The following is a 142,312-nucleotide window of genomic DNA, read 5'->3' on the forward strand; positions in this document are numbered from 1 at the left end:
ATTCAATGCCATCGTCATTCACTCACACACGTTTGTACGCACGTACGTACACTCACACACACACACACACATGCACACACTCTTCGATTACAGATCAATAATCCTGATCAATCATTGAAATTGCCATGGCAATCACCTGAGGGCACATCCTGATGCACGGCGCAAACGTACACAGCAGCGCACATCCAGAAACACATGAGCCCGTGACACCGAGCCGCCCGCTGCTTGACTTGACCCGGTTAGAGAAGAAGCATATGAAGAGGTGAACAGATCACATGCACGCGCACACACACACACGCACTGCACGGTCAGCGGTATCGGTGTCACCCTCGTACAGTTTCGGTTTTCAGAGCAGTGGGACAAAGGAATCATCTGGAATTATGTGTCTCTGTCTGCTGCCTCTGAGACGTTAACCTCAATGTGGAAACAAAAACGTGGCAGTGAAAGTATAAAAGGTGTAAAATGCTAATTCATATTTATAACCCCACGTGGACACAGACGCAAACAATTCCAAAATCAAACATGAAACAAACGCAGTGAAACAAACCCGTGAATTATCAGGATGACACAGGATAAAAACTAGTGAGACTAAAGTAGAAAGCACACAAAAAAAAATAATAATAATGTGAGACATTTGCACTTAAAAGGAACAGGGAAATAAACAATTCAGCACAACACAGACATTATAATGTATGAATTTAATGAAAACCTAAATATTTCAAGAGAAACTGTGTGACAACGCTGACATTTGAATAATGTTTATAGAGCATTTCCAGCTTAATTACGAGAAAATGTGATCATAAATAATATTGTGAGACATTTTTAGACATAAGACATAAGCTCAAGTAAATAGTTAACTCACCTGTTCACTCACACACACAAATATCTTGTTTAAAAAGGATAAATAACTTGATTGCACACATTCACTATCCGGCACATTCATGTAGCTGCTTCTAACCAGTTCCTTGTTTTTTGAACTCCGGATAATTTGAATACTGTGAGAACAAAACCTAATAACCTGTGTTCCAGTGGCAAACAGGTCAGTGCTGACTCAAGATAATTATCAGGTGCATGCCAGAAAAAAAAACAACAACACTTTTTTATATGAGTAAATAATTCAGTGAAATGTGTATTCCAGGAAATATTATTTTAGGTTAATTTTTTCGTTGCTGAGCATGTTTTTGACCTGGAGGTTTTGAAGTTCAGCGCACTACGGCGCTCCAGATAGACGGGTATGATGTCCAATGAAACTCCACGTTATTCTAAACTTGCGTTACCTGCTGCAGAGCTGGCATGATGGCTTTGCTCGGCTGAGTTGTAAGTTAAATTCAGTTCTGTTCCCATTTTTTGCTCTGCACCAGTCACGTTTTTTTTTCATTTCTTTGTGCGTTTTGTCTGATAACGGTGATTCGAGTTGTTATTTCTCAACACATGAAGACAAGTGAGGGTGCACCCAAGCTGCCATCTTAAGTTTTCTCTGCTTCACGTTTTGTCCCTGGACCCTCGTGGCCTTGTCAGGGCTGCGTGTGGCCCTCAGGCGGCTCCACGTCTGCTCTATAGCAGCAAATCAACACGCAGCGGCTCAGGCTCACAGATGTTATGTTATCATGTCAACTCTGTCTTTTAGCAGCAACACTGACTCATCTTTTCTTTTATCAGTAGGCAAGAAATCTATTACACGGAGCGCTTGGCCTCTCTCTCTCTCGCTCTCCCCCCATCTGTGAGCGTAAACGCAAACTGGTCTATTCAGATGCATGAGCGCTCGTGCGCGCACGGGCAGCATCTTCCGTGAGACTTTACATCTACGGCAGAAGATGAGACAGTTAAGGTTGTGAGCCAGTCAGCAGGGAGGCATCTTTTTTCTGACAGGAGGCAGGAGTGAAGTTGCTTAGCAACCTTTGGCCTTGATGGCAGGATGTGTCGTCACGCCTGTAAGACAAAACACAGACAGACACACGAGCGGAGCGCACAGACGGAAAGCAGGTGCGCGCACGCACGGCGAGCCGAGGCTGGATGACGGAAATAATAGGCTGTGATGATAATCTGAGCACGGGGTTAAAAACTATACGATAATCTGCTCTAATGGTCCCACTGATCTCTGAATCCATTAGAGATGGCCTTCTATACACACACACACACACACACACACACACACACACACACACACACACACACACACACACACACACACACACACACACACACACACACGCTCCCCTGTTAGAATGTTTCTTCAACCCGTTTATGAAACCTTCTCCAGTATCCAGCAGTCACGCCATCCCTCCTCCAAGTACGCACACACACACACACACACGAGGCTTATTGCTGTGAGAGAAAGAGGGAGTGTGTGAGGGGTAGTGACATGTGCAGTTGTGTTTTGGAGCTGAAGCATATGAGAGAAGATCTTTATTGGTAATCTGGTTCCCCTCCCAGGTCTGAAGTTGCAGGACTTAGAGCGCCACACAGTGTCGAGTGCGCCTCACTGCACGAGTCCTTCTGGGACACGACGCTTCAATAATTCATGTTTGGGCCGCCACAGACCGGGGAAGTCACTGCTGTGTCTGAGGTCAGTGCTTTAGCATTTCATGATCCACTCTCTGTGAATCCCAGCTGCTTCCAGATGTTTCTGAAACGCCACGTTCCACTTGATCACTGATCTTCGACCAAACACAGTGAATGTACATCAATTTAAACTCCACTGTCACAAAGTAATAATTAATAGAATGCTTAAATGTGACTGCAGGTACTGTGTATTTATAGTAAAAACAACATTTATAGGAAAACTTGCTCATGTACGTTGCTCATTTAAGGCTTTAAACTGCAGCATGGCGAGCGCTCTCTCTCCTGCTCATGTGGAGTTTGCATGTTCCCCCCGCCCTTGTTCAGGGTGCAGGCGGCCATCGGCCAGTCGGCTGGGGAGGACTCGAGCACCAAGTTGAATTAGGCAGGAACAAAAGATGAATGGACCCAATAATGCAGCTCAAATCTGTTCCGACTTTAATAAATCCCCAAAGAGCAGTGTGCAGCCACCGTGCAGGGAGCCACAGCCATTACTCTCCGTCACATTACATTTGAATATGAACAGAAAAACTACTAACTGGCCTCATACGACATTTTCTTCTTCACTGGTGATTTAAGTTCTTTTATGACTAAAAATGCTGAATTGTGAATATAACCTTCAGTAAAGAATGAAAATACCAAGAGGAGACTGAATTTTTCTTGTCAGGTCAAAACATTTATTAAAAAACAAAAACAAAAAAAAAATTAACAGGTAGAGAATTTTAAACATCTGTCCTCTGAATTCACCAAGTCACATTTCACTTTCGCACCTGGAAACACATTCACTCACTCACTGACCGCTACGGCACGTCTGAACAAAAACATGCAGACCGACTCATCTTTAAGCAACAAACATCCTAGATGTGTGAGATCCAGTGTAGCATCGAGTGATTCCGTAAGTTTTAGCCTGTTAGTCCACAAACGCTTTGCTTTTAAAGATATTAACAATTATCCTGTTAGCTGCTGGATTGGAGGAAGAAAGAAATCGACTAAGTAAAACTTAACATTTAGATACGCTGTCTTTCCAATGACATTTGACGACTTTAGGACTGAACCAAAAGCTGTAGAGGCATGAACTAAATCCACAGAAATTTACAATGAAAGGAGGATATGAATGAGTGAAACTGTATTTTGCAGTAAATGCGCTAAAACGTGCAAAAGTGCTTGCAGAGTCCTTCAGAGAGAGATCACAGCAATGAAGGCTACTCCAGATTAAAGCCTCGAACGGCAAACAGGGATGTGAACAAAAAGAAAGAAGAGATTATTTCATGAACCAAAATTTCTATTTACAAATGAATCACACGCAGAGGAAAAGCAATTCCTCCTCCACAAAGAAGCAATCACATCCCTGAGTACAGTGTTATTTCTGTCATTACGGCCCGCCGCTGTGTGATCGCTTATTACCATCAAGTGATTACTGGTCAGGTTCGGTTTGATCACAGCGGCGCCGCTCGGCCTCATCACTTCCTGACCTGAAGTGAGCGAAGAGGCCGGCATTAAATATGAAGAGCGGTGAGTACTGTTTGGGGGCGGGTGGATTAGTGGGGGGCTGCAGCGGGCGGCTCTGAGACCCGGTCTGTCCTCTTGAGTGCTGCACGAAGCAGGACGCCAGCGCGAGTCACTCAGACATCCTCGTCCTCTTCTTCCTGACAGTTCGCGCACGGCGTCTGCTAGCACGGCGCCTGCTAGCACGGCGCCTCCTCGGCTTTCTCCACCTTCTCCTCCTCCTCCCCGCCCTCGGCGTCTTTGTCCTTGCTCTTTTTGTGTTTCTTCTTCTTGTGTTTGTGCTTGTGCTCCTTGTGTTGGCCCTCCTTCTCCTGGCCGTCGTGCTTCTTGTGCTTCTTGTGTTTTTTGTGTTTCTTGTGTTTCTTCTTCTTCTTCTTGTCGGCGGTGGTGTTGGCCGAGCCGCTGCGGTTGCTCGGGGTGGGGCTGTTGGAGGGCTGGCTGAGCGACGGGCTGTTGCTGTCGCTCCGCCCCTTCTCCGGCTCGGAGCCCTCGCCCTCGCTGTAGTCGGGCACGAAGGCCGCCTCGTCCGTCTCGCGGGCCAGGTCCGAGCAGAGGCGCTGTCTCCGGGGCTCCGGGCCTCGGCTCTCCTCTCGTCCTCCTCCGCTCCGGCCGTCGCCGGACCTCTCCTCCTTGGCCGTGGCTCCTCGGCCCTCGTCTCTCCCCGCCCCCCTCTTCTCCTCCTCCCTGGCGGCTCTGCCGTCGTCCCGCGGCCCCCTGCTCTCCTCTTTCGCCGGTTTTGTTTTGGTGGATTTGTCCGGGTTGCTGTGTGCCGTCCTGCTGCTCTTCCCCTCCTCCCGCGGCGCTCTACCTTTCTTCTCCTCCCTCGCCGCCCCTCTCCTCTCCTCCCTGCCTTCGCTCCTAATTAGTTTCGGAGCTTCGTGCGGCGCCTCTCTGCCTCGGGGCTTGAGCGGCACGGGAGACGGCTCTTTGGGCGCGCTCAGTCCGTTCTCCTGGCCCTCCTCGTCGTCCTCTCTCTCCCACTTGGAGCGAGGGGGGGCCTGAATGAGCGGCTCCTCTCGGAGGGGGCTGACGGTGGGGCTGACCGACGGGCTGCGGACGCGGCTGCTGACGGGGCTGGACGGGGCCGGCTCTGCGGGCTTGGAGGACACACTCTTCTGGTCTTTCTCAGAGTCTTGTTTGGTCTCTTGAGACGACCTGCTGGAGACACATTTTTACCATCAGATACTTTTCACATTTCACAGAGAACGATTGCTGAAACTCTTTTGGCTTGTTCTGAATAACTGAAACAGAACATTATAATAATAAAACCTTGAAAGGAGATCGGATTTCAAAGGTAAAGCAGGCTCACCTCGAGGAGCTGGCGGAGTGGCTTGTCAGAACCTTCCGACTGATCCTGGGTTTACGTTTCACAGAAGCTTCCTGACCGTCTTTGGCGCCTGTTGGAAGAAGAGAATCAAGTTTAATCAACGCTAAATTACATGACACAAGACAAAATCAAAGCCATCTCGCTCGGCGTCTGAAATTACCGTCTCTGTGAGAGGAAGCTGGTTTCTCTCCCGAGGGCAAGCTCCTCTCCGCTCTGTCCTTGGACACACTCCTGGGAAGTGAGAGAGCATAATTACAGCTATTAACATCTGTGTTTACAGACAGAACCGCGTCGTGTCGCCTTCGCTCGTATGGATGGTGGTTAAACTGAAGGTAACCTGTCAGATTTGCCGGCTCTCTCCGAGCCCTCCCCTCTCTCCTTCCAGGACGTGCTGGGTTTGTCTTGATGGTCTGCCAGTTTCCTTGTGATGGCCGATTTCTCTCCGATGGTCATTTTATCCAGACTGACCGACCTCGCTCCTCCACTTCCGCCACTGGAGGTCTTTCGCTCAGTCCTAGATAACCGCTCACTGTCGGTCTCCCTCTCCAATCGATCCACCACCTTCTGTGAGCTGGACCCCGAGCTCCTGTCCCTGTCCCGGTCTCTGTCTCTGTCCCTGTCCCTGTCCGACCCCAGACCCCTGTCTCTGTCTCTTTCTCGCTCCCTCTCTCTATCTCGGTCTCTGTCAGAACCAGAGGGTCTGTCTCGATCTCTGTCTGTCCCCGAGCTTCTGTCCTGGTCTCTGTCCGAGCCGTGCTGTCTTTCTCCAGCACTGCTCGGTCTCTCTCTGGAAACGGTCCGTTCTTCCGATGCCGATCTCTCCTTTCGCCCAGCTCCTTCAGCTGTGCTGCCGAGCCGGTCTCCGTCGCCGACGCTGGGGGCTGATCGATCTAAGCTGGAAGACGTCCTCTCAGGACCAGGCAGATGTCTGTCTGATGCCATGGACTCAGTGCTGCCCCTTCCCCCCAGGTCTCTGTTCAGCTTGATCCTCCTCACCGGCTTGAACTGCACAGAAATAAAAGAACATTGTGAGAAGCAAGCACACAAAAACGTCAACTGATTCAAATATCTATACGACTAACGAGACGTACCTCAATGTCCATCAGAGGTTTGATAGCTCCTCGGTCTGTGTCTCCCCGGCTGAGGTCACGGCTCCCCGGAAGTGGGACGAAGCTCGGCCGGTCGCAGGAGGGGGGGAGTCTGTGCAGAGGCGGCTGGTGAGGCAGATGAGGGAGGGGCAGGACATCGACTCCGGCCCCCAGGCCGTCTATCCTCCTCAGCTTCCCAGGAGGAGGTCCAAGTAGAGAGCGGCCCTCGTCCATCCTCCTCCGGCCGTCTACCGGGGACGGGGGACGATGGAGGTGCAACGGTCCATGGGGATGTGCGTGGGGGTGTACTACGTGTGGATGAGGAAGAGGAAGCGGAAGAGGGAGTGGGAGGAGGCCGCCGCCTGGTGGGAGGTCTCTCCTTCCCCGCATGTCGTGTCCGGGTCGGGGCAGATCGTGAAGAGAGGGGTGAGGTAGCGGCAGGTTCTGGGAGGACAGAGGAGGGGTCTTTATCAACGGAGGCCTCCCGGCAGAGCTTTTCATCTTGTCCTTTCTGGGCATATTCAAAGTAGAGGTATCTTCTGGTTTGGGCTTGATGGTCTTTGACGGTTTAGTGGCGGATGATGACGATGAAGAGGACTCTTTCTTCTTGCTCACCACCGTTTCCACAGTCTTCTTCTTCACTTTATCACTCTTCGCTTTCACGCTTTCCGTCTTGACTTTAGCTTTTACCTTTGGAGTTTTCTCTTTCTTTGTTTTGTCAGCCTGAGTCTTGGTTGTGGACTTGGTGGAAGGTTTGGGGACACTAGAGCTTTTGGAGGCCGGAGCTTTAGAGACTGCAGCACCAACTGGGGGCCTGGAGGAAATGGGAGGCGTCTTGCTTTGTGACGGTATTTCATCCATCGGTTCGTCTCTGACGGGAGTAGCGTCGCCTCTGTCCATCGACTGCTGAGACGTCTCAGCGTCGTCCGTCTTCTTCTTTTTGACCTTTTTGGATTTCAGGACTTTACTGCTGGATTTTGCCCCTGATGAGGAAGAGGACGGGGGATGGTGAGGAAGACTCCCCCTGTCTTCTCTCCCTCTTCTTCCCCTCCCGTGTGGTGAGTAATCTCGAGACGCCGGCGACAGTCGGTCTCTATCTCTGTCCCTGCTGCCGTGGCCTCTGTGGTGCAGTGGAGGATGCTGGTTATCGTAGTCCTTGTAGTACTTGTTGTACCAGTCTGCGTACTCCTTCTCCCACTGGCGATACCGTTCCCTCTCCCAGCGGTCATGGCTTCCCGGGCTTGAACCCTTCAGCTCATAAGGCACCAGATCCCGAGGCGGCGGCTTCCGGCTGCCGGGGCTGCGGCTGCGGAAGCCACCGGGCGACCGAGACCGTGATCTTGACCTGTAGGTCCCGGCTCCTTCTGCGCCTTCCCAGCCCGCTCCGCGGTATGACGGAGGGGACCGCGGTGAGCCGGAGCGCCGGTAACCGTAGGATCTCGAACGAGAGCGAGACCTTGACCTCGAGCGCCCGTAACTGCGACCGTTGCGACGGGAGAAAGGAGAGCGGGGGTAAGACCTGCCGTGGGAGCGAGAGCGGGACCGGGACCGACTTGGGGAATAAGAGTATGATCTGGATCTTGATCGAGACCTCGATCTCGATCTGGAACGGGAGTAAGGAGAGCGGCTGAATGGAGAGCGACTGTATGATCGGGACCTGGAAAATCAAATGAGGGAGAACAGAAAAAAAAGAGGAAAATAATTAAGACGATAAAAATGCAATCAAGGACATGAGAGGCGTCATTCATCCATAATTACTTGAACTAATAGGATGAATCTGATGTGACAGCTTGATATAGTTACCTGGAATAAGACGGTCTTCGTCGCTTTGGCGCATTCCTGTACTTCATGAGCTCCTTATGGAAGTCCTTTGTGAATTCATCCAGTTTGGACGTGACTCTGTGAACACAAGGGCAAGTTTACTTCAAGAGAGAAACTAGATCCCAAAGAAATGAATCCCGTTGTGGTCCAAATGAAACTGATGCCTCAAAACAGAAAAAGGAAAACTCACTTGTCTTGTCGGTGATGTCTCTGCCTGTAGAAATCTTCTTTTGAGAGGGGGGGTTGCTGGAGAGAAGGCGGAAGGGGAACAAGTGGGGGCTGAGCACCTGGGGGCATCCAGGGGGGGTTAAGACCCGGCGGTCCAGGGGCATAAACTGGCTGGGGCTGGTAACTGAGGGCAGGGGGAGGGATGAGACCGGGGCCGGAGGTGTACGGTGGTAGGTAGGGCTGCGGAGGGGGTACGTAAAGGGCTGGGGAGGGGTACACAGGAGGAGCAGGTGCAGGAGGCGGCGCCGTGTGGAGGCGGGTCGACGGGTGCTCTCCTCTATTCCTATACCTGATTGAAAAGAGACGGCAAAAACATATATATTACACACTAATATCTCAAGATGAATTTAAAACGAATTAGTTACGTTGGCAGTTCTTACCAATGCCTGCCTCCTCCTCTGTGCGAGTGGCTGGGTCGTGACTGGTGGCCTAATGGAGCAATGAGACCATCTGTTAGCAGCTCAATGTCAGTCAAGGTCAGGAAAATCTCCATGAATCAATAGCACTGAGCGTCTTACCTGATGAATGAGGTGGCCTGACAGCAGGGGGATGGAAATTCACAGGCAAATTGTAGCTACTCTGCTGGGAAAAAAATAAAGACAAATTTTTACCTTCAGGGGACGCTGCAGACTACTTCAAGGGATCCATAAATATCCGCTAGAAATGTTAATTAACTTCACAGTAGTGATGATTATTAATTTGTTTAGATGCTGCTTAAATGCATCGGTCCTCAGTGGTCGACCTTATAAATCTCAACTTTGCCCTTCAGTTGAATTTACTTTGCATAAAGTGAATGAATTATGTAATCGGTATACAAGTCAGGTTCAATTTCTGCTTTCAAAGGTCAGTGAGCCCGAATAATACAACCGACGTGGAGATGAACCCACCTGCGAGCCACTTTCTGAGGCTCCCGACGATTCGGGCGTCACTGTAGGTTCAGGATCCGTCTCGCTGAAACACAAAGAGACATTATGACTGGTAAATGTGGCTTTCCCTTCATGATATAGCCGGTCTGCAACTGAACCTACCCTGGTGGGGGTGGTTCACCCTGGTTGCCAGAGTGTGCGGGGGAGTGGCGGTCCACAGCCGGAGCAGGTGCTGGCGATCCATCCTGTCCCTCAGTAGAGGCGGCGTGAGGAGGCGTGGGAGCAGAAGCAGGAGGCGGAGCCGTGCTAGCAGCTGCAGCAGTGGATGCAGGTGCAGGGGGCGGGGCTTGCGCTTGAGGGGTAGGGGCGGGTGCGCTTGTGGAGGGAGGTGGGGTGACGTTGGCCATCAGCGGGTCCTGCTGCCTGGAGAGCAGGGGCCTGACCAGCTGGGGGCGCGGTGGAGGCGGCGCCGCATGCTGCAGCTGCTTGCGCACGTGTTTGGTGTATCCAGTCTCATTCTTGAAGTTGTTGACAGCCTGCAGTAGGATGAAAATACATTTGATTACACAAACAGTTCAGATGAGAATATAACCAATTCACAACATCAAAGAGAACGCGTGTGAAAGAGCTACCTGACGAAGAAACTTGTTGGCGATGAGGTTGTCGGGAGAGACGTCGGACTGTTTGCATGTGAAGCAGATGTGCTCCTCCGAGTCCAACAAGGCCGTCCTGATACCTGATAAAAATAAAATAAAAAAAAATCAGTGAAGCAACAGCTCAAATCCAGATGTTCACCCAACTAATGGTGATGTCTGATGGTGGCCGAGTGAGAACTCACAATCGTCACAGTAGCTGTTTCCACAGCAGGGAATCACCACAGCGTCCGTCATCAGGTCGTTACAGATCGGACACAGGAGCTCGTCTGGTATCGGGTCTGTGTCGTCCTCAGAGGAAGACTGTTCATGTGGGACAAAGGGAGGCCGCTCCTTCTTTCCTTGGGCATATGCCTCCCTGTGGACAGAAATTTGGTTAATTCTAACAAATAAGCTAAAAGCAAGGACGCTGCTGATAGAAAATGAGCTACTTTTCATTGTGCCGAATCAAAAGTTTCTGCAGGTTATGGGATGAAACTTACGCGTCTATAGCAGGTATTGCATATTCTCCAGTGTTGGTTAACATGGCTCCTTTGGTGCCTGGCTCTGCTTTCACCATGAAGCTCTGGGGGATGCCCTTACTGGTCCTGACTGGCTTAGTCCCCTCCACACTCTTATCCTGCACCTAAGAAGGAAAAAAAAATAAACATTGTTAAAAGTAAACAGGAATTTGATTACTTTCAGGAAAGCAACCCAACAGACCACACAGTAAAGACTTGAAGACAAGACATGAGACGTACCATCAGCAAGGGGCACTGGCGAATGTAATGGCCCGCCTTTCCACAACGATAGCATGTATAGTGAGCAGGTGGAGGCCCGACTGCCTTTTTGGAGTAACTACAAAGAAAAGATGAGTTACGATCAAGACATAAAAATCAAAAAACTATACTTAGTTTCAGAGTGTTTAAATAGGAGCTGTGTGTACTGACTGTATTGGATCATATTCATGGTTTGACTGAGACATCATGGCTTTAATCTTGTCGTCTTCCGATGCATTTGCATCGACCAGGTTAGCAATCTAAAGGAAGACACACACACACAATGGAAAACACAGACCTCAAACAGGGGACGACGACAGCCGCGGAAAGGAATTTCAGAAAAACCTATCAACTGGGGGCAGCTACAGGCACTGCGCGTGTACAGAGACAGTACCTTGGTGAGTTCGGCGAGAGACAAAGAAGGAGAAGAATCCGTCTGCAGGAGAATCAGAGTAAATACATTAAAGGTGTTAACAGGTCATCTAGTAAACACACAGTGGAAGATAAGAGACCCAGACAGTTTCCAACCACATCTGCGCCTCAAGAGTCTCCATTTAAGTTGACCAAAAATTCAGGCTTTCAATAAATGTACTTGGGAGTCCATAACGCAGGTAGACTAGAGAAAACAAGTTAAGACACACATTATGGGCAATTAGTGCAACTGTAGGACTTCTTGTTATAGAAACTCCTCAAAAATCAGGGAACATTTAGACTCAAAGCTATGGAAAACACAAATGTTCTTTTTAATATATGTAACCTTGGCTTGCGCTGAGGATGAAAAATGAATTATTACAAAAGTAACGTCTATTGGTTTACTAAGTGAAAAAAATCTATTCCTATTCAGCTGACTTTCTCTTCAGCTTTCAAGTATTTAAGAGGTCATTTTGCACATTTACGGGATAATCACAATGTCAAACGATTTAATGACAGTCTGCCCTAAAATCCATAAACACTGCTGAGCAGCATAAACACTGAACAAGTAACGTTAAGTTCCACACCTACTACTTTCGTCACATTATCTGAGACTTGCTTCTAATCCAAACACAAAATGATTACTCTCACATCAAACACTGAGAGCTTCAACACTTCCTATTTTGGCTGATCAGCAAATTCAAAATGTCCTGAAGTGGCCAACCCCTCTATATCCCGAAGTGTCCCTGGATAGAGGTGGTATAGGGACATTTTCTCAAAAGAACACTTGACATTTCAATTTAAGGATGCATTTCCCTTCAGCAGACCACAGTGATTTGAGTTTTTAGCGCTGGCTTGTCAAGAGTAGGGGTCATTGCTACTATAAAATCAATCAAAACACTATTCCAGATTGCTTTCAGTAAACTAATGAGCGAGTGCGGCATGATGCCAGCCCACCTTGAAAGGTGAACTCGCTGTAAGCCACCAAATATGTCGGCCTGACGAGACCTCTTTAAGAAAGGAAATGAAACTATGGCAGTAATCTAATCTTTAAAGAAATCGAGTACAAATGCAGTAAAGAAGGCTGCTCAGCTTAATTCATCTGATGAAGATCTGTTAGTAAACAAACAGGTCAGCTGGGTGGAAGTCTGTCTCAGAGGAAGCGCCAGGTATTGCAGAATGCTGTGGAGGGAACACACAGGGATCTGGTGCAAGTGGTTCTGACAGGGAACCACTCAATAACTTTATTGACAGGTTCTGCAGCTCACAGCTTACAGGACACACCGGCATAAGTCTCACTGCAGCAACCATAGAGAGATCTCCAGAGATTGATATTTACTTTACTGAGTTTGCCACTTGGTGCTTTGTGGAAAGTCACAGAATGTCACTATTCAAAACTGCTTTTCTTTCTGATCCCAGAAACCACAGTAGTAACACAATGCACTTGAAGCTAGGATGGGATTCTTAGCGAGTGCAACAAGCGCCGCAGAGTGTTGATTAATTCAAAGTGAATGCGGCCCTTGGAGGCTTAAAGGATGTGCAGTCCACAATCAATGAGAACAGAAGCTCTTCATGATGAAATAGTGTACAGGACAGAACAGTTGACATTGGTAAATGTTATTGAAAAACAGATCAGAGAGCGCTTGAAGTTCAGCAAGGAATGATTTTCAAATAAATAGGATCTGCAGAGGTATTCCACGCACACTTTAGTTGTGTAATTGTTAAAGTTAATATCAATCCCAGTCAAAGGTTACTTCTTTGAAAATTGTCAAACCAAATAAAATAATTTTCACAGAAAACAAATTACAATGAATTTATCAGTACAAAAATACCACATTTTCCTTTTACAAACCCCTTAAAAATACATTTGTCAGGCCTGAAGTAGGCTACAAACCATTTCATTATGAAATACAGTCAATAACAATTAAAATTAACTCTCAGAGTCGGTTAAACGTGTCAACACTTCCAACAGTTGGTCAGTTCAAAGCATTAAAAAACATTAATGATGACTTGTCGGCCGTTTCTCCCATTAACCCTCATCGAGGTCTTCAGACAAAAAACAAAAAAACTCAACTGCGATGACTCCAAGAAACTCTCCCCAAAAAAAGACATCAAGTAACACATAAAGGTTGAAATCTCAACACAAAAATGTGGCCAACACACAGTGAACAGAAGATACAACTCGATCATTGTTGACAGAATGTTCTTGAGAAAAGTGACTGAAGCAAGAGAGAGGGGGGTAAAGAGAGAGGTGAGGAGGAGGAGGAGGAGGAGGAGGAGGTGAGAGTGTTGGTGGGTTTGTTTTACATACGGGTCTAGATGATCCCACCACTGCTGTGTCAGAACGATCTCTGCAGAAACAGGAAGGAAACGTCAGACACCGAAACAACTACACAGAACAACTTCTGAGAAAAGCTCTTACACAACGTTTCAAACAACGGAATTTCTGACTAAATTTCTTCAACCCTGAGGAGGAAAACAACTGAAGTATACATACACTATGAACGTCCTGCCAGCAGGCTTAACTCCTCCAATCGGAGTCCGGCGGACGATGACAGATGAGTGCTTTGGGATGTGGGCTTCATCATCAGTGTATTCTGTTTCAGATGGGACACAGATCATTGGAAAATACACAGCACAACATGAATCATTTGGTGAAAATAACCATGTAGGTTTGTAATCTAAGACAAACTTCCACATTGATTCTTTTAAAATAAGGTAAATTCTCAATAGAATAAACAGAATTTAATGCTACAAGAAAGTGACAAATCATATTTGAAATATGAACATTGAAGCAAAATCTACTTCGTAATGACAGACAGTTTAGAAATCAAATGTTTTGGTTCCAACTACATTCCTTACTTCCTGTTCTAATGTTGACATAGTGAGGGGTGATATGCTGGAACTAAATCTGAGTGACAAAAATTGAGTGGTGCATTTCACCACGCTTTAAAGTGTGTGTGTGCGTCAGATCCAGTTTAAAGCTGCTAAGCAGCAAGCATTGCATCAGATGACAACATACCTTCTCGAGTCTGCGCATTGGTGATCTGCAGGTCGCAGTCTGTGGCCTTGAGGCGCTCCCGGGCCATAATCTGCCTTTTAAGCTCGCTGAGTGTGATATGCAGCCCATCGAAAGTGACTGTGTTGTAATCCAATTTGGAAGAAAACTTATAGTGAACACACGACATTTTTTAACAGGTCTTAAGCACGTATCAACCAAGTACAAAGGGGGAAATAACACAGGCCTGAAGTAACCAAATAAAGGCGTCAACACTGAACACAAAGGGCTAAATCTGGTGACTTTAATAGTTAAACCTTCTGTATAGCAGCTGAAACACTGGACAAAGAAAGGTCTAGAGTAGGGGAAAGACTGAGCTGGCAGATGTCGACAGAGTCCTTTAAGACAGGCAGGGAAAAATAGCGTGAGGCCAGAGCGCCATTGAGCTGCGCCGTGAGGCCTGTCAGTTCTTAAAGTCCGAGAAAACACACCAGGGTGCCTTCAAATCCAAAGCAGTCCATGAAGCACAGAGTGACCCGTGTTACATGGGTGTGAATGAATGAGGCCGAGTCCACCGTGAATTGTCCTTGGTTGGGAAAGCCGAGCAGCGGCGGGCCTGGCCCTTCCCGGGGCGAGAACGAGTCTTTTAGCCGCTCGTTGTGCAGTTCGTTACTCTGACTACCGAGCCACACAAAAAAAGTCCACAGAAATGCATAGGAAGTCCACAAAATTTAACGCTATCACTGTGTAACCTAAAAAAAAAAGTCCCTGTGAAACCGCAACGCAATGAATAAATGTTAAATAAGCTCAAGCCGACCGCCTCGCCGTCCTGCTAACAGCTAACCGTGGCCTAACAAAAGCTAACGCGGCTATGCTAACAATGCTGTCAACAAAAATACGCCAAAATCCACCGGTTACGCAGTCGGCAACGCCGAGATCCCTCCTTTATCCCAGTGTAGGCGCCTCCGCAAAAATAAAAAAAACGACGTATCCAGATGAATCTTCGAGTTTAATCCTTGTAATCCATGACGGTGATCCAGACGGCTGCGCTCCGCTCCTCGCTGTTTCATCAAAATGGAGGAGCCGAGCAGGCGGATCCGGATGTGACCGAAGAGACGCTGAGAGGATGTTTATCACTGGCAGTGATCGGACAAAGTCCGGGAAACTTCACTCGCTGCGTTGCTTCAATGTAAAAGAAAAAAAAAATCGGTAAATGGAATCCCAATGTCAATCTACAATCGCGTTTTTCTTCCATTAAATATTATTTTCTTCCGTCGCCATTATCGTAAATAACGTTCAGAAGAGAAAATGTTCCTAAATATACATTTTTTTGTGGCGTTCATCCATTTTTACTTCATTCTAAATCAGACTTGCTGCTGTGTCACAGTCCTTCTGCTCTCTTTCATTCATAACTTTGGAAACTTTGCATGGATTTTTTTCTTTAATTTATTTTTCTTTTGTCACTGAATTAAATAAAAAAAAGCTAAACTAAAACTTGTGAACTCATAGTAAATTTCCATGTTGTGGTTGGAATAAATAAAATAGCTTATTATCATTGCATTGTTTGATCTAAATTGTCATAAGGTTTCCACCGAGTCCCAGTTTTGTTCATTTATTAAGAAAAACAAAAATAAATAAATCCTGTAAAAGAGTTCGTAATTTTTAGAATAAAAATGAAGATATAATATTATATGATACATAGATATAACAGACATCAGGCAGACCACAACCGAAACTATTCTCTGAGACAGAATCTAAACTTAACCATGACTTTTATTTCTCCAGCAGCTCAGTCCAGACCACATTGCTGCTTTAATGTGGCTGAGTGGTCTGCAGGCTGTGGATTAAAGGTCCATATGTGCTGGAATATTTTTATGTGTTTCACTGATGATAGTTGAAATTAGATCATGATATCACTCGTGATGAATGTCTTCCTCTGTGTGTAATTCCAATGGTTATAAATCACTCTGTACTTTCTGTTGATACCTATCAGCTATGACAACCTGATGGGATGTAGGTACAAGTTAAATGTCCTCAAAAGTATACTACAATTGTTAACTTTTTGGTGGAATTTATTTGAGTTATTTCACTTGTTGCATTTTGATATATAGTCAAAAACATATAATTTATCTAGTGAGGACTGAATTTTCATTTTGTTGTACATATAATGGCAGTAAAGCTTTCATTTAACCTGCTGTGGCTCAACAGAACTCACAGAAGGCACCTCGAAAATTGTGTTTGCAGCCCACACTGCCATCTTGTGTACGAATAGAGCAGCTCTCCTGAAATAACTCATCCAACCCAGATACTTCTTTGTCACTAAAACACTCATGAAGTTTGGTTCTTTAATGACTTTATTATGGGTTCACAGAAAGAGTGACCAAATCTGCTGGGTCAGAAATATACACAGAGAAATTTTAATATTTGTTACATGTCCCTTGGCCCTTTTCACTTCAATTAGGTGCTTTTGACAGCCACCCACAAGCTTCTGGTTGAATCTTCCAATCCAATCCAATCCAATCCAGTTTATTTATAAAGCACTACTAAAAACAACAGTCATTCTTCACCAGTCCTCTGGACAGAATTGGTGCAACTCGGTTAAACTGGTTGGCTTTCTGACATGGACTTGTCTCCTCAGCATTGTCCTCATGTTCTCAATGGGGTTTAAGTCAGGACTTTGGGAAGGCCATTCTAAAACATTAATTCTAGCCTGATTTAGCCATTCCATTACCACTTTGATGTGTGTTTGAGGCCATTGTCCTGTTGGAACACCCAACTGCGCCCAAGATCCAACCTTCAGGCTGATGATTTGAGGTTATCTTCAAGGATTTTAAGGTAATCCTCCTTCATTTTCCCATTTACTCTCTGTAAAGCACCAGTTCAACTGGCAGCAAAACAGCCCCTCAGCATGATGCTACCACCGCCGTGCTTGGCGGCAGGCATGGCGTTCTTGGGGTGAAAGGCCTCACCTTCTCTTCTCAGGGAAATCGCCACCTGTAGTCACTCATAATCACTCACAAGAACTGAAGAGGCTGTGCTGTGAAGCTCAGTTCATTGACACATCTTTCTGAGTCACCAAAATTGCTAAATCTACAATTAGATTCTAGTAAAAAAAAAAAAACTTTGCACAGGGACACTTCACTGAACAACTTCAACGATGGAAAATTCTATTAGCATTAATTTTTCCTACAAAACCATGCAAGACCTTTCAGTGTATCCAGAGGAACCGTACAAAGCTTTGGATGCAGTCAAACAGAATGTTTTGTTTTTCAAGGTGAAAGGGAACTACATTTCCATTGCAAAGCTGTTCAGGAAGCTGCTTCAGGGAGTCTGGCCAATACCTTGCAAATGTAATAAAACAAGTATTCTGATTTATTTTACTCTTGGCAGTGAAGCCTGACTGTACTTAATCCACACTGCGACCTCTCCTGCGTCCTCAAATCACTTTGCATTGAGCTGGCGCATAAAGACAAAACCTAACACGAAGACAGGTTACACTGACCAAGCAGTCACTGTAAAAATCCTCACTGTAAATTCACAGTAAATTGCAGGCTAATAATTACATGATTTTCACAGCAACATTTACAGTAATTTTCTGTGAATTATTCTCATGGCACCATAGTGAATAAAAAAGACAAACAAACCACAAAGACCATGCTCAATTATTACATTTTAATTAGGACATCAAAAACACAAATTCTATAGAAGTATAACTAAAATAGAACAGGATGAACAATGGCACTAATCAGAGAGATGGACGGTGGGGTGATGCCTCAGTACTCAATGAAAACACCCCAGCAGAGCTATTTATTTGTACTTCTCTTCTTTGACTCTGATCCTCTTTCCGGGTTGATGTCCAAGAAGCATCTGGAAGCAGAAAGCGATAACAGCTTCACTTGATTAATTCAGACTTGACAGTATTTCTTCCAAAACAACGCTGAGTGTCACAATACTTTTAGATGAACTCCAGGGTGCATGACCTCTATTCAGGACACTCCAGGTTAATGGAAAAACTGCAAAACATGCAGCAACACCGGGGCCAAAGTTTGGGTGTGTTCCCCTGACCTGCCTTCATGGAAAGCCTCCATATAGAAGGCTTCATAATGTCACCTGAAATGAACACGCTTTATTCTGAAGAGAACAGCGTTTCATTTCAGTGTTCTGTAAGAATGATCTCTTGGACAGACTCATTCACCCAATGACCGTTTAATCTTGAGATCTTGGCATCAGCGAGATGCTTCGTTTTAACTTCAATTTCTTTTAAGAAAGCATTTTGGCACGGAAGACCAAATCTAAACGACTTCCTCAGAGATCTCAGCATGAGTCTCCATGCCAGAATACACCAATCAATCACAACAATTATCATTTGCAGTGATGACAGAGCTCCCAGCATGGTAAAGTTTCGAGCTAGTATGTCTTATCCTTGGTAAAACTTCATTGGGTTCATGTTTCTCCTCTAGAACTAATCTGTACTTATTCCCTCCACATTGACCTGTGTTTGTGGGTCTTTTTAAGAACCAGGTCATAGGTCAGGATCTGTAGTCTCCTCAGGACCTCTGTTCTGATTATTAATTGACTTGCAGGTGAGGAGGCCCATCATGTTTTATATAAGACAAAAAAAAAGATCCATTAGCATTTGCTGATGTTCTGTGGTGAATTTAAGACATCATTTCATTACAGTAAGTTGATCAAATGGAAAGGGCATTTGATTCAAATAAATATATCTGTAAATGAAAAAAATAATAAAGCTGTGTCTAAAAAAGGAGCCTATAACTTCAGCAGCTCTATTGGAAACTCAGAATGGATAAATAATAAATGTGGTTTGAATCATTGCAGTTTGGATTCAGTTGTATGTTGTGATATTTTGAATATGGTTAAATGTTGTAAATGCAAAATATATTTTGACAGTAATTTCTTGTAATATCTCAGCAGAGTTTGATCATATTTTACTGTGAAATAATAGTGTTGAATGTTGTTAAATCCTGGTAATATTTTACAATGCGCTAATTCAAAGTAAAAACCAAAAAATTGAGAATTAAAGGGCAAACACCTAATGAATACTGTCAGATTGTGGTTGTGTTAGTTCTCACGTCAGGATAAAAGGAAAGCTGATTAAGCTGCAAATTTGCTGCCGAGAATTAAATTTAAGAAAAAACACTATTTGCATCCTTGACGCATCCGTGGAAGTTTTTCCTGACGGATTAAAGGAGACTCGGAGGAGCAGGACTCCTCCACTCCTCCGTGTCGTCCTCAGCAGCAGCAGCATCATGAGGATTGCGATTTTCGCGTCGCTCTTCGCCTTCGCAGCCTCCACGATCACGTTCAGGAAACATATTTATGTAGAAGAGGCGAAAACGTGGTACGAGGCGCAGCGGTTCTGCAGAAACAACTACACCGATCTGTCCCCTCTGTCCCCGGAGTGGGGCGAAGAACCGCTGAGAGTCGCAACAGCCGACCTCGTGGACGGTCCGTTCTGGATCGGTCTGTACCGGAACCAGTCGGAGTGGCGCTGGTCGGGAGCGGGACCGGCGGAGGACATGACGTGGGACCAGAACGAGCCCTCCGGGAACCAGTACCGACCGGCCGTCGCCTGCTGGGACTGCGGCTGGGACGGACTGCACGACGTCTGGCATTCGGCTCTCTTTCCCTTTTTCTGCGTGCGCCTCGAGGTGGCGGCGGAGCGCAGGCTGTCCTGGGAGCGCGCGCTGGAGCACTGCGAGCGGCAGGACAGCGCGCTCGCGAGCATCTCGTCCCAGACCGAGCAGCTCCTGGCCGAGACGGAGGTGCAGCAGAGCGGGGTCGGGGGCCCGGTGTGGATCGGCTTGCGCTTCCTGGTGGACCGCTGGCTGTGGGTGGACGGCAGCGAGCTGCGCTTTGTGGCCTGGGCGGGAATCGAGCGGGGGGACCGCTGTCCGGTGCTGAAACGCTGCGGGGCGCTGAGCGAGCAGGGGCTGTGGGAGAACAGGGACTGTGCAGAGGAACACCACTTCATCTGCAATTAGAGCTGAAGCCGCCAGGGGTTTGTTCTGATGTGTGGTAAATAATCAATTAGATGCCTTTAGTGACAACATTAATGATTAATATCATCGTATCTGTTTCTCGTCATAATTGACATTTAAAAGGGTGAAAATTGTTGATTTCCTCAAACAAAATGTCATTTGTACATGTGTGACTTCAAGCAAAATTCTTAAGAAGAGTTCAATAATTTAAGAAAACAAACATTTTATTTCAGGGTTATTTTTAGGGTTTCTTTAAAGTTTTTCAACATAGAATATTAATATTAATATTGAGATATCAAACAAGCAAGAATAAAACAGTGAAGAAGAAAATGTTATGATATTGTTAATATTTACAAGCCAAACAATGAATAAACATGCAGAAAAAAGATCTCCAGAAGCATCTCAGGCCTCATTAAAGTTAAGGATTTCTGAATGAAAAAGCTTTACAAATCATATATTTTTCTTTGGTCCATCTGAATGGTTCAACATCATCCTAATTCACTATTTGTCAACTTCAAAAGTTATTTTGGAAAATGAAATGTGACTCAGTTTAAACCAAAAAAAGTCAAGTAAAGTTTGATATTGAAGTAAAGTTTGCGGGCCGGAGGTCCTCTGGCCTGCTGTGCATCCCAAAAGCTGGAACCCAGACCCATGGTGGGGCGGCCTGTGGAACAGCCTGAACCTCAGGACCGCAGAGCCTGTTGAACACACCTTTTTAATCAGGCTTTTAACTGACCTTTTACAGTCCTCTTATTTTCATCATTATCTATGTGATTTTATTCTATTTTATTACAAACTTTTAATTACTTAACTTTCACTCTTATTTTATAATCTTAGCTTACTTATTTTGTATTAACTTTGTACCATTAGTTGTGTAACTCCAGTGTTTCCTGGGGGGGGGGGGGGGGAATCCGGTCCACTGTGTGTGGGTTCTCTGGTCCCGACTGGCCTGGGGGGGCTCCCCACCTTGCTGTGGGGGTTCCATTGATCTGGTGGGGTTGGGCGCTGGAACCCCAGCAGTCATGACCTTTGACCTCTCCCGGTGTGGGCGGCCCCACTGGTGGCGTTTCCCATGATGCTCAGTGCCATGCCATGTCTCCTCTTTTAAATGAAACATACTGGGAGTGTGTATTTGTATGTGTGTGTTTGCGTGCATACGACCCTGATTGCTGGTGTGGTTTTGTTTTTAGTGACTGATTTTACCGTTTAGTACTTTGCGTTGTTTTGGGTTTTTTTTTTTTTTATGAATATGAAAAGTGCTCTTCAAATAAAGATCGATTGATCTCATTTTTTTTTAAGCGATGAGGATTTATTTTGTTGTTTTCAGTGAAGAAATGTACACATCCAGTCTGAACATAAGTGATATTTTCACCACAGGTCTGCCTCACACTTCATGTAACACTGAGCTTTATTCCAGAGGAATCAGAGACAAAAACTGTGCAATATTTTTCCCTTAACAACAAAAAGTCAAATAGGTTTTCAGGAAAAAAAAAAAAAAGAGGAAACTTTATTGACCTTAAAACCAGGCAGGCACGGCGTCTGTCTGAGCAAACACAGGCACGGAGTCAAGTATTTACAGCAACAATGACCACAGAAGTAAATGAACAATGTGACGGCACCTGTGGGAGGGTTCTGGGTTTAACACACATCAAACACCGAGGCTTCACCTTCACTCACACTCCACCTCACTTTCAGTCCGGAGAGACAGTGAACGCCTCGTCAGGTACATTTAATAAAGATTTGAAGTGTGAGGGTGTGCGATGTCCCCTCACAGCGTCAGCGAACGCCCCGTCACTCCAGTTCTGTCTCCTCTTTCATTTGGCTTTTTTTTTTCTTGAGAAATATCCACACTGATATTTTCAATAATAAATAATATTTATAAAAACAGATACACTCCACAGGCAACAGGACAATTTGGCCTTTTTTTTTTTCTGTCCAGAGTTTTTCTGCATTCAGTCAAATATTTACAAAGCCGGGTGGAGTCAGCCGGAGGAAACAGACGCATCCTGACCTGGACTCTGTAAACTCATTAAACACATCTCCGCAATGATTAAGCAATGCTTCAGCAAGCTGTTAACTCTGGGAATAAGTGTTTCAGCACAGGAACATCTGGAATACTGGAGAGACTTCAACCAATTAACAGAATAAAAAAAAAAAACACCACCGTGAGGAAATGCTGGGGTGATCTGAAGAAGGATCACTTGTCCAGTGTTTGTCCCTCCACAGTATTGAATTGGCATTCTTCATCTTTTTTTTTTTTGCTGATCTGCAGAAAACCCTAAATCTATGATCCACATCTCTACTTGTAACCAGGAACTCCATGGGGTACCTTAAATAATTAAGAGTTAAGTATTACACAAACTCATCAAATCCTGAATTAGTTTCCGCTACAGACGTGGCTACTGTTATTCATTTAAAAATAAAATAAAAAATAAAAATCAGAAGCATAGCTTCAAAAGAATGGCAACAGAGCCTTGGTTTTCTTTCCACGATAAGTCTGTGCAAATCCTTCTGATTGTCTCAGCCCTCAACAAAAAAACACCTGGTTATTTATTATCAATAACCAGTGAGTCGGAAACATTGCTCAATCACATGTAGGTTCCACACACGTGGCAGAATTCGGAGCTCCTCGCAGTGTTTCCGGAAACTCATCAGTCTGCTCGCCGAGGCAGATTTTATTCTCTAACCACCGTGCTGAAGGCTGCTTTACTACTGATCTCATTTTTTCAGGCCAGAGCTTCAAAAACGACGAGAAGAAATGTTCGAATTGACAGCAGGGAGTGTCACGACAGTCAGACTGACACAGGCAGGAGTCGGGTGGAACGTCACAACCTCGAACTTACCTACAGACACCGACAGGCACATTTTCACAAACATTTAAATAACAGCAAACACGCAGAAAGCATCCTTCCTTTTTTTTTTATCCTCTCTCTCCATCCACCTGTTTTCTCAGCCCGGCATCCTGGCGGTTCATTGTCTATAAAGGCTCCTCGGCTCTATTCTCCTCATCCAGTGAAAAAATATATTACTATCTCGAAATCTCTTCCCCTGTTCGTGGCTCCACGTGGCTGCTCTTCATGACTTGAGGCCCATTCGAGCCATCAGCTGTTCATAGACAGTCCAGGCCATGGCGGCCATCAGGGTGCGTCGCAGAGATCTGGGCACCGCTCCGCGGAAGAAGCCGCCCACGCCGTGCACCTGAGGCAGAGGACAGAACGGTCTCAAGACACGTTACGCTGAGATCTGCAGGGGCGGCGAACACCTGGATGAACTGATTCCAGCTCACAGAGACTTCACCGAAATCAGCACAACTGACCGTGTAGATGTAGCGAACGGCCTCCGCGGTGCCGCAGTGCGACGGCCTGACTTGAATGTGCGTCTTCACCACGTCCGCCGGCTGCGTGGCCAGCGACGCCATGACGCCCGCCACCACCCCGCAGCCGAAGTTCACCAGAGGGGCGTAGGCCGCCGCCGTCACCTCTGAGGGAGAAACCAAACATTGGGCTCAGGAATGACTGAAAATCAACAGGCGGGACGAGCCGCCGCTCCTGCGCTCACCGTGCGGCAGCACTCTCTTGGCCTGGCTGTAAAACATGACGTAGATCCCGGAGAAGGGAGCGTCCCGGAGCAACGTGGCAGTCAGCCCGGAATACAGAGCCCGGACCCCCTCCGTCTCGTAAACGCTCCTCAGAGCTCCGGCCACGCTCACGTAGTTGAAGCGACCACTCTGGAAAACGACATGACCCATGTTTGTTCACATGCTACGTCCAGGACCAAACATAAACCGGGGGTGGTAACTTCCTCATGACCGTCAGACATTCACCTCAAAGCGCGTCTTGATGACGGTGAAGGGCAGCATGGTGACGCCGGCCACGGCCCGGGCGCCGGCTCCCAGCAGGACGGCCTCGCCGGCGTTCGGCGCCCGGTCCAGGAAGAAGTGCTGCTTCAGGGAGTAGAAGGTGCTGAAGTAGATCCCCACCCCGGGGATGCAACGCACAAAGGACTGCAGGAAGAAAGAACAGAGCTCAGGATTTCTCAAGAAGAAGAGTTTTTTTTTTTTTTTCTTTAAATGCTTAAAAATGTGATTTACTTTTCTGTGAGTGAGCACAGGCTGCCTTCACTCATTGTTATTTGTATTTGTGTTGTGATGGATGAAACTCCGACTGGACTGCTGATGTGTGTGTTTTTTTTTGGGTAAAAACATGGAGGAAATGTTAATGTGAGCTGAAAGTGTCAGGAGAACTGCGCTGCAGGACAAACGCTGCCGCTAACAACTGCTGACACGCAAACAAGCAAATGACGAGCGTCGTGACTGCGAAGATTTTCAGACACGTCGACAACAATAAAGAAGCTCCGTCACTTACAGGTGAAACTCCTTTCCACAGGCTGAAGAAGTTCTCTGTACGGACCACGTTGACGAACACGGTGAACATCCCCACCTTGGGAGCACTGCAGCGAGAGAGGCGGGTGTTGTTGTTTCATGGACACATTCTGATTTCCAAACACACAAAACTGAGCGGCCGGAAAGCATTTTGTCCCTGTGCTGAACGACTGCATCCGCACGGAATCATCCTCCGCATCTCCGCACTAAAACAAAACCTCCGCGTGTGAGAGGGGGCAACAAATCTCCACTTTTAGACGTTAACGTTTCCTCTTCCTGCTCTCAGTGGCGGTAATTACAAGCCGGCAGCCTGACACCATGATTAGATGGTGCTGCTGTGACTAATTGTGCTATATGGGTCAGAACGACAGACTGAGGCGGGCTCTGCCAGCAAATTCTGTCCTGCTATGCTCCGTGTGTGTTGGAGTCAGACAGATGGAAAAAGGGCAGCTAAAGAAAGACAACACCAGAGGCAGGCTGATGGTAAACATGAGAAATGCTTGACACACACAAACACACACAGTGACACTTGACACGTTTCAGTGAGATGATAAAGGATGCGCTCACACTCATCCGCTTGGGTCTGATTAAATGATTTCTTCAGTGACTGCTGCATTCCGGCAGTCCATCTATAAACCTGACTTTTGCCTTTTCTGGTTTAGCTGAACGCAGATCTAACAACGTGACGGTCTTCAGTAGCGCTGCGGGGGACGTCCGTCCATTCATGTCAACAACAGAACCGTTTTAGATGCTGTTTTGATGCCTTTTCACATTTTGGAAATTGCTGACTGGCTGGGAAAATCCATGAAAATAATCCAACGTGTGATGAAGTTCTGAAGCCCACTGCAGCGCCGCAGTGCACATTCTGTTTACGCCAACATTAAACGTGCGAGCTGAAAGCAGTCCACATTAAACGATCTCTCCTTCTTCTGTTGTTTTTTTGACATGCTGTGTCTGGTTTTCAGCGCATCTCTGCTCTGAGGCTGTGGTCACACCGGTTCATTCCAGAACAAGCGAGAAGGTCACATGACGCTTCAGTGGCTCTTTCAGCATCAGACAGCAGAGCTGATGAGTTAATCAGATTCAACTCCTCACTGTCGAACAACCGTAAATGTGTGAATTAAAGCAGAGTTCACTTGAGAAAAAAGCAGTGAGATAAAGAACATTATCGTTAAAAATAATCATAAAAGCAACACCAGAAATATCTGAAACGGAGTCACAGAAGAACATACATATCTACACCAATTTTTCACCTTTCGTCTATTGTTTCACATTATTTGTAGAGATATGTGACGTTAACTTACAGTGATTAGTTCTATTTGTACTTCTCAAAATGTATATTTACAGCTAATTCCTGAATTATTCGTTTCCACTACAAACACTGAAATACACAGTTGTTGGTTTTGGTGAATATGAAGACAGTTTTCTTAGATTCTCACACACACGGCACTTAAGTTATATTATTTTCATGCTCATAGAGCTGCTCTTTGAGGATTCTTGGTCTGCTTGTTGGTTTGGTGAATATCTGGATTCAAACCGCCATTTTCAGCCTTGAACTTTCAGGCGTTTCATTGAAGCGGTGATGCTCCTGAATAAAGTATATTTACTGTTTAAAATACAAAGAGTGGGAAAATGCAACAGTGTTTGTGTCATTTCCTCCAATTCTCATGAGGGGGAGCCAAAAACTCCTCCATGTATGTTTTAACAGTGGCGTTCGCATGTTTACACTGGTGAAACGTGTGTGTGCGTGGGTGTGTGTGTGTGTGTGTGTACCCTGGTTTAGCGTTGTTCTGCAGCGTCTGCAGCCGTGTCTTCACCAGATCCAGAGGCTGGAAGAGCAGCGTGGAGCAGGTGCCACTGAGGGAGCCGCACATGAAGGCTTTGAGAGCCGGGTGAGCCTGAGGAAGACGGCAGGGAGCGAGGCGCGAGACGCGAGACGAGAGGAGGGACGACAGGGGACGAGGAGTCAAAGGATGAGGGAGAAGCAGCACCAGGAGGAAGGAAATGGTGGATGGAGAGAGGGAAGGGGTTTAAATTGAAGACAGAGGATGAGAGAAAACATGAGGATTAGTCACGGTGTGAGAAAAAAAAATGACATGGAGTGTGTGTCAGTAAACATCTTCCTTCTGCTCGCCTCGTGTTGAATATCAAGACAACAACATAATGAAATCAGAACACAGATCTTTATGTCAGATAAATAAAATAAACCAGAGCTAAAAATGCTTCGGTGACATTTCAGTTTAGAAAAACAAAAAGCCTGCAGCACCGAGCAGAGGACGGGGCCCTCCACGGTGGAGATGATGGAGATGCACACAGACAGGTCACACACACACACACACACACACACACACTGACAGGGGCTGCTGGGTAGAATTACACTGAGGCTGACCATTATGTGTGCCTACATGCCTCATGGTCAAACAGACCGGACCACACACACACACACATACACACAACACACACACACACACAAAAAAGAAAATTCACATTAAGCAATAAACGCAAGAAACAAACAAACAGCCTGTTGGAGACACTCAGCAATATGCTGAAGTGTCCAGACTCACGTGACACCGTAACACACACACCACGCAGAAACACACGGCGCTCCTACCTTCCCCAGGCTACCCGGGGTTCGGCTCCGAGAGTCCTGTTTCTCCTGCATTCTGCCCCCTTTCACCTCCCGCTCTCTGTGGCGCTGCTGCCGCTACAAATGGCATATTATGAAATAAACCTCCATCTCTCTCTCAAACCTACCCTTCCTCCCCTCTCTCTCTCTCGCTGGCTCGCTCGCTCTCCCACCAGGCTACAATGGCTTTCTCCTTCTTTTGGTCCTCCCTCCACCCCCTCCCCGGTTTCACAGCCAAAGCAGAAGCTTAATCCAGCCCGCGTTTCTCTCTGAGCTTCTATCTTTATCTTTCAGCGACACACTCGCACATCTGTACTCGGCTCTCGCCTCCTCTGTAAAGCTCACCGTTAATATGCATCTTTGTCAAATGGCATGAGTCATGAGGTGTGTGTATGTCTGCGTGCGTGTGTGCCTACTTTATATGTGGGTCACAGAGAATGTATGTTTAAGAGGGGCTATTTTCACGAGTTATTCAACACAGAAATCCGCACGCAGTCGCCTCGTATTTTAAGGTGGGGAAAAAACAAAAATGGAAACCAGTAACATTCCTAACATCTGGATCCAAACAGAAGATATGTCTGGAAAATCTGAGGATACACTCGTATTTATGCTTTACCTGAGGCAACAAGATAACCGTTTTTGTGCGAACAATCATACGTGATTAGCATGATCTCTGTGTGGAGTTTGCATGCTAATCCTGTGTGCCGTTATTTCATGGATACTCTAGCTTAAGCTCACATTCCAAAAACTATGCACTTGAGGTGATTTGTCGTCTTTAAATGTGAATTTTAGTATTTGTCTCTGCCTTTACTCTAAGATGTATAAACTGATGCAGAAGTCAGATGGAATTCTCGCATCAATAGATACATTTAACAGACAATTATGAAGATTTTGGGGTAGTTTGAAGAAAGCTCTGATGTTTTTTAGAAGCTGGCGATATCAATGTTTAACCCAGACAATGGAACACTCAGTAAATCCTGAATAGAGGATCGATGTGTCAGCGTATTCACATGCAGGACGAGAGGGATGTAAAGAAGTGAAGAGAGGCCCAAGCATCCAGACCTCTGTAAGTCACAACAGGAACTTTGAACTCAAACACAGGCCAGCGCACGGAGATAAGTTGGGTGTGATGGGAGCTCTTTAGTTTCAGAGAGTTTATCAGTCCAGCAGCAGAGTTTTGACAGGATGGAGGCGTGGATCATCATTTCTAACAGCCGCTGTGTCGACACGGAGCAGTTCATTAAAGGACAGAAGCATGTCAATGAATGAGTGGAGGAGAGGCTTGAAGGGCATCTTCTGTTCAAACATTTATTAAGTTTGATCCCAGACAGCTGTCAACAGTCTGGACTGTAAGAAGTGAAATTAGTGGAATTGTTGGATTAATTGCCTGCATGGTCTACTTATTTTCATCCAGTATGCAAGGGAGTGTTTTTCTGATGACCAAGCGTTATCTGAACTCACCGCTAACTCCATCTTTGAGCTGGATGCAGGGTCGGAGGAGTCCAGTTTCTCCTCTGCTGCCGCTGCCGTTTCAGAGCCGGTTAAGTTCAGCCAAGTGAACTTTAAAAAAAAAAAAAAAAAAAAAATCACAGAAAAACCAAGAATGATTTTAAGAATCACATTTCTGAGCAAGGTCTCTGGAAGGAGGATAATGAAGTTAGCCTCTCATTCGACAGTTCAGGGGAAAAGCTTTCCAGCTTTCAACAATAGATTTAACTTTAATCTCCATCAGTGGCTCATTTATATTATTCCCTGAATCATCGTCCAGCTCTCATGCTGCACGCTACATGTGAGGTCTACAAGTAATTTTTGCTTAAATGTCAGACTGATCATTGCCACATAGTAAGATATTATCACGAATCCTGTAGGAATCAGACATTTTTCATCTGCAGTTTTTTTTCCCCATTCTAAGAACAAATACTTTTATTTCCTAGGTCATGGAAATGATCGTTTGTATCGCATCTTACTGAACTCCCTGTTAATACTTCTTTACAATTTCATGACATGTCATTTTGAACTCACCACTTAATCTAAAAAGACAATTTTAAGTGTTTACATTTAAGTGGAAATCCATTCAGCTGTAGGTACGTAGGTTTTGGATGTAATGAAATAGTTTGTTTCTCAACCAATTTATGTTAAACATGGGTACTTTACACATATTAAATCAAGCTGGGAAAAGGTATAACCCTGATCCCAAAATATTCAGCCCTGATTCAGCCCTTCCTAAACCCCAACCAAATTTCAAAATCCACTACTCTCAAAATTTTTACCCCCCCCCCCCCCCCAACGTTAAAACTCTTGAGATGCAGATCAAATACCAATTCTCACATCTGTCACATATCTGTCATCATCATCAGTTCACTGAATTTAATTTCCATTCCTTTTGAAATAAGACATGCTTAGTAATACAACCCTAATATCCAGAATAAATATAATGGATTCTACTAGAAGAAAGCAAATGGAACTGCATGTTCTAACGGAAGTTAATCTTATTGCATTAAAACACAATTGATGGTTTCCCATGTAAACTGTCGAACTACAAGCTGACTTCAGCATGCTAAGTTAGCTGTCAGAGTGAAGTTACATCAGCCTGTTGGAGAGAATCTAACATAGACTCGTTACTCTGTTCTTGGTCACAGTGCAATATTTAGAGACGAGCGACTGATCAACACAGCCGTCTCTGTAAATCGGGAGAAATTCGTTCAGCTCTGACAGCTGTCAAACTTGACTGGCTACAAGCTAAGAGGCTAACGCAGCAGTGGAAGTGGTCTTACCCGATGCTGAAGCGCGTCAGGGGCTGCTGGAGGTGAGCCTCACCTCTACCGGCTCCACACAGGCCGTAGTCATTATTTCCCTTCAGACAGAAGAGGTGAATGCCGGAAAACACCACAGAACCTTCTACCAACGCTAGCTAGCATAAGCTACTTGCTAGCCAGCGCACTTGGGCAACTTATAAAACTTCACGTGGCCGCGCATTTAAAATATTACGCAGCAACGGGGTTCGCGTCCCGGTCTGAATTCGGTCCGTTTCTTCCAGGAAGGTGTGTTTCATGTGGAGGAAAAAGGTCTCCGGACGAGGCTGTCGCTGTTCGCCGGTGTTGTGTCTGTTAGCTGCCTTCTGCTAGCTCAGTTCACCTCCAGGACAGCGGCGTGTGCACGCGCGAAAACACATCACGTGCACGTGAGTGTGTGTGAGTGCTTTAAAGGGACACTTGCAGAGAGGTAGAGCATGTAAGCCCTGCAGTTCTGTTATTGGCCTCAGAGTGGCGCTGTCACCCCGCATAAACGCTGTCGGTTATGGAAGGCTGAATTCATGAAATAATAAACGGTTCAGGATTCTGGAAAGTTTATGAATTTCCTCCAGATAATAATGATCTAATCTATATGAAATGAAGGAAAATCACATAAAAAAAGGAGGATGCATTCTTTATATTGTGTAATATTCAAATACCTTTTATTCATGTTTCAGCTTCTGTCTCTACTCCTCCTGTTTCCATGCATTTTCCCACTTAAGCTATTTTGCTATTTAAAACATACATTGGACAAGAAACTTGTTGACCTCTGCTTGTTGCTTAAAACTCAATTTGCTGGAGTGCAATTTTGAGCCAGAGCTGTGATGAGATTTCCACATCAAAAGAAAGGAACAACAAGTAAGAGGGACTATTTGGATGGTGAGCATTTTGGTGATAAAAAGGAGTTTGATAAAACTAATGTGACTTTTTTGGCTTTTAAATTTTCTTCACTTGACAGGATGAACAAAAAAGTTTGAGCTTGACTCCACCCCGACACCACGGTGCTTAGGCGCCATCTGGTGGCAAAACATTGGTATTACAGCCATACGCAGCAGCGACTGATAGGTTTGAGAAACTGACTTGAAAGAATATTCCTGACAATAAATGGAGTAAAAGTTGGGTTCTCCGAGAAATGAGCAAATTGATAACCTGAATAAACCGGACAACTGTGTCAGGCAGGACGAATCCTCCAACAAACAAAACATATGGTAACCCATGAGAAAAAAAAGGGCGATTTTCTAGGAGAGTGGTTGATCCACTCCACCCAGACCTGTCGCCAGACATTCGTCTCAGGGGGGCGCATATCAAGTGTATGGGGGGGCACAAATGTGCATTCAGCGGGGGCGGGGGGTCCGCATGTAGCGCCGGAGCAAGGATGGTGCAGTGTGTGCTCGTGCTAATATATTTTGGGGGATTTAGTTTGAGGGGGCACAACATTTATTTGAGGGGGGCCAGGCCCCCTCTTGTCCCTGTGTAGACCCGGCCCTGGGTCACTGTATCATGCTGTTGGAATAGCTAACCCACCATTGTGGTGCAGAGTATCAGTAGTTAACCCTTTCAAAATGTTTTCAAGGCGCTGTCCATGGTGCTGAAATAGCCAAATCACGGATTTGGTAATAATTAATTGTCAGTCTTGATTCATTGATGAATTCCAATTTGCTGTCCGTGGTGCTGATATAGCCAACTGACTGTTGTGGTAAAGGTTAATTTTAAGTCACTGTTTACAGATAAATCCAAGGCACTGTCCATGGTGCTAAAATAGCTAATCCACTGTTGTGGTGCAGAATGTTAATGGGTCACTCTTTCATGATGACTCCAAGGCACTGTCCATGGTGGTGAAATAGCCAATGCACCGTTTTGGTTAGGATCAAAAGGGGATCTCTATCATTGAGGAATTCCAATTCGCTGTCCATGGTCCTGACATAGCCAGTTGAGTGTTGTGGTAAAGATTAATATTAAGTCTCTGTTTACAGATAAATCCAAGGCGCTGTCCATGGTGCTGAAACAGCCAATCCACTATTGTGATGCAGAATATCAGTAGTTCACTCTTACATGATCATTCCAAGGCTCTGTCCATGGTACTGAATAGGGCTGCCACAATTAGTCGATTAATCACTATTATGTTGACTATTAAAATCATCGACGACTAATTTAATAGTTGACTAGTCATCGTTTTTTTTTTTTAATCTTTGTTTATGTCTGAAAACTGCTGCGGCACCTTCCACTGCCGCGTCTGCCTTTCTGTATTTGACACACATGCGCCGTCGTGTCAGTCGACGACACCAGACTAGTGTCATGGCTACCCGGCAGCAGCGGAGCTCAGAGTGTGGGAGCTTTACAAGAAAACATCAGAGAAAAGTGTGCAATGCACTGTCTGCAGGACAGAACCTGCCTTCCACGGCAGCACAACTGCGATGCATGAGCACCTGGAACAGAAGACGTCGTGGCTCGTGACAAAGATGAAGATTGAGCGTCGTCTCGTTAAGCTAATAATATTAGCATAGAGGGCTAACTTGCTATTTACTCATAGCTGTCAACGTTACCTTTGGCGGTGACGATTTGATTCATTACCTGCCTTTAGCACACATATTTCGTGTTTTCTGTAACGTTTTAACAGTGATGTGTTTTAATAAGAAGTGATGTCATGCCAATGTTTTCTAATGTTATGTTTCAGAGCCTCCACCCCATCGGAGTGGATTCTCTCTGCAGCAGAACATCTGCTCCCAAAAGAGAGCAAGCCTGTCTCCAACACATATAGAAATGCTGACTTTAGTTTAGTTTAGTTTAGTTTAGTTTAGTTTAGTTGTTTCTTTCGTTTAAAACAAAAAACAAAAAAGATGAAAATACATCAATGTCAGTCTAGACACCAAACAAACAAAAGAAAAGGAGCAGAAAGAAGAACAATCTTATTATATCTGCCCCTTTACATACATTATTTGAACTAATACAAATTAACAATACTAAAAAACCAATTTTTACCAAATCTAATTTTTTTCACCCGCAACAACTTAGTTTTCATTTTTATATTTTTCCAATGTGGAATTTTTTATCTGTTTCTTAAATGTCATAATTGTTTTACACTCTTTGATTTCCTGTTTCAGAGCATTCCATAAGTTCACTCCTTTTACCACAGTGGTTCTTTCTTTTATTTTGGTTCTGAATCTGGGTTTTTTGAACACGTCTATTCCTTTAAGATTGTATATACTAGTTCTTATTTCAAATATATTCTGAAAATTTACAGGCAATAAATTCGACTTTGCCTTATACATTATTTTTAGGATGCTTAAATCAACAATTTCAGGAAATTTCAAAACTTTCAGTTTAATAAATAATGGATTAGACGGCTCTCGATAATGACTATTTGTAATTAGTCTTATAGCCCTTTTTTGTAGTGTGAATATTGTCTGTAAATAAGTTTTACATGTCGTTTTACTTTATGAACAAGAGCCTTGTGTAGTTTGGGATTATGTAGAGTCAGAGTGTAATAAAGTTGTATACAGTTGAGCACCGAACACAAAATGCACTTTTGTTTTATTTGAGTCGGTGAGACGAAAACTTTAATAGTAGTACTACCGTAGTTACAGGTGTCTACCTCATTGTTGCTATGCTTGATGCCAAACACAAATTAAGAAAAAAAAATTAACATGAAGGATTTATTTTTGTGTTTTTTAGGCAAGTGCCTTTTCCTTATTTTACTCAAGCATTTGCACTTTATGGTACACAGTTAAACAAGTGTTTGTTGCATATTTCAATAAAGGTTTAATGAACTGTCATCTGAATTGTCTTTATTTTTAGCTAGTATATACCTTGAACACTTAAAGCTGAAATCTAATTATGGTTATATAAGAGCAGCTTCATGGTGGTGCAATAAACTATGTTCTACATTTGATTTATATATGATGCGATTAGTCCACTAATCGAAAAAATAATCAGTGATTAGTGGACTACCAAAATAATCATTTGTGGCAGCCCTAGTACTGAAATAGCCAATCCAACATTGTGGTGCAGAGTATCAGTTTGTTGGTAAAAATCCAAGACGCTGTCCATGGTGCTGAAATAGCTAATCCACCGTTGTGGTGCAGAAAATCAGTGGCCCGCTCTTTCATGATTACTGCAAGGCACTGTCCATGGTGCTGAAATACCAAAACCTAGCGTTTTGGTAAAGATTAACAGTGGGTCTCTATTCGTTGATGAGTTCCAATTTGCTGTCCATGCTGCTGAGATAGCCAACTGACTGTTGTGATGAAGTTTAACAATGGGTCGCTGTTTACCAATATATCCAAGACGCTGTCCATGGTGCTGAAATAGCCAATCCACCATTGATGTGCAGAGTAGGAGTTGGTTACCGCAGACCCGTCACCAGACATTCGTCTCAGGGGGTGCATATCAAGTGTATGGGGGGCACAAATGTGCGTTCAGTGGGGCCCGGGAGGGGGGGGGGGGGGGGGGGGGGGGGGGGGGCGCATGTAGCGTCGGAACGAGGATGGTACGGTGCGTGCTCTTGCTAATATATTTTGGGGGATTTAGTTTGAGGGGGCACAGCATTTATTTGAGGGGGCCAGGCCCCCTCTTGCCCCTGTGTAGACCCGGCCCTGGCTTCACCTTGATGTAAACAAAATGACTATTAATAAGCCTTAAATCCACAGTGACAATGAAATGTGCTACAATGGACCTTCCAAATTGAAAGCCTTCTTGAAACCAAAATGTGTTTAATATTAATTGCATTCAAACACAATATACAATTACACATGTAATATACCAATAACAAAATTTGCCATCATTAGATTCTAAACCACACTTAAATCAGGGACTGAGGTAGTGGTGCGTGTGTGTGTCCAGGACTTCACTCTTTCTGGTTCCCTTTGTCACCCAAGGACCTATTGTAGGTGTCAGCTGCTTTCTGAGGAACTCTGGTCTCCGTCCCAGTGAAGATGTTTTCGTCTACCTGCTGATTTTCCCTCCATTAACACGTGTCTATAGTAGTAAGGTTTTCATTCTATTTTTACAGTACTGACAGGAGGCGCAGCAGTCAGACAACAGCTGTGCTCAGAATTTGAAATAACTTTGATCATGCAAATAGATTTTAAAATGTTTTTAGACCTGCTGACTCGGTTACAAATGATCATAGAGACAAAACCAGAAAGATGCAAAGGAAACAGACTAAAGGAAAAAAGGTGAGTTTGAGGTTTTTGATCTCAAAACTTAAACATCTGAAAATAAAACCAACAAGACAAACAAAATTGAGTCAGTTGCATTTCATATCTGTTCCATTTATTAAGGCATTTCATAAAATATAGAATAGCCTCACAGCGTTGGCCTCAGTGATTTATGGTTGACGATACAGTGGGAGCATACAAGGTTTCCTAAAATAAGCTGGATTCAGTATTTTGAGACTAACACATCGATACACAACTCATCTGCTGCACAGGAGGCTTTCATATAATAACCCACCACCCATGAAGAGTAACACCAGTGAGAGGAAACATCAAGCAAGCACTCTGGATACGGTTACAACATGACTGCAGTACGTCTGGACATTTTGCCACTTGTGTCCGTGATGTTGGCATTGAACCAGTTTGTTGAGGTAACAACAGTGAAAGTCGAGGTACAGATTTATGTCAATACCAGTGAAAAGTGAAGGGTGTTTTCTAACTTCGGCAAAAGTCCCCAAAAAACGTCTGTGTGCAAAAAGAGCAATAAATGATGCACGTTGTGCCCCAAAGTACGAACAGCACATCAACCTCAAGCCAGAACAGGTTTATATTCTAACGGCTTTAGAACAGCAACATTTTATGGCATGATCGACCATTCAGTAGAAAAATAGAGAAGTATTTGAGGAACCTTTAGTAAAAAAGAAAAACCAACATTCACTTACAGGATTTGGCTGAATACAGATAGACTGCATGGACAAAGGGGAAAATAAGGCAAAAACATTTGTTACGCTGCAAAGCTGATATATTTATTTGCATGTTGACAGTGGTCATGAAGACATTTCCCTTTTAGTTTGTCCTCTGTGCGCTCACTCAGCGGCCGGCTCCGGCTCGGCCTCCGCCGACGCCTCCACGTCTTCATCGCTCTCCAGGCCGCTGCGGTTCAGGGTCCGCTTGTAGCTGTAAGGCAGCCCGGTCCTGAAACAAGTCCAAACACGAGGAAATCACAGATGTGCTCGAGGCTTTGAAAACAAAAGCGGCACGTAGTGATTTGACGGCATGTAGCAACACGTCCAGCACAGCCAGGATGGTTTTGAAGAAAGGACCCTCCTTTGTTTAGTGTAAACTCATCAGTAATCCATACAAGAGTCATCAGTATGTTGTTAAATGTTAGACAAGTGCTGAGATTTGTGATCACCGGTGTTGAAAGTTAAATTTTTATGGTACTCAAAGTGCCAGATTGTGAACTGATTAAAAAAAAAAAAAAAAAAAAAAATCAAATCAGTCTATTTTGTCCATGTCTCAAAAATGAGGACAGTATATCTCTGAGATAACTTCCAAACAAATCCTCTTGCCGGTTCCCTCATGCAATAACTGCACGAGGGACTGTTGTGTTTTGAAGTAAAATATCCAAATTCTTCCACTGCACTTAAATATGTCAGCAGTCACATTTCATTTGAAGCAATTTAGCCACAGAAGACAAAACCAGACAATCTCCAGAGCGCATCAAATCAATATCATTCCATCGAGCTGATTAAAAGTTGCACTCGGAGCGTTTTGGCTACGTGTGTTTGACGTCGTTACCTCAGCTTGCTCTTCAGAGTGCTGACTTCTCGGTTGTAAGCGTCTGCCGACTCGGTGGCGTCGTCCAGCTCCCTCTGCAGCTTCCTGCGGTAGGCGTTGGCCCTGGTCAGCTCCTCCTCCGTCTCCTCCAGCTGGCGCTTCAGTTGACGCATTCGGCTGTTTGTCTTATCCGCCTGCAGAGACCAGTTTTCTCTCAGCATCCAAACAGGGATTCGAACCACGATCCAAACAAAAATCGTCATTTCATTTCTTGATCATTGAGTCAACAGACCAACATGGAAAAGAATTTCCCTCCATTTCGACCAATGTTTTCTCATAATTTTCTTTTAAAACATGAAAAAGGCATTATCCTGATGATGACCTGGTCTTTGTATTGCTCCGTGTTACGCCGCTCGTCCTCAACCTGCAGCAGCACCTCCTTCAGCTTCTTCTCTGTTCGCCTGGCCAGTCTGGAGGCCTGCTGGCGCTCCCTGAATCAGCAGCGGAGAAAAACCACGGTCAGAAAACTACACATTTCTAATGACCGCACAGTGATCTGTGTTCATCCAGTGGCTCACTTTGACTCCACGTCCAGCTGTTCCTCCAGCTGGATGATCTTGGCCTCCAGGGTGGCGATGGTGGACTTGTACTTGGACTTGATGGTTCCCTCCAGCTCCTGCTGCTTCAGCTTGAGCTCCTTGTTCTGGCGGTCCAGCTGCGAACGCGCCCCCTCCAGGCGCTGGGAGGTGCTGCGCTCCGTGGACAGCTCGGTGGTCAGCTGCTCCGTCTGAAGGCACAGGGTGAGGGTTTGACAGGAGGAATACGCAGCCACCAGCCAAGATATCGCATTTTAAAAATGCTCCAACGTACTGAACAGGCAAATAAAGCAGATTTAAGCTCCTCAGTAACTCTGGCCTACGCACACACACACTGACACAGCGGTGTTTTACCTGCAGCGTGGCCCTCTTCAGACGATCATTGACCATCTCAGTGTTGAGCTGCTCCTCCTCCAGATCCTCCTCCAGCTGGGCGATACGAGCCTCCAGCCTTCTCTTTTCATCAGTCAGCAGAGAGCTAAACAAAGCAACGAGTAAAGCACTGAACCACGTGGAAATCCTCTCACTGCAAAGGCCGATCGCACGTTTGACTGCTGAGCTACTCCTGGACAAACATGAGTGGATGTAGAGAACTATCAGTGTCATGATTTCTTCCATACTTCTTTGTGTTGCTGCTGTTGATTTCATCCTGAAGTTCGTCTCTCTCCGTCTGCGCTTGTCTCTTGAGTCTTTCTGCTGTAGCCAGATCCTGCAGAAAAGTTAACATTTCAAAGCTTGACACTGAAAAGGATGATAACATACCTTATATATGGATTTAAAGTACGCAAGAAAAGTACTTAAATGCCCTGCTCGATAACATTTACAGAGCCCCCGAGTATAACACAATTTGTCAATTCCAAATAGACTGGAATTTGTCATAATTCAGTAAAATGATGCTATGAGGAAAGAGATTTTTATCTCTAATCCATTAATTCTTAACAGAAATCCCACATCCACAGGTTCCTACCTCCTGGAAGTGCAGAGTGTCTGCCTCCAGAGCCTTCAGCTTCTTCTCCGTCTCCTTGGCCGAGTTGACGGCTTCATCCCTGGACAGACGGAGCTCGTCCAGCTCCCTCATCAGCTCTTTCATCTGGGCCTGAAGAGATCGGTGCACAAATCAGACATTTGTTTTCCCCAAGTATTTTTACAACAAGAAATCTGTAAATCTGAGATGAGCAGAAACGGCATGAAATCACTTTGGCAGTCAAAGCAGTGATTTAGTGATGCAGGGTGAGTGTTCGTGCAGCGGTAATCTTGCTTCTGAGCCGTTTTACCTGGAGTTTCTTCAGCTGTTTGAGGGCATCGTCGCGTCCCTTGTTGGCGGCGTCGATCTGGACCTCGAGCTCTGCCAGGTCCATCTCCAGTTTCTTCCTGGAGGAGAGAGCCTGACTGCGCTGCCTGCGTTCATCCTCCAGCTCCACCTCCATCTCCCGCACCTATGAGGCAAAAACGGTTTATTTTAACCGTTTCCTGCAGTCGTTCAGGAGCAAAAAACAACAACGACCCTGAAGTAAGAAGTGTTTTCTGTCGTACCTGCTTGACGAGCTGCTTCCTGCGCTCCTCTCCCTGCTCGTCTCTGGCCTGCAGGTCTCGGTCAAACTGGGCCTTCATGGCCTGCATGTTGACCTCCAGCCGCAGTTTGGCGTCTTCGGTGGTCTGCAGCTCGTCCTCCAGCTCCTCCAGCTGGGTCCTCATCTCCTCCAGCTGCTGATCCATGGCGCGCTTCGACCTCTCCAGCTCGTGGACCTGCAGGGACAGCGGCGTCAAGGCTCAACATGCACTGCTTCTGTTCAAAAACAGTCAAAAACCTTACAACAATGCTCTCTAGGTTGGTCATTTCATGATGACGATGAGAGTCGTCTCTCTTACACTCTTGCCGACGTCGTCCTTGGAGGAAACCAAGTCTTCCATTTCTGCCTTGAGCAGCTTGTTGGTGCGGTCCAGCTCGTCCTTCAGGTCCGTCATGGCCTCCAGCTCTCGAGCCAGATTCAGAGCTCGCGTTTCTTTTTCTCGGGCCTCGGCCTCAGCCTTGTCGCGCTCCTCGGCGTACTGAGTGGAAATGGTTTTCTCCTCTGCCAGCATCTAAGGACAAGACAGAAATTAATGGAAATCAATTTGTTAATCACCGATGATGCTGCAAGTGGATGACTGTCAAAGTTTTGTCTGATTTGCACAACTCCAGTTTCAACTGGCTCTGGACAGCGTGTTAACATTCTGAACTATTTAACTACTTAACCATTAAAATCAGAGGAACATGTTTCCTGCTGCAGATTTGTCACAAAGTTCCATGGCACACAGAGCGAACTTCAGACCTGATCGAACTTCTTCTGCTTCCTCTCCAGGTTGGAGACGATCTGCCTCAGCTGGTCCTGGTCCACCATCATGTCGTCCAGCTCCTGCTGTAAGCGGGTCTTGGTCTTCTCCAGCTTGTCGTAGGCCGACGTTTTCTCCTCCAGCTGCTGAGTGATGTTGTCCATCTCCCGCTGGATCTTCTTGCGGCTCTCCTCGGTTTCCTCTCGCGATATGGTTTCCTGCTCCACCAGCTTCTTCTGCTCTGCAAGCTGAAGACCCGGAAAGAAACGAGACTTGAGTTACAGCTGGAAATTAGTTAAAAGGTTCTTTGCTCAACTGTTACTTAGAGAAATAAATACAAACAAATAATAAAAACAGCTTCTGCCAATAATGCGAGTTAATCGGCACTAGAACTGATTTCTACTTGTTTTCTGGCCCAGGCAAAACTCCGCGACTTGCTGAAAAGCCAGCGATGCGTTTTCGGGACTAGACAGCCTTTTTGGTGCAGCGATGTTTGGACACCGAGGACTGACCTGAGCCTGCAGAGAGGAAAGCTGCTTCTCCACGTTCTTCTTGCTCTCCTCCTCGTCCTCCAGCATCTCCCGCAGGTTGTTCTGCTCCTCCTCCAGCTGCCTGAGGCGGCTCGACAGCCCGAGCTTCTGCCGAGTCTCTTCTTGGAGCAACTCCTGCAGATCAGTCAAACAAAAACAAAATCACATTTTAAGCAGTCAAGAGTGACTTAACATTACAAAGTTCGTCAAAATTTCATTTAGTTGAGGTAACATCAGAAATAAGCACATTTGATTTTGTACCTGCGTATCCTGAAGCTGAGACTCAAATGAAGAGAGGTCCTTGCTGGTTTTGATGTTTTTGCCCTCCGCTTCACTCAGGAGGCCGTTTGCATTCTCCAGCTCTTTCTAGAAAAAGGAGAAGAAACCGTGTTCATTCACTTTAATCTTTGCACTTTGGTTCACGTGAACAGTTCTGTTTTTAATTCTTCAGAAAACACCTGCTGCGCACACACCTGCATTTTGGCAGTTTTGGATTCCAGGTCTTGTCTCTGCCTCTCAGCTTCCTCATGTTTGATCTGCAGCTCTTGAAGCTGAGACTCGGCCTTCTTGCGACGATGCTCGGAGTCGCTCTTTCCTTTTGTCAGAGTGTCCAGCTCGATCTGCAGCTCGCTCAGCTGGCTCTCCAGGGCCTGCTTGGTTTTCTCCACCGACACTTTGCTCTGCAGAAAGCAAGACAGGGAACACATTAGTAGCGTTGATCACATGTTTGGTGGCTCCTTTCACTACGTCTGCCGGCATCACGTTACCTTTTTGGCTTGCTCCAGCTGCTCGTTGATCTCATCAAATGCTTGCTTGTGTTTTTGTTTCATGTCCTCCACCTGCTCCTCGTGAAACTTGGCCTCTTCCTCAAGCGTCTTTTTCAGATGAGCGACCTCCGTCTCTCGCTTGGACCTGGATCGGCAGAAAACAACCAGTGAGGGGAATAAAGATCTTAAATGTGTCACTTGGTGAACGTCAAAAGTCGATGGATACCTGAGCTCCTGCTGGGCTGCGGTGGAGTCCAGCGTGTCCTCCAGCTCGGTCTTCAGAGCCTCCAGCTCCTCTCCCAGGTCCCTGCGGTGCTTCTCCGCCTTGGATCGAGCCACCCTCTCCATCTCCAGGTCCTCCTGCAGCTCTGCGATCTGGGCCTCCAGCTCCCGGATCTTCTTCTGGGCCGTGTTTTTCGCTGCAGCCTCTTCCTCGATCCTGGAGTCCCGTGAAGAGAAGAGAGCAGCTTTTAGACGCTCAAGGTTTGTGAATGAGATCATCTGAACCCGCGCTAGAAGTGTACTGGATATTAATCCAACCGGGCCAAGGCAGCAAGCAGTTCCTCCTCCTTCTTGGCCAGCTGAGCTCGGAGCTCAGCGATCTGAGCCTGCAGGTCCGCGATCAGGTCATTCAGCTCCGTGGAGTCTCCCTCAAGCTTACGGCGGTTTTTCTCCAACTCCTGACGCTGTTTCTCCTCTTTTCTCAGACGGTCTGTTCAAACAGTTTAAAGTTAAAAACGTATAGCAAATAAAGTAATCCAATAGTGACCTAAATGGAAACTCACCCTCCAAGTCTGTGATCATGGCTTCATGCTTGTTTTTGAGCTTCTGCAGACTTTTAGATTTTTCTTCTTCTTCAGCTAAGTTGGTGGTAAACTCTGAGATCCTCTCCTCCAGCTGTTTCTTCTCCTAAAGGTTTTAAGTGAATAAAAAAAGCAGCTTTATAACAAGTACACCACTTCTTGTGGATAAACATTTCAGAGTTACAGAAACTGCTGTTGTCTGTCGTATTTCTGCATAATAGAGACGCCGAGACCTTGCCGAGCTTGTTGTTGTGGTCGTCCAGCACCATGATGTCCTCCTCTAGTTTCTTCAGCTTCGCGTCCGTCGTGACCTTCTCCATCTGAAGCTTTTGTCTGGCGCCTTCCTCTTCGTCCAGCTGATGCTCCAGCTCCTAAATTCATGAAAAATTTAAAGCATAAAAGACTGAGTCAACCACTATCTATAATCTGCCCGAGTCTTATCAGGACTTTACTGACCGTGATGTTCTCCTGCATCTTCTTCCTCTCGGTCTGCATCTGGGTGACTCGGTCCTCCTCCTCCTCCAGGCGAGACTCCAAATCATGCAGGATGTCCTCCAGCTCCTGCTTCCTGGTGGCCAGGCGGGACCTCATCTCCTCAGCCTCTGCACACAGCTCAGCCTCCGCCTGGAGCTGCTCCTGCAGGGCCAGCTTCTCCGCCGACAGCTGGCGGAGGGCGACAGTCGACATCAGACCGAGCGAACGGCGTCGGGCCAGATCAAACCAGTGTGTGCGTTTCAGCTTGTACATGTCCTGCTCCGTCTTCAATACGACTCACTCACCTGTTGCTGTTTGGCCTCAAACTCCCTGATCTGCTCCTCAGCCTGAACCTGTTTCTCCTTCATCTTCATCAGCTCTTCCTCCTTCACCAGCATTTCCTCCTCCTGCCGGGTCACTTGTAACAGAGGCTTCACCTACAGCGACAGAGGAAATGGACTGGAATCAATTCAATGTAGGTGCGTTTGTTCACAATGTATCCAATTCAAATAAATTACCAAAAAATAAAATATAAGAGTGCTTGTTATTTTCCCCTCAGTAGGTAAACTACATGCAAGAATAAGTGTTTTAATTTTCTACACAGTTCTTTCCATTTCAAATGAACGTTTAACTTGTATGCTGTTATGCTGTACATTTGTAGGTTAAAGTCTGAAACGGCGTCTGGTTTAAAACATGACGGTGATGATCTTGACTACCTTTGTTTGTCTCCTACCTTAGTGAAAAGTCTCCACCACTGCCAGTTCCTGAGTTTCAGGTAAGCGACACAGTTTCTCTGGATGACTTTCATGGCGGTCAGCTGCTGCTGTCTCTTGGCAAAGGCTCTGAAGTAAAAAAACAACAAAAAAAAACAAACAAATTCACTCATTACTGCAAAGATTTACACACTCCAGGACAGTAAAGGTGTCGACTGTTCACACGCAGACAGTAATTTCTGAGAGCTGTGAACGCCACGCGTTACGTCCTACACACTTGCGAGCCACGTATCCTCGGCACCAGGCCTGGAAGCTGATGATGACGTCCGTGATCTTCATGTCTCGCTCCTCCTCCAGGTGGGCCAGGACTCCGGCTCTGAAGAACACCTTGCTCTGACCGACGCGGTACAGATTTGGGTCGAGCTCGAGGGCTTTGATCTGACACGGGACAGAGAAGAGACGGTGAAAAATAAATAAATAAAGCAGGAAGATGGTCAACTGCGGATCTCCAAACTCATTTGTTCTCACCATGAGCACGCAGGCTTGTTTTCCATCCATGAAGCCCTTGGGGATCGCATTGGGAGTGAGGATTTCATATCTGGGAGAACAAGTTTAAAGGTTGATCTTAGAAATGAAATGATCAAAAATGAGCTCATTGGCACATTCACTGTCGTTTCAGTCTTCGCTCTGTTGGAAATGCATCTGCTGCCATTCGTTACCTCTGTCTGAACTCCTGGAAGACGATCCGGTTCGGGAAGCCCTGTCTGCAGATACGAATCCCCTCCAAGACCCCGTTACACCTCAGCTGGTCCAGGACCAGGTGAGGCTCCAGTTTACCGGCCTGGAGGGAAAAATAAGAAAGGAATAATTTATAAGAACTACATTTCAAAAACATAAATATTGAAGTTCAAACGGCTTTTGAGGGTCAACTTCCACAACTTCTCTGCACTTCCTTCTTAGCATAAAGCCAAATCCATAAACAGAGGTGGTCGTGCAGCCATGAGGAAGTCGTTTTATTTTGAAATCTGCAGTTTTTAGTGATTATTTCACCACACAGATAAAAACAGAGGAATATATCCCTCCCTGCTGCTTCAGTACAGATAAATATAGTTCATGTAGCAGTGTGTGTTTTTTTTCCTTCCATACCTTCTTCTCGTGGTTGGGGATGATGCAGCGGACGAAGTTGGGGTTGGTGTTTCTGAGCGTGGCCATGAGGTTCCCCAGCTGCTCCTTGTACAGCTGGCCGACCGTGCGGAACATCCCCTTACGGGTCTTGAACGCACCGTGCATCGAGTCCGACATTCCCGCCACTTTATCCAGGCCGACGATACGATCCACTGTCAAACGCACAGACGAGTTTAAACAAATGTCCTGCTGAGCCAAACCGAGGGTGAAAACGCTTTAAAAGCCAGTATGAAGCCACGGTGCCGGACGTCACTCACTGTCTCTCCACAGGTCGGCTGTGAACTTGTCGGTGGACTGGTTCAGTAAAGTGGCCACACACTCATTCAGAGGGTCCATGTTTTTCAGCAGCCACTTATTGGCTATGTAGTCCACCTGCAGCAGCAGCACACCCATCAGTTTGAGCTGCAACTCCGTCGTTCCAGTTATTCAGAAACTAGGCTTCCACAGGAGCAACACAACCCAAACAGACCCTTGACAGAAAACTCACTGGAATATTTTCATCCTTGAGTGTTCAAACCAGGCCATTTAAGATTTACTTTTAGTCTTGTAGCATTTTAATTCTTGTATGAAAAATCAGCCATAGTCAAAATAAATCTGCTGGAAATGCTTTAGAACTTGGGCTTTAAATAAACTTGTCTGACAAAAGTAGTAAATGAAAGTTCTGTGATTGATTTACAGTTTTAAAGCTAGGGTTGGCGATTTGAATGAGATACATTTTTTTAAATACTGGTTAAAATGATCTTTATGACCCGATGGGAAGCAATTCATAGCGTATGTTTAAAGTAGTTTGGAAAATATCCGCTATCTACAGCAGGAGTAAAACGGGAAAAACAGCAACCAATAGTTTTGAGGGGACACCTTTTTTTAAACCAATCAAATCCCTTCGCCGTTCGACCTGCCCCCTGCGCGTACATGTACGCGTGCACTGACCCTGGTTCAGTGCGCGCGCAGAAGGACGGAGCGTCGTTGCAGAACGGCGGAGACGAATGTTTGGGGCTTTACTTACCGTTGAGTGCGCCATAGCTTGGCGTAGTGCAAATAAAGAAAAACGAAGAAACGAAGCGCTGAGGACAGGTTACGCCAGGAACGCACTGGACGCGGAAGTGCCGCGCGCCGCTCCCAACGGGAGCTCCTCCAATGGGGTGGGAGCTGGGCGGAGCTAGCTCGGCGGAGCCTTGGGGAGATGCTACATGCCAACGCTAGTTTTCCAAGATCGCCAACCCTAGCTTTAAGTCAATCACCTTATTGTCATTTTACACCTGAAGCCGTTTGTCTATTTTGTTTATCACTTGCATTTTGTGTTTTGTGAATACTTTCCATATTTTCACTGAGAAACCCTTCCTGGATCGTCTCATTTACAGGATTATATTAAGATCCAGCAGCAGTGAATGTTAAATCTCTCACACCTCCCATGTAAAGTGTCACAGAATCAGTCTCCTGACCTTTCCAGCGTAGTGCATGACGCAGAAGTCGGCCTCGTCCTTGAAGCTCTTTGGCTTCTGGAACTTGGGGTGGGTTCCCTGCTCCTGGACCACCTTCTCCACGAAGCTCTTGTCTGTGGCTTTGGGGAACCAGCACTCCTCATCCAGCAGAGCCAGGATGCCTGGAGGACCCGCCTGTGAGAAGCAAACAGCATCAGGACGTGTCGGCGTGCAGCTCAGGGTCCAATAACCTGCCTCAACTCGTTCGGCACGACTGCTTCTTTCCGAATAAACAAGCACAAACGCCTGCAGGCGGGTTGCAGCCAGTAATGAAATGCAGAGTTACTTCAGGTGAAGACTGATACTGTGTGGCTGCGGCGGAGCGACAGGCAGCAACGTACCGGCTTCTCGATGAGGTCGATGCAGGGCTGCAGGTCCAGGCCGAAGTCGATGAAGCTCCACTCGATGCCCTCCCTCTGATACTCCTCCTGCTCCAGGATGAACATGGTGTGGTTGAAGAGCTGCTGCAGCTTCTCGTTGGTGTAGTTGATACACAGTTGCTCGAAGGAGTTCAGCTGCAGGAGGGGAAGAGAACACTCAACGGAGTTAAAAAGATAAAAGCTGAAGCAACATCTGTTTAGTACCAAATTTAAAAAAAATCCCTTCTGTCAGGCTTCTGCAACATTTAATGACCACCAAACTGGACCGCTCACCTCAAAGATCTCAAACCCGGCGATGTCCAGGATGCCGATGAAGGAGGCGCCCTGTCTCTTGGTTTTGTCCAGAGCCTTGTTGATCCTCATGACCAACCAGCGAAACATCCTCTCGTAAGAAGCTTTGGCCAGAGCCTCCACGGCAAACTCTGCCTGCTCCTGGGTCTGAGCCTTCTGGACGTAGTCTCTGCCCACCTGGACACGAGCATGTTCCACGATCACAGCAGGAAGCACAAGAGGCCGAATCCTTCATATGGGCTATGACGAGAAGATGTGTTAGAATGCAGTAAACTCTATACACACCTTGATTCTGGGGGACAGGATGGCTCGGGTGAAGTCCGTCACGTTGATGCTCAGCAGGTGACACACTTTCTGTGCGGCTGGAGGTGAAAACAAGTTGAAAACATTCATGAAAGCAGAAAGAGAAGCAGCATATAGCAAGTAAAGACGATGGTATGTGTGTGTGTGTGTGTACCGGTGTCGTCAGGCATGGACGCCTGGTCGGAGTGACGCTCCTTCTTGAAAGTCATGTTTCCCAGCTGCAGCACGGCAGACACCACCTTCAGCAGGCCTGACCACGAGGGAGAGAAACGCTTTATTTTCCAATTCACCGGTTGAACCCAGAAAGGTTAAAAGTTGACACATTTGAGCATTAGAATTTCATGCTCCTATTTCATGCTCCTGTGCAATTAAAACTTTGTTATTGTGTGTGATTTGTTCCTTGGACAAAAAAAAAAAAAAAACAAAAAAAAAAAACCAAACTAGATGAACTCATGAAGATACAAATAGGAAGTGATAAAATCCACTTTTCTGGTTTCGTGTCAATCACAAAGGGAAGTATGAAACATTTCCCATAAGATAATTACAACAATTATCCCAGCAATTGCAAAATTAGGCAATACATTTTCAGTTTCGCTGATAGAACTCTCGTGTATCAGACTTTTTGTTGAGAAGTCCAACTTCACCTCGACGGTTGTTTTTCAAACTGTAGAATAGAGGCGGTAATACTAACAGACACATCTGTAAGGGTACGAAATAAGCTCAACATGGAAGTTCATCTTTCCCTTTCAGGATCCTTCATTTAATCGTTTCCTGTTGAAATGCAGTCACTTTGACTTGAATTCTTAACAGAAGCCATTTACACTTTGTATGAAATGTATTTGAAGTTACCAGAGCACAATTTAATGCTTTTGTCATTAAAAGAAAAAAAAAAATTGTGACATAGCTTCTCGATCAGTAAATCAAGCTGAATTATGGTATAAGTTACCTATTCTTTCCTCTTCTGGGATGCTCATGATCTGAAAAGCCTCCATAGTTTCAGTGAACAGGTCTTTGTCCTGCTGTCCAGGAATCGTCACGTTTCCGTTGGACAGGAAGCGATACTTGCTGTAATCTTCCAGACACAATTCAGCTGAAGAGGAGGAGAAATGACTAGTTATGAATCGATTTCTTTATTATCAGCCATTAAAGCAAAGCGTTGCGTGTTCTTCATTAGTGTAGTAAAGAATCGGAGCTCACAGCGCAGCTTGTCTCCTGCTCCGGTCAGCATGTAGTAGAAGATGTGAAAGCTCCGCTCCTCTTTCGCCTGCCTGATGGTTCGAGACTTCTCCAGCAGATCTGACAGCGTTTCAGTCAAGGAGGAAAACATGGAGCAGCTACAGAAAGACAAGCAGGTTGGATGAAAGTTTGTTTGGCTTCACTAGAACTTTAGCTACAGTTCACAGGAATGTGTAGCTGTGTGCAGCACTTCACCTTAAATTAAACTCTGAAACATTCAGTGAGTCTCAGCTGTCACACTGCATCCAACTCGTGAGTTCTGAGTTCAAAAATATCTTTGCATAAAATCCATCTTCCTTCCAAGATTTTAGTAGACGTGGCAAAAAAAAAACAACAAAAAAAAAAACATCTTAATCTTGGGTTGACTGCAGAACCGACTTAAAGGATACAAGTTTCAATGTTGGCTCCAACGATGTATCCATTCACATCGAAGTTGATCCTGATGAACTTTCCCTAAAAAAACAAACAAAAAAATAAAGATTAATGTTCACATGCAGAACTGCAACTTAATATTTACAGAAGCAGGGTTGACATGAACAGTGAACCATGAGAGTTTGATCAAAGCTACATGGAGCGGGATTACATTTACAGTTCAGTCCAGTTTCTCAAAGTGTGTGAAATTTCAAGTGGGGGTTCAGGTTTGGGGCTGTTTTGGCTTTTTAGTTCCAGTTAAAGTAACTTTTAAAGCTTCAGCATACCAAAGACATTTTGGACAATTTCAAGCTCCAAGCTTTGTGGGAAGAGCTTGAGGGCGCCCCTCCTCATTTACCAACACGAAGCAAGGTTCATGAAGATGTTGACGAGCTACAGTCCAGACCTCAACCCGACTGAAGACCTTCAGATGAATTAGAGCAGAGACCGAGAAGCAGACCTTCCCATTGGACCTCAGAAATGTTTCTGGGCTGGTTTATCAACGGGATGTCACTATGTGAAGGCAGGTGGGGAATGTAAGAGATGGATCGGACATAAAACTGACATCCCAGTGCCTCTCATGTAACTTTAGAGCTCAGAGTTAATCAAACTGTCACGATCCTCTTTCACAGGCCTCCACACATTGAAATGTTGATCAAAATGTTTTGAAAGATAGATCTGCTTTAATAAGCTATAATATATAGTCACATCCAGCCAGCTATCCTCTATACCATTTAATCCTGTTCAGGGTCGCTGGAGATAATCCCAGCTTACTATGGCTGAGGACAGTTAGCAATTAAACTCACATGATTGTTTCTGGACTGCAGGAGGGAAAACACACACCTGGAGAGAACTGAATACTCCTCACAGAAAGGCCAGTTGGTATCTGAACCTGGCTGGTTGTGCGTCACAAATTAAAGGACTGTCCTGTTGAACAGTTTCATGTCTACTTCAGGTGATCGTTTAGGTAAAACATCGGGGCCACTGTGGAGCTTTACATGTGCTCATCATTTCAAAAGTCGTCAAAGCAAAGAATCATAATACTATGAAGAAATGCAGGAGGCCTTCAGGATTCTTACAAATCTGGAGGAGTTGTCGTTCTTGACCGTCTTGGCGTTGCCGAAGGCCTCCAGGATGGGGTTCGCCTGCAGCAGCTGCTTCTCCAGCTCCCCCTGTCAAAGAAAGAGCCCATTAGAGCGAGGCGCCGCCTTTGCTGCGACACCCAGACGGAGCCCGGTTAAGCAAGCGCAACTGAAAATCATGCGTTTTCCCGCAGCGCTGCAGATCTTTCATTGCTGGAGACTATGTGCGAGGACTTGTCAGCCCATTAAAAACAATTCCGGCTGCACATACAAAAGAAGGACCTGAGGGGGATGTTATCGTTGCCCAACCAACCAACCACAGGCACACAAGCAAAAAACCGACTCCTGCACATTCCTGCACACATTCCCGCAGCACAGCAAGCCCACTCAAGCACAGAGCGCTGCGAGGACGATCGGCTATGCAGGCACCAACAAGACGACGCCAGAAGCACGCAGGCGGGTGGGTTAGCCAAGATCCGTCCAGACAAACGCAACAGTGCTGTGCACCGCCGGCAGCGGTATGCAGGCGGCGTTTCCCCAGCAATGACGATTCAGGAGCGAGGGGGCAGCGACAACCCTTCACCTGACGAAGCTTTGAAAAGAGCCACAAACACTCCGATCAGGTTACGGGCTCCGCCGTGAAAAATCAGTCTTTTCATTCCCCTAAGCCAGACAAGACCGTCACGGCTGGAAAACCTGTTTTTAAGAAAATATTTAACTCGTGTATAATTAGCGCCGAGTAAATAAAACTGTTCCCACAGAGAGGGATGCTGTACAGGTGCATCTTGGTTAATTATAAGTCCTAAATGTGAAACTAAAGTCAAGAAATTGTGAGCTTAGCTCAGCATAAACACTCGCAAAAGATGAAAGTTTAAAGGATTTTTGAGTGAAAACGACGTGATTGATGCATCCGCCCGGCTTGTACACTCAAGTACAGATTAAACAAACAAGACGGGGCATGTTGGACTTAAACTATAGCTGGGTGGAGTTTATTTTCAGAGCTGGACCAGCCATTTTTATCCAGAAATGAGATCCATCTTTTTTTTTTTTTAGCAATAATATTTAAGTTTGTTTGCTAAAAAAGTGAACCTTGAACGCTTGCCAGCTGTGATCGATCAGGAATACATTCCCTGCGACGCCCAGACACACAGTTAAACAGTTTCAGTTAGTCGTGCAGTTATGGAGGCAGAGATGAACTCACATGTGACAACACAGCACTGCCCTGCAAGGAGAGGCAAAAGAAACCACATAAATACAATTCAGCACATCTGATCGCTTCAGCACACACAGATTACATAACTGCAGAGGAAACGCGGCGGCGCCCGCCGATCGCAGGTGATTTATGAGCGTTCTCCTGTCGGGTCTTGCGCAGTAACCTACATTTAAAGGTGGTGAAAACAAAAAAAAAAAAAAAAAAGACAAACGCGTCTGCGTTCTGCTTCGTTTGGAGTGAAAGCTGAGGTGAGGCAGACACGTCGGGGCCTGAAGCAGGAATGTTCTGAGGTCTCCGGTACATTACAGAGATGGACTAACACAGAAAACTAAAGACAGGGGCGTCTTTTTACAATTAACCAGCGGAGCGACCACAGAGAGAGACTCTCGCTGACCTGATCCTTCTTGGACTTGAACGATGAGGCGACGTGTGCAAGATACTGAATGACTTTCTTGGTATTTTCAGTTTTTCCTGCTCCAGATTCGCCACTGCACAAGACACACAAATGCAACATGTCAGACCATGAAAAGATATTTATTTACCAAAAGCTTCAGGGTGATAGCTGAAACGCACCAAGAGGCGAACTGCTGTTGCAGACTGAAGCAAAGCTTTCGGGGGGAAATTAAATTACAGAGTGCCACAGGAGATCCTTCCTTCCTGTGGCCATAAGACTATAACTCCTCTTTGTTGATGCCGTTTGTTTTTCTACCCATTTCATTCTTCTCTCACTTCTTGTCTCTTCATTAATCCCAGAGGGAAATTCTTGCATCACTGCTCCACACAAAGTATTTGCTCTAAAACTTCATAATCCCAACATCAGCCTCCTGAAAATGCTCCAGTGAGTCATTTTTAAAACAAGAGCATGAAAGCAATGATTTCATTTACTTTAGAACTTGAGGTTGTATTTTTACACTTTGAATAAGTCATTGTGATCCAAATTGATTTAATTCACCAAAAATGACCAGTCTAAAGCAGTTTCAAGCCATTAAAACAAAATTACTACTCCAAACGTTCTTTGCCCCTCAGGTTCTTTTCCAGGCTTGAAATTGGATATTTTTTCAGATAACATCACACTGTAGGATGGTACAAGTTGCAACACACCAGCTCTTTAAGAAACAGAAAACCGTTTCTTAATCTTCAGTCAGTTTACAGAGAAGTTATTAAAGAAGAAAAAGGAGACGTACGTGCAGAGAATGGACTGGTCCTCACGATCTGAAAGACAAGCAGCCGAGTGAAGCTCAGTCATTTAAACACTGATGCGAGACGATTTTAAAAAACTGACTTTATCACTGAGATTAAGCCAAATATTTCAGATATTTCAGACTTGTTGCTTTTCATAAACAGTGTAGGAAACACGTCTTATTGATGCTAAAGGTTTGAATCCTGATCGTTAAAGCAGCCGATACCCTGCATCATGCTCCTGTAGGCCGTGTCGGTGATGGCGTAGATGTGAGGAGGCATCTCGTGTCTCTTCTTGCCCTTGTACATGTTCACGATCTCCTCGGTGTAGATGGGCAGGTACTTGTACGGGTTGACCACCACGCAGAAGAGACCCGAATACGTCTGAAAGAAACCAAGCAGAAAGCCGAGTGGAACCGATCACGGAAAGATCTGCAGGGAGACTTCTGGTTTGAGAAAGAGCAGAATTTGTGGAGATAAACTCACATAAATGAGTCCGGAGTAGTATCTCTCCTTGAGGTTGTGAAGCACGGACGCCTCGTTCAGGCAGGTGAGCTCCGCCATGTCCTCCACCTTATTGAACTTGGGTGGATTCATCTTCTGGATGTCGTCCTTGTTGACTTTCACCTGACATGGGGACAAGAACGCAAACCAGACAGGATCAACTCCACTGGCTGAGAGGAAAGAAGAGCTCATTTAACTTCTTGCTTTAAATAAGGAAGAGGAAATCATTCAGAAGAGAGGAGACCGGCACCTTCTTGCCCGAGTCCGTCAGCTCCACCAGACACTCGTCTCCTTGCTCCTCTTTGACGGAGCCGGCCTCGAAGCCCATCTTCTCGCTGGGGATCCACACCAGCTTCTTGGTGGCCCAGTCGGCCTGAGCCAGAGGGTTGTTCGTCGAGCTCCGGTCCCCATACAGGAACTTGTCTGCGTCCGTCATGGTCGCTTTAGATCAAAGAACAGGAGCGGATTAAAAACGTGAAGCCGCGGACGACTTCCGACGAGAGACAGTTCCATTGGACTCCTCTGTGATCAAGCTTCTAATTTAAAAAATTACCCATTACCTCTCAGGGTAAGCTTTTGTTGTGTTAATCATTCAAGCAGACAGGAAAGTCCCTCCTGAAGCCTCAGTGAATCAAACAAACCACGTGTGACCGGCTTAACAAGTGAGCAGAGTATAAACAGGTGGACTGAGCCATGAAACGTCATCCTGTACGGAGTCATGTTTAATCATCTGTGGTTTCAAAAAAAAAAAAAAAAAAAAAAAAGCAAGTCAAAGTTCAGAGGTGGCGCGTCATTAAACATCTGCACAAAGGACGTCTGGAGCTGCTGGAGTCTTAAATTATGTCAATCACCAGACAGACAACAGCTCGGGTTCTCACACATAAAACTACTAAAATGGAAGAAAACTTAGAAATAGTTTGAAAACTATTTAAGTTTACATGGCAATCTAAACTCAGAGTCTGGAGAGGCAGGCGGCTGTGTTGACATGGAGGTCAAGACTTGTAGGGACACACCTTGTATTTCAGGGAGCACAGTGGCAACAGCTGATCAAATAAACTACTCCTGTGAAGTCCAGCCGTCTGGACCAGAAGAAAGAAAAAAAAGAGTGGCATCGCTTTGCTTCCAGCTTCCTGCCTGGTGATTAACTTTACAACACACGAATATAGTATGTTACTCAATGTTTATATTTGACATGCCTACAAAATACTTGAGGGATAACAAAGGTTGTATTCCTATAATATAGTTCATAAACTTGAAAAAGCAGCAAAAATGGCTCCAGCAAGTCACATGTTGCACAACTCGGTAAAGAAGACTTCCAGCAGTCCTGAAGCTGACGTTATGCAGTGGATGCGCTCACATTTCACTGCCTCAAACAACAATCGCACGTCTCAGAGTACAACCTGAGACAAAGCCGTGGGACGATCAAGGTTATGTTCACACAGGTGGGCTGCGGCAGCAGGCCGGCATCTCGGAGTTCATTTAATTGAGCCGATCCAGTGAGGAGTAAACATGGCCTTAATCATCTGAGGTGACCGTGAAGCTGCTGAAGGCAGCAGCTCCTCACTCGGCCTGAGAGATGCGAGCTCCGAGTTCCAGCTTCATGCGCCCTACAGATATCATTTCTATGCCAAAACTCTAAAACAGCTGGATGAGCAGGCAGGGATCAACAACCTGGTGAGACAATGAAATCAGAACAACTGGCCGACGTCCAGCTGGACTCGTTTTCGGCCTTCATTCCCCCGCCTGACCCACATTCCTTCCTCACCAACTCATTACCCAGAATTCCTCAAATTCCCAACTCCAGCTCGTTATTCACGACCTCCAATGGCGTCGGCGGTTTCCTCCAGAGGTCGTTGAGCGAGCGGACCGCCACAGACGGCGTCGCTCGAAGCGTCGGGCTGCGTTACGTGGAGGTTCTCCCGACGCCGGGATGAGAGGCGGCCGGGAATGCGAAGCAAGTCCAGGCAGGGAGAGAAATGTCACGACGACCCGACCGCACCCCGAAGACACGCTCAGCGCACGCTCCAAGAAGAAACACATGCCTGAAGATTTGGAAAATTAAAAGATTAGAATCGATCGCTTGGCTTCTGGTGGCATTCCCAGGTAGCGAACGACGTGTCGAAGCACAGACTCACTGGTTGACATTTCTGAACTAAAATAGACATAAACCGAGCTCTTAAGCCCATGTTTGAATCAGAGTCACTGTGGTTTCATGAGTTCTTCCTGTCGTGTCTTCACAGGTCCTCTCAGCCCGTCATGCCGAGTCATGAGTGACATTCAGCTGACGCTCCTGCAGTGTGGCAGCACGTAGGGCCGCATCATCTCAAATAACCAAAAAACATCCAACTTAAAGCGTAGATGCGAGTTAAACGATCAGCTGTGATCCGACAGGTAAAGGTAGAGGTTTTATTTATGGGAGTCTGACGGTTTCAAAGAAAGCAGAGCACTTCTAGGCCGCCATAGGTTCCCCATCCATCTTCAAGGTGAACCAGCAACCAGTGAATCAATCTACAAATTCACAGCTTGAAGCAAGCTGCAACAGCTCGCTGAGGTTTTCAACAAACGTCGGCAAGTGTGTTAGAGGACGGCCGACAAAAACAAGAGTGAGAGAGCTGAAGAGAGTGTGTTTGTAGAGCGAGGGATAAAAGGATCAGCGCACAAGGTGTCATCTGTGTCTCCGCTAAGTTCATTAAGTGCTCAGACTCCTGGAGATCAGCAGGGGAGGAAGAGGAACACGCTGACATTTCTACCGGTTTCATCGCGCCGCTTTGAAGGGCCGGCGGGGCCCGAGCGGCCAAACGCACCAGTGATAATCTCGTGATATTCACACGCGTGCGGCCTCGCTGCTGAAGCGGCCCGTGGGCCAACTTCCTCAGGAAGTTGCAGCGAAAACAAAAAAAGAAAGTCTGCCTCTTGCACATTCGGTTTGAACCGCAGGGTGTCCGCTTTAATCTTCACCTCCACTCCTCTGCATCGACTGCTGTCACTCCAAAGCAAGGTCCCCGACATCCTGAAGCCTCGGCTGAGGTCAGGACACACTCGGACAATCCACAGTCCTCCGCCATTGTCCGCAGCAGCACCGCTAATCCTCATCCCTTCACGTTTCCAGCGGCATCTCGGATCTATCTCCTCCTGCTCTGTTCTTGGCCGCCAGTCAAGCCGATTTATCGGGGCTCTTACAAAAACGCAGAGCACGAGACTCGCCATCTGCAGCCTGGCTGCTGATGCCAGGCCAGCAGGCCTCAACCACCACCACCAAATACACAGCAGCACACACACTTCAGAAACCTGAACCAATCAGTGGTTCACACCTGAAACATTCAGGGCTTCAGAGAGAAGAAAGGTCGATGACTGTAAAATAAAACTGCATTTAACCGTGTGTGCATGGGAGGTCAGTGAAAGAGCTGTCAGGAGGGCAGTTCTGTTGCAACTTTGCGGCAAAAGAAAAAGAGGAAGACGGCGTTTAGATCAGCAAACTTTTAACAGTTCACATTGGGAAACATGCCCCGACAGAGAAACGCTTGTAGAGATCAGATCATGCAGATAATTCAGGACTGACAGCATCCGTACATCAGTGCCAGACGGCCGAGGCGTGCCAAGTTCATAGCCCCAGGCAGGAGCAGGGTGTGAGCCGCTTGTTTAAAGAAAAGCTCACCTCAAACCATCTAAAAGAAGCTGCGCCGTGTGGAGAGAGATCACAAGCAAACATCAAAAACGTAAACAGCAAATACCAGAGATGAAAACATGGATTTTCATAGTGCAGGAAGGTCCTGTTTTACAGGTCCTGTTACACAACCAGGGTCACACTGCTTATCATTTCACTAGTGAAACAAAATTTGAAAAAAATGTAGCCTTCAAACAAGAAAATCAATGTCAGTACTACATCAAACAGGGCAGTACATCGATATTAGTATATTAATTTAAAAGGAAACTGGGAAAAAGTCATGAAATTAACATTACTACTGAACATATGTGTCAATTTCAGTGCAAAAAGGGTCCAAATGTTCAGTAACTGTGTGTAAATGTTGCTGATGAGAAACACCTGGTCAGGTGAGCCACGTGACTCTGCTCTCTCAGAATCATTTCCCCACACCAGTTTAAAGCTCAGCTGCTCTTTAAAAACCCGCACGAGGCGTTTTTAACCCCTTTTAAAGAACCCACCTGGTTCTCAGCTGCAGGCACTGGAGGTGAGCTGAGTCCGAGTCCGGGTCCGCAGCCGCTGCTCTGCTCGACGGAAGGAGAAGCCGCGGACTGAGGAAGAGGAGGAGGAGGAGGAAGAGGAAGAACGAGAGAAGCGTCCTCACACCGTCCAGCTGCTCAGGATGGACGCCGCGCACCTTTTATCCCTTCTCTTTTACTTTTCACAGGTGAGCTGGAAGCCACGCCCCCTTTCACCCGCCTCCCCCTCCTCCTGGCGGTGAGTGCTGCGTTCAAGTTCCGAGAAGAAAACACGGAGAAATGAGCTTTCTCAGCTGAAAAACCATTGAAACAGTCTGAAACATTAAATTCTAAACGCTCAACTGTGTGTTGTGTGTGTGTGTGTCTGGGTTTATAAAAGTCACTGACACATTTTCAGATCTTATTGTGTCATTTTGAAAGCCACTACCTGTTTCTCTGCTTATACATGCATTTATTGCTGTTTTTGAATCATGTCATCCTTCCTGTTTTACTGTTTTAAACATGCAATAAAAATTAAGCGTTTTATTTCTTGGAAACACATGCCCACATTTTTCTTCAGATTTTTATTTATTTATTATTAATATGTATTTATTATTGCTTTTATTTTTTTCACAAATCCATCTTCTGTACCACTTTATCTTGTGCAAGGTGTTGCTGGAGCCAATCCCAGCTTCCTGTAGGTGAGGGCAGGATGCACCCTGCACAGGTCAACAGTCCATCACAGGACACACACACACACACACACACACACACACACACACACGCGCGCGCGCGCACAGAGAGAGAGAGAGAGAGATATACAACTTACTATTATTATTATTAGTCATCCAGGTTCTAACTGGGAATAATCCAAACAAACTTGGCCATACAGCTGACTTCGTCTTTATATATCAAAAGATGTAAAAGGTGATTGAGAAGCTCTGTCTGTGTTGGATTGTAGTTGAAGAGCGGATGTTTGTTTCTGCTGAAAGTCTGATTGTTCGGCGGAAGAAACGTAGCCTCATCTGTACCTGGAACAGGAGCCGGGGTGTGGCTCTGCTGATGTGTGTGTGAGGAGGAAATATGACACACACACACACACACACTGGTACATGCAGAGAGGAAAGTGCCTGTGAAGACTTCTGGAGAGGAGCTCCATGATTTTCTCTTTACAGTACTGTGTCAGTGGGTACAAGACTGGCCCAAATATACAGACCACTGATGTACAAACTGGAGACTGAATTAAAAACTTATTCAAATGTGATTTACACTCATCTGATCACAAAACATGAACACATAAACACAAAAAACATCATGTTAGGTGAAGCATTTACCTGACCTGCTGTCTACCAATCAGCTTTTGGTTCAATTCCCTACCATATATGGTCAGAGACAGAGAAAGAGGGAGATTTCCAGGAGGAGAGGAGAGTGGAGAGGTGGAGGGAGGCGGTGTCTATTGTTCAGCTTTTTTTTCTCCTCCTTTCCTCCTGTGGTGTAAAGTTTCTTTTGCAGGCCTGTCATTAGCCCGGGCTGAGGCCTCACATGTGTCCCACATCAAAGATGAGCAGATAGAGCAGCAGCAGCAGCTGCATGTCGCAGCATGAATGAAACAGTCTCACAGGCGAGCTGAGTGAACTCACACCACCTCTGTCAGGAGTTTCCACTGAAACGTACTCCTGGGATTAACGCTAATTCAACAGAGGGTCGAGAATCACAACAACTGTTTGGACACATGGAGAGTTCACCACTGCTGCTGACTCTCCAGGACATAATATTCCAGATATAGACTCTGAAGATTGTGTGTTTCAGTGAGTTACATGCTTTGTTTCTGTGTATATTAATGCATTTTCATTTCTTCACTGAAATGTAAGAAGTACTTGGTTTGAGTCCAGGAGGTGTTTCTGGGTGGAGTTTAAGCATCCTCTGTTATTTCAGTGTGTGTGTGTGAGGTTTATTTCCAGAAGTGTTCATCCTGTTGGGTCATCTTCACCCCCGCAGGGCAGAGTCTGCCGTTACACCACCTCACCTCCGTTACACACAGCTTCCTGTCGGCTGCCGTCATTCACCTCCATGTAAGGCGATCATTCTGGTTTTCACAACACACATTGCTCCTCAGGGAAAAAGAAAAAAAAGTTTAAAAATATGGAACATTCTGATGCTTAAATGTTGTTTTTGTGTCTCTGGTGATGAAATAAGTGACCTCTAGGTAAAAACTGCCATTTTCACAGCTCTGTTTACTAATTAGGGGAATAAAGCAAACAAATGACAGAAATGTGCTTTATTTCTAAATATATTTACTAAAGCTTGATGCATTCCAGTATATGTAGCTGTAGAGTTAGGGTTAGGGTTAGCCCAAGCATGAACCAGTCGCCTCAAACCTGGAGCAGAGTCGACTGCAGGTGTTGAAGGAATTACATTATCACAGTAAAGTCACACTTTAGACTTGGGCCAGAGTGAAGCAGAGAGAGACGAGGCTTACTGCAATATTCCACATGAAACGACTGTGGGGAATAAACGTTTTTGTGGCCCTGGTGTTTAAAGCAAAGTTTTAGCACAAGCAGCCAGGAAAAAAAAAAAAAAAAAAAAAAAAAAAAAAAAAAAACTGAGAAATGTTGAAATATTGTTCTGCAGTGTAATCTTGACCTGACATGTTGACTGCAGGTGTAAATGTGTGGGTACATGAGTTTTTGCATCAGTAGGATTTCTTTAAAAAAAACAAAACAAAAACAAAAAAAACCCACTAATGAAACATGGACATTTCCTGAAGCAGAGCAGCTGGGATTCTGGATAAACACACCAAGACACCAATCTTTTTTAATGAGTTTTTATTTATTTATTTATTTTATTTTTAAGTGTTTTATTATTTTTTTTTCTCCAAAAAAATCCTGAGGTATTCACAATATAATGGCATTTATTCTGTTTGAAATGAGACTGGGGGGGGGGGGGGGGGGGGGGGGGGGGGATAAAATACAGTCAAAAAAAACTAAAGAAAAACAGAGGATTCAAATGAACAACAATAAACGGGGGCAGTAAAGCTGTGTCGATGGATCAAACTGTCCAAGACGACGGTTTGTCGTCCAATACAGGAAGCTTTCTGAACTGTAACGGTGTCGACTCCCCCCCGGACCCCTCGTCCCGCAAAACCAGCAAAGTCATGCAATCTGAACCGACAACTGCGTTTCCTAAACGGACCCAGCGACGAATCTCCGCCGCCATCGGGGGGCCGCAGGTTAACGAAGCTGATCATCAGCTGGAACTCTGGGGAAACTTGAAATCAAACATTGTCCGATTTTAAAAAAGAAACCCGCCTGAAACAACGCGAGCTTCGACTGTGAGACACGGGTTGTTTGTCGGGGCCTTCTGAGAGGGGAAACAGCAAACAAAACGAGGGACGGCAGCCGCAGTGAAGCCTTCACCGTTTCTATTTTCACTGGTTAATGCACTAAATCAGGGGTTTTCAGAGTGTGGGAGGACGAGTTCCCCTAAGAACAGAGACTTTAGAGTCACAAAAGTGAGAAAATTGACAACGTTATGAACCATTTACGCAAAAAGAACGGGAGGAATTGGTAAAACTAACCAAAGTAGCACATTTTTAATTATTTACAGCTTAAAAAAAAGAGTCTATGCTGGGTTTCTTTCTCACTAGATTTCTTAAATACAATATATATCTTCACAATGGTTATTAAAGTTCATCTGTTGTCGCCCGTTTTGAGGGTTCTGGGGTTAATTGTGGTGCTTTTTGAAAGCGAAAGAACAAAACACACCAGCGTTCATGAGAACTTTAAAGCAAGAGTGTTCTGCCTTGTTATTAATTTAACAAATTCTGTTGAAAAATAAAAATAAAACTAAATAAGCAAATGCTAATTTAATTTTGCGCAACTATTTGTCCAATATATTTTGTGGCTGACATGATTAACTTGAAGGATGAACAGCTGTTGGAAGCAGAAGAATAAAGAGTTAGATTTTAATAATAATCTGTTGGAACTTTCCTCTGAAGTGTGTTTCATAATTGGGGGGGGGGGGTGGGGGGGGGCCCGGCCCACACTGTGAAAACCACTTCATGAACAGAGCAGTGATCATATACAACATTTTAAATGGTGTGAAACACCGTGAAGAGGACTACTCTCAACCTTGAGTCCTGTTTTCCCTCCACAAAAAGCAACACACATAAAAACAAATTAAAAAAAAAAGAAAAAGACAAATGAGAAAATAATAAATAAATATCAGTGAGAAAAAAAAATACATAGTTGAATCACTTTCTTGTTCTGTGTCACAGGTTTGTGTGATTGATAGAAGAACTGCTGCGACTACGGAAGGAAAAAAAAAAAACACCCGCTATTCTCCTCTCTGCACAACAGGACAAAACAAAACCGTCACAAGTGCAACATCAGTCTCAGCATTACAAAAGAAAAATAAAATTACAAAAAAAAAAAAAAAGCTCTGGTATTTGACCATCAGCTCACAACTACAGCATCAGACACACCAGAAAGATTACAAAAAAAAATAAAAATAAAAAAAAACTGAGCGTGAAGAAGATAAAAATAATAAACGGCACACAATTTATAACCCAAACTGGGATAACAAGAAGAAAATAAAAATAGATCACAATATCTGATCGAAGGAAAACAGTAGAAATAATAATAATAGTAATAATAATAATAATAACAATAATAATAATGAAAAAATACTTTTAGACTTTCAGTTTTGCAGCGGGTGGAAAGACGCAGGCGGCGTAACGGGGAGGACGACTGCTCCACCTCGCCTGAAAACAAACCTCTAGAAAGACTCACCCACTAATTCCTTTGTTCAATTTGGTGTCATCTTTGCCCTGAATAATAGTAATAATAATAATATTAATGATAATAATAATCAGTCATAATAGTAATCATAATAAAAATGGACACAAATAAAAGCTAATAATAATAATAATAATAATAATAATAATAAGCGTCAATGAAGACTTTTGGTAGACAAACATCTCACACTCTCAGCACGCTCACACAGCTAACGGGAAAATAAAGAGACACGCGGCACATGAACGAGGGGAAACAGGACGTCGAGACATTACTGTTTCTAACAAACACTGTCTGCTAATAAAGATACAGCTGCTCCTCCTTCCTCCACAGCAATAACAACAACAACAACAACAATAACGACGAGTGACGGGTCCAACGTGGAAAAAAGAAAAAAGAAAAAATTAAAATATTGCAAAGTCGACACAGAACAAAACAAAACAAAAGGCCAAAAAAGTGTCATTTCCTAAATAAACAATAATTCAACAGTTTTGCAAAAAAAAACAACAAAAAACAAAAAAACAAAAATACAGACTATATGTGTAAAAATCATAAATAAGGATAAAGTTTTGTGCATCCCCGTCCCAACCGACCATTGTCTTGAAGAAAACAAACAGAAAACAAAACAATGGCAGTTACAGCGGTGACATAAACATGCAATTGATAAACTTTACAGCATTGATCTGCGTCTCCCCCGAAACTACCAAACCCCAGTCTAATTCCCGACCCCCCCCCCCCCCCCGCACCCCCACCCCCCCCCCCCCCAACCCAATACAATCCTTAAATATTTGTCAGCTCATTCAAAACATATCTCTTGCTCTGTCTCTGTGATCAATCTATCTGAAGGCGGCGCTTCGGGAGAGGACGGCGGGGGGCGAGGGGGGGGGAGGGAGGGGGCAGAGGAGGAAAACACTCCAGGAAGTGTGTGTTTGTTCACCAGGCGTTCAGTTTCCCATCCAAGCGACAAGCTGACATGGTTTGAATGAGTGCATAGTGAAAATGATATTTGGTTTACTTACAAATGGGGGATACAACACACACATACACACACTCTCACACATACACACACGCACACGCACACGCACACAAACGCTCGATCGCTCTGTGCCAAGGCAACTCGCAGCTACACACTCCCCTGAAGAGCCGCTGATACACACATCAAGCCAGCGCTGCTCTGGAAGGTGGAGGTGAGTTCACGTCTCTGAAGGGAACGCAGCGCCCTCTGGTGGTGGGAACAGGTTCAGGGTGAACTGATGGAGTGAGGAGGACATTCAGACCTCTCAGGACACTGAAGAGCAGACAACTTTTCCTCTTCAAATTTCTCTCTGTCATGTTTTTTTTCTAAACTGAGTAACTTCACTGGACCGGTCATTCAGACCGCGGCGGTCTGTCTGGTCGTCTGCTATAAATATTAAATCATAATTCTGGTTCAAAGACATTCATTCAGCTTTTAGAGATGAACTGAAATCCCGGTCTGATATTCTGCTGCCTCATGGAGAGACCGCCACTCTGAGCCAAATGGTCGGCAGCTCTTCAATTGGCGGGAAATGAAGCACGCCGTCCATCTTTAAGTGGTCCGTGGTGCAGAGGACTAATCGTATTCTGGGTTTCCTGTCTGCACCGGCACGGTCGAGCGAGCGTCTGCGTGAGATGGTGAAATCCAAATCAGCTTATTGACAGAGGGCGTCGACAGCAGGGGACGCCAGCTAGCTGACTGACACACACACTAACACACACACACACGCAGAGTTTGAACGTCGTAGTGAGACAGGGGACGACGGCGATGAGGACGCTGGCAGAGCAGGAAGAGCTGCCGGACGCTGAGCACCAGATCCAGGTCTATGTACATCAGTGTGAGCGGGGAAGGCTGCGCGACGGGAGCCCTGAGCGCCGAGCGCCGCCGTCGGGAGCGTTTACGGCGCTCCGGTAAAAACCGCCGTGGCGAACGAATTCCTGGTCACATCTGGCTTCCACAATAAAAAGAGGGACAAAAGGCCGAGCTCGGCGCCGCCAGCTGTCTCTGGGCCGGCTGGCTTTGAACCGGGGGGCCGGTCGCCATGGTAACCTCCTCCAGAGGACCACCGCTCTGAACTCAACTTACAGGAAGATTCACCGTGGTGTTTACCAATTATGTACATCCTTTATACGCATATTAACAAAGCCAGGTTTCATTCAGGACGAGTTCAGCTCCAGGGTGATTCAAAATGAATCTAGCGCCAGCTGCTTTGGTTCGTTCGTGGAAGAATAAATGTCTTTTTCTGCTGTTAAAATCAAACCAACCAAATAAATCGCTGCTCTAAGCCATACATACATTTCCTTGTTTTGTTTTGTTTTTTTACATTTATACATTCTTGAGGCGTCTGGTCAGTTCAGCCTCTAGTTGCAATAACTTGCTGGGGTTAAAAAGAGCAGTGGAATAAACACTTTTAAATATTTCATATTGTAATAAGTTTCTCTTCATCAAAACAGAACCAGAAGTACTGCAGCATCATATACATCAGTGTTAAAAAAATGTTAAATGTTCTGGACTAAAATGAATATTTTCTGCTAAAATCTGTTCAAGGGAGACTGATCCTGTAAATACACAGCAGGAATAAAATCACGAAAACTCAGTAAAATAGAGATTTAGTAGCTCGATATTTTAGAGAAAGTTATTTCTGCTTCTATGAAGAGTTTTTCTTACCGAAACGGTGAATATTCCTGTAGAGAGTCTTTTTAATTATAGCAGTGATGGAAACACAGCTGAGCGTCTCAGAGCCGGCCGACCCAGGGACAGACGGCCGACACAGGGACAGACGGCCGACCCAGGGACAGACGGCCGACACAGGGACAGCCCAGAGACAGCCGGTACAGCCGACCGTCCTCCCCGACGCAGGCCCACCGTCAGTTTGAGTTACAGAGCCAACAGACGGAACGACTGCTTTCTCTGCTGCTGTCGTTTGTCCGTGGCCGAGTCTCCCCTCTATACAGTATATGACACACACACACACACACACACAAGGCCTGCCCCTCCGCCCAAAACAACATACACACACACACGCGTCCTCTCCCACTAGCTAGAGAGATTTCATATATATCATAGCTGAGAGTAATCCATTATAATGTCAAGAACAATAGTCATAACAACAACAATTGGTGTTTCCGTTGAGTTGTGGTCACCTTTGGTGCGAACGGTCAAGGCTGTCGAGCTTGCAGGCGACCGGCGGACAGATGGAGGGACGGACGGATGGAGGAGCGGACGGACGAGGCCGAGAGCATCTGGACAGACGGACGTCCCCTCTAACGGTTTCTACACTGTACAGTTGTAGTGTTGGTGCCTGTGAATGATCAACTACTTCCACTTCACACACACACACGGCGAGGCGTGAGGCGAGTCGTGGCGTCTGTATATATTGTGAGTTAGTATTTTTCGTGAAGCCGAACCTCCCTGCGTCTTCCTCGCAAATCCTCCTCCCCCTCCCCCTCCACTTGCTTTTGCTCTCTTCAGACTTGCTCCTCCGTATTTGGTAACCACGTGTAGACATTGCATTATTTCACTTATTTGGCTTGAAAGAACAAGAATAAAGTATTTGTCCTTTGGGGAAAAGAAGTGACAGCAGCGTCTAAAGCAATAAAATAAAATAAAAAACAAAAAAACAAAGTAGCAGCAATAGCAATATAAATAAATAACAGTCTGAACAGAACTGTAAACATCATAAACAACACACACTAGCTCACACGCTAAAAATCATAATTGGTAGGTTGGTGAAACACCATGAAAGCTTTTTACAGTAACCGGCCTCACAGCGACCCTCTTTTCCTTTCTCACACGCTTCAACGTCCACCTCCAGCTCTGCCCCGACTTTCCTTTACCTTGCCACGCAACTTTCCTTTCACACACTGCCTTCCTTCCCGCCACACTCCTCACTCTCCTCCTTCATCCCTTCTTTTCTTACATGTCTAGAACATTCCTCCCCCACTCTCTGCCTCTCTGTAGCACTTAACGGTTTCCTCCCAGGATCGCTGCTCCTCATGTCTCTGTGTCTAGCAGTGGTTTGGTTTAGGTGTGTGCACGTGGGAGCTTTGGCTAGGTGGGAGGCTTGACGGCTGAACTGTCTCGTCGAGCGCGCGCACACTGAAACGGCTAGCTAAGTCCAAACTAAGACTTCGACTGGAAAGCGAGTATGTGCAGCTGAACGCCATCACAAGGTGGAAATTTAGCAGGCGAGGGTCGGATCTCCTGGGCTCCGCCGCCAAAACGACAACTTCCACACAGCCTTTGGTCTGGTAACACTGTGGAGCACTAATACCACTCTAAAGGCATCAGAGAGGAAGAGGTAGACCAACCGGGAGAGAAGTGAAGTTAGGAAGCGCTCCACAGGCAAAAACATCGACTCTAATTCAGTCTGTACAAGACTGGCTCCTGGTCTCCGTTTCACCTCCAACCAGTCGCAACAGTTATGATGAAGTCCTCCAGACAGTAATCAGCGAGTTTACAACTCCCTTCACCTCTCACTTGTCCAAAAACACTCCTTTTTAAACATTTCTGTCCATTCAGTCTCTTCTTCGCCTCATTTTGCAAATACCACAAAACAAAAACACTCCTTCTTTAAAGAGCTACGATGCAACACTAATTTTTTTGCAGTTCTTTTTTCATTGTTTTTTTTTTCCCCAATTAAATAAAACCATGGGCAAAGCTAGCAGGTTTCTTACCAAGATTAATGAGAATTAGTATCGTTACTTGATTAAAAAACAAAAAAAAAAAAAAAAACAGAGTTATTTGTTGTTATTGATGTGTTAGAGCTGTAGTGTGACGACGAGTTCACGACTAGGAAATAAAACCTCGCCATTAAAAACATCGTGTCTCTATACGCAACCACACACATGGGAAATGCTCACTCACACAAAGCAAAAACACGGATGTATAGACACGGCCTGAGAGTGTGTGTGGGAGTAGGAACACCTGAAGAAATCAGAATTGCACCAGACGTCGTCTTGTCCTCCGCGTGGTTTATGTACACGAGCGCTTTGTGTTTGCTGAAGCAGCGAGACGCTTGGTTCCAGTGTGTAGTGACTACTCTGTTAGCCGATCCGACGGCTTGGATCGACGCTGGAAAACGGACGTACGGGCGAACGACCACAGACGAGTGGAGGAAACGGGGGGGGGGGAAAAAAGAAGCACACGCAACACAGTGTGTGTGTGTGTGTGTTAGCGTGCAGGTGAAGCGATAGTGTGATGAATAAAAGACGCTAACTACAGAGAGTGCACGTTTTCCTTCTCCTCCACCCACGTCTGTCTGTCCAAATTCAGAACGCTAATAAACAAAGCCCTCTACGCCGCCTCTCCATCTGTCTTCGTCCGTCCCCCCATCTGTCCGTCCCCAGTCCTCCGCCGAGTCTCTCGCTCCTCTGCAGGCTCTTCAGGTTCTTCGGTGGACAGACGGACAGGCAGGGTGGGTCTCTTCGCTCGGCGCGGCTGCTGAACGGCTAGACTAGGACCAGACCGGGTCTGGGCTTGGCAAGAAAAGCTGAAGCTAGGCTAGTCTAGCGTGTCGGCAGCGCCGACGCCTGGCCGGCCGGCCGGGGGCGAGGCTACCTGCTGAAGAGCGAGTGGAGCTGGTGCTGATGGCTGTAACACTGGCTGCTGCGAGGCGACTCGGTGCGGTCCATCACCGTCTGGAACCAGCCGGCCACGTCCACCTCCAGCACCTCGTAACGCCGGATGAAGCTGTGCTCCTGGACGGACGCAAAACAACAACAAACACCGCGTCAAGATGATGCTTTTATTGGACCAATTTTCACTCTATCCTAAATCACGGTTATTTCACTGACTGAGCTCATAGATTTATCTCAGGAAAATCCTTCATGCTCATTAGAAACGGCGACTTACCAGAAGCTGGTGGTATTTTGGCCTTTTTCTGTGATCCTTTGTGAGGCTGAAGAAAGATGAGCACATGAGCTGAAGGTGAAGCGACTCAGACTAATAATGCTGATTATTTTCTTCATATCACTAATTCACTGTGAGACACTGAAAACACACTTAGTGGCACATAATGAAACACAAACAAAGACATTAAGGGAGAAAAAAAACCTGCTCATGCGGCTAATCGGACCTAAATAATAAACTGTTTATGAACCCGAGAAAGCAGAAAAACGTTTTAATTTCTTCTAAATGCTGATATTTGTAAAGAGAAACAGCTGATGTGGAAGAAAACCCGTCCCTGATCAGCCTCCGAGCTGGTGGACTGCAGTCAGTCCGCCTGCCAGAGAGACCGGAGCTCACCAGTCTTTGACGAAGGACTGGAAGTCGAGGGAGAAACCCATGCTGAGAGGCAGGAGAGGAGGGTCTTCCTGCAGCACTTTGGTCAGAACCTCAAAGTCTGTCTTGCAGTTCTTGTAGGGAAACTGTCCTGTGGCCAACTCCACCTGGAGAACCGGAGGAACCGGTTAGCATTCACAGGAAGTGACGGGGAGTCTGGGAGTCTGTGTGCAGCGTGAAGAGGTGGCGGCAGGATTACCAGAGAGATGCCGAGGCTCCACACATCTGCTCGGATGTCGTAGTCGGGTTTGGTGGGATCTGGAGGGTCTATTCTTTCAGGCTGCAAACACAAAAACACACGATAAAAACGTTTTTCAGTGAAAACCTGGATTTGTTCCTGTATTTTAACTCACTTAATGCACCTATAATCCAAATACAAAACAGTTTTTTTTTTCCTTTTTGCCCGTACACAGCAATGACTATAAATACCTTTCAGTCCAGCTACACTACAACACGTTATTCATTATTTCTGACAAAAAAAAAACTGTTCCTCGACACTGAGACGATCAAAATAAGTTCAGCTGATGATTTGACTCTTCTGGGCTTCTTGACCGATGCGTTAAATCAGAGCCTGAGGCCGTGGGATTCAAACTCACCGCCATGTAGGCAGCGCAGCCGGCGCTGCGGGTTTTGGCCTTGGAGTCGACGAGGCGGCCGCTGATGCCGAAGTCACACAGTTTGATCTGACCTTTGGCGTCCAGGAGGATGTTGGAGGGTTTGACGTCCCGGTGGATCACGCCGTGTTTCTCTTTCAGGTACAGCAACGCCTTGACTATCTACACGACCCACACACACGCAGCGGTCAGTCGGATAAACGGTCGAGCGAGAGAAGCCGCGCTCCACCGGCTCCGGGGTTTATAGGACTTACTGCCACAGTCATCTTCCCGAGGATTCGCTCTGGGATGGGACCCTGGATTCTCTTCTTCAGCTTCTCGGCACACGTTCCCATCAGCTCCATGGCGATGAACACGTCCGTCTGCACACGCAGGAAAACACACACACACACACAGCTTTCTTCAGCAGTGTCCTGAACATCAAAGTTTTCGTTCAGTAAAGAGAAAGTGTAAATGAAACACCCACGTTGGTCACGATGGCTCCGTAGCACTGGATGATATAAGGGCAGTCGTGACTCTTCAGCACAACGTCCAGATCCATCAGGATCCTCTTGTTCTCGTCCTTGTTTCCTGTACGACGCATTTGCTGGTGGCACACAAAATGAAAACAAGTCATTAAGAAATCACTGAACAGAGACTCCCACGGCGAGCAAATAGACTGTTTAATTATCCAGCAGCTTGGTCGGCTACAATTAAGTCAATTCTGAAATAGAGGGCTGTAATTTGTGGCTATTAGCAGCTGGAAACGGAACGCAAAGTACAGAGCGGGAGCATCTCGGTTCTATTGTAGGCTCTGAGGCTTTTGTTATTCTGTATGCCATCTATATATACTGGCAAGTGCCTTCGGAAAATAAACAAAGCAACCAGAGGATGTAGTTGTTCTAGTAGGAGGATTTATAAGGAGTTTGTGGACTTGCTCCAGCAGATATTATTGATATTGTTCAACCAAAAGACAATTTTACAACCAATTTTAAATGTGGTGCTACCATCATAAAAACAGTCTTAATCTTCCTGACAGGCACAATTAAACATGTTCAGATTGTTTGAAAAAGCAGTGAGACTCCTTCCTTCTCTGCAATGTAAAACTCCAGAAGCTTGTTCATTTTCATTCCTGGAGTGATCCTATCCCATCCCGGCAAACTGGCTTTGTTGGTCATATGAAACGCTTTTCTCTCCTGTGAGTGTTTTATATTTTTCTAAACCGTATGAAGGTTAAACCATATTGCTCTCCTATTTTCAACCTGTCTCGCTTTCGCTCGTATCCTGAAAACACAAAAATGTGTAATTTGCCATGGAAAGCGGTCGTGCGGCCACACAGGACACTCTGGGAACAGCCTCGATGAACTCCTGCCCACCAGCGGGACGGAGTCAGATTTATGCCGGGGGCCTCACATAAGGGTCTGGAGAAGTGCCAGGGAGGCTGGCCGTGTGAGCGACAAGCAGGTGAGTGCAGGAGCGTCTTACTTTGACGGCGATGACGTGGCCCGTCTTCTTGAATCGCACTTTAAAGACCTGGCCGCACGTGCCGCTGCCGATCTCCCCCTCGCTGAACAGGTCTGTTACCTCAGCCGGATACCGCTGCGCACACACAAGGACACACGGTGTTTACAAGACTGAGAATTTACCCTCCGATATAAAAGCCCGAAGCTGTAAAAGACTGAAAACGGTGCAGCTCCAGTTAGCTGCGCAGCGTTCAGCAGCAGTAAATCACTCTGGGCCATTTAACCACAAATGTTTCGATGTGTAATTAAACCGCTCCCCCATCGGCCATTTCTGCAGGATTCCTGCACGCAGTGGGAAGATGTAACACCGACTGGGGCGCAGAGAGCGACGTCTCTTTGAAACCAGGCAGCAATCCTCAGAGTTAAGAGGGGGAAAAAAACAGCCTGGAGTGCAGAAGAGAGTCAAACCGTTTCTCAAGCATCTTCCAGCGCGAAGAGTGTAGTGAAACGCCGAAGGCTCGGAGCGGAGTTCTGCTCTTCTCTTGTCTCTGTTCGTCAGGTACTGCTTGTTGTAGCCACGGTAACCAATGTATGGCAGCAGGACGAGGCAGAGACGGAACGGAGCCCACGGTCACTGTTAGATACTGGATGCTGATGGAAACTGTCAGGCAGTGAAACAGGGCTCCAGGGAGAACAGAGGTTCTACACGAAGGTCAGAATCAGACCGTCGCTGAACTCCAGTTTCCTCCCACAGTCCCAGAACGCGCATGTGAGGTTAATGGCGTCTCTAAAACTCGCCGTGAGGTGTGAATAGGAGCGATCGCCTCACTGTTGGGTTTCAAGTTTTTCTGACCGGCTCCACGACTTGCACTTCTGTAATTCCACGTGCGCACTCCTTACCTGTCCGTCAATCTTCAGATAACCCGTCTGCTTCATGATCTCCTGCAGCTTCTGGTCGATCTCTGCACTGTGGAGGACAAACCATGACATGTGGCTCGCAAATAGATGCAGTGTGTGAATGTGTGTACACCTTCACCTCCCACTCTCCCTGTGTGTGGATTCATTATGCATACACAGAATTAAATCTTAACTCCTATTTAAAATAAAGCGAAATTTCCTCTCTCTCTTCAAACAGTGACTGAAATGTTTGGTCCGGGACGAGCAGTGTACTTCTCTAGGCTCTTCTGCAGGCCGTACGGCGGCGTGGGCAGGGTGAGCATGTGTCGGGGCCGGCTGGGGTAGGGGTGGTGCTGAGGCGAGCTCTCCGAGGACGACGACCGGCTGCCTCCGTCGTTGGCCAGCGGCAGCTGGAGTGCTGCGGCGGGGAGACATCGCACGTTAGACGCAGACAGAGGAACCCGGGGAGGTGGTGGGAGCTGGTTCGATGCCAGAGGCCGGCATGTGGGAGGGCCATGTTTATTCATGGATTATTTTAGTGATTTAACACATGAAGACCTGGAGGGACGTTTCTGCTGCTGCTCTCTCTGCAGACACAGACGTGACGTGAATATTGTTCTTCTCAAAAACCAGAATTTACTGGAAATACAGCTGGAACATTGACTCATTTGGCTCTAAGTCCTCGTATCTATTTTAAATAAATGAGATGAAAATGGCGGGATCTACGTATTCTTCGTGATTATTTCCCAAAAGAGAACGAGGCCTTGGCCGAGGTCAAGCAGTTATTTCGCCGCAGCGCTGCTATCGACACCCTGCATAGCATTTAACCAGCGTATGAACTTGCTGGGTTTTTTTTTTCCTCCCCCAAAGTTACAGCTTTGTTTTTGTTTCGCTGAAGTCCCGACCCAGTGTTAAAACAAACAGGGCGGTTATCTCGAAGCAAAAGCAACACCATACTCAGGCAGCGAGCGAGAGAGAGCGAGAGAGAGAGAGAGAGAGAGGGGGACGGCGCAGCGTTAGCCCACAGCCTGGGAGGAAACCGCTCAGGGATGTCCACAGTTTGTTTTCAGAGGAAAACTACAGTGTTCAAAAACAAGGGTTTTATTTTAGCACCTTCGGGCACCGGCTTTAACAGAAACACTGCTGTTTGGCTTGTGAAAGTAAGTGCCGAGATTTCAGAACAGAGAAAAACTCGCAGGAATTTAACTGAAAGGAACACGAGCAGTGGCCTGATCGCACAGCAAACGCAATCAATGCAACGCTTTTATACTAGCATGCAAAAATCTGATATATACACACACTATCTGCTGCACTAAGACATTTAAGGAGCATTAACTCATGTTTTTTTTGTGTGTGTTACACTGCACGAGTTGGTACATGTACCTACACGCTCCCAGATCTCAGCAATTATTTCCTTATAACACCTCAACAATGCAAATAAAACCCAGGTTGACTTGAACAGTAGTTTCCTATTTGTAGCTGTATGATTCACGTAAAGCCACGTGGTTAGAGAACCATAAACGACGTGGATCAGCAGATGTAGGTGCAGTTCACCTCTCGCTGGCACTAGAATCCAAAACCCAAACAGAAGATGCAGCATGCTGCGCACCCCATATAAAGACAGGGCTAAACCATGCATTCGAGGACATGTTAAAACTGCACCGGCCCTGCGATATCAGGTGCAAGTGCGAGCAAGCGCCGGCACATTCTTAAATAGATGTGTGAAGGAATCGCGGGAGAACAATCTAAAGCAGCATTAGTATCTGGCATGCAACAAAACGCTCAGTCTGCCGTGACCTTCCTGACCCCCGACGCCGTTTTAACTCCCCGCTCGGAGGAAACGTTGCACTGTCAACTTGTAAACGTCTGTAACCACCATTTCAAAGAGCAGGCAGCAGTTACTGTCGTCATTACAATTGATAAGTGTTTTTGAAGAGGAGGGCCGGCGACTCGTCCGCGAGTCACCTGGATGGATCAGCCTGTAGGGGGAGAACAGGTTAGTGGAGGGGAGGAGGGGTTAGTGTGGACAGGAAGGAAGACTCAGGCAGTCTTTGGGACGGATTGCATCTCCATAGTTCAACTGGCTCCAGATGGACGGATGGGAGGATTGACGGGCAGGCAGAGCGAGGAAAGACAGAAACAACTGCTGCACTGCCTGCCGCTCACACTGTGCCTCTGCTGAAAGGGAGGAGAGGCTGCCAGGAGACCAGAAACAAGAGAGAGGAGGAACTCAGCCAGGACTGCATAGCATGGACGACACTGGAAGTCAGACAGACAGTCAGTGAGACTCCAACAGGAAGGCCAGTCTTCAGTCAGCACACAAAGAAAACACAGAGAGAGAGAGAGAGAGGGAGACGAGAGAGAGAGGAGGTAGAGGAGAGCGGAGAGAGAGAGAGAGAGAGACGAGAGAGAGAGAGAGAGATGGCTGGAGTGTTCACAGCACTCCTGCCAGACGGGCCGGTGGGGATGCTGGATTAGAGGACCGGGTCAAACCAACACAACCCGAAAACATAGGCCGTGCAGAAAAGCCTCATGCACCGTGATTCTCTGCCTCAGCAAACAACGGTAATGGTCTGACGCACGTCCACACGCACAACCGTGAACATCAACACATACCAACACTGCCCTGCCACTGGCACAGACACACACACACACACACACACAGGAGAAGAAGACAGGGAGGGAGGGAGAGAGAGAGGGGAGCAGGGATGGAAAGATGAAGAGATGCTGTGAGTTCAGAGAGGTGAATGACTTCAGGGTTGGAATATCACCACTGGTCAAGGTATTGATATTCATTTCTACAATTCTTTTCAGATGGTGCAGAGGATTTGGTGCATCGACAGCTCCCTCAAAGTACCCTCACCAAGATTGCTGGTCTTTTGTTTCGGTGGAATGAATCTGAATGGCCTCAATAAGAAGTTTGTTAAAGCTCCACGTCCCCCTTCAGCTCGAAGCTAATCACATTTACTTCTAATGAGTCACTTTAGAAAAAGCTTTTTGCACCAGAAGAGACTAAACAAACAGAGCCAAAACTCTTTTCCTGGCTTGTTATCTGTCGCACATCCTTTGTGATCTGCATGTCTAAAAAGGGCTACAGTGGTGCAGCCAAACAGTTTTAAAAGTACAGTAAATTACACTGCATCTAACAAATACACATAAAAATGAAAAGGGGTCGGTGCTAAAGACCTTTGAGGCTTCGCGAGTGGAGCAGATGACAGCCTGTGTGGCTTCCTCATGTGTTCACAGCGATAGAGTGTCAGAGTGGTGCGAAATGAAAAAGGATAAGAAAGAAGAGATGATGATGAGAGGCACCGGTGTTGAGGGGGAGGATACAGTGGCAGAGAGAGCGATGGAGTCAATGATACCCTGCACCTGGGAAGGGGCTGGAGCAGGGACTGAGCTGGATCACGATGACTAGACAAGAGGAAAGAAGATAATACCCAACACAGGCCACATTACTGCACTGGTCTACTCACACAATCACTCAACACATACGCACACACTTCACCAACCAGCGGGGGGGAAAAAATAAACAAAATGCACAAATATCTGTATTCACAAATCGAGTTAAAAACAGCTGCAATTTTTCTGTTTTATTTGAACAAATCTCAAGAAGACCAGATCCTTTCCGAGTCCCGATCGCTCACGGCTCTCTTTCACCCTCCTCACGACACTTAAGCTCCAAACACACTGAGCTTTAAATGAATTAGAAAATCTAAATAAAAAGGTTGAGTAACTCTCTACAACAGCTGTGCGCTGCAGGCTTTAACAGCCATTATCCAGAGAGAAGTAAACATTTTCTCCGGGACTGTTTTCAACGGAGGATTAACACACACTTGGTGCTTTATTGAACATTTCAAGGAGTAAAGATGAAATAGACTACAGTTCTCTATAAACCAGTCCACCAGGAGACTTCAATCTGGCACAACAGGATGGCCTTGGAAAGCTAAAACTAAAAATAAAACCAAGGGAAAAACACCATGCTCGTCAGTATTAGTACGGATTACTCTTAGTTTCACTTGGTTGGTTTTGAAGAATTTTACACCGCTGCATGATAATAATAGTATGGAGAATCTGTTGATGATAGCAAACAGTTCACTTAACTGCTGTGTTTTTATCAGGGACGCACTCATCCAGTAATTTCTGTTCCACCGGCGGCTCGACTGGCTCAGCGAAGTCAGAGTGATACCTGCTCACGCCAAAGAAACAAGTTAAAAACATGTCAAACTCACTGAAAACAACTTGAAGACAGGTTGTTGGTACAACTAAATTCAGGTCAGCGACAGACACAGTCTCCGCAAAGCTCGGCGTTCTAATTAAAGCATATATGTGAATTAAATGGAAAGTGGATATCTGTCTAATAATTTCAAAGTCAATCAGGACAAGCAATTTCGATAATGTTAGGGAGACAAAAAATGTCTAACATATCGCCAGAAGGAACAATCGTGCCTGAGCACTTCAACTACAAGGATTTATGAGTTACGTGCTAACAGCATGTCCCCTGCCTGTAATCTACCTGCTACAGTTGATATTTTCGACACTAAATAAACTAAGAGACACTGAAATGAATGACATTGCCAAGGACTGATTAAACTTATCACAGACTATCAGAGCCATCTTTTAGATGGTCTTTTTCCATGAGTGCACCATTGTTCTAAGACAGTGATGAAGTTTCATACACCACAGATAGAGGAAGGGTTTGGTTCTACTGGTCTTCAGATTTGATAACGAGTTGTGGAAAAACTGCAGCTATTTATGTACTCCATTCACATTCAGCAAATACATCTGCACATTAAAATGCACTTGGAGAAAGCAGGAATGTAATGTCGAACATACGGATGGATCAGAGTAGATGATCTATAGACAGGAAAACGCAGTGTTACAGCAGGAAACCCCCCTGAGAGGCTGCAGGGGGGCTTCTCTGCAGCAAAGGGCCCAAACTATCAGCTTCAGCAGCACGGGCTGGGTGTCCTCTAAAGTCTTGGAGACACCTTGATCAATATATGTGCTGCAGCGCCACATTTGACCTGTCGAAATCGAGCCGTAGCAGAGTTAATAAGACCACTAACTCCGCGACCACAGCTGCTAAACGTTAGCTCCCCTCACGTAGCTCCTGCACGTCCAAGTCAAAGGATCAAAATTAGCCTCGAAAACTCACTTACTCCGCTCAAGTCATAAACAGAGACACTCTTTGGGAACCATATCAGCCTAAGGATTAGTGGGGGATGAGTGGCACATCGGTAATATCACACAGAAAGAGGGGGACCAGGTGAAATGTGTCCACTGACGCCGGGCCCGAGCCTGCTAGCATGCTAGCCTAGCATGTTTGACAGGACAGAATCAAAACACATTTCGACACATGACTGTCAGCGAGGCGTTCCGTGACAGCGCCCCGGCTCTGGAAAAGCAGCTTCAGGTCGCTCTCTGCAGACGCTGTCCCGCCTCGTAAGGTGGCGGATCTGGCAAGTTAAACGGACGGGGCGCTCCCGGCTCGGTGTTTGTTATGTAGCTAGCCTGTTAGCATGTGGCTAACCCCGCTCTCCTTCGCTCCCTCCCTCCGCCTCTCCGAGCTTTTCTCCCCGGCTAATTCTGCCCGTTACCGACACCGCCGTCCTCCCCGGTGGACACTCACTCGGCCTCGGACGCGACCGCTGCGGACTCATGTCGATGTTGAGGTCGATTCTGCGCCGGGCTTCTTCATTCTCCTGCTTTAGTTTCTCCTCGATTCGCGACAGCCTCTGTTCCAGCGACGACATCTTGAAAAATTGAGCACCATGTAGTTTCCCAGCAGAGCTCTCGACTCCCCTCTGTGGCGGACACACACACACACACACACACACACACACACACACACACACACACACACACACACACACACACACACACACACACACACACACACACAAAGTGTTTTGTATCACTTTGTGTATTGATTTTTTGTTCTTTTTATTTACAGCCCTTTGTAGGTTTTTCATATCCCATTAAATCGTTAAGTGTACCTAGAATACCACATGAAAAGCAAATTCATGCTGAATAATCTGGTTCAAGCTCTCTTTTGCTTGAGTTTTGTCTGTTAATTCGAACTGAAACCCACCGAGAAAAGCAGAGCGGCTGCATCTCACACACCATTTCCGTCTGATTCATCACCCTCACTGAGCCACTGCAGGCCAGGCAGCAGCTTTCTCCCTCTGTGGTCCACATCTGGAGGTCCTTTAACCACCAACCTCTCTGGCATCTTGTTACTTCTTCCTTGAAGACCCTACTGCCTTTGTTTTCTTCATTTTATGTTGATTATTGATTTGTTGATGTTGCACCTTTATAGTGTCGGTTTCAAGTTTGGACTTCTGTGTTGCGTTTGTTTATTCAAACATCTCATTCTAGTGTTGGTGTCTGAACCCCCCACCGACCCGGCAGTGACGATAAAAAAAAGGAGACAAAGAGACATTCACTCCAGGTTTTCTTTATAAAATAAGTCATCTCATCATACGCTCACATGGGTTCGTATTGTCGTACACAAGATAAGTAAAATCCACACGTACAGCTTCATGACAAACCCCTCCAGCGCTCAGGACGTTTCAGGAGGAAGAAAACCAACATGAGGCGATGGGTGAAAACGTCAACATCTGTCCTTCTTCTGCCCTCGAATGATATTGTTCTGGTAGAAATGTATTGCCGAGAGAGGGGGGGGGCGTAAGGCATCTAATCCGTTCTACTAATGAAGCTTCATTCAAGTATGGCGTCACCCACGGTTCCTCCAGTGCGTCAAGATATCAGTGAGTTTAGGGAAGTGGACATAAAACGCCGCAGCCATTTCTTTTTTCTTTTTTTAAATAAACTAGTGATTTAAGAACTGAAACAGACATTCAGAATGCATGCAGACAACAGGACGAATGTTTGTTACATCGCAGTTTAGTGTTTCAATTTTTCTTTGTTTAAAAAAAAAAATTAAATAACATGAGCCACATGGCCGACCGTGTGATCATGCGCATGTTGGTATGAAACGTTTTCTTAAAATCTAAATGGCCAATTGAAAAAAAGAAGGTGAATCACGAGTGAGGAGTGACTGTCGGCAAACTGCTGGTGAAAAATCAAAGCAGCAGTTTAAAAAAAAAAAAAAAAAAAAAGCAATAGGTGGACATCTGAAGAAAAGTACACCGGAGTGAAATAAGACAGTGGTTCTTTACCCCGTATTTAACTCATAATTCACCGAACGTCAGTCATGAAGTCAGAAGCTTCGAGCAGAGATTGACTCTGGACGTCACTAGTTTTCGTCTCTTCCCCTCCTGCTGCGGCGTGACAAGGACCCCCCATAAAAACAAAAAGCTTTTTCCTGTGGAACAAAACACAACTACAAATGTAAGGCATTGGGTATGAGAGGCCACTGAGCAACACCCCCCCTCAAAAAAAAAAAAAAAACAAAACAATCGATAGTAGAAAAAGACAGCGAGCTGCTCAGGTGACCCACAGCAGGACGGGAGGCCGCGTTCAAGGCTCATGTTTGCTCGACACACAACTCACTGCTGTGTTGTACAAATGAGTGGAGAGAGGGAGGGGAGGGGAGGAGGAGGAGGAGGGGGGTGTTTATCCTTCCATTGTTGACAGAACATCTAACTCCAGTCCTGTCTTTTCGTCGTCTCAGTCCATGATCTTTGAAACTCTGCAAACACACAGACTCCGCCTCCCGTCTACTCTGCATTCCTTCACCAGTGCGGTAACGGCAGGCTGTCGGCACGACTCCCGTCGCGGCGCCTTTCCAAAAATCCAACATTCCCCGGGGCGCTAGCCAGAGGTCAGAGACGTAATCGAAATCCCGGAAGCTGTCCTGGTCCTTGCGCGAGAGCACGCGGGGCTCGCGGGGCGGCGTGAGCGTCGGCGGCTCGGCGGTGAACTCCTCGTCGAAGTTGCTGACGTCTTCCTTCCCCACGACGGAGGGGACGAACGGAGGGGGCACCTTCCTCTGCAGCAGCGCCTCCCAGTCCACGTTCTGCAGGGACACGGAGAGGGCGGCGGCGGTTTGAGGACCACAGCCGATACTCCAACTCGGAGAGTAAGGATTGGTTTCGCGACAAGTGGACTTACTCGGAAAAACGGCTGGCTTCTTCACCTCCTCTGCATCCTTCTCGCCAGAACCCAATCGTCTCTCAGGATTCCTCCTCAGCAGCTGAGCACACACACACACACGAGTAAGAAACTATGAGTTTTACCAGACTATCACGACTGATCGTTTACAACGTAGGAAGCAGCACGTCCAGTTTGTGTGTTTCTGGGTTCTCACTTTCTCATGATGCCAATCGCCACTCGGTGGAGAGGAGCGTTGGGTAGCGGACTTCATCATTCACAATGCTGTCAAACACCTCCTCTTCATCATCCCCTGGGAACGGGGACTGCACGCACACCGCGCACGCACACGACACAGAATGCACAGAAACACAAGACTCAGTCTATTCTTAGAGATGTGAAATGGACAAGCCGACGGGTTATCTGCAGTAAAACACGTGTGAGGTCTGAGGATCTGTAACATCTGACTCACATATATTTTAAAAACAGTAAAAAAAAATCCTTCCCGCTAAATGCTAAGTACACTATAAATACCGCGAATTTCTGTGATGTGCCTTACTCCTCAACATCCTGTCCCGACCATTTTGGTGAAACAAATTTTATTCACTGACAGATTCTACAGGCTCACACAGATTAGTGCAGCCAGGTCAAACCTCTGAAAAAAACGCTAAATTTAAATAAATAAATCACTAAGAAAATACAATGATCAGATAAATGGAATATCACACACACAGTTGTTTGAACAGTTCTCACCTCTCCACCAGCATCTCGTAGATGAGGACCCCCGAGGCCCCACCAGTCCACCGCCCTGGTGTAGGACGTGTCAGTCAGGACCTCGGGGCCAGAAACTCGGGGGTCCCACAGAAGGTGCTGGTCCGGTCCCCATAGCCCATTCCTGCAGACGGAGGCAGAGCCATGAACCCGTTCCCAATTCACTTCTAACTTTAACCGCGAAGAGATGATAGTCTACAAATGTCACCACGTTATGCAATTGCTTTTTGTTTTTCCCAGCAAAAACATTTTCAGTCAGCCAGAAAACCTTGTTTGTTTTACCTTCTTTACACAACCCAAAGTCAGCGATCTTCACATAACCGTCGGTATCGAGCAGCAGGTTGTCGAGCTTCAGGTCTCTGAAGGAGAGGAGATGACGGTGAGGCAGGACGGTCAAATAGGTCAAAACACACAAACCTACAATATCTGAACAATTAAAAGGATCTTGCTCACCTGTACACAATCTTGTGGTCATGGAGGAACTGGAGGCCAAGAACCACACAGGCTGCATAAAACCTGAAGTCCAGGAAAAAAAAACAAAGACGTGAGCCAAACCTTACAGTGAAAAGAATGAAACACGGGACGCCATAAACACCAACTGAAGCCGGAAGTGGCTGCGATCACAGCGACTCAAGTTCTGTTGTGAATGAGAGACTAAACAGCTCCATAAACAAAGTTGCGTTGTATGAATGACTTCTGTGTGAGCGGGTGGACATTCAGAATAAAGGGCGTGAGTCGTACGCACACGGCCCGCGGCTCAGTGAAGACGTCCGTGTGGATGTGCATCATCAGGTCGCCGCCCGCCGTGTACTCCATCACGAAGCACACGTGCTCCGGCGTCTGGAAGCAGGCGAACAGGTTGACCAGGAAGGGATGGTGCGAGAGGTTCACGATCTCAAAGATACGCTTCTCGCACATCAGACTGCGGAAGAAGGAAGAAGGAAAGGCGAAATAAGATAGGAGAACTGCAGGAGGAGCAGAGGAGAAAGATTACAGGACATTTGCACATAATTATATAATTAGTTTCAGTTTGGTCCATGAAACACCCACACGGAAGCCCACAGATGAAGCTGATCACAGGGTTTACAGCACCGCGGATATTAAACACTGAGGATAAATACAGTGACGAGGCTCCACAGCAGAAAACCAGCAGTCAATCCAAACAAACCTTTCCCACCTCATCCCGCGCTACAATGTGCCTTTTTTCAGGGCTTTGATGGCAAACCTAGTGCCCGTCTTCTTGTACTCCGACAGCAACACCTGAAGACACAAAGAATTTATGGATATAAATCTAATGAGGAACAACAAGCAAGCATGAAGGCTGAACAAAACCTCAAAAAGACGCTCTCTTTTTAATTACTGCAATTTAACACAAGGAAAAAAGCCTCAAGATGAACAACATGTTCAATCATATTAGTGCACATACTGAGCTCTTTGAGTGTAACTCACCTGTTTGCGTGAACATTTCTATTATTTCCTAGATTTAAAGTCACAGATTTGAGAGGAACGGTTAAATCTGAAAAGCGCACCTTCCCAAAGTGCCCCCTGCCGAGCACAGCGATCAGCCTGAAGTCCTGCAGAGAGAGAGGACCTTTCTTCTGCCTGCTGCGGAGATCGACACACACAGCACAAACCACGGATATTAAACATGTCGGCAGCGAGGCTGGGTGCAGCACGCCATAAAACATTCATGTGTAACAAACAAGTTAAATTTAAGATCTGTATAGTTCAGTAAAAAGGGTCCTGATGTGTCCCATCCAGTTCGTCTTTCTTGATTTCTACATGAATTCATAAATCAAACACATGACGGGCCGTGTCCGTGTCCGTGTGTCTACTGCCAACAGACGGGGTTCGGACAGGGGACTCGGGGGTGAGGTCTCGGGGGGGAGAAGGGCTCGATGACTGGCAGTCGTTCTATTGGGGGGCGATTCAGGAGAAACACAAAGGAAAGACGTCCAGAGAGACGGCGGTCATGAGACACACGACGGAAAAGACATGAAGTAATGAAGTGACTCTGTCCCTCCTCTGGAAAACACACACTCCCAGTTTCTGGATCAATTCCTCATAGTCGTCAATCCGCCCGACGAAGGCAGCTGAGTCAATGTGAATTCAAGCTAAATCTGCCATCTTATTGTCCAGGCCTGACTGATCTAATCATCCAGCATTATCATCGTTTGAGGGTAAAAGTAATTTTTATATCGATTATGTGGATTTAAGTGTAGCTCTTTTCCCTACAACAGTCTGAAAGGAAATCTTTTCAGGATAGATTTTCACAGGTTTCCACACACCTCCCTGTCTCCCCGGTTTACTCTCTCTCTGTCTGCCTCACCGGGGTGTGTGTGTCGAGTCTCTCTTGTAATCGCCTCTTATCGGGGAGTCGCTGTCCAGACTCAGCTTCTCCACTGAGATCTCCCTGAAAGATCCAAAACGGGGACAGACACACGCCGCGATGCCGACCGACAGGACAAAACAAAAAACAAAACAAACAAAACAAAACACATAAGGGTGGTAGGACAGGAGGCAAGAGGAAGCATCCACGCTTTAACGTTCACCAGGAAACCACGAGGAAGGGAAGAAGGTTCAAGGGCAAGCTGCTGCTCGGCAGCACGGATCCATCGCCATCAAACGTCACACACTCCTGCTGGTTACGCTCCGACGGCGTGCGAGTCTCACCCGGTGTGAGCGAGACGCTGTGTGCGTTGGGACTGTAGGTTCCTGAGTTGTTGACCGTTGGGGATGGCGTTTCGGAGCAGCCTCACCCACGTCCCGATGTCCACGTTCATCTGGCGGGCCCGAAGGAACGCCTTGCCTGGAAAAGAGTGTTCGGTTAAGGTCCTTAACGTCCCGCAGCAACACCCGCATGTGTGTCAGGGAGTGAGACAAGCAGGGGCTTGAGTTTAAATGTAAGAAAATATGTAATAAACACATAAGGGAGGAGTTAAAATCTTATAAATCCAGATGAAGAGTCCAAAATGTTGAGTATTTCTGATCTATTCACAGACTATAAAAGAACCTCAAAGAAACAAATACAAAAAAAGTTTCATTTTGATAAAATGGTAAACCTGTCCCTTTATAAACCATTAAATTCAACTGAAGAAAAACTGTTCGTTCACATACTGCGAGTGAGGAAATGCAAAACAATTAGCTCCCAAACATAATACAGTTTTAGATGCAGATGTAAGAGAGGAAATGATTCTGCTTCTACTAAGATAAAAAGACGTAACTGTCACTCATTATTTTCACTAAATATTCTACAACCAGCTTAAATTTAATAGGCTATCAACATTAAACAGTCTTGAACTACTGATACTAGCTGTAATTGTGATGAACCCAGTCTAGCAAAGGAAATGTTATCGTGGAATGTAAATGGAGTCAATGTGACTAAATCGAATTTTTGTTCCTTTGAATTGAGTTTAATTTCGGGAAAATAAAAGTCCCCCTCTCCCCCTCGAAAAAAAAAAAAAAAAACCCAAGAAAAACCCAGACCTGAAAGCAGCAGATCTGAGGCTACACACAACACCACAGTCACACCAAACACACACCCACACACACACCGCAAACTTTTTCTTCAGTCTGAAAAGCATCACTAAGCTTACTCATGACTCTTGAAGATTGCTAGTTCAACAACATTGTCCAGCAGAGGGCGCTGTGGTCTAAAGAAAAAGCATCAAACTGCCAGACTGCAGCTTTTCTTTATGTTGGCTCCAAATTTCTATGTCAATGTTAGTTACAATAAAACGTAACTTTTCTTTTTTTTTTTAATGTATAAAAAAACAGCCGAGTAGAAGCAGTTTTCCCTCCACTCTGTGTGCTTCTCACCTTGCTGCTTGGAAAACACTTTCTTCTGCCTCTGGAGACGAGGAACTCGCTCAATAACGGGGTTAAAGAAAGTCACCTGAAAATAAAATAAATAAATAAATAAATGAAAAAGCAGGCACATATTTTTATTTCCAGACTCCTCACTGGATCCAGGCATTATATCAAAGCAGCGTTTTGCAGCACAGGTTCATGTGAAACCTCGCAGGTGGGCGTTTTACGCACACATGAATATCTTTGCATATTTATGGAAGCGCACGTGTGACGTGTGCAGATGTGCCGAGGCGACCTCTGCGCACAGAGGTCTCTTTACCCAGACAGGAGCTGTGAAGTCGACATTAGCGCGCGTGGGCGGCGCTTTACCTCCGCCAGCAGCAGGCCCTGAGGCTCCAGCTCCAGCTGAACCCGGTGCTTCTGGTTGTCCAGGAACTCCTCCAGCTTCAGGTACTTGAGAGCGCACAGAGAGCGGTAGTCCTTCCAGTAAACTGCAATCTCCATCTCCCTCGACTAAAACACACACATATAAAAAAAAAAAAAAAAAAAAAAGCAGTGTTGAGACAGACGACGCCTGTTTTTCCATCCTGGAAGATCAGACGAGGCGCTGTGGATTCACTGACCCGTTCCAGCTCCACAGTGAAGGTTTGGTCCCAGGCCTGCTCTCCCACAGTCCTCCAGGCTGTCTGGCCCACCACTGTGTTATCCAGCTTCAGCACCGCACTCACCTCAGCTACACACACACACACACACACACACACACACACACACACACACACGCACACAAAGCTATTACCTCCCGAAACTAAAGCTTTCAGCAGAATAAAAACAAAACCGCTTCATGCTCACGCTGCAGCGCATAACACGGCTGAGGTATTGATCTGCTGAGATGGAGCAGAAAGTGCAACATCTTTAAAACAGCTGTCTAAATCCTCTTACGCAGCATTCCAAACAATCAAGTGAAAACTGCCGCTAAAGTGGTTCGGCGAGCGATTGAAGTAAAATCCATCGGAGGTGACCTTGAAAGCACCATCTATCTAATCAGCTTATCGATTCGAAAATGATCAAGACGACGTGTGTTGGGGGGAATCACGTGGGAACGTGCGGACTCACACAGCAGCTCCTCGGTCTTGCTGGGCGTCTTGCCGCTGACCGAGCCGCTGCGGCCGTACAGGCCCTTGCTGCCCCTCATGAAGGACCTGGTGTCTCCGGGACTGTAGCAGGGCAGCGTGACCGCCGTCCCTTTGTTGCGGCCCGGAACGACCTCTAGTAGGCCAACGCAGCCGAGCAGCTGGACCTGCAGCGTACCTGAAGACCGAGAGAAACACAGCGGGGGTGACTGTTACCGTCCGTCACGGAGCCAGGCAGAAGAGATCAATTAAGAGACAATTAAATCTGGAGAAACTTAGAGAAATTAGTGGCACATAAACAGCATCAAGCTGAAAACTATTGATTTCACATAAACAAACAATGACTATATGGAACTGCAACAATCTCTACATGAAGCCAATTTTAATGATACTTTCTGGTGGAAAATACAGTGAAATGTTCAATAACCTGTTGCTTTATTTATGTTTTTACAAACCGACCCAGACAACATGACTTTGATGAACGCTCATGGCCACGATCTCAGCTCGGTTCTCAGTGTTGCATCGTGTTCACTACTCTCAACAAGTTTGTTTAACTGACAAAAAAAAAAAAAAAAAAAAAGAAGAAGAAGAAAAAGAAATCAATGTTTTCTTTGAAATCTACACCATTTGCTTGGTGACCCTAATTGGAGGCTTTTGCGGGCCAGCTTTGGCCCATGGGCCTCATGTTTGACACCCCTGCATTAACCCTATCGGGACTGATTAACTGTCATGCAGCCGTCCGCCTCTAGTTGGAGCTACGAAGCCATGACATGGCAGGCCTGGCTGGTTCTCTCTCAAAGCAACCACAAGTTGTCAGCAAGGTCATAAAAAAAACAAACATGAAAACCAAGTAGGATGTGGGTCGAACAAGAATAATACTGGCAATAAATCACTACTGAAGTACATTTCTTGGCGTAAAAAAACCTCTAAAGTCCAGAAAGCTTCTTCACCTCTCATTTCTAAACAGCAGGAACAAATTGATTCTGATTAACCTTCAGTTTCAGAGTGTGTGTGTGTTGAGTTGGAGGTGTGTAACTCGGTCTTGAGTGACCCACCAGTGAGAGGCGAGGGCTTGTTGAGCGTGCTGTACTGGTTGTGTAGGTAGGGGGCGCTGTGGCCGGAGCTGAAGGCGGGCGAGGACGCCAGGACCATCTCCTCCTTGATGACGCTGGCCTTGGGGTGGTCCTTGGGGAGCTCGGCCAGACGCTGGTCCAGAGAGTCCCTCAGCAGGTCCAGGCGCTGGGACGACTCGCTGAGACGGGACTGCGCCTGCAAGACGCCGCACGGGGAGAACACACACGTTAACCTCCATCGCTTCGTATGGATTCTCTACCCCCATTTGTTTGATCGCCGACTGTGCCAACCTCAGACAGAGCTTTCTTGTCCTGAACCTTGCTGGCCCCCAGGAGCCTCAGGACGTTCTTGGCCCCCTCGGCGACGGCGTGCTCCACCCTGTAGTGATGCCTCAGCTCCTCGATGCGCAGCTCCAACAGGTCCTGGTTACCTGGGTTTAGGAAAGCAGCATCAGTGAGTCTGTTTTGTCCCTGCTGGCTGGACGGATGCGAGTCCCGCTCGCTCGTTTTGGAGGCGAGGTGTTTTTAGGAAAGGCCCCCGGGGCCAGCAGGGCGAGCTTTATGCGTTAATGCATTACACAAAGAAACATCAGCAGCGCCTGGAGGAAGGTAAACAGGCCGAGCGTTCACCAGCAGGCAGCATTAGCTTCATCTCTGCCGTTTCCAGATGGACCAAGAGTCCCATGATTAGAGCAAACACAACAATAAACGCCACTCCTGATTTATTTATTCTCAAAATTGCTGAATGTTTACGGTAATCCAGCCAGATAAGACCCGGTCGACCTCCCGCGGTGGGTAATATAGAGGATGAATAAATAACGCGCTGCTTCAAGTCGCTCTCCATCTGAACTGAAAGGCCTCGAAAACTCGAGCAAGATCACTCCGCCGTGGAACCGTTAGGGCTCGTCCAATGCTAGTCGTGTTACTGCAGAAAAACAGAGGCATGGAATCGCGTAATGAACACCACAGGGTCAGCACTGAAACGCATCTGGAGCTAAGTGGTTTAGTTTAATGGATACGGTAACGGCGAGCGCAGCCGAGCGCAGCCGAGCGCAGAGAGGGTAACAGGATACGACGCGTTTAAAAAAAAAAGGTTGCATTTGACTTTAAAATGTGCGATCAGCGAAGAGTGATTGGGGATGATCTTTTATGAGTCATGAACCATTCACAACACCGCAATGAAGAGGGGGAAAAAAGAAAAGAACAGCGAGCGGAGGAGAGGAGGGGGGGTGTAAGGGAAGAAAGTGGTCTGGATGCTTTTATCTCCTAATAAGGTGTTGTGCCTGGAGCCCAGGCCCTGTGAGATGACCCCTCTGGCGGGTGTGGTGCCTGGAGACTGTCTGTCTGTCTGTGTACACTGTACACACACACAGCCCTGTGATAGTGTGTGGTTTAACAGAGAGGGGCTGAATCGCCAGAAAGGATCCGGAGACCAGAAGAAACAAAAGCAAATCGCAAAGAAAAAAGGAGAGAAAATGTGTGTGTCGTTTTCTTTTGTCACTTTTTTTAACATTAGATCTTATAAGTCTGCATAAACTGTAAAAAATGAGAAATAAGAGAAATAATTATTGCTGTAGTGAATGGATTTCACTTTTATGGCAGATTATTGTTCAAAATGAATTATTAAAAAGAGGAGACAGTCAGAAGAAAAGGAAGATCTGAAATATGTTCAAAGCAGCAGTGAAGCCTGTAAAGTCCTGCTCGCCTTTTTCCCTTTGAGTCATTTGAACAAATGAACTGGGATCCATAAACTGAGGACGTTGCATAAGAGCTCCAAAATAGAGGTCAGGGAACAGATAGGACAAACACCAACTCCAATTCCACGACATAAAGCAATAAACCAAAGTCAGTTAAATGGAAAAGTTTTTTTCTCTCTGTATTGTATTAATAGACTGATAACTGTCAGCATGTTGGTTTTTACAGATCCTGACATCGATGCTGTCTTACAGACCTCAGAGCTAAAGAACGACACACTGCCGGCTGCTTTATTGGAGGTAAGAGCAGGAACACCACCGGGCAGGCTGCCGTTATGCATTTCTCCATCACCAGCTATAAATACAGGACATGAACAGGAAGACAGAGTGGAAAAAGCATAAAACATGGGAGAACCCGGGGGAATAATCGGAGCGGTGACATGTCTGTTCAGTTCGGCGATTTATAAAATATTTAGTGAATCCACGGGAAGCTGCACCATGTCTGACCAGTTCGCTACAGTCATTTATGTCAGATATTATTGTTTGAAATAAGAGAAATCAGAGCTGTGCAGGAATTCTGCGGTTTACCATTATCTGCTGTAATCACAACACATTTTAAAACGAGTCTTAGAAATACTAAAGCACAGCTGAAGCATTTCTGATGACACCACTTTCTAAACAGTCTCTCACTTTGACCTGGTCGTCTTTAACTCTTCGGCGCGTCTTTCTCTCACCGCTAATTTTCACAGACCCTCCTCCTCACGTCAATGTCATCAATGGCCCGTTTTTTTTTTTTTTTTCCTTTTCAGCGAGGCCCTAATGGACGACGCCACTCACTGCGCTCCCAGAAAAAACCTTTCTAAACCTTTTTACCTGTCCTTCCATTGATCATTCTGCCACTGCCCGTAGAGGAAACTGAAGCAGAAGGCAAAAACACCCTCTGACTGTAGTTTAATGAACAACAAAGGCGCGTGGGGGCTTTTATCGCACTACAGCGGTCCGAAAACTGCAACTTTCGCATCAAAAGGTGCTTTGCTTTGCACGGACAGCATGATACAGTGTGAGCGTCTGTGTGTGTGTTTTTTTTTCTGTGTCAAACACTTTTCATCTGCCCACCTGGTTAGTTGGGGCCACTCGTTTCTTTGTGTTGTGCGTCTGTGTGTGGATTTGTGTTAACGCACCAGGTGGGCTATTTCACAGGCTTTGTATTGCTCACGCCGATATGTGGAAGCCACACACACACACACACACACTCCACTGTGGATCAAACCTAAACAATCCTCTTCATCTGTGGAAGACCCAGGTGAAAACACTGCACTTGCTCGCCATTGATCTGTTTATGCATTCGTGTGTGTGTGTGTGTGTGTGTGCTGTCTGCAGCTGCTGTACGATGTGCAGAGAAGAAGAATGAAAGCAGATCTAATACAGACACACGGAGATGAGAGGCGCGACCTGTCACTTCCAGACGACCGCCAACATGAACCACATTCTCACAGCATCATGAAAATGATATTCACCCTGCAGGCGATCAAAAATCTGCAAGGTCGTGATCTTATTCTGGGTTCATATGCAGCAGAAAATGAGCTGGATTTAATTTCAGGGACAACCGTTATCGATTGATCTGCAGCAGACCCATTTTCCTGCCATCTGAAGTGCAGAAGCTTTCCTGATGAGCCCAGTATGGAAGCTGCAGTGGTTTTTAAAGGCACTGACGTGTAAATCCAGCCGAGCAATCAGAGCCTGCTGCAGCCACAGCCTCTCTCTGCTCGGACTCCTGGTTAGCTCGCCTTCCGCAAAGCGAAGCAGGACTCACCTGGTACGTCGTCGTCGTGCTCAGTGGCCTGGACGGCTTTGGGATCCTGCATGCGGATGATGTCGATTTTAGTTTTACTGTCCTGCAGCATCTGCTGGGCCGTCTGCAGCATCTTCTTATCCTGCCACGGAGGGAGAAGCGAGAAACACTGTCAGTACCTCTGTTCTCTGTACCTCTTAATTGTGTCTGAAATGTTCACTGGCAGATGTGAAATGGAGGAAAACTGGGTTTTTAATCGGGGATATGAAAGACGGCCCTCTGAGGCTCTCCCTCCCATCCCTGCTTCTTTCCTTTCCGGAAGGTGGAGCACCAGAAACAAGGTCAAATGACAAAGTCAAACAGATGCTGAACAGACACAGAGGGGGGGCTAATCCAACCTGAGTGACGAGGCGTCAGCATCTGACCGATTTAGATTTATAATATTAAGCAACTAGAAAATATCGGCTGAGTCAGCAGATTGAAAAGAAGCTGATCATGAAACCAGACATGCAGAAGGTTATCGTTCACCTGAGGGGGGGGGGGGGGGGGGGGGGGCGACTACACAGTGTTCCTTTGTCCTTCTGACATAAAGGTAATGATCGCAGTAAATTCTGACGTAATTATACTTTTCTTTAATGCTGCAGATGGAAAAGGACAGATTGAACATTAAAGGGACTCAAGATATTAGAATAAAAGAATAACCTGTCTCTACTGAACAATTAAACCTTTTTTCCCCACGGGCCTGCTGTTTATTATCCCAGTTTTACATAAAATTTATAAAATGCGGTATTGTGAACACCTATGTGTGGGGAAACTAGATGTTTCTTTACCTTAGTCGATCCATTGGCGTAGATGGGAATCATGTTCTCGACCCCCTGCTTGACTTTGAGCTCGATGTTGAGCTGCCTCTCCAGGGCAGCGATGCGTTCCTTGTGGGCCGACGTGCGGCTCTCTGCCCCGGGAGACTGGGGACACTCATCTGCGCGGAACAGGAAAAGGTTGGAGACGATATAATAAGGAACAAGATGAGGTTTCACATGGAGTGCAAGAAAATGAAAGCACCCTTGAGGGAATTTCACGCTGTGTCTAATAATATTGTTGCACTCTTGGGGTCGTTCTGCAGCAAACAAGGCTTTTATATACGGGAATATGGAAAAAGATCCAAAGACTGAGACACAGTTTTATGTGTTTTTTCCTCTGAATTGTGTTTTAACAAAAAAAAAGGCATAAAAACAGTTTTAACTGTCCAAAAACTACATAACTTCATACAAATGTAGGTGCGGCAGACAAACATCAGGCTTTCCCAACTAGATGAATATGTCACATGTTACTCATCGATTCATGTATGAACTCCTGAGTAAATCCAAAGGTGCGGCAGAAAGAGTGAGACTCTGACCTTTGTTTTCCTCTCCACCCTTCACCACGATGTGAGCGTCCAGCTCCTGGAGCTGAGCGTGAAGACTGTCCAGCCTGCGGTTTGAAGACCTCAGCTGACTGTCCACCTGCAGGTTCCATTAAAAAAAAAAAAAAACAAGGCAGGAACATTTTAATAGGTGCTGGAGATGATGCAGTTCATCTCATCCATCGATAAATATGGCTACTTAATGGAAAGTGTCGATATAAGAAAGACAACAGGAAGCTTTCTTTGAACATTTCCAACACTGGAAAACAATCAATGGATTTCATTCCTGAACTCGTCATAAATTCAATCAGGTTTTAATGCTGACAGGTTTTCATCCAAACACAATGCCACTGTGCAGACTGGGTATGACTCTGAAGGTGATGAAACACTGAATACTTGTCTTAACAAAGGAGGGAACTATTGAACGATCATTACTGTTATAAATCACGCGTGAATATTTATTTATAAACAGGTTTTTACCAACACACCCTCAGGCTGAAGCTTCTGCCAAATAGAACTGAACACAGAGCCAGATAAGGAACTGGTGCAGTTGTGGCATACACTTGCATCAAGAATTAACCATTTAAAAAAAAATTTAGAAGAGAAAGAAAGAAAAGAAAACCATGTGAAGGTAAATGATTGGAAGATATATTGTTATTAAATACAAAATGAAAAAAAAAAAACAATTCAATGTAAGGCTATGCTTCAGGATTAGTGTAAAAAGTTGACACGATTCAGTCTTCACACATCTCAAGAACACATAACTGATCATTTAACGTACAAGACTGAAGGCAACGACTGTTTACAAAGCATGGAATCAAGTAAAAACGGGAAATGACACTCGACTACAACGATTGGCAGGACTCCTTCTATCCTCCATCATAATTATTTGAGATTGGCAAATCACTGCATCTTGTTTATGTTTTACACATCATCACCACCCGGGGTCAAAACACGAGTCGTATGAGGGTTCAAACGAAGGTTCAGATTTATCAGAAAGATGAACTTTCTGTTGAAGGAGACATCAACTGGAAATGGCGTTCTACTAGTGAAAACATGAATATAGGTGTTGGACCTGAGTTCAAACTTGCCTGAAAATCTGGAGTTTGAAAGTGGCAGGATTTTTTCATCTGGGATCTTTGTTTGAACCAGAATTGCCCCCCACCCCCCCAACGCGGGATCAGTTGATTCTGCTACTGTGATGTTGTCAACGTAGGAAACTCTTCTCTCCCACCCCTCCTCCACCCCCTGAATCACAGATCTAGTGCCGTGTGTGACAGCTTGCCGGGAGATGAGACGGTGGCGTACCTGCTGTGCGTTCCTCTTGTCGGTCGTGGCCCTGCGCAGGTTCTCGGCCCCCTCCTTGATCTTCAGTTCCTTCCGTATCTCCCTGCGGATCCTTTCACGCTGCTCGTCCAGGACCTGCTGAACGTTGGAGTCCGAGAAGTCGGTGTTCTGGTCCAGACCGAGCTGCTCCAGAACGGACAGTCCACCCGGGTCGCTCTGGACAGGACGACAAAGAGGAAGGTCAGGCTGGGACTACAGACAACTGGCGCTCACGGCGATGTCGGGGCTCCCTCTCATAGTGAAGCGTTGGATTGCTCGCCCAGATGTGTTGCTGCAGTGGCAATTCTGCTGTCTGTTAGTTTTTTGTCGTTGCAACAACACATTAAAAATAAACCCAAGCGAACTGCGGCCTCGGATCGTAAGCTTTGCAATGGAACCACACACGTGTCGCAGCACAATGCGCTATCAGCCAACAATGGCGAGCACACGGAAAAAAGCACATGGATTGTTGTTCGGGTGACTCATCTATCAACCTGTCAAGTCCCGTGAGAATATGGACCCCTGCCTGCCATTGTTGTCACTGTCCTCTTCCTTGTGCGGATGAAGCGTTTACTACAGCTGTGGCGCACACGTGTCGCAGCAGCGTTTTCAGCGGCTCCGAGCACCGGCGTCGTGTAAACAGACGCCCAACCAGCAACAAAAGTTTTCCGTTTTCACTTCAAAGTCGCTGTCGCATAAGCGGAGCCTCGATCTGGGTCGTATCTAGTATCACAGAGGGGATCAGCTAAAGACTTTAGTAGCCAGTAATTTAAACTTTATAAAAGAACATTCTCAGACAGGACAAACATGGATGGATACAACAATAGTATGCAACTTTACCTGTATTTGTTTCAAATGAAAATGGGCATAAGTCCTAAATAAACAAACATGCTAAACGATGGCTCAAGAAGGAAACCAAATGTTCTAAAAGGTGTGTTTCAGGAGAGTTATTGTTTGTTCTGGCATTGAGCTGTCCAGTATTTTTGAGTGATGAAAGTGATCAGTAGTGCCACAAAATGTATAGCGTGTACAGAAAACAGCCTAACATATCACTCCTCTCAGCCTGGCAACACGGTGAATCACACAGATAAGGCGGTAATGGGAGGGAAGGCCAGGAGATATGAGGGGGGAGGAAAAGCGGAAGGGAAAAAAAAAAACTACAAAGCTTTTCTTTTAAACATTTTAAAATAATCCTGCACCGCCCGGTCCATTAACAAAATTTACTTTTCTCAAAAAACAACAACAAAGATGTCATTTTCAGGATAGTTTACTTTATCAAAAAAAAAAAAACAAAAAAAAAACCCATACACAAGCATAATAGTGGATTATAAAGCCGTCTTATTATCTGTGTTACAGTCCTCGTTCAGTATTTTCTCACGATCTCACGTCTCATCTACAGCTCAAGGCTGCATTAACTCACCTGAAAACCACTAATAGTTATTTAAGCACGGCTATAAAACGGGACCACACACACTTCAACGGTTACAAGGTTAGCGTGAAAAGACACCAGTCGGAGAGCGAATACGGATCCCAGCAGGAGGAAGGAGAGAAATCACTGTACGAAGACCACACAAAAATCAAACCGACTTCACCTCGGAGCTGTCCTCATCCTCCTCGTCGCCATGCCAACACATAGTCCACTCGGTCCCGAAGACCTCCGAAACGGCCGGAGAGGAGCAGAAAACTGCTGAACTCCGAGCTCAGACCGACAACTTAATGCCACACCGAGAGCAAAAAAAAAAAAAAAAAACGGGCCAGGGGGGGAAAACCGATAAAAAGAGATAAAGAGAGGGAGAGTTAAGTGAGGGAGGAGGGGGAACGCCTCCGAAAGAGGATATCCGTCCAACACCAAGCTGCTCAGGCCTTTCCTGTTTCCTCTGCCATTTCTGCCGCTGTCAGAGGGGAGCGAGAGAGTAATGGAGGACAAAGGATAGAGTCTCCCACTCGAAGCGTTTGGTAAATTATTCCTGCACCTGAAGCAACAGGCCTGTCAAGTCTTCATCCTTAATCAGCTCTGGCTGGAAGTGTGTTCCTGACAGCTTATTTCGCCGCTCCCATTCGGGGCGCCGATACCATCTTGCGGGGCGGAAACAAAGGAAGGATGAGTTTTCCAAGTATTGGATCAAAGCCAGAGAATTTTAGGTCAGGATGCATTTTTCGCGTCCTGCCGGACTTCGTGCTTCCTACCGTTCCCCTTCTCCTATAGAGCGCTGAGCGCATGATCACGTCTCTATACGAGGAGCCGAGGGAGGAGATTCCGCCCCGATAGTGGCTTTAAAAACTCACTCCAGACTGAAGGGAGAGCCGCCGCGCACTGTGAACACGCTGGCAGAGTTTCTGAGCCACAGTTTGGAAACGTGGTCATTCTGCTGGAAGTGTGGGATTGTTCTTGCTTCGGGGAGTAAATCAAACAAGCTTTACAAAAGCTGTAAAGTTGGATAAATTCTATTTACCTCCACTGACCGAACGCTTCGGAGTGAGAAATGCTACATCAATAAATTACTTCCCCTCACATTGAACATTTTGTGGAAATTGTTTTGTGGGTTTACGTCAAAAAGAACCAATAATGTCTGTAATCCTGTGATTTATCCGTCCCTTAACACAACACTGGCTTAGTGCTCCACGATCAATCTCTATCATAACTAAGTTAGCTTCATATATTCCAATTTAAGGGGAGAAGGCTTGGAATGCTTTTTCACTTAGAGCTAGTAATGAAACACATTTGGCAAACAGGATCAGCTATAGCTAATTTTACATACAGTAAATATGGTCTGAAAACAAAGATCACATTTGGTCACATTTAAAACACTGGCAGCTTTTGGCAGCAGTTTATGTTGATGATGCTCTTTTCTCTGCCGATACGTTCCCTGCTGTGCACCGGCTGCCACGCTGACTGGAGACCGTGAACTCTTCTTGGCTCGCACGGCCTGATGAATGTGAAAAGAAACTTTCACTCAACGCAGTTACTCCTCCCCGGGCGGGAAGTGTTTGTTCACGTGACGTAAACCTGTCATAGTTGGAAAGTTTGTGTGTTATTTCCAGCCCTGGGCCCAGTGGGAGGAGGCGCTGCTGCTGGGATCATGCTGGACCGTCTCAGTATCACTCTGTTTCTGCGAAGCCTGAAGGCCTGACTGTGTAACTGAGGTGGGAGCATCTCGTTTGAGTCTCTTACTTCTCCTCGTATCGTCTCCTTTGCTTTAGAGGAGCCGATCAAACCATTAACTCACTTTTCAAAGCTGGGTTCTGCAGTAGCACGGGAGCTGGTGAGTCATTTGTCCAGTTGGTGTTGAAAACATGTCAACTACAGCAGATGCTCATCCACACAACGTGATGGGACACACACACACAGACATATTGTTGGGATGAAACGCCCTCAGAGCCGTCACGGCGAATCTCCTCTCCCAGCGACACCTTTCCAGCAGTGAGAGAGAGAACACCGATGCACTGCAACAATCAACCTCCAGTGTCCGACCGCCCGGATCCCTGCGACACCACAAAGATGGCGACGGCTAACGGGCACGGATGACTCATCCCGCGCAGCCTGTCAGGGAGCCCGACCAGGGAGGAAACATTTCAGCGGCGGGTCAGGAAAGTAAAATGACGCGCTAATTCACTAGATGCCAGCGCCGAGCGAGGCTGATTGGATCAGACTGAGAAGACAGCGGCATGAAGAAGCCCGGGCTGGACGTGAGAGGGACGAGACGGGGTCCGGGAAAAGTGCCGCTGTGCGCTGCGGTGTGTGTGTGTGTGGAGGTTTACTACAGAGTGATAATGACCATTGGGAGAGATGGTACACACACAGGCTCTCCAAATATATATTCACTTTTATTTATCACACACTCAGCTTCCAGTGCGTCTCAAGGAGAAAGGCCACAGAGATCAGTCCAGTTGGACTGATGTAAGTGTTGTGACAGCGGGTGTGATCGATGTACCGTCGTACTCTCAAGTCCAACATCCACCGTGGTGTGTGGGCTGTTGAACATGAGGAAAACCCGGCCGACCACCTCCAGCCGGACACTCCTAACTTTACAGAGGGAATAATACAAGCTCAAAGTCACACTTCATGTTATTTATATGAAATCAGGCCAACACAAACAGACAAGCCAAAACACACGTGTCCCGCATTGCGGCTCTCAGCTGACGTCAGTTTTATAACACGTGTGGTGGCACAATCTGCTCCATGGACATGTGAGGAGCTGGTCAGAAACAAGTCAACGATGGCCGATAATGAATCATGAATGAGCGCAACGAGGGCAAACACATAATGAGTTAGTAATAGCAAGAAATAGGACATTTACCAGCTGTTTGAGTGACTCAGCAGAAATTTGACATAAATGACTGTTATTATGCACAATATCAAATCCATTTCTTTTTACTGCAGCTCATAACCAACCTCTGTAATGATCTGAAATTGCGTTTTATTGTAAATGACACACTTTGTGCTGCTATTGCAAACTCAAAAGCCGCTCTGAATGTAAAGTTACAACTGTAAAAGGATCGTAAAATATCTGGACATCTTCACTGAATCTGTGATCATGTGACGAAAATGCGCATGCAGCATCTCAGCTGTCTCTATTGCAACATCAGCAAGTGAAACGCATTCAACACGACTGACAACTGAAAATATCAAACATGGAAAGCGGTTTATTTTTTAATAAACTAAACAAATATACAGACATTAAACATCATTTCACAGTATTCAATGCACAGAGCCAATATATTAAGCTGGATAACTGTTAATGTCAACTTTATGGTAATGGTGATATTAATGTGGAATAGCTTTGAGGTGAAAAGTCAGATAATAACCAAATTCTAAAATTTTATTCAGACATCTTACATGATTCTTATGTCTGGACTGTTCTCAACTGATCCAATAAGTGAGATTTTTCAGCTGGGATCAAACGGAAAAGAAGCACATTCTCAGGTGTGAGAAACGTCATCTCTGGAGTCACGCTGCTGCCATGACAAGGAGGATCAACATGGACACCAAACACACATCAGCCCGCACACCACACCACACACACACACACACACCACACACACACACACACCACACACACACACACACACACACACCACACACACACAACACACACACACACACACACACACACACACACACACACACACACACACAAACACCACACAACAACACACCACAACACACAACACACCCACACACACTGAGACAGAAGCCATGAGTCGCTAACTGGTTCACAGCAACTCGTAAGTCATTTCCTGCAGACATCTTCCACCGCCACATGGTCGTTCTGTTGAAAAGGCGACTCTGCAGGACAGCACAGTTTCCTCCTCTCGTCAGCCGGACGCGTAACACAGCGGGGTGAGGAGAAGGGGCAAAGAAGGCCTGGACAGTGTCGATGCCCATAAATAGTCGACAAGGAAACTCTACAAGAAATACAAACCAAAAGAAAATGCTTCCATTTATTTTATGACATGGATGAAACTCAAATTTGGACAGCAGAGTGAAAGGTTTGCAGTACCGGCTATAAATATATGGTTTTTTTTAAAGAAACCAGTAGTAAGCGGGCCATCGTAGCACAGGCTGGGAAAAACAAACAAACACAATGGCAAAAGCAGCGACCAGCTTGTCTCTCGTGCTCACGGAAAAGAGAATGTGGTGAGTGAGGGGCCCGAGAGGGAAAGAAAGATAGATTAGGTAAACAGAGGAGAGCCACATGGGGACAGGAAGAGAGGGAGGAGGAGGCGGGTGGAGCAGCTGAGGGCAGCACAGCCTGACGGAGGAGTCCCAACAGCAGCCGGTCACACTTCCTACATGCTGCAGCAAAAGTGACCATAAAACAGGTCATCAGTAGGAGAGTAAAGCAACAATAATGGACCGATCAAACATATTTTCTGTCATTCAACACTTATTAGCGTGTAATTTTTCTGTTAAATGACAAAGACAAGCAATAAAACCCAACTTTTGTGAAGATTCAACAATAAAACGACGAAAACAGTCAAGTTATTTGAATTGTTGGGCTTCATGCAATTCCATATTGAAAGCTGAGCATGAATTAGCTTTTTATCCTCCTCTTTCTGGAGGCTTAAACCCATCCATCACACTGCATCAGATACCGTCTGCACATCAGTACTCGCATTGTCCACTCTCAAAACAGATATTACGCAAGAGGTTTCTAGACAACTAACTCTGGATTAGATCTTATCTGCTCACATCCTTGCAGTTTGTTTGTCTGCGTGCGTCAGGAAGCGCCTCCGATGCAAAACTTGTGCGTTGCGTAATCCACAGAGGCGCCACAGAATGGAGCAGTCGAAAGGATGCTGCCACAATTACAGGCCATAAATACTGACAGCTTTTAAATTCCACCTCCGTGCGGTTGCAACGGAGCTAGGATCGTTTCTTCAAAAACGGTTCTCGAAACATCTCTGCCCAACTATATTCTCTCAAAACCAGATTTACGATATTAATTCATTCTGTTGCTTATGTGCCCGTATGACCTTTTACTGCAAATGCAAGATGTGCATCAAACACAAAGACTGGAAAAACAGACACTGGACAGGAGAATTTTTTTTTACTCTTTTCTACCATATCTCATCCTGCTCTCATTCTTCTTCACCTGCTCACTGAAAACAATCTCACGATAAGAGACACTCTTCGCCTCGGGCCCTGCTCCACCGTGAGTTACACCTGAGATGAGGAGAATATATTTCTATATCAGAACCCACTCTGCTATACAGACATGGGCTGATGGATAAAAGACCCTGGGAGGCGATTCAGAATCTCTCCTCGCGTTTCCTCGGCTCCCGGCATGTCAGTGAGCGGCTGTTTTGCAATGCAAACCTTCAGGTGGGGTTTTCTGATTTGCACCTGGTTTATTCTCAAACACCGCAGTCCACAGACACTGACAGAATCATACGACACATCAGGACGTCCAGCTCGAGGTGGAAAAACAATGCCGACACGATACATGTCCGTCTTTCTCAAAGCGTGCAGGCCTGTGTGCGTTCGCCGCCTTGATCTCACCGATGTGACGGATTATCGGCGGAGACACACAACTAGTTTGACTGCAAGATTACAAAGGGCTCGGCCACTATTTGAGCCGAGGTAAACAAAAAGAAAGGGACTGCTTCACAGATGTGCCACAAACAGCACACAAATGATTACGGCTCAAGGTTCATCATGTAAGAGGAAGGTAGAGGACGCCACGCTATTGCCGGTATCCTGCAGAATAAATGCACAGCCAGGCTGGCATTCTTCACACCAGCCGCATTAATCTGCCTCATCCGCGGGCGGAGGTCTACCGGCACAGCAGGACCCCGTCAAATCACAGTCCCGTCCCAGACGCGCTTCGCGAGCAGAGCGTGCACTGATCCGTCAGCGTCCACTCCCTGCTGGGTCGGTGGAGACGCTCGACAGCTGTCCGTCATCCTCAGACTACGACGCAGAAAAAAAAAAAACCTCACTACTGCTAGGAGAGTAGCTGGAAGACGAACGATCCGATTGAGCTGACGTGACCTTTTCAGCGGCGACGTGAAACGTATCCAGGTGGGAATGTAAACACCGGCTGTGGAGACGGAGATACGAGCGGGACGAGGCAGCCAGCTCCCAGCATAAACCTGTCAGAAGTGACGGTCGCCAGGACAGCACAAAGAACAGGAAAGCAGCAAGACTGGGAACACAAAATCAACTATATAAGGTCAAGTGAACACGCAGTCAGGAGAAAAGGTCAGAACCAGGACAATTAAAAAAAAGAGGTATAAAGGAGTCCATCATGGGCGTTACGATTCGATAATGTTGCACGACAGCAGGTAAAATCTCACTATAAACGAGGCATCCTTCTCTTAGGAGCAACACCACTCACCCTCCACTGTCACTGACACACATAATGCTGCATAAATTGTACAGCAAGACAAACTCTCAATTATGCAGAGTGCTCATGCGTGGGTTTGAGGATCTCACATGTTGACAGGTCGTAGGACTACATTACATTAGTTTATATAAAAACACATCAATCTAGAGAGTGAGTATATGCAGATCAGGAGCTTTAATTACTTATTGAAGAAAGAAGTACTCCACTTCTGTCGGCCAATAGCAAGCAAAATTCAACGTTTAGCAGCTGGAAGACACAAGTCATAAAATCGCGCTGCACTGTTGACGCTGCAGATAATAAATGTTCACCACAATACAGAGACAAGCGCAGTGCGCTCTCATAGTGTCCTGTCAGCATGTGATGCTGCAGTTCCAACGGGACTGCTCTGGCAGTGGGTAATTGCTCTGACAGGTCTGGAGGATCCTCGTGGAGAGACGCTGCCCTGCTGAGATGCACAGACTCCCCTGATATCCCGGCGCTTCTCTGCAGCGTGTGAGAGGGTTAACTCTAAAGGAAAGGGATGGAAATGGGTTTGCATGGCTGACTTGGTAAGAAGCTCTGATCCGATGTCGGCTCCGCTTAGTCGCCGTGGATAAAAAGGCCTGAAAAGAGAGGATGACGCAAGTGGTTCCCCAACGTGTTCTTCAAATGAGGCCTCCGAGTGCAGAATTTAGAGTCAGGCTTCCACTTGAAGTCTGCTTCAAGCCGTTTGTGAACACGCAAAAGAAAACGTGTCTAAAAGACTGTGTGTGCGTGTGTGTGTGTGTGTATGGCTGAGTCAAAGAAAACATCTGGAGGCATTCCTGAGACGCCTGAGTAGTGACAACAGCCGAACTGGCAGGAAAGGAGAGGGAGAGGGAGGGCTGGAAGCAAAGGTGAGGCCGGGAGAGAACGGGGAAGGCAGTGGGGCGATAGAGTCAGACTTGTGTCACTGCTCTTTCTGCAGCACAGATTCTCCAAGCTCTGAGGAAAAACCAAAACAAAAAAAAAAATCAGCCTGGACAAGGCTCGGCCATTAGACAGGTGATCGTACCTGGATATATACTCTGTCAACTCCACACCACAAACAGGGCGGTCAGGGAAACACAGACACCGACTTCCATACAAACCACAGACACAGTAAATGTAAACAGCTGGAGGGAAGCTTTCAGGTCTGATTTCATGCTCCATCTAATACATACATTCACTCACACGGGATAATTTAAGAGCAGAGGTAACTGCGAAAACATGTTTTGACTGAAAAGAAACCAGAGAAAACTCTCAGATGCACAGGAAGAACATGAGCTCCACACAGAAAGTCACAGTAGAGATTCTCCTCTCCAGACTGCTCAACACTCCACCTGTGTCTACCCCTTCACATGCTCATTATCTTCATCTTACATATTTGTAATTGTAAGTACAGGCTGTCTGGAATAAACAAAGGATGACATCTAACGATTATAATACATAATGGAATGTTGATCTTATAAATAGCTCATTTACAGCCCACATCCCCCTGGGTGTTCCGAAGTTAAAAATTGAAGTGTAAAGTGGAGTGGAGTGAGTTTTTGTAACTGGGATCCCTTTATTCTGGAGGCAACATGCAGGATTCAAGAATCAGAAGCTTTTTTTTTTGTTTGTTTAATCAAACCTCAAAATGGACTTTTTCTTCATTCGACACATTTCATTCTGTTTGTTCTCATTTCTTGTACTGTATGCAAATCTTAATAAAGTAATGAAATGGCAGTGTGTTATTTTAATTCTGGTGCTATTTCTTTAGCCGGGTTCAGTTTTCAGCCTATCAGAGCAGAGATCAAGCTACAGAACATCAGCATTGATGCAGAAAAACCAGGCAGTTAAATGTAACTACTGTCGATCAGCATTAAGAAGCTGGTTAGGGGCTGATGGATGAATGTAATGGTGACTTTTCAGCCCCATTAGGAGAGCGCTGAGGGGCAAAAAAAAAGTAGTTAAAGATTGAGAGGAAACTTGGTTTTTAAATGAAGATGCATAATTTGAATAATGCAAAGTTTGCACAAATAAAAATAGACATAACTCTGGATATCAGGCATTCGGCTTGACTGCAATATAAATCTTAGAGAAAACTGCTTATTACGATGAATTACACATTTATACTTATGGAGCTGAGGCAAAACCTCCTCATAACAAATCAGAGCCGGAGCGAAGAGCTGAGATCGTTTCGTCTGTGCTTCCAGCCCTCAAACATCTGACAGCCTGGCTGAGCACATGCTCGCCGTGAGCTCCGGATGGGGTTACGCTTCCTCCAGAGCCATTCAGGCCCCTGACGTCTGTCTCCTCTTCCCCGTAATCTGGACATGGTCATGAAGCAGACTCACAAAGCCCCGTTGTTCACGCTGAAGCGGTCTGAACCCATGCCGGGGGTATCTGTGAGAATTCACCAAGACCCCCGTGGCACATTTGCATCTGACTTCCCTTTGACCACGTAAAATAAAAATAGACCCGAATGCGACAGTCTAATCAGATTAGAACTTTCCTGAAGAAACAAATCACTTGAAAAGGTTTTAAATCGTCCGAACAACTAAGATGAAGTCACGACTCATGTTCTTGCAAGAAAGTATAAGAATTAAATATACTTTATGTTTAATGACCACAAGATGAATCACTTCAGATTTAATAGACTTTAAACATTGAAATTAAAGCTTCTAAATGACTACAGAGAGCCAACTCGATGCGTAACGGTTCTTAATCAATGACCCCACTGTGCTCCTCCCACAGGCAGAGTTAAGGCCGTCCTTCTCCTCGGGAATTAGGCCCATTTTGTTTCAAGCCAGTTCCCTTGGTGACACTTCTTTTCATCTCTTTCCCCGCAAGCAGAGGGAGGGAAGAGGAGGAAAGACACAGAGAGCTCCACCACCATTCCTCCCGAGACAGACGAGGGGCCAAGACAGCCTCTGAGCGGAGACAGACCGAAGGAGGTGCACGGAAAGGGAGGAGGAGGAGGAGGAAGGGAGATGGTCAGCCAAACAAAGCGGGGAAGAAGCAGGTGGAGGAGAGAGGGAGGACGGTCGACCCACAGGCGATGGATGGAAGAAGAGCATGTGAGAGCACGCCGGGAGGGCCGGCTTCACTGCCAAATGCACAGACATCACACTCAGGAGGGAGGAGGAGGAGGAGGAGGAGGAGGAGGAATACGGGTGGAGAGAGGTTTCACTTGAGAGGCACATTGGGATTGCATGCTGGAGGCCAAACCTGATGCGCACACACGCACACAGATAAGAGTTAAAACAAACATCGCACTCACAAGTTCCAATCCGACGGGCTCGGCGTTCATTTTAAATTCCCCAGCATGTTTTTACCATGTTTCCATCACTCAAATCCTCCACCAAAGTGTTTCTGCACAATGGAGAGCTTTTTTTTTTCTTAATAAGCACTTTGACTTGTGGCTGTGGACAGGTAAAAGTCATACTATGGAAATGTTAGAAAGGTGGGAGGGAAAAAAAAAATCCAAGAGGCGGCTTTGGGTTCACAGCGATGTCAAACAACAATATGCAAGCATCATTTGGAAGTTAACTGAATGTGAAAGAAAAATCTGAATTTTTTCTCCAAAAAGCTGCCTGTTGACGCGTCACACCGAGCAGCAGAGACACGACACGCTCACAGAGATTAACATCACTTAGCATAATGAAGGAAACGCACATCAAAGCTTGGGGTTTACACATTAGTCATCGGAGTGATTGTGTGTCTATTTATGTTTGTTATTATGCAAGTGTTTAAAGGGCACGTCAATGACAAGTTCCTTTAAAATCTGAAAAAGTTTAAAGTGAAGAGAACGACACACGATTCTAGTAGCAGCAATTAACTCTCTTTGGAGTAAATTGTTAAAAAACCACTAACACACAACTTCCTGGCAAACACTGGAACAACAACTGAGCTCAAGGCCAAAAGCATGTGATGAGTTTATACACTGAAAACTTAAACTCCGGCGTTTCTCATGACAATATGGCTTTTTGTGTTTCAGCTGTAGCTTCCAGGATTCCCTGCGAGCCGCGCCGTTGCCTCACACCCAGTCACATGCTGGCCGAGTGTGTTCTCCTATAAAGTGGCAATAATCTGCATGCATCGATGTGCAGCTGTATTGGCAGGAAGCAATTACACAGATTAGCGTCATCTCGACTTTATCGGCGGTCCCAAGAATTGCTGATCACACTTCTGACGAGTCAGTGGACAGCCGCACCAGCTGCTGCATGAAAAGGCTTTAAGCAAAGGGAGCAAAATGCTTTCTGTGATATTCCCTTTGTATTTGATTATAAACTAAGGTAGTATGCGACACTTGTGCACCACACTGACGGTTTGAGGGAGGAGCGAAGCCGTACGTGACCAGTCAAGACGCGGGGAAAAGGGAAATGCACGCCAGTGTGACGCATTAGAGCCCCGGGGACTCGGCGCCTTTCGCGTGTGTCACGGCATTAATAGTTCTGACAGTTGGGCTCAGGTGTGGCAGCGGCAGCAGCAGCAGCAGCAGCAGCAGCAGCAGGGACCAGTGCAGCAGGTCTCTGCTCACAAGGCCTGCAGAGACTAGTCCAGCTCGTCGGGAAAGGTGAAGCCTTTCTGGTTACGGCTGCAGAGCCGCGACAGACCCAGAGTCTTTTCATTACGTAATGAAGTTACTCCTCCTCGACGATGAGATCACTTCTTCAGTTGAATCGCTGAAAAGAAATAGATTGATTTTTCTTGCAATGACTTTCATGCACTCTAGTGTGACGCCATCGATGAGAAAGTATAGAGAAGATATGGAAAGTGCACATTAACCGAGACGGCAGATTGAAGCGATGCAGTGATAAGTGGATGAGAGGACAGCAGGCTGAAAACAGAGGGGCGAAAGCTCATTACGCCCAGTTTGAATCAGCTTATATAAAGTATTTGAGGAAAAATGATTAGATAACCACTTGTTTAATCAAGCACACCGTGCAAAATAATTTCAATCAACTCTCTGATTACTGAGCCAAATATTTCACCCCTGTGCTTAGTTAATTGTGTTGTGAAGGTCCACTCTCGCTACAGCTCCTAAAACCATCGGTAATGTGTAAACAGCATTAAGAGGAGACCTCGCTGTTCTTTTTGATGGTTACATCACGTCGACAATCACTAAAAGCCCCATTAGACGATACAGAGAAACTGCTTCCTTAATGAAACAATGGCACTGCTGCAGGGCTGAAAGGGAAAGTGTGTGTGTTTGTGTGTGTGTGTGTGTGTGTGTAAATCGTGGAGCAGAAAAAAGCTCTGAGCTCAGCCTGCTACCAGCTGTTTCTATGACGGCCCCGGCCTCCAGGTAACACCTGTCTCCTCCCGTCCGCCTGCCGAGACTCAAACCGGAGGCCTGATGAAAGCCAGACCTCATCTGAAGCCGGTGCCGAACACGTGAAGCGACCTCTGCAAGCGCGCCGCTCGGTTTTCAGTCGACTTCAGACAGATCCAACAACGGCGACACAGTGGAGAAGTTTCGTGCCTCATAATGTTGATCTACCGCCGCTGTGAAGCGGCGAAGGAGGCACGTGAGGAAACTGTAAGGCCGCACTTTGTCTCATCTGCAAACACGAGCAGTTAGAAGAAAAGAAAAAAGAAAAGGAAAGGCAGCTCCACCCCTGCAGGAAAAACATCCCTGGACGCAGTCACACTTTCCTGTCAGGTCTCGGATAAAACTCAGCATTTACCACCGTCTCTCTCAGTTTTCTGCACTCCTGTGTCAAGTCGTTTTTTTTGGGGGTTTTTTTAATTCACTTTAATCCTCCTAATAAAATCAACAGCTGACATGAGGTGAACTTCAGAAAACATTCAAACAACAAACACATCTTGACATACAAGTAAAAGGCAGGTTACGACAATATGAACCAACTGGATTGTTTAATAGTTGTAACCAAGCAACACAGTTGACGTAATTATCTGATTTAACAGTGAAGAGTTGCAGATTTTTTGCTTATCAGTGATTTAAATGTGAGAAATTTTCACAACTCATTTGAACAAAAAGACGGAAAAAAAAAAAAAAAAAAAAGATTTCAGTCCGATTGTTAACACGATCTGCATCCAGAACACATTTTCCTAAATTGTTTTCCGTTAGTTGCATAACTTGTGCAAATAGACAGACACTTGATACACAAACGAGTCCTTTCAGATTGGACTTACGCAACGTTTTCAGCAAGTGGTGTAAACAATATAAAGAGGCTGACGGCCATAAACAAATAAAGTGTCTTTAGTGATTTCTCTGCGGCTCCGCCCAGCTCTCTAATCATCCGTCCATCCATACTTGGCTTGCGTCCCTGCGCTGGTGGAACTCCCAGTAGGCCAAATGTTGTTAGTGTAACTCGATCTCCAGCCCATTGTAATGAGAGGGATTGTTTGTAGGGAGACTTTAATAACTCCCATAATCTATTTATAACGTATAAGTCACACTCTGCGCGTATGACGCACACAAAAAGCAAAGTGCACAGACACACACACACACACACGCCCTCCACGTCCAATGCAGACTTTGATAAAGTCCACTAGCACTGAAATAAAGGGAACGGCCACACACTGCATTTCTCTACCTGCACAGCTGAAAAGACACAACCGCCAACCCGACTCCACAGGAAGCAGCTCCGTGTGAAATCGTTCAGCGTGCGACCGCGTTCACCCTGGAAGTGTTTAGTCTAGCTGGCTTCGGGCAGATGAACAGCAACAACATCGCATGAGAGCAGAAGTCTCCCTTCTCAGGATTCCCAGTGGAAACCGGCTCCTGAGAGGAAAACCACCCGAATGGGCGAACGGGGAGAAGGCAGAGGGGCAGACAGGAGCAGGGCAGAGCAGCAGCTGGTGCATAGCATGGGCAGGAGGTGGGGGGGGAACGATGACAGAAGGGTAACATGGTGGATCACGTTACACTCATCAAATGAGGTACTGGGACTGAAAAACCACCGATTCCGACCCATCATGTGAGAAACTGGGACACATTTCATTCAACACTCTAATTATCGAGAATTTCAGGTTTGAACTTGGTGCGAATCACCGGCTTTCACAACCAATAAAGCAATGTTTTCTGAAAACTGCTCTGAGTAGGGGTCAGGGGGTCGCTGGTGGTGAACTTAAGGTACAATCCGGTTCTCGCAGAGCCGTAGATCACTCCCCAAAGCCACAGGCTCTGGCCGCTGAACAGCTCCTAAACCAGCACTCTGTATTACCGCGGGGTTTGATGATAACAGCATTTGAACCATTGGGACAACTTTCCTCAACAGCCGCCCGTAATGACAACCAATTTCCATGTTAGAGGGCCGTGTCCGCTGCGTGCCTCTCCCTCGGCGCGCAATCCTCTCTCTGGGCGAAGGAGCAGCCGTCTAACCGACTTATACAGATCTGCTGGAGGCAGCGAGAGTTCAAGCTTCGACACCATCACACAACGTTACCGTCAAGACATCAGAGCTCCAACCAGAACTCTCGAAAAAAAGTTCAGACCTTTCTGATATTAAACTTGGCCGATCAAGAAGAAGGAAAAAATGTTAAATCTCCTCACACACATGCAGAAAAAGCTACTGAGTGTGAGTGTAGAGTGCATGTGGAGAGCTGTATTTTTTATAAAGTAGCAGTGTCCCTGTGAACAGAGGCAGACGCATTTAGAAGACGGACCATAGACAAAACTGCAAACACCACAACAGAAAGGCCACCGAACCAAACAAACCAGGGGCTTTTTTTTTGATGTGAGGTAGAAGTGCTAACCACTAGACCACTATGTGACCAGTTTTCCTCTGTAATTTATTTTTCTTCTAAATTAAGAGAAAAAAAAAAATCAAGTGAAAATGAACACAATCTGAAAGATGAACCAGCAGCTGACCGACGCCATATTGGATTTAATCAGATCATAATTAAGTGAATTATCCTAATGTTTGATATGAAGAGAGAAAGTTAAACACGGCTCAGCGCTGCAGCTTTCTGCTGGACACAATCAGCCGTGCCAAGTTCATTCCATGAAGTTGTCCCGACACTGCCTGGTTTGTGGACTGTTTACCAGCCGACCCCCGGCTGTGAGGGAAGTCACCGCCACTCAATCTCCATTGTGTGTTCTGCAGAAAGGGAACACCGCACCCCAACACGCTGGCAGAGATGGAGGTGGTCGAAATCTGAGAATGAAAGATGAAAAACAGGCTGAAGACAAAAAAAAAAAAAAAAAAAAGCAACCAGCTTTCTATCAGTCTGTAACAATGGAGCACAGCTCCCAATCCCGTCTGTAGCCGATTTCTCCTCATGGGTCTAAAAATGCTTCAGATTATATCCTGAAATATCTTGTTCTGTGACAGGGAAGAGCGCATTTCCTCAAAATGGAATCCTCCTTCCAGGGATTGAACCGTATTACTTCCTGTTGATTTATTTCCTCTAAAATTGTCTGAACTTCTGATGAGCCGAGTTGGGATTCACATTCTGAATCAACTTTAGCAGTTTATTAGCTACTCATTGTCACGAGTCCTTCTTTATTCCCCAGACTTAAACATTCAGAGCATGAATCCTCTTTTTAGAAAAAATCGAATACATCCTGGTTCACACTCCATCCTCTTCCATGCAGTTTTGGCTGCCATTCTTCTGGCAGCCAGTTAGCACAGACCGAGATAGTTAGACTAAGTGAGCGGCTGTTTAAACTGCACGTCAGCGCTGATTGATGAAGCTGGGATCGATGCATGTGGCCCGGGGGCCATGCACAATGCCATGAGAGGCGGTCAAAGGTCCAGGCATGTCACAGTGCTGTTTGCCGGTGTTGACAAGTCAGAGCCGATGATCCGGGAGCGAAACGCGAGAAATGAGAGCGCATTAGGACCGTACCAGAGTCGGCGTCGACATGAAGACATGACTTCAGCCTCGGACGTGTATTACAGGATGAAAAACAGACATCGGCGGTGGAACATGTTCCACCCACTCTTTGACAGAATGACCCACGCTGACCTGCAGGTCCTGCCATCCTTCATGTCACTGCTGCTTTTTCCAACGCCTTTCAATGATCGCTGGTGTCGGTGTCATGACTGTGTGTGAGCTCAGTGTTGCTGGCCTGTGTGTGTGTGTGTGTGTGTGTGTGTGTGCGTGTGTGTCTGGGGAGAAGGAGGGGTCCGTCCGAGGCTGGAATGCAGGGGTACACGGCTATGAGGTCATGTGAATTATGGGAAGTTCGCACAGAGGGAAGGCGAGATGTGAAAGGGCGATAAAGAAGCAGGGAGCCGGCCGCAGCAGCTGCCGAGGCTCAGGCCAACTACGGAGTTTAAACATGCCGGGGAGTCAGTGCGACGCAGTGCAAAAAGAAGCCGTAGCGCTGTCGAAGGGGGGCAGGCGGCGCTCTGGGCGGGTGGGACGGCCGGCGAAGGTGTGGTCGCTCACGCGTTCCAGTCAGGAAGAGGAAAATGAACCCGGAGCGAACTGAATGCGATCCAGACTGCCGCTGTCAGACAATACCCGCTATTGTGCTGCTGCGGCCGTCGAGCCTCATCATCAGCATAACGCCCCTCGCCGTCCCCGCCCCCCACCCCCGAATACCCGAGCTGAGCCCCCCCCCATGTGAAGCCCTTCTGTCAGAGCTGCACTGATACAGCTTCAGCAGATCGTTTTCAGTGAGGCACTCATGAAATTATCAAACTGTATCAATAATACATTGACAGCTGTATATTTAAAAAACACAACAAGGATGAATGAGTTAGAAAACACATCAGAACGTTAAAAAGGACAAATAATTCGTCACCTGTCTCAGTTTCATGAAACAGAGATATTCTGAAACCCAACACCAGAAAGTAGTGACCTTTATTCTGAGTAAAGTCCACAACTTCCTTTTTTTTTTTTTTTTTTTTTTGAAAAGGATGGAACAGTCAAACGACGTTTTCAGCTCGGAACAATCCAGCGATTGTTAAAACTTCAGCTCGCTCATTCCGCTGTCAAATGACTTGTTGCAGCTTTAGCTGAGACACATGAACTACATTACCTCCAGGAAGCAAAGCGAACGAGCTGCAAATACATTTCAGAGCCGTTCAAGTTTGTTCTGAGTTAGTTAAACAGCTGATCGCAAAATTTAGCCTTTTGACCCTCTGTGATAGAGAGGGAGACAAACTGATCAGAAAGATGAAATTAACCAACATTTTGTGTTTTTCAAATTTAATTGAGTTAATCTTGTAGGTAGTAACTCAAAAAAGGACATTTTTACAGCTGTAAAACTTAAACTACAGTTACATTTCTCTTTCAGTCACTTCAATGTGTTTCTGTTATCAAATCCCAAATGTTTTTTGACGTAATACATGACACACGTTGAAATGTTTAGAAATGGGGAAGGTTTCCACAATTTTTTTAAGTCAGTCTTAAAAAAAAACCACAAACATCTACGTGTATTATAATTCTGTGCCAAAGTGTAAACTGGACTAAAATGGCATTTTCATAAATAATCTCTAAATAAGATCAAATCCTCAGGGGAAGTCTTCACTTTGCAAAAGCCGTCTCGTCCTCATGACCTGCAAAGAATCGATGAGGTTCGTAACAGTTTTTTTGTTGTATTTTTAACTTTTGACACTATATATTTAGCATAATCATTCTTTGATAAATTCTACTCAACATCCCTAAATGCAGAAAACAGAAGCGGGAACAGGATCAGGATGTCACTGAGGGTGAAAACGCTACAGTCCACAGTCAAGAGAGGCAATCGGAGGTTACAATCACATGTTACAACACCTAAATTTAGAAGCATTTGTGCTCGACGCAGCATCACATGCTGCGGAGGACACTGTCCTGTTGGACCACATTGTTTGGAAAAACAGACGGTTGAGTATCAGCTCTACAAAGGTCTGGCTGAGCGACGGCGAATTCTGTCTGCTTACATGGCCACGGGGCAGCGGCGCTCAGAAAAGCCCACTTTGTGTGCATAACTATCTCCTTACGTCACGGCAGGGCTTATGGGAAGTACTCCCCTGCATTCCGCCGAGTGTCCGACTCCATGTGTGTGTGTGTGTGTGTGTGTGTGTGTGTGTGTGTGTGTATGTGTGTGTGTCACTTGTTATAACTTGAGCATGTACTGTTGCATTTTGCGCGACAAATGGGGTCTGTCTCAGTTTCAGCTTCTTTGTCTGAACACGTTGCCTCTTGTGTAAAAAGGGAGTATGAACAATGACAGATCCCTGCACATACTGTACAGAACCACCCCCCCCAATTCCCGTCTCCCCTCGAACCTTCGTGAGGAAGTGTGACGCAGCTGGGTTCAAGCTTCTATTGGGGCTGTTTGTTTAATATCGCCTTCCTGTGGGGGCAAACAAATGGCACTGCATGGGAAGGGTGCAGAGCCTCGCTGTCTGTCTCAGATCGACAATAATGAGATCCTGAAAGGGGAAGTTGACTAATTTTACACATCAGAGTCCCGCCACAGGCTATTGGTGCTTGAGAAAAGGCGAGAGAGTTCCGACGAATTCTGAAAGTGAAGTTATGTCTGTCAGTATTGACTGTTTTATTCTCTTTTGTTTTTTGAACAATACTAACTCGCTCCAACTCTATATTCTAATGTTCACATCTGCTTCAGACTGCTGGAGACACTTAACCTGCTACCGCCTTAACACCATGCTAACTGACCAAAGGGATGACTAATAGCTGCAAGATTTGCTGAACTTCTTTTATGACTAAGACCAAACTGTTCAGCATCACCCTGCATTCAAAAGCAAGACGCACTGTACACAGACAACACCAACCAATCAGGCAATCACACCAGAGATCCAGTAGAAAACATCACAGGGGTGACGTTACTGCGCTTCTAGATGTTGCCTCCACCGTGTGTCGGTTGTTCAACCAGCACAGCAGGTCCTGCTCTCCAGGAATGTTTCAAATCAACTCGGATGCCTTTTCAAGGTTTATCTTATAGTAACAAGATATTCAGATGGATTACATGCGTCGCAGTAAACATTTTTCCAGGCGTATCTTTCAGGCTCAACACAAACGCTATGAAAGGATGGTTTTTAACACACGAGCCAAACCAGTATGCGACTCTCCCAGTGCAGCACTGAGTTATAAAATCCTTTGCAGTCACAGAGTGTGAGTTTGTCTCAGACTCTCAATCAATGGTGCATCTCTCAAACTGGTCCAAGGAGCATGGAAGCCAAATTTAGCTGCATTTCTTTGGTAAAAAAAAATAACCTTTTCCTGCACTGTTTGTTTCCCATATGAGGGCTTGTGGCTCCGACAGAGCCTCACAACTCTTCAACATCAAGGCAGCAAAGCTGGAATTAAACGTGGTTGAAGTGGTGAACCCAACGCGCGCATGCTTCTGAAAGAGCAGGCAGAATACATGCTGCTGTTGAAGCAGAGTAATTAACTTCAGGCTGCGGCTCGATTTACTACCGACACATGCTGGAGTTCACGACTTCCTTACAGAAATTAAAAGGAGCAGTTAATGATGGGATGCAGTCGACAGTCTGCAGATTATCCTCTTGATTCAATACTGTTTCAAACCTTTTCCAACACTGTCAAGTTTTTTCCAAACAACAAATAAGGTTGTTAATTTTTTTTTCTTTTCAGCCTCGACTCAGAGTAACATCAACGAAGCAACGGGATGTGCCTCGAGGTAAAGGCCCAGTCATCACCAGAGAGCGGCGTTCTGAATGAACACAACTGGCCAAATACCAATGAGAACAGTGAAGCTCTTTGCCAAAGTCAGAAGACAAAGCCAAAGGTAGCAAACATATTTAATGAGGAAGCTTTAGGTGATGGTATTGAGAAAAAACAGACAATCTGAGGGAGTACTGCAGGCAGTGCTGCTTTGGGAAGATGTTAAACACCTCGAGGCACCTCAAAGGTAAACACTGACCAAAGTTTCCAGACAGCTGGAATGATTCACTGTTCCTCCAGGAGATGGACAGGAATATGGATGTGACGAAGACAGAATACTGACAGATGGATGCAGGTATCGCCAATAAAATTTCAACAAAATTAATATTACAGCCAGTTGAAGACACCTTGTCAGAAAACTAATCCCAGTTATCCGGTGCTTGTGGTTCTTAATTGACGACTTCTCATCCTGTGACCCTTTAATTATCTGAATTACATGATCGGTTCTGACATTAACAAAAGGAGAGTATAATTTAGACAGCCTAATAAACCGCATGCGGCGTTCATGAACTGTGAGCAGCTCTGCGCTCACATGTCAGCTGCTACGCGATGCCAGCTCAGACTGAAATGTCAGAGCGCGGCAGGGTTCAGAACAAAGACACACTAAGTCCTGCGGTGTACATTTCACCAAGCGTGTCTGCCGCCACATTTTCCCTCTTCAACTTACAAAGTTCTAAAAACCGGTCTCCACACTTTACTTGAACATTTTTATTGAGTGTAACGTGGCCCTTAAGGGTAAAAAGCAGCAATCGCACCCCGTTACCTTAACTACTGCACAAATGCAACATCAGGAAGTAACGTTTTACACTGGGCTAAAATGCAAAGTAAGCAGTCTTCCTGCCCGCTAATGCTTTGATGCCTCAAGTGTGATAAGTGTGTGTGATTTTTTTTTTTTCTCAACAGTCAACAATACTCTCATAGGAGTGATGTCTGTGTACTCTCACTAGATAGATTTGAACAAAAAGCACTTCAACATTTTTCAAAGCAAGGTCATTACATTTAGTATTAGTTTGAATTTGCATTACAGAGGAATTTCCTGGCATTGTTTTGTGCCAGACTGATCTCAGCCTAATTGAATGGGATTTAAACACAAAAGATAATCCAGTCGGCCTGTCCATTGTTGCAGTCCATGCATGACAAATATGGGGAAGGATTAAAATAATGGAAAATACATAACAAGATGAGATAATAGAGGGAGAATGGGAAAACAGGCATCTGTTGAATGAGGCGTGGAAGGAAAAGAGGTGGGAGCGTGGAAAAGCTGAAAATGAGCAACATAATAATGACGAGAACAGGAGCACACTCCCCATTCAGAGCCATATTTCAACACTTCAACTCATCAAGTGAAACAGAAAGTAAGCATACTCTCTTGCAAATCCTAATATTTTGTAATTTAATACTCCTAACATGCCAGATCATGTCATCCACTGAACAGGTACATTTACTTTCAACACTCTAAAACACGTGTACTTCTACCACCTCTGGTTGTTTTACACCAAACACCTGTATTGTGCCAGTGTGCACCTGCCTTTACTCTGTACACACAAGCATTAGGCAAAAGGTAGACCGAGACCCACATCAAGGCGAAGCCATCACAACACAGAACAACACAGGAGCTGCTGGAGCTCCGTGCAAAAGCCTCGGCACTGACACACTCATACATTATTAACTGGAGTCCAACTATCCATTTCCAATCCAACTGAGTGGTGGCTGGAGGGTGAACCCAGCAGGGAACTACCAAAACCTCAGAGCATTTCATTCATCACACCAGCAACCAGCGGGTCTCTCAACCACGAGGTTAAACTCAAGAGTTGAATAATCAAGAGAAAGTTAAGAAGCGATCAATAGTTTTGTTACCAAAACAAACACTTGCTACACCCAGTTTCTGTAATGTCAGTGTTACCTGCCAAGTAAAACACATCATTCAACCTGAGATTAGAGGGAAATCATACAGGGAGTGGGAACTCCGTGGTTGACATGTGGATTAACCAAATGCTAAAATAAAGCAAATGCAGGAGTGTGAACCAATTCTGACAGAAAAATGTAAATTCTATTGAGCTGTGGTCTGCATTTTCTGGTTTCCTATAATGAGGATTAGGAGGATCAGGGGTCACAAGACGACTTGGAGTGGAAAAGAAATGTACTTATGGTGGGTGAACTGAAATAAACTTCTTTAGGTGTGAAACATGGATGCAAAATAGGCAAATCATTGATCACATCCAAACCCAAATTTAAGCACTCGGGAACAACAAAGGATCACAGTCATTTACAGATGGATTAGACTGCAGCAGGCGTGCAGGTTGCGGGACACCAACTCTTGGTGAACTTACTTGAACAGAGTCGTTGGCCATGGTGGTCCCTGTTGCTGCTTCAGTGCGTGGGAGGGGGTGTGGGTCTGCCCCCTCCGGTCCACGCGATGCCTCTTTTTATGGCACAAGACAATAAAAAGTGATGATGGGCCGAGGCCTTTCTGTAAGTCCAGCGAATCTTGTCTCGACTTCAAGCAAACAGTCGACTGACACAAAGGCAAACAGTCACAGAGGTAATCCGCATTGTTGGCTGCGCCTGGCCGCGCCTGAACCCACGATCCTCCGCGTGCGTGTCCGTGTCCGAAAGCCTGCGCTTCACACACGAAAAACACAACATGCGTTCACGGTTTCTGCGATTTCCAGCCCACTAAAAAGAAAAGCAAATAAGTTGTTCGAACAGAGCGATCAAAGTGAAGCGGGCAGCCCCGGCGTCATTGTTCATCCTCCTCTCCTGGGGCCATTCAACAGCTAGCAGCGGGAGAGCCCCGGGAAACGCACCGGCGCGCGCGGCGGTCACGTCCCGCTGGAAGCCGGTCCGACGCTCACGTCCAGCAGCGGGGAGTAAACCCCAAGGAAAGCCCCTTCCTCTGCCTCTCCTCCTCTCCCGGTAACATCCGTGAGACTCGAACACGCCTCAGCTTCTCGTCCGTATCACATGCCCCACCAAAAAAAAAAAAAAAAAAAAGAAAAAGAAAGAAAGAAAGAACCGAGCCTCCTGTCAGTCCTTCTAAAGCCGCTCACACACTCACCGCCACGGACAAAGGACGGCCGGCCTCCCCGTGACACGTTCTAGAGCTAAATGCGCAGACAAAAAAGACGCCTTTCTTTGTTTTTTTGCTCCACAGTGTGCAGGACGCGTCCAGACAGCGGCTAACTGACACGGAGCCGCGGACCACACCACACCAGTGCTGAGAGCCAGCCGCGCCGCGCGCCCCCGACACCGGAGCGAACCGCCCGGCCGCTCATTGGTCCGGAGGGCGGCGGCGGGGGCGCGCCCGGAACTGTCACGTGACCCACAATCAACCAACTGTTGAAGCAAAGTGTAAAACTACTTTTTGATTCAGCATGGCATGAATATTTAAATAATTCCTTTGACTTTAACACTTTACACTCTATCTCACATATAATTCACAAATTGTTGATAGAAGCAGGAATAGTTGCAGGCGTTTCGATATTCTGTCTTTTTGTACACACATTTCCAGAATGAAAAGCCTCTATTTAAATAAAGTTTGATTAACTGATCTTGCTGAACAACCTCCTCCAGTTAATTATTACTAAATATGTCTGGATACTGTGTCTGCCATCTCTTATCTGTTGGTGGAGCCTGTGCATGGGTGCAAAGACAGCACACACGCTGTATCTCCTTTTAAAGTGACAGTGCTAATAACACATTACAGATCTGTACTCTGAGGCAAGATTAGTGGGTTTCCAGATATGTTGAAACTAGCGGTGCATTCTTTACCGATTGGGAAGTAGGGGGAGTTCCAGTTTCTGAGTGCAGAAAATACCCCTGAGACCTGTCATACTTGGAACTTCCTTTAACGAGAGTGGGAAGGTTCTGATCACTCAACACAAGGAGCAGGCTGCCCATGAGCGCAAGTCCAGGCGGTCTGACTGTTTCTGAATGATGCGGCGTTGCCATACATCCACTGAAAACAGCTGAAATAGTCTTTGTCTTGTGCACCAGTGGAAATAGGCAAACATTTTGCTGTCCACTTCCTTTCCTTGATGAAAAATAAAAAAAATGGTTGTTAATCAAATTAAATGTTGCAGCATCCATCCACCACTGATCATTGAAGAGAATTATATAAAAATCCAGTTCCTGCTGGAGCACATTGTGGAGACTTTGAACGTAAAGGAACATATGCATTCTAACACAGTGCATCGTGGTCTGGTGGGAAAACTGTAAAATGGCTGTCGCACAAGCCACAATAGAGCCACAATATCTTTCTCTCCATTATTAGTCATGAAAAAAAAAAACTTGGTTGGCTTAAACTCCTCTAAAACAATAAAACACAGCTTTTCAACCTTTTTTTCTTTGGAGCTGCTCCAGATCCAGTTTACCTCCAGGAAAGGCTCCAGAGCCCGTCTCTGGTCTCTGATTTGTCAAAACATTACAGCAAAGCCACATAGCTGCAGGCGCACTAACACTTAATGACAGACTGAAACAAGAACACTCCAAATGAAAACAGTGAACAGCTTTCCCGGTCTGCTCCGGGTTGCGGAGAGCCTTCTACTAGGCTTTCTTTGACATAAATAAATCAGATTTAAACAACTGCCCAAAACAAATTGCCCAAAGAGGACAAAGAGCTGAGGTTTGGAATCCCAAAACACTGCTCAAACATTCATGTTTCGGTTTACTGACACCACTCAGTCCCTTTTGCACAATTTTATTCTCCAGATCATCTGTCCATGTGTGTAAGTCTTCACAACAGATTCCATCAGGACTTCAATTTCACTTTGCATCCTGTTCATTTTTCATCCATTTCATCCTCTTCGTCAGGGCCTTGCATCGACTTTCCTTCACTGTTGACAGCCTAAGTAAATACTGCATAACCAGATGACTTTCATTTCATTCAATCGGACCGTGAACAATGGATCATTTCAAAGTTTGAGTGAATCTGTGTGGGAGAAGGAGAGGAAAAGTCATTACAGTTGTAATTGATGTCACAGTGGTGTGCGTGGGAGCCTTCAGCAGATCTGACAGATGAACTGCGCCATATTTGCATAAGTGATTTGCAAAATGAAACTATTCCAGTAGTAAGAAAAGTCTGAGGCAGGAACAGACTAATCGGGATTCACTCCATATGTCCTGCAGATGCTTGAAATGGAAATCTGTGCGGTCTGAGTTGGCAATAAAATGGGTAATTTACAGTCAGAATATAATATGATAAAAGTACCATGAAATCCAGTTTTCACACAAATATTGTTTCTAACCTTCATAAACAATTCAAGCGTGACTGAGTTTGGTTGCTTACTAACTTTGTGCAGGTTACACCCATTTTTATCAGTTGCATATCCACATTACACACACCACATACACTCATGCCACTTGTTCAGTTTCTGTTTAATAACAAGAATTTATTTTAAGATTTACATTTCTAGTATTTGTTTCCATTTTTATCACAGCTCTGAGTTACATTATGACAATGGAACTGTATTGTTTGACTTCATTTTAAAATCCAAATTGATATTACATGTTAATCTTGTTTATATTATGACATATTTTCATTATTCAGCATAATCTACCAATGTACAGCACAAAGACAAAGAACATACTGTCAATAAGTGAATGTCTAAAGCATTTGTCTATTGAAAAAAGCCATTAAACATTTAAGGGAACAAAAAACAAATTCACTAGAAGTAGTAAATGAATCATAGTAGTAATGACTCAAAAAAAGCAGATGGAAGGTTAGGAGTTAGTTTATACTGAAGCTGAAGTTTTCTGCAAGATGAAGAGCTATTTTAACCTCTTCGAAGTATTGAAATATTTCAATAATCAATTTAGCATGCTGATGTCAACTATATACTCAAATGAAAAAATATCTGTTCAAGTACCTCCCTGAGGAAATGATATATACCAAATCATAACGGAGTCAAAGACTTTTACAGTAATAGAATTTCAGTAAATACAGAAAAAAGCACATTGTAACAATAATACAGCCTCCAAAAAATGAATGCATGAATGAGTTTCTCTGTATCTTGTTCATGAGAGAAAAAACTAACAAAAGCTGAACAAGTCAATCAATAAATTCACCAAATGAACAATCAAAACGTCTATTTCCTCTAAGTAGTGTAAACATTAAACAGTCACTTGTCACTTCGGGTGCCCTCAAATGAAAACTCTCAGCATCCGCCCCTGGAAGGAAAAAAAATAGTTTAAGTGACTTTTCCAAAATATTTTTTTTCTTGTATTATTTATTTTAATATGATACATGTAAATAAATTAATCAACAGAAATTAAAAGGAAATTTTTTAAAGCGAACTTCCTCCAAGCAGGAAGTTTATTGCGTGAAACGTCAAGGCTGTTAATGCTAATGCTAATGCTAACCGACGCCATGCGCTGAGCCCGGACGCTCTCCGCTAGCTGGCCTCTTTTCGCACCGGGTTGTTTTTTCGTTGTTGTTTTTTTCGTTTTTATTAAGAGGGTTTTTTACATTTTATCACACTGGTTAAGTTTGGTCGTTAAGCGAGGCCGCTAGTGAGTGAACTCTGGTCATCTACAACAAGCAGCATGGCTTCTATTCCGATGGAAATGGACACCTCCCCGCCGGGAACCGAGCAGCAGGAGGCCGCGGAGGCGTCCGGCAGCAGCGCCCCCCAGCAGGCCTCTTCAGTGACAGGTCGGTTAACTCTTATCGTGGTGCCTGCTTTTTTGGTGTGACTCACTTCCTTCGAACTCAAACCCCCGAATCCCCCCGATGGCTGTAACTCTGCCTGATACCATCTGTAATTTCCTCCTGTTGATGTGAAACTGTGTCCCAGCGCTGGCGCCGTCTCCGGCGCCCTCTCTGGAGTGTCTGTCGCCCTCTCCCGGTCCAAGCTGGGTGGACGACGCGCTGATGAAGAAGCTGCAGGCCGTCAACGAGAGGCTCCTGGTGCTCCTCAGTCAGTCCAAGACTATCCAGGAGACCGTCAAGAGGCAATCCACACGGATCAGTCATCCATCCGCCTGTCTTCTCATCGCTTTTGTTGTCACTATTTCATTGTTTGTTTCATCCTGTGATTGCAGGAGGTCCTATAGAGACAAGGATCTTGTGACGAGGGCCGCCCGGAAGCTGCTCAGCAACTCTCTAACCTTCTTTAACAGCGTGGAGTCCTCAGCCAGGAACACCACGTCCCAGCACCTGCCCGTGGAGATCTGCTCCAAGGTACACACTCTCCTGGTGGCTGTGTGTGTGAGCCGTTTAAAGCAGAGGCTTCAAACACGTTTTACCTCGGAGGCCATATTAATCTCATTTGTTTAGAACTATCACGTTTCTTTCAGTGCAGAGTGGTGTCACAAAACCTGAAAAAGTAGTTTTCTTTATGATATTTCCACAGTTCAAAGTGTGTGAGAGATTCTGAACGTGTGTTGAGAAGTGCTCAGATTTCCTGCTGGATGTGAGGCCTTCTTGTGTCTGCTGGATGGAGACATCACGCTTCCACTGGACCGTGTTTGTGTCTTTGTGTGCAGCTTTTGAAGTTCTCTCAGCAGCTGTGTGACAGCATGGAGCAGCTGCTGCTGACCTGCGCCGACGAAAACCTGTTCAGTGTGGATGAGAGCGACCCGCTGGGGTAAACGCCAGTGCATTCATTGACACGATTCCAGTTCATCCCTGTTTCATTCCTCTTGGTCTCTACTGTAAATTACCCGTTTGAACACAGGCTGTCAGCGATGAAATGCTCGCTTCAGGCTTTCTTGGTTGACGTCACCTGAGTACACTTGTTGACATGTAACCTTTTTGTCCATCCAGGGAGCCCATACCCATGCAGATGCTCACTTCTCACAGCTACAGATGCTGCATTCAGAAGTTTTTTTTTTTAATTTTTCACACTGACCTGCAGAGAGACGGGGATGCATGTATAGCTGCACATTTAGTCTAAAGAGGAATTGATGAAATAAACCGTTTACTTTTTTTCGCTCATGTTGCTGTTTGAGAATTTTTCTGTTAAACTCCAAACCTCGACAGTAACGATGAAGTTGAAAGAATGCAGTTCATTCACTATTATTGTGCTTGCAGTTTGCACCTGATGTGAACATCTTGTATCCATGCTCACTGTCTTTTACAAACACATGAAGTAATTGACAGTGATCGCTCCGTTTTCTTTCCTGTTGAATCTATCAGGTTGTCTCACTTCTGCATCGGCAGCAGTCAGCTAGGCCAGCTGAGGGTCACCTCCTTCCGCTACTGCAAGCTGTCGCCGTACTCGACCCAGATGAACACGGGGTTGTTCAAACGCATGCGCTGGAACGTGGAAAGACTTCGAGAAGCTCCGCAGCCGCAGCCGCAGCCGCAGCCGCAGCCGCAGCAGCAGCAGCAGCAGCAGCAGCACAAGAAGAAGAAGAAGAAGAAAGAGGACAGTGATGAGCAGCAGAGGAAAGCGGAGAGTGAAGAGCAGAAGAAGGAGGAGGGTGAGCAGCAGCAGCAGCAGCAGCAGCCACCAGAGGAGACAGATGGAGACACGGACTTGTGAGTTGAGACGTTTCTGCGTGTCTGTCAGGTGAAGCGCCAGCCTCTGTCTCACTGCTGCCTCTGTCTCTTTTAAAGGTACTTCCTGTGTTACGAGGATGTGATCGAAGAAGAAGGGATAGTAGAATCCAAGGGGAACGCGGCGGGGCAGTGGTCCATCGGACGGTGGGGGCAGGTGCTCCCGGACCCCGACGCGGAGACTACGTTTTACTGGTATGCTGCTGCTGACATGAAGAAACAACATCTCGCTAACCTGCGTGGAACTCCAGCACTCATCATGTGCCCTGTTTGTATTTGTGTGTGTGTGTGTGTTCAGGATCTTGTGTGGCGTCTCTCTGGGACAGTACGTCAAACTGGTGGATCTGGGCCGAGATGAGCCGTCCAGCTCCAGCGCCACCGACTACATGCATCAACTGCTGCTGTCACAGACCCAGCACCAGTAGCCTGCAGCAGAGCACACGTGTTCAGCTCGTGACAGATTCTCAGGTTTAGTGTGAATTTTAGTTTTGCACTTGTTTTTAGAATAGGGAAGTGTTTTACTAAAAACAAACAAAAAAAAAAAACAAACTACATATTGTTGCTTAGATTTACACGTGTTCATATGTTTTGTAGAAGATTTTATAAGTTTAATTGCACTTTACAGACTTGTTGGAGATGTTCACTAACGTAAAGAAGTTCAGACTTTTTTTTTAATTAAAAAAAAACATTTTATTTACATAGAAGAAATTACAGACAGTGACGGATTTGTCAACAGGAGTAATAAGCTGCCATCATTTGAGCCCCGAGAGCAAGTTTTTACTTCATTTCATAGAGACAATTAAAGGATCACACACAGAGGCTTTACTTCAAATAAATTAACATCCACAGGAGGGAATCAACAACTTTGTGCCAAACTACTTAAAAAAAAAAAAAAAACAGAAAAAGTCCATCCGACTGTGTTCACTGTAACCATTCAACTCCTCGGTTCAGTTAAATGGACATCAAGAAAGGCAGTTCATCACAAATTAACCGTTTACACCCAACATCCTTCATTCTCTACTCAATAAAAATCTAGATAAAACTCTCAAATGGGCTACAATACTCCTAAAACTCTGCAGTACAAAAGTAAAGTTTCCTTACAGTGATCAGTCCTGAAAACAAATCGACAGACGGTGAAAACGTTGCTGTGAGACCGACGTGTCCTGAACCGACACACGGCTGGTTTCTTCTCAAGCAGACAAAAAAAAACAAAAAACAGTATTGATGCAGTGTCAGGAAATAGACAGCAAAGGTTTTTTTTAAAAAAAAAAAAATTGAGAATTAAGTCAGTTTATTTTTGGAAAATTGGAATGAAAAACACAAAATGGTTGATCGAATTGGTGATACAACGCTTCACTTTTTCACTATTTGGGAATAAAATTCTTTTCACTTATTGTATTTGAAAATGTGAGTTCCAGTTTACGTAAAGTGGAGAAAATTGTTTTTGTATTGTATTTTCACCTTGTTACTTATATATACATTTCTTAGATTTTCATCTGATTTGCAATAAAAAAAAAGTTTTTCTGTGGAAATGTCTATTTGCCTCTTTTTTTGCTTTATTGTCATCACAGTGACTTCATTAAAACATTGCAAACTGACTTTCTTCTCTGTATTTAATCTGAAATATGTGTGTCTGAGAGATTAAGGTTGAAGAACTGATTTAAAGGCAAAATAAACAAATATTTCTGCTTTTGTTTGAACCAGTGAAACCGTCGTGTAGCTCACTGTGACAGCTTTCAACAGCACTGTCTCACACACACACACACGCGAAGTATTCAGATACAGATCGACACGTAGCACAGCTATGAACATTTACAGCCAGCAACAAACACACTCTTCACACACAGTATCGACGACGACACCATTAATACGTCAAGTAACCTGATATCAAATCGACTCAGCTTTAGCCCTGCTTTATTAAAAAAAAAAAACTAAAAAAAGTAAATAAAATCCTCCTGTCACACAGTCACGTGACCCCTGACCTTCACAGCAGTATCGGTTCAGTCCGAGCGCCTCGTAGAAATTAAAGGAAACTCTCCTAATCTAAAGAAGACATCTACTGAAACGTAAATGTTGGGCTACAGGTCAGAGACCGAGAAAACAACAAACCCTCCGCCATATTTAATTTAAATACCAACCAGTTATTTTCCCATTAGTGCCTAAATCCAGTGTTCGAAAGGGAAATACGGGTCAGTGGTGACGGTGACCTTTGGTAGAGGTCAACACAGCAGACTGAGATCAGCTCCTTCATTTCAGGTTTGCTTCAGTGTGGGTTTGAAAAGAGCCTCAGGCTTCAGAAATCACCACAGTCCACTTCACAAAGACGGCAACCCTTGAGTGCCGTCGGAGCTCTTTTCTCTCTTTCTTTCTTGGGGGAAGGAGGCGACGAGGATGAGTGTAAACACGGAAACAAACAGGTATGGCTTCGTTTTGAACGGGTTCGTCCGCGATCAGTCTCCTTTGATCGATGTTGGCCGTTTGGCACCGTCGGTTTGTGCGTGTGCAACACATGGCACAGAGACTCAGCATCAGCAGTGAAGCATTGTGGGATTCTGCGAGCGGTCGCGTGGCTTCCCAGTTTGACGTGGAGATATGAGATCCAGGCTCCTTTAACGGGTAAAGTGAAGATATCACTGTCTAATAAACAGATTTACCTGAAGAAAAGCCTTCAGGATCAGGAAGAACATGGAAACTCTTCAAAGCAAAACCTCATGATCAAGCGGGTTTGGATCCAGGTTCCTGCTGAGTGTTGACACAGCGAACCACTGCACCACTAGTACACAGCGTTGCATAATAAAATAGGCAATCTATAGATTTAAGGGATTAAATATAAACTGTGATTTAATGATGAAAGAGTGTACTTCTTTTTTGTACAAAACTAAGAACAGTAAACTCGTCAGAAAATCCATCATCACATAGATATGCTCAGTATCGAGAGAAGTGGCACCGTCGTTGGATTCGTAGAGAAAATGCAGATAATAAAAGTGGTGTACACACAGGAACAGAAATCCAGAGAAGAATCTATCTCATTGTTTTTAAAAGTCGGATTTTTAGGTTTCTCCAACAGAATATCCAAATAGCAGGTGCTTCCCAGGGTTCAACATATTCAAGTATTTCAGGTGCCCTAAAGGTCATCTCACACGTTGATCTTTAAACGCTTTCAGTGTCAATTTTAGTGCAGCACTGAACTTTAAACGATCACAGATGTGATGAAGCCATTCACATGAATCACATCTGTTTAATAAAAATCATCTGCAGGCCTACATTTTTTTTTAACTTATAAGTTTAAGGGATTTTATTACAGTAGAAGTTATGTTGGAAATTCATTCCAGTTTTTCTACTTCTTCCCTTTATTGATACAGAATCCTGATGATTCCAAACGTTTTCCACCCTCTTTCCTGAATTCATTACACTCTTTCTGGGGATCGCTGCCTGTTCTTGGGGTGTTTATCTTACAGGACAGAATCCCTGCTGCCTGAGAGTCTGTTATTTTTTTTTTATTTTTTTTGCATCAGTTTTATCTATTAAAAAATTGAGACAGCAAAAGCTGCAGCACCGAGCAGCATGAGTGTGTGTGGGTGTGCTTGTCTTAACAGTACAGTCATTAATATCAGTATCTCAACCGGAAGTGGTAAGCAACCTGTCAGTGTGACTCCTTTCAAACAAATAGAGTGAATATTTCATTTTCTTTCATTTTTACATCTGTTTATGATGGTAATGTGTACTCTGACAAGATGTCGTGTTGTAAATAGTTTAAATAACCGACTTGTGTTGTGTGTGTAACGTGATGGACATCAAGTTCAGCTCCCAAAAATTCTTGAATCAGTGTGAAGTACTTATTTAAAATTCTACCACCTCAATCCATACAGCTGCCCTTCACAGGTGAGTATTTGTGTGAACCAGTGGTGGAAACGTGCCATTTCTTCAATGTGTGTGTGTTTTGTTCCTGCCCGCAGCAGGAGGAGGAGGCGGAGTCGCTCAGTGATGCGTTTCCAGCTCCACCACCGTCCACTCCCCCTGCGGCGAGCTGCCGGTGGCCTCCGGGGAGAAGCTGCTGACGGAGGTGACGGTGGCGGAGGGCGGGGTGAGCGGCGGCAGCAGGCTGGGCCACAGGCTGCTCTCCAGGGGGCTCAGCGTCCCCCCGGCCCCGCCGGGCAGCAGCAGCAGGGAGGAGCACCCGTCTCCGTTCAGCAGCAGCGTCTGATTGATCAGCTGCTGGACGATGTCCACCTTCTTCCCCCAGTCCAGGTCCAGGGGCGGGGGCCGCTCCGGGGACTGCAGGGAGTCCGACGCCGAAGGGCTCTTGTCGTTACTCGTCTGAGACTCAGCTCTGTTGTGTTTGGACTCGTGTTTCTTTTTCTTGAGCTTCAGCTCACCGATTCCGTCGGCCTCCTCTTCGTCGCTGTTCTCCAGGGCCTCGTAGATGGTGCAGAGGCCGGAGGACGGGGACAGCAGCACGGTCTGACCTTTGACCTGCTGCAGCTCCTGCTGCCACTGCATGATCTGCTGTCTCTGCTTCAGCTCCTCCTGCTGCTGCTGGAGCTGCAGCTCCAGATCCTTCCTCTGGAGACGCTCCTCCTCCTCCTCCTGCTTGTTTCTCTTTATTTCCTCCTCAGCTTCCTCCTTCTTCCTCCTCTGCTCCTCCTCCTCCCTCCTCTTCCTCTCCTGCTCCGCCTCCTCCAGCGGCTGGCTCTGCTGCGCCCGGCGCTGCTGCATCTCCTGCAGCTGCCGCTGATGCTGCTCCAGCCGGCGGAGCTGGGGGCTCAGCGCCTGCTGGGCGGGGCTCCGGGGCGGCAGGTCGGCGCAGGTCAGCTTGGGCGTGGCGGTGGCGGCAGCGGCGGCGGCGCCGTGCTGCTTGACGATGTCGTAGTAGGTTCTGGGGTACGCGGCGTGATCGCGCCGGTGGGGGAGCGGCAGAGCACTGAGGCCTGTGTGTGAGAGGAAGCGGGAAGGAAGATTACAGCAGTGTGAAGTTAAAACAACAGGCCACAGGCAGCAGAACAGTGGCAGCAGAGCAGTGTGAGTACAAGCAGAGGGGTGAAGAGGGACGAAAACAAAAAAAAAAAAAAAAAAAGGGAGGGGCCTTCAGAGGCTCATACTTGCTAAAGGAATAGTGGGGGCATTGTGAAGCCAAGGCCGAAGATCTGCCAGTAGCCTACAGCGACAAAGTCACCAGGAATTATTTGTGCTTGTGCAGTTTTGAAGAAGTGACAGTCGAATATTGTTTGTATTCTGGGGTGTGGAATGAATTAAAATAAAACACCAGAAAAGAGTGACCCGAGGTTTAGAGATTGGGGGTGGAGACCGAGTCCAGGGTTGGGAAATTTGTGCAGAGAGCAAAACTGCGTACTTGAAAGTGAATTCGTTTACTTCGTAAACAAACAACAAAAAAAAGACACCCAGAAAAGAAAGGTTTGTATGTGCAAATGAAAAAAAAAAGGCAGCCAAACTTCCTGTATATGCAATCACTAATCCAGACAGAAAAGCTTGTTGTGAACTGAAGTCGTCACCCGTGAATGGAGTTCATAGTTAGTCAACCAGCGACATGCAAAAAGCTCTCCATGCATTTACACACATCCAGCATGACAAGGAAACCAAGTGATAGCTTGGCTTTAAAAGGGATCGAGTTACAGCCCGCGACGCTCTAAAGCCAAGCTATTAAACCGACCCTGAACGAACCAATCCAAAGTAATGAGATGAAAATCAAGTGGTACTGCAGCGGTGACATGCATGAGCTCGGTGAGAATGGTCACAACACAGGAGGCAGTGGAAGAGCCGAAACAGCAACACACCCACAGTGAGGTGGAGGGACAGTATAGGAGGAGGACGGGCAGACGCTCCTCCTTCAAGCCGCTGCAGCTGGATGAGACGTCTGCAGAGGATGAGCAGCTCATGGACGGCGTGCTCTGGTGATCACCGACGTCTTGGAGCCCGGATGAGAGTTTGACCGCTTCCCATGTATACGTGTCAAAGTTCATTCTCAGAACCCAGGAGGAAATGTTCCAGCCTGGATTTTATTCAGACTGCAGAAGAGTCATCAGCCCTAATTCATTAAACATTTTTGAGTTTGATTGATTTCCATGGTAGAAATGTCTCCATTAGTAGAATTATTTGTATGAATTCACATTTCTGTGAATGCTCAGCAAGGCTGAATATATGAGTGATTAGAATGTTTGCATGAGCTGTACCCAATGAAATGAGTTCAATACCAGTGGAAGATAGACTTATGCATGAGACAAATTCTTCATTAATACATCTTGAACTGTACTCCCCAACACCCACATCAATAAGTGTCCAGTGAGAATACATCATGGTAAAAAATATTATCTTTATTCAAACTGAAGTTAGTTTTTTTTTTTCCATTCTTTTCCATTCATCTTCACTCTGTAAGGATAAATACACACACAAATGTAACAAACGTGGCATCCCTGTAAACACGAGATGGAAACGGATAACATCAAGGAAAACACGTTACAACAGACCAACGGCGGGACACGCTCACACAGGAGAAAATAGATGGAGCTATTGCACATACAGGATTTGAAGCCTTTGGAATTTTTAAATGTTATCAGAGGAAAGAGCCACTACAGTCCTCCAGATTTCATCCCTTTGTTTGCTCTCTGTTTTTTTTTCCCTTTGAGTATGTCCACCCCCAGAGATTTTAGGACAAACACTAAGACCTGTGACGATGTGTGAGGCCGAGGGGAGCTAGGAGACATAGGACGGGCTTTAAGGGAGATAATGAACTATACGTTACCTGTAAAAGAGTCGTCAGTCATTTCACAGACAGTGGAATAGTACGGAGGCTGGATGTCGTCCGGGTTTCCCTCATGCTGAGGTGACGCGCTCTGAGCCGAGGGAGGATTCGGGCCTTCCTCCTCTCCGACTTGCTCAGCGGACCCCACATCCTCCTTCCCACACTCGATGTATTGCTGCTCCGGCAGACACGGCTGAGCGTGAGGCTGCGGGACGTCGCAGGGCTCCTTGGCCTCTTCGGGCAGCTCCTCCAGGGAGAAGATGCCGGGGCTTTTAATGCAGCTCTCCCCCGTGGACTGGGCGTTGGAGCTGGAGGCGGTGGTCATCGTGTCGAAGCCGTAAGACGCCATCGAGGTAGCGGACGGTGGAGTGGCGTCTTCAGCCGCGGCGCCATTGGAGCTGATTTCGGCCTCCTCTCCCTCCTCCACGGTGGACAGGCAGCGCTGGGCTGGAGCCACGCAATCGAAAGTCAAATTGCAGACCGTGGCAGGCTCCGCTGGCTCCGCCGGCTCCTCCAGCTGAGCCTCCCCTTCTGTGTCACTGGCTTCATCGTCCGTTACCGAGGATGAGGAGGGGTTGGAGGTGGGACCTGCTGCTGCTGGCGGCGGCTCTCCAAAGACTTCAGTCTCTGGTTCTGGGATCAGCACAGGACCAGGTCTGGGGGGATCCGTGCGTACTTTGGCCTCGAGACTTTTCTGCTCGTCTTTCACAGAGGAATAACCGGAGGCTTGTTGGTCAGACGCCAGTTCAGGCCAGGTCTGAGCTGGGGTCTGAGTCGGGGTCTCCGAGTCCAGTTGCCAGGGATCCGCCGACGGACTCGCTGCGGCTGCTTCTGCTGCCTGTATGGGCTGGAGAGGCTCCGCCCAGGGATCGGCAAAGGGGTTCGGCTGATCCCACTGGGCAGCGGGGGCGGAGGGCAGCGCAGGCGGGGGAGGAGGCTGAGCCATACGGTTCAAGTTGTCCAGCCTCTCGTCGTCTGCAAAATCGTCCTCGTCGGCGTTCCCGTAGCTCTCCAGGCCGCTCTCCGTCACTCCCTCGCTCGCCATCTCCACGTCGTCGTCATCCTCGTCGTCCACGTCATTGTCGTGCCGTGGTCTCGGCAGTTCATCGGTCCGCTCGGAGCCCACGTCCATGTCACAGACCCGGTCGCTGTCGTCGTCGTCCTCATCCTCGTCGAAGTCGTTCACCGGAATGTCGGGGACTTTCTCGAAGTCGGGGGAACCTGCTGAGGCCCCTTCCATGTCGATTGCCCCTTTTAAGCTGCCGTCTCCGAGATCGTCCATGCTCTCCGTGCCCTCCAGGACCCCCGGGGCGCTCAGCTCGGACGCGCCCTGCTGGCTGCCGCTGACCTCCTCCGAGTCCAGCTCAGACAGCAGGGCTCCGCCGGCTCGCCAGGCCGACCCCGCCGCCGGCCCGGCAGACCCGGGACGAGACTCCTCGGTCGGCTGCGTGGTCCCGCTCATCTCGGAGACGGACACCAGCTGGCTTCCCTCGCGCTCCTCCTCATCTTCCTCTTCATTCAGATTGGCGGAGGGCGCCATCGGCGAGCTTGCACTTGCTGCTGCGCTTGGGAGAGTTTCAGATGATACAGTTTGCTCGGCTGTTTCTTTGACGGGGTCTGTGGAGGGAGCTACAGGAAGCACCGTTGGCTCGGCTGGAGCAGGGACCTCGTCCGGCGCCGTCTGCAGTGAACTGCTGCCAGACTGTTCCTCAGGCGGAGCCGTCCTGACGGGGCTTTGTTGAGGTGAGCACACTGCTGCATGGCTTCCAGCGACTTCCTCGGGAGCATGAGCCGCCTCCATTGAGGGGCCTGAGGTGGGGAGCTCCTCTGGGGCAGAGGCAACCGGAGGCGAAGCTTCAGGTACAGCTTCAGGAGCCGCTGCTTGGGCACTCGCTGCTGCTAGTGAGGCGGCGGTAGCGGTGGCGGCGGCGGCTGCACCATTAACTCTCTTTGGTCCTGCATTTCTCTCCACCCCTGCAGCTCTTTGCGTCCTGGTTCCTGGTGCAGCGGCCTTTGAAACGTCGATCTTCTTGGAGGCGGTGAAAGGTGCAACATTCTGGGTGGGTTTTCCATATTTCGCTTTGCCCACGTCGCTGACACCGGGTCTGGTGGCTGGAGAGCCAGGTGGCGCCGAACCCATGGAAGGGCTGCTGGCAGCAGTGAACCGAGTCTCATTGACGGCTTTCCTCGTAGGAGTAGATTTTGCCAGGTGCTGAGGTTTTGGGTGTGACACTTTGGTATCTGCGGCCTTTGTTGTTGTTGTTGTCGTCTGTTTGGGAACAGAGCTGGGCTTCACGGCGGCTGCTACTTTAGTGGGATCAGGCTTTTTGGTGGCAGCTGAAGCTGTGGCTGTTGGGGGTTTCTTGGCCACTGCAGTGGAGGGTGGTCGACTGAAATCTGGAGCAGAGCACAAAATTAGGAAATCTATTGCTACAAGAACCCCTCATGCTCTCTTTGCAACCAATTAACAATTAAAAGAGAAACAAACTAAATGTTTCCCTGAAAACACTCCTCGGTGAAAGTCTCGTCACCTTTCTTTGCAGCAGGAGACGCACTCTTTGGAAGCTGCGCTGCAGCGGACCTGCCAGTAGATGGTGCAGTGGTCACTCTAGAAGCTGCTGTTCTGGCAGCCGAGGTGGAAGAGGTGGAGGAGGAGGACTTGGCTCCGGCTGGAGGGGGCCTGGATGTGGCTGCGGTGGGCCTGGATGTGGTGAAAGCGGGTCGAGTTGCAGAGGGCCCTGTAGCAGGCCTGAAGAGAGAGAGCGAGAAGAAGGAAAAAACTAAGTTTGATTTATTCTGCTGGCTAAAACAAACATAAAATCTCATGCTTCGACACTGCGTATATTGACAAGTGGAAATAAATCACATGCTGATGTAAACCACAAAAGTAGTTTCAGCTTATGTGAACCCATTAACACAGTGTTACATTCACCATGCCTCGATTCAGTCACAGTGAACAAATGGGAGAGGGGAGGGGAGGGGGGGGGGGGGGGGGGGGGGGTGCAAGATATTATTGCAAGTTGAGGGAATAAACTTAAATATAAAAATTCATCTTAACTGAAAGGAAAAGGGATCAATCTTGAAAATACCGAAACACAGCAATGATCCAGTCACTCCAACCATAAGCCAAACACTTCTCCACCTTCTCTTCCTCAGACCTTTTCTATGGGAAAAGCAACTAATTCCACAACTCTTGTACATTACAGCTGCAAAGACGCACTGAATCAAGTTAACATCCATCCAGTTTCCGCATAGCTTCATGTCACTCATGGGTGCAGGGAACCCAATCCATCACAGGGCCGATACAGACAGTCACATTTACAATTTAGAGTAGGGATGTGCGAGTACCAATACCAGGTATCGGTCCGATACTGGCCTTATTTCAAAGTATCGGGTACTCGTGAAGGCTACGAACTGCAGCGGGCAGACTTCTCCATGAGCGTCACATCCAGAGCAGAGACAACAGGAATGAACCCAGAACGGCTGCTCGTCTCACCAAAACTCCGCCGGTGTGGAAATTCTTTTATATAAGTGAAAACGAGCCGAGCTTTGCAGAATGCAAACTCTGCAATGCTAAAATTGCTAAAGGAGGCGCGCGATGTTGTTCATTTATTTACCACTAGTAATTTGTTTAAACACCTCAGGGCGAAGCTTGTGGACGAGAGTCTGACGCTGTTGTGCTGGAAAAGAGAAAACTCCGGCAGCAACTTGACGGCAAACTCTGCAGAAGACCGAGAAACTGAAGAGCAGAGATCTGAGAGCAGCACAAATAACACGAGCAACTCTTTAAACTTCTCTTTGACTTTAGTTCATAAAAAAAAAAAATCATTAAAATTAGTACATTAAAAACCTTAGTTTATGTAAAGTGGAAAACTGTTTTATCTTGCACTTAATTTCATTTAAAAACCGTTAAAATAAATTCATTTTAAAAACTTAGAGTTGTTTGTTTACGTCTTGTAAGTCAGTTCATTTTTAAAAAAAACTTAAAATTCAGAGAAATTGTTTTATCTTGCACTTAATTTCATTTAAATAAGTGTAAACTCAGAGTTGTTTGTTTTATTTTTCAGACTATTATTTTGGACTTAAACATAGTGGCTGGGCTGCCTTTTTATTAGAAATAAAATTCATTTTCAAAAATAATCTGCCATTGCATTATTTCAAATTTTATGTATATAAAGTATCGGTATGCGAGTATCGGTATCGGTGAGTACTGAAGATGAAGTACTCGTACTCGGTATCGGTCTGAAAAAAAGTGGTATCGCACATCCCTAATTTAGAGTGACAAAAAGCACAAAGTCCATGCATACAAACTCCACACCTAAAATCCCCCAGCAACCAGACTCAGACAGTTAATATCACTGAGATAAGAGCGCCGACTACTACCGATAGTGAAAGGCTGGAAGTGTAGTGGGAAAATGGCCAATGACCCGATTTAATTCAATCTGATTTAAAGTCCGAATTGAGTCCTTGGATCCAGTTTGAATAGTCATCTACCTTTAAATAACATTTCCTACATTAATCTAAGGGAACAAAGAAATGTCTGAAATGGAGATACTTTCACTGGAACAGCAATTCCCCCCCCTTACCCGTGACCTGAATCTGAAAGCTCATGTGCCATAATGCACATGAAGCCTGGTGTGCAAAATAATCTAAAACCTCAGTACTGTGAATAATGCTCCAGAAGCAGTCCCGATACCAATTACAATGATCTGCATTATGTCTTCATCTGGACTCCGTTCATGTCTGCCTCTACTAACATGACGAAGCCACGGCAACTATGATGGCTTTCAGCAGGGTGAGCATGCCGGCACACAGATGCCGCTCCCACATGATAAAAGCCATTACAATGACCATTTGTTTTCCCCAAGATCAGAACGCCACTGCACGGACAGGGAGACATAGCTGCAGGATTTTGTAATTGGCTTCAATCGACTGGGGAGCTGGGAAATAAAGTGCAGCGAAACAGTGGAATGTCAAGAGTCAGACAGTTAAATTACATCTGCCCAGAGCAGAGACTGGCTCACAAAAAACAAACGTGGCTGCGCAAGATCACAGATCTGAGTGACGTTAACGTGCATGAATCAAGGTTGTTTTTGTGTGTATTCATGCATACACACACACACACACACACGATGCAACCTGACAAAACAATTAAACCAGGAATCAAGGTGGATAAAATTGAGTTAATGACTTTTGGCTACAGGGGGAGTGAGGGAGGTGAAAGAAGACAGCTAATATGAATAGAGCGGGGGACTTGAAAGACAACGCAGCCCTGAAACAACCCCCGCCGCTCCTTCCGCCGTCTTACGATGAGTCATAACCGTTTGATCCAGAGGGACGGCACACAGGAAAAGGCCCACTAATGCCCGCACTCTGCACTCTGCCTGTGGGTGGTGGCTGGTGGTTGTGCTGTTGTTGTATTAGTATGGATTACATTTCCTGCCAACAGCAGGCTGAAATCAATACAAACCACAGACAGATGAGTGGCATTACACAGGTTTTTAAATCCAAACGAGAAGTCTTCATGACTTCTACGGTAACGCCTCCATGTTAGAGAGCGGCTGCAACGTCGGTTTTGCCAAAAAAGTCGAGTGCAAACATGAGTCGGAGAGGCTCTGCTGAAGCCACGCCTACTTTATGCCTTCACCCACAGCTCCCTCTTGCTCTTTCAAAAAGCACAGTTGGGTGACGAGGCACCCTTTTCATGCCAGTTCCTGCAGAATAAATTATTCTATTTCAATCAAAAGTGAAAGGAAGGAAGTGGTCAGAGAAGCATTTTATTCTAGCAGCAGCATGCTCGACCTTCATGTATGGAGTGTATGTACACATTTGTCTTTGCTCTTTTTCCCCCTCATCACTTCGGTAACTTTCATCGGGACAACAGAAAGGAAACGGAGCACCCCGACACCACCATGTTTGGTTTGTAGGCCGTCCAAAACCAGCTGATTTACTCGCTCCGGAGGGGTGCACACATTCCTCGGGCCTGTGCGCGCCTTCAGTTATCTCCCTGACAGTAAAGAGCAGAGAGCCTGAATCAGCTCAGCAGAGACTTCAGATCAAGTGTTGCCCGGGGAGAGCGCGTCGGCCCCGAGGCGCCCACTGTCACCCTGACAGACGCCGTGGGCCTTTCCTGTCGGCGGTGTAATCCTGCCTTCAGCCGAAACCGTTGAGCAATCACGCGGTTTTGACTGCAGCGGGACGAGGCAGAACTAATCAGGAGATGAGACGTGAAGGGAAACGCCAAAAAATGAGATGAAAGAAGGTGAGAAGAAAGCTGACGGCGATGAGGAGCTGAGCCGACGGTGAATTTCTTACTGTGCTTTTCACAGACGGACACTCCCAGCAGTTCTGTTGACTCGCAGTGGGAACTCTGAATCATTCTGACAACTGGAAAGCGCAAAGGCAAAACTGCATCCTTTTTGCTAAACTTCACTCAGACTTCTACAGTTGCCGTTTGCAGCCAAATGATGAATGAGTGTGATGGAAGTGAAGGCTCTGAGGAGGGTTTAAGGGGATCCTGGCCAGACGCCCGGTCCATGTACATAAAGCTGGGAAAATGGATGAAGGGAGACGGTGAGGAGGGGGGCGGGGGTCGGGGAGGACAGAGACTGATTGCTCAATCGCCGCAAGGACACTATGGCACCACGAGTGGAGCAAAGCAAAGCAGGTGCTGGGTTTTACAACTCGGCCTCCAACTCATCAATCTCAGCGGGCGGCGGGACCGACACGTCCACCTGTCCTTCAGTTCCGGGAAACAAACACTAAACAAGAACGTGGGGAATTTCGTTCCGCCACACAAAACAATACTGATGATCAATCATCATGTAGCTGAGAATTTACAATTACTTAGCCTTAAAAAAAATACTCAAATTTAAAGAGTTTAAAAAAAATTTATTCCAGTAAAAACAGAATGTAGGTTTGAGTAAATTAAAGATAAACATGGCAGATCTTGCTACTACAGCAAATAAAATATTAATTCATAGAAAAATGGCAGTTTGTCCAACAATGGCCGCCGTTGTCACAGCAATATGATTAACAATATGGCAGGGATGGAATTACAATAGAGATTAAATTAAGTCTCACTTGGTAGTCTGCCAGAACTCATTCAAAGCGTTACACGGGGCTGCATGTGTTGCTAAGGAAGCTCTTGAGCTGCGGCTCTCAGGAGTCATGACTAATGCAAGTCAAGTCCTGCGCCGAGAGGCCTTGTTGGCATTGCTGTCAGGGAACCGGCACGAACGGCAACACTGACTGAAATGCACACCGCCTCTGCCGCCGCCGCACGTTCGAGCGGGCGGCAGATTTCATGACCACACAAAACCGCAGGTGGCACAAATGGCTCGTTTGTCAGGGGACACCTGCCGCTCACTCCCATGGAAACATTGCATAAGGATGATGAGCTGCGGCGATCAGATTCCCGCCTCGTTTAATTAATTTAGAAGATGAGCTTCTCGCTGTTCACGCTCTGCCACAAACGCAGGACGTGACGTTAAAAGCAGTCATGCACTCTGAATCCGACCTCTGTCACCCTGCAGTCGACATAGAACCAGATCGTAAAATGTAATTGATCCATACATCTGGAGCTGGACGTAATCATCACGTGGCATTTCTGCATAAACAGAGGCCGGTTTCCAAGAGAGGTTTCTGTTTGATGCCACTCTGTTAATATTCAACCAAGGAACATAAACTGAATTTTATTGCTCAAGGATTAAAGCAGAGTCAACAAGGACTTTATAGAACTTTTTACTCTCAGGCCAGCAGATGGTTTCAAATTCACGCAACTCAGATGATTCTGCAGTCAAGGTGCCAAAAGTGAAGGAAAGATCATTTCTCCAAAGTCATTTGCTTTTAACCAAGTCAGGCTGCAGTGACCTTATTCTGCTTCAGAGAATGATGCAGCACATTATCTAATAAAGCATTAGGAGGCAAGACCAGTGGAGAGAGAATCTAATCAACAGAATATCACATCCTGTGGAGACATTCTGGGTTACTACATTATGGATCTGACTTGCTATGAACATACAAAATATCTAAACTATTCCTTTATACAAAAGAGGAGCAGCGTTCTCACTGAGGCTTTTCTACAAAATTTTAAATGTTATTTTCCTTTAGGAGACAGAAAAAGGGTGACAGAACTGCCTCAATTGCCTGTAATTCGCTTTTAACAAAGGACATTTCCTTAGGTAAGGTACGTTTGAACATCAGGTTGCTTTTAACACATCTGAACTGTTGCTTTAGGTTTTTAAACAAATTCAAATCTGATGCAAACGACAGGGTCAACCATGAAATCCTACTGTGGCAAAAGCAGATCTTTGCACTCGAGTCCTCCATCCAAACCACCGGCCTCAGTATGAGAGGGATTATGATCCAAGTCAGCAGCTCTCTGCCCGAGGGAGGTGGGTCTGGTTTCTGCCTGGGGGTCTGCTTGGGACAAAGCCACAGTTCTTCTGTATCGCTGGCTCTGTTAAGGCCCTCTGTCTCAGGTTATTTCTGCTAACATGACTCACACACTTGAAGCGAAATCCGACTCAATAATGGCCCTCAGACCACAATGAGTGTCGTTCTCCGCCGCCCCTTTTCAGGGCATCAAGATAAACAGTCACCCTCTCGTCCACTTTGTAAGGGAGATCACCAACTTGAAAGCCAACACAAGGAAGAAATCCATCTTCCTGACTGAAATCTTTTACAGTGAAAAGTCCGCATGTCAGTGTGTGAAATCAACGAAAAAAAAGACTGGGGTGGCTTGGTTGGTAGAGTGGTAAACTCACAACTGGAATTTTTGCAGGTTCGATTCCCTGTCTCCACATGCCAGTGTCTTTGAGCAAGACACTGAACCCCAAATTGCCCACAGTGGAAGGATCGACCGATGGCGACTGCCTCCATCGGTGTGTGAATTTGATTAACAGCATAAAGCATGAAATAAGTGAAATCCATTGACCATTAAACTGACAAAGATACAGACAAATCCAGCCAGCAAGACTTTCATGATCAGTTGCCTCCTAGTAGCATCCGTACCTTGCAGTCTTCGCAGCAGCGGCACCAGTTCTAGCCGTGGTTAAAGTGGTGGACTTTGAAACAGTGGAAGCCATGGTCCTGCTAGTAGATACTACAAGGAAACACACAAAAAAAAAAAAGTAAACTACAGACATTTCAAACCAACGTCTCGGTGGGCTGATTATCCTTTGAACTCACCTGTAGTTTTGGGTCTTGCACCGTTGGCCGTCTCGGGCGCCGCCCTCTTGCTCAGGGAGCTACTCGGTGCAGCCGCTCTGGGGCCATTTGATGCCGAAGCAGCAGAGGCCGCCCTGGAAGGCCCGGCAGACGACTTGTTCGGCTCACGAGTCGGGTGTCTGGCTGTCGAGGAAGTCGCTGCTGGTCTTTTGGGCACGGCTCCTGCCCCTGACGCTTTGGCTCCCACCGGCTTCCGGCCTGCAGCTGCAGAGGCGTTGCTCTGGGAGCCGTTCGCCATGCGGGAGGAGGATGTTCCTGGTCGAGGGCTAGACATCCCTACAGGTCTGGCTTTGGGCTGCACTTTAACGTCAACAGTTTTTGGTTTGACTTCTGCCGTTGGCTTGCCATTAACTTCAGTCGGGGCGGAGGCGGCGGCGGCAGTGTCTCCCGCTGCTTCAGTATCTGCTGTTCCCTGTGGCTGAGGCTGGGGCTGCTGCGCTAAGTTCTCCTGTGATGAAGTGGGCTCTGCTCCTGCTGCAGCTTCGCTCTGCTCTGTGGTTTCCATGTTAACCCCATCCGGTTTCATCCCCTCCTCCAAACGTGTTGGCGCCAAAGGTGGTGCTGCCAACTTTGTCTACGGGCTAACGGTCGTCTTGAAGGCCAGTTCCTCCGACGTCAAGGACCTGCAAGAGAACAAATAATGGATTACCGATTTATCTTAATAGTCCATTTTTTTCCTAACACCACCTATAAAACACACACTTGGAGCAAATGACAAAAACATCAACCTTTTGATTAAACATGTCAAAGAAAAAAAAACCACGAACCCCGCAGTCCAGAAACCAGCAAGGCTTCTTTCTCTGCTGCAACACAAAACTGACACGACGACCACATAATGCATGAGCAACCAAAACAAGCTGACAGACCAAGGAATCACAACAAACAAAAACAATGGTTCTGAACATTGCTGAAAAACAGAAATTGGCTGATTACTTGTCAAAAACGCTTCCAGTATGCCAAACGAATGAGGAAAAACAGAAAGGCTGCAGTTGGCAGTGCTGCAAACAAGCAAAGGCTCACAGTCTGGCAAGGCAACCAGAGGACGGAAAACAAAAAATAAATATCTCCATATTCTTTCTGTTGGGCATATGCGGATGGAAATCCTAATTACAGAATTTGGTGATCACTAATAAGAAGGGTATTAGGAAATCCTGACAGTGCTCATGGAAAGTGAAAAACAAAAAGCGAAACAAAAAAAACAAACAAAAAAAATGTAGGGTGATTTGTGGGGGATGGCTGTGAAGGCCTCAGTCAGACGTCTCTGGTTTCCAGATCAGAGAGAATACAGCTACTTTACAGTTACTTTATTAATCCCAAACTGGGAAATTCTGGAATGATTATGATTTCTCTCCCATAAGAATCAGGATTTCCTGATGGTTTAGTCCATCACTGAAAAACTCCAACCTCAGCGACAATCGTTTTGCCTAAATGACCACAGTACCTTGCTACATCCTCTCATTCAAACTGCTAAAGATTTTGCATGTGGTAAACAAGTGATGAGAGATATAGTTTGTATATGATAAAATTGAAGACCCCCTTATTTTCATTGCAGTAACTTGCATCATCAAAAGGGCTGCAGAGTGCCGTCCTGCCTGAGGTTTTGTAGTTAAGTCAACAAGATCTGACCCACAGACACGGTGATCTGTTGAACCAACAGCTGGTTAACTTTTCACAGATTAAAGGTTTTTGGGTGAAAAGCTACTCCTCGTCCAAAGGTTTACTGCGTTAAATATTAACATCTGTGACTACACCATTTCTCTAAAGTGACCCTACCTTCATTATTCATTTCCTCTCTACTCATTTTCTGAATAAGAAAACAACAAGTGTTGACTTTTCAGAAATAATGTGGCGAGAATTAAGAAGAGGGAAAAACTTCATGAATCTAAAAAGATTTTTTTTTTTTTTTTTGTAAAACAACGAAGCATTGTTACCAATGCTGGAATAACTCGTTTGGTCAGTTTGCTTCACAGCACCACAAACACCCACTCTGCCACAAAGTAATCACCTAATTGTAAAGAAAAAAAATCCTTTTGGAAGAGGGATGGAAACGTTACCAACTGATTTGCCTTCAGAAAAAAAAAAAAATTCACACTATGCAGTACTTCTCTACTCAATGTTAAAACTGACAATGAGATAAATTCCTTAGTACAGGCAGCTCTTTGGAATGACAGTTGATGAAGGATAATCAGCCAGTACGGAGAGTTCATTCTTTGTTGTGCAAATCCTATTCACCGGAGGCTCTGAATCCATGAGAACAATCATAGCTATCAAGATCCAGCAAAATGATTTGAGGGTTTAATTCTTCTATGCTGACTAATCTTTTTGTAATGCAGAAGTGAAAAGGTAAAAAGCAGACCTCCACTAACGCCCAACCAAACATGTAGGGATGGGCAGGCCAGAGACAGGACTGTCAGCAGGAGTGTGCCACCCCACCTATGAACAGAAACTGAGCATTAGCAAACTGAAGGGTGCAGAAGAACCCATCAGCATCTACAAGGTCTATAAACCACCTCCACCCCCCCAAAAAAAAAAAAAAAAACGGAGGAAAGAGCAACATGAGGGAAAAGCTTGACTGGCACGTTGACGTGCATGGCACCACATAGTCCTGTCAGTCCAACTACTAATGCCAGGGGCTTAGCAGACAGCAGCGAGAATCACATTCCTCATTTGATGACCCCCCCCCTTCTGGGCATCATCTCTGACCAGCTGACATTCTGTGACGTAGCACAGAGGGGGAGTGAACGGATCATTAAAACCATATCTACACACACGGCATTTTACTAAAAAACTACTCGACTCACGCGCAGCATGCTTATGCTCGTATCTATCCGATTCTGTTTGTTCAGATTCGCAACTCTGGGAAAAGGATTGACAATTACAAACCATTCGGTACATTTAGACACTAAATGTGTGACAGAAAACACATGTACTCACAGTCCTCTTATGATAGAAACATGGCCTTACAACATCATTAAATTTGACCCTGGACGTGTCTTCAGGCGCCTCTCTCTGCCTCCCGCTACATGTCCAGACATCACAAGTGGTGCCCGACAAAATGGGTCACTTTTAATACTTTGTTTAATGCAAGTAGAAGGGGATTTAGCGGTGTTGAGCGCATGCCAGGGGTTCAGGATGCTTTGTGCAGACTGCTGGAGGAGGTCTGTTGATACCGATGCTCCGGCTTAATGTCATCTGCAGATTTACTCCAGATGCTTATCACGGTGCTGCAACTACAAAGCAGCACGGAGGAAACACGGTGGTGGTGCGAGCGATTGCCAGAAAAGTAAATGAAAAACGTTTCCACCATATAAGTAATTACCTTATGAGCCTTTGTGCACTGGCAACCATTCTAAAAGGTTAAATAGAAAGCAATTTAACGACAGAATCAACTAAGGATTTCCTTCCTTTTCTGCTAAATCCAAGTTAAAAATTTGATGTTTTTGCTGCTTGTTGGAAAAACAGATGTAACTATGGTTTTGAAGCCATAAAAGTTATTTTTACAAACGGCTGCATTAACCAGATGAAGTGTGCTCTATTGAAAAAAGACGATTATAGTAATGGACACAGCCACATCATACGATCCTGGTCCGATTCAAGCTCAACCCGCTTCATGATGACCCATCGTAAAAAGCGAATGCCTGAAGCAGAGCCATCGGAAGCACATCCGACCCGTCCACATTCCAGCCCTGCACGACTCCTCACAGGCTGCAGTGACAGCTGGGAGAGTGTGTGAGTGTGTGTGTGTGTGTGTGTGTCAAAGAATGAAGTGAAGGGACGGGAGAATGTCTGCGTGCTCACAAAGTTTGTGAGAATGAGTGTAAATGAACAGGGATGAAAGAGTGCAAGATGCCAAAATCTCAACAGATTGTGGGATTGAAACAATGCAGGAAGGCGTAGTTCTACTAAAAATCTGGAGGTGAATGAACTAAGTTGTCTTGGTGGATAGATGGTCGTTCAGTGGGCCGGACTGATGGAGTGAAACTTAATTAAGTTGACAGAGAAGTCCATTTTTTCTTCTGGTGTGTGTCCGATGCAGACCCATGTACTCCAAAGGAAGAAACACAGCCAGCATTCAGTCCAAGTGTGAACACGAGCGCATGTGTGTGTGCGTGCATGCGAATGGCAAGACTGAAAGAGGAGGAATAAAAATGACAACAGGTTTAATCTTGTTTGAAGCTTGAGCTCAATGTTAGGAAAAAAAAAAAAAAAAACAAACCTCCTTTTCCCCAAACTCTCCAACTTCAACCGGTAAGCCGTAAAACTTATTTTCCCTTACAACCTGCCATCAGTAAAGTTACTTTAAGCAGATTTAGTAGTGTTTTTTTATGCAAGTCTGCTTCTTCTGACCATAAAAGGCAGTAGCAGAGTTTCTGCTGCTTCACTGTTATAAGTGTTAAGTTCACACACACGCAAAATGACAGAGGGATAAGGAGGAAAGAGAAATCCGATCTGCTGTTGGAGCACAAACATCCAGATGGGCCAGACACAGTGCATACTCGTCTGGGCTTAGCAAATACACAGCGAGCCAGGGAGCACGTTACTCAATACTTGTCAATGTCTTCACGCCAAGCTGCTCTTGCTTCAAAACACGCAGTACATCAAATATCTCTGGGGAGCATTTTACTAACAAAGCCATGATGAAGAGAAATATTTTGTGCTTTCCCATGGATCAGTAACAATACGTTTATTTTACCCTGAAATAAAATCAACAAAGTCAAGCTTCAGTTACTGAGAGGCACAAGTAAAGAGGAATTCCTAAATCAACACAAGTAAAATTACTAAAAACGGGTTTATGTACTACAGATGCATTTTCTCATATTTCTACCAATGAACCTCACCAACGGATCAATCATGTGTGCGAGTATGGCTTCACTGATGCACCTGTCCTTCACGGCACAGAGAGCAGCAAAATTAGGACAATCTCTGAAGAAAAGCTCTTTGTTTTCCAGTAAAGAAATAAACAAACGAGCTGGCATCAAATAGTAAACAACCTGTAAACAAGAGCTCAATGAGCCATGAGCTGCCCTGCCAGTCACCATCAGCGCTGGTCCATTACAGTGATTGATTCACCGACTTTCAGCAGTGTACTACAGCTTCAAAGAGCAAACAAATCCCTTCAAGAAAAATGTTACAAGTTGCATCTTTTTCCACAAAATAACCAAACTTAGGAGATTTCAGCAAATCAGAACGATCCTCAGGGAGATTTGTAATTCGTGTCCCTCCGTTTAGCCGAAACCTGATTTCACACTGAATAATTTGTTGGACAACTAGCAGTAACGTAACCCTTCCCATCAGGCGTGGAAACATTTGTAGAGGGCAAGGCTGCATATAGAGGCTCATCACGCCTCTCTGAAGCAATCAGGAAGATGAATGACCCCCTATGTATCTCGTTATCTGCAGACAAAGAACCACATTAACCCTCCATGATCTTGACTTGACACCTGGCTGGTTTTGGTTCATCTCGCCACAGAATGTGGAGACACTGACAAGAGCGACAATATTTAATCCCAAGACATGTCTCCAAATCTTTCTTCAAAAAAATACCCTAGGAGTTTCTGCACTACTGAGGTTGAGCTGCTTAGTTGACATTTTGACAAAACCACTGGTCTGTTTTTGGAACAGTGTGTTACATCCACTATGTCATTTTCTGTATCAAATTAATAAATCTATTTTTGAAAAGAAAAACAAAAAAAAGAATTTACATGAAATTAAAAAAGAAAGTTATGACTTAAAGCTAAAGTAATTTAAGTGAGTTTGAGAAGAGATAGCTGAACAGACTTTAGATTACAAGTAAAAAGTGTAATTCTTCAGCCGGTGAAAGGCAAACAAAGAAAACACTTTCTTTGAGGGGGCTGGGCTGGTTAAACACCGAGTTATACCAATCAATTCCATACAGGGCACTAACATGTGCTAAGTGACTGTAAGCCCCTCT

The 142,312-nt window shown here is 45.9% G+C and overlaps 5 protein-coding genes and 1 pseudogene across 10 annotated transcripts; 1 reads left to right on the top strand and 5 right to left on the bottom strand.

The window, feature by feature from the left end:
- Positions 1–3,332: 3,332 nt before the first annotated feature.
- Positions 3,333–15,299, bottom strand: LOC115389979 (E3 ubiquitin-protein ligase RBBP6-like). Of its 3 annotated transcripts, none has more exons than XM_030093597.1 (20): positions 14,240–15,299; positions 13,715–13,814; positions 13,529–13,568; positions 11,201–11,242; positions 10,978–11,066; positions 10,789–10,885; positions 10,531–10,673; positions 10,234–10,406; positions 10,028–10,131; positions 9,558–9,931; positions 9,417–9,480; positions 9,048–9,108; positions 8,910–8,958; positions 8,492–8,818; positions 8,284–8,379; positions 6,484–8,137; positions 5,730–6,397; positions 5,553–5,623; positions 5,375–5,462; positions 3,333–5,223 (listed from the first exon to the last, which is right to left on the bottom strand). In XM_030093597.1, exons 1-20 carry the CDS (start codon positions 14,403–14,405, stop codon positions 4,245–4,247), a joined length of 5,385 nt encoding a protein of 1,794 aa, XP_029949457.1. In that variant the 5' UTR covers positions 14,406–15,299; the 3' UTR covers positions 3,333–4,244. The 3 variants fall into 3 exon arrangements, with proteins under 3 accessions (XP_029949457.1, XP_029949458.1, XP_029949456.1); XM_030093598.1 differs by having other exon boundaries at positions 3,333–5,220; positions 9,048–9,111; XM_030093596.1 differs by having other exon boundaries at positions 9,048–9,111.
- A 6,691-nt stretch (positions 15,300–21,990) lies between these two features.
- LOC115389530 (mitochondrial glycine transporter B-like) lies at positions 21,991–30,378 on the bottom strand. 2 transcript variants are annotated; one of them, XM_030092928.1, is made up of 9 exons: positions 29,996–30,378; positions 28,683–28,781; positions 27,207–27,299; positions 26,369–26,493; positions 24,579–24,663; positions 24,038–24,217; positions 23,773–23,941; positions 23,531–23,694; positions 21,991–23,412 (listed from the first exon to the last, which is right to left on the bottom strand). In XM_030092928.1, the coding sequence occupies exons 2-9, from the start codon at positions 28,692–28,694 to the stop codon at positions 23,290–23,292; spliced, it is 951 nt and encodes a 316-aa protein (XP_029948788.1). In that variant the 5' UTR covers positions 28,695–28,781; positions 29,996–30,378; the 3' UTR covers positions 21,991–23,289. The 2 variants fall into 2 exon arrangements, with proteins under 2 accessions (XP_029948788.1, XP_029948790.1); XM_030092930.1 differs by lacking the exon at positions 27,207–27,299.
- Positions 30,379–35,253: 4,875 nt separating this feature from the next.
- LOC115389529 (myosin-9-like) lies at positions 35,254–52,623 on the bottom strand. The gene is made up of 42 exons (XM_030092927.1): positions 52,438–52,623; positions 52,170–52,310; positions 51,911–52,067; positions 51,689–51,716; positions 50,899–50,992; positions 50,493–50,513; positions 49,289–49,381; positions 48,188–48,251; positions 47,760–47,858; positions 47,509–47,652; positions 46,717–46,812; positions 46,545–46,621; positions 46,242–46,436; positions 45,930–46,103; positions 45,550–45,723; positions 44,365–44,479; positions 44,069–44,259; positions 43,642–43,763; positions 43,451–43,520; positions 43,200–43,360; positions 42,943–43,051; positions 42,515–42,646; positions 42,192–42,398; positions 41,969–42,106; positions 41,718–41,841; positions 41,473–41,644; positions 41,159–41,371; positions 40,933–41,077; positions 40,639–40,845; positions 40,427–40,531; positions 40,148–40,300; positions 39,635–39,883; positions 39,192–39,404; positions 38,856–39,068; positions 38,597–38,758; positions 38,290–38,418; positions 37,943–38,031; positions 37,677–37,800; positions 37,305–37,513; positions 37,109–37,217; positions 36,748–36,920; positions 35,254–36,141 (listed from the first exon to the last, which is right to left on the bottom strand). Exons 1-42 carry the CDS (start codon positions 52,621–52,623, stop codon positions 36,033–36,035), a joined length of 5,886 nt encoding a protein of 1,961 aa, XP_029948787.1. The 3' UTR covers positions 35,254–36,032.
- Positions 52,624–59,162: 6,539 nt separating this feature from the next.
- map2k7 (mitogen-activated protein kinase kinase 7) lies at positions 59,163–76,204 on the bottom strand. 3 transcript variants are annotated; one of them, XM_030093881.1, is made up of 13 exons: positions 76,022–76,137; positions 73,762–73,803; positions 71,773–71,779; positions 70,663–70,807; positions 70,393–70,459; positions 69,515–69,628; positions 68,517–68,636; positions 68,305–68,412; positions 68,033–68,212; positions 67,636–67,716; positions 67,401–67,543; positions 67,008–67,053; positions 59,163–66,853 (listed from the first exon to the last, which is right to left on the bottom strand). In XM_030093881.1, exons 4-13 carry the CDS (start codon positions 70,710–70,712, stop codon positions 66,710–66,712), a joined length of 1,053 nt encoding a protein of 350 aa, XP_029949741.1. In that variant the 5' UTR covers positions 70,713–70,807; positions 71,773–71,779; positions 73,762–73,803; positions 76,022–76,137; the 3' UTR covers positions 59,163–66,709. The 3 variants fall into 3 exon arrangements, with proteins under 3 accessions (XP_029949741.1, XP_029949742.1, XP_029949739.1); XM_030093882.1 differs by lacking the exon at positions 76,022–76,137 and having other exon boundaries at positions 73,762–73,875; XM_030093879.1 differs by lacking the exons at positions 71,773–71,779; positions 73,762–73,803 and having other exon boundaries at positions 76,022–76,204.
- A 629-nt stretch (positions 76,205–76,833) lies between these two features.
- LOC115390286 (serine/threonine-protein kinase N1-like) lies at positions 76,834–93,164 on the bottom strand (annotated as a pseudogene).
- Positions 93,165–118,450: 25,286 nt separating this feature from the next.
- c6h19orf67 (chromosome 6 C19orf67 homolog) lies at positions 118,451–120,817 on the top strand. Its single transcript, XM_030092914.1, has 10 exons — positions 118,451–118,544; positions 118,687–118,843; positions 118,934–119,072; positions 119,189–119,217; positions 119,335–119,478; positions 120,030–120,174; positions 120,274–120,333; positions 120,406–120,422; positions 120,453–120,587; positions 120,691–120,817. The coding sequence occupies exons 1-10, from the start codon at positions 118,451–118,453 to the stop codon at positions 120,815–120,817; spliced, it is 1,047 nt and encodes a 348-aa protein (XP_029948774.1).
- The last annotated feature ends 21,495 nt before the right edge of the window (positions 120,818–142,312 follow it).

Source organism: Salarias fasciatus, chromosome 6 (assembly GCF_902148845.1).
Source record: "Salarias fasciatus chromosome 6, fSalaFa1.1, whole genome shotgun sequence".
Classification (NCBI taxonomy): Eukaryota; Metazoa; Chordata; class Actinopteri; order Blenniiformes; family Blenniidae; genus Salarias; species Salarias fasciatus.

Bases quoted from the DNA above. Each gene is read 5' to 3' on its own strand.
- LOC115389979 (XM_030093596.1), bottom strand. From the start codon at position 14,405: ATGTCGTGTGTTCACTATAAGTTTTCTTCCAAATTGGATTACAACACA. The intron at 10,674-10,788 runs GTACGTCTCATG...TTTCCTTCTTAG, and splicing joins GCCAGTGCCCCTTGCTGATG to GTGCAGGATAAGAGTGTGGA. The intron at 9,481-9,557 runs GTAGGTTCAGTT...TTTGTGTTTCAG, and splicing joins GGTGAACCACCCCCACCAGG to CGAGACGGATCCTGAACCTA.
- LOC115389530 (XM_030092928.1), bottom strand. The intron at 23,942-24,037 runs GTGAATGTCTGA...GTCGTTTTCCAG, and splicing joins TCATCAAGACGCGCTTTGAG to AGTGGTCGCTTCAACTACGT. The intron at 23,695-23,772 runs GTGAGCGCAGGA...TTTCTCCCTCAG, and splicing joins CAAGAGAGTGCTGCCGCACG to AGGTGACGGCGGCGGCCTAC.
- LOC115389529 (XM_030092927.1), bottom strand. From the start codon at position 52,623: ATGACGGACGCAGACAAGTTCCTGTATGGGGACCGGAGCTCGACGAAC. The intron at 38,759-38,855 runs GTACGACAGAAA...TTTGCCTCATAG, and splicing joins GGAAGCAGCTCGTCAAGCAG to GTGCGGGAGATGGAGGTGGA. The intron at 37,801-37,942 runs GTATGGAAGAAA...TGCTTTGTTTAG, and splicing joins AACAGCAGCAACACAAAGAA to CTCTCTGCTGACTGATGAAA.
- map2k7 (XM_030093879.1), bottom strand. From the start codon at position 76,145: ATGTCGTCGCTGGAACAGAGGCTGTCGCGAATCGAGGAGAAACTAAAG. The intron at 70,808-76,021 runs GTGAGTGTCCAC...TCCCCGCCGCAG, and splicing joins GCGGTCGCGTCCGAGGCCGA to CACTCCAGCTGCCGCTGGCC. The intron at 68,637-69,514 runs GTAAGACGCTCC...GTGTGCCACCAG, and splicing joins GCCACGTCATCGCCGTCAAA to CAAATGCGTCGTACAGGAAA.
- c6h19orf67 (XM_030092914.1), top strand. From the start codon at position 118,451: ATGGAAATGGACACCTCCCCGCCGGGAACCGAGCAGCAGGAGGCCGCG. The intron at 119,073-119,188 runs GTACACACTCTC...CGTTTCTTTCAG, and splicing joins CCGTGGAGATCTGCTCCAAG to TGCAGAGTGGTGTCACAAAA. The intron at 120,588-120,690 runs GTATGCTGCTGC...GTGTGTGTTCAG, and splicing joins GCGGAGACTACGTTTTACTG to GATCTTGTGTGGCGTCTCTC.